Raw genomic sequence first — 144179 nt, forward strand, 5'->3', positions numbered from 1 at the left:
CACGTTGTCAAACCCCTGCATGATTGTTTGAGGGACAATGATTTGACATTGATTGTTAAGTCAAAAAGGCAATGCATCTTTGACTGAAGAAACAATCAAAAATATATTCTTTTAATGGAATATTTACATTGCAGTGTACTGATCTGAGAAACATACTGAAAAGAAACATGACTATGTTGAGAAATTTTCATTTTGTATTTTCTTATATTTGTAACCGCAGTACATGAAAAAAGTGACACTCGACATTTGAGTTAACTGAAAGATGAAAGATTAGGGTTTCATTCCCTGCCGATCCTTGTCCCCAAACGGGGACAGCCCGCAAACAGAATTCTACCAACCAGCTTGGACTGAAAACATAACACACAAGAATCGTGCCCGTGAGTGTAGATGACACTCGGAATATCACGCAACACGGATACCCGAGGATGGTGTCTGTCAGAGCAGATTGCAGATGAAGCACGAAGGCAGAGGGAACAAATTACAGACCTGCTCCATCTGACGGTCAGTCTCAAGTAGCACTTTGTAAAAGCAACAACTAATGTCACCAAAATATGCGAGGAAGACAATGATGTCCAACTGTGCAAAGGACAACTCAGGAATTTCAGCAAACTTCTGGAAAAACCTGAAGAATTAAATGGACAGAAACCTGTTCTGGATTGGTAACTTACAAAATAAAACATTTTCAATCTCTGGACTAGTCACACACAAGAAAGATAATAGGCCTTTAAAAAAGAGGATACCATACAGTGTAAAGCTGAAACATGTAAATTAGTCTGGCCAATATGCTCTACACCTGAGCAAAAGTGTCAATGAAGTGGTGCACCTTTTAGGAACTGTTAAAAAAGTGTCATTTTACATCAATGAACACAGCAATGACAACCTGATCCTAGGAGAAAAGAGCTGATACACACTATTTATTTAAGAATGAACACTTCACCTCAACTTTTCACAGCACGGGACCATCAAAAATTGAAACAATAGAGCAACACAGAGGACACTACCACACAGCTGGGGGAGGGCACAGAGAGAGAGAGAGAGAGTTTAATGACCTACTTACTCACTTTTTACTGGCAACAAGATAAGAGTGCAGGTGGTGTCATATCAAAATTGTAGAGAACATGCACGAGAAAAAGTTTTAACAATAGCAAATTAACGTACTTGCTAGTGCTTATTTTTTTTTTTTAAATATCTCTCTCAAACTGATCAGGTATTGGAAAAAGAAAGATAAATATTTTGAATTAAGACTTAAAACAGGATGGAAACGGGTACCATATTGGCCTGAATATAAGATACACCATTTCTACAAAAAATCTCCCGTAAAAACTGGGACTTTTATGAATCATAGAAACCTCAACTGTAGTGCTTTTTCTTAAGTTTGAAATGAAACAAAAATATCACTACAGTTTGTAAATCAATTGTTGTGTATGAGGTAGCAATGCAAACATTCTCTTTGTTGCTATCCCATTTAGGTAGTGACTACAGAGGGATCCAGAAAAATGTAGACATTCTCTGATAGTTATTACCTTTGGAACAAAGTGTTATATGGCTGCAATTTTGAGTGGTAGCATAAACCACTGTTTTCCCAACAGATCTTGTCGTGTGGGTTTCCAGCAGATGACAATGCAGCACTGGATGAAGTACAACTATTGTTTGAGCAATGCAAGGCTGTACTGAAACAACAATTTATTGTATTTGGTATAAATTTTAAGCCGACAATGCTGTTTAAAATGTGCACAAGGAAAGGTCCTCTGAACAACAACATCAACCTCCAGGTTCCAGCACTGCTGTATTGCAACATTTTTCTAGATCATCTCAAAAATCTATGAAGCATTGTGTATGGGGAAGTGGGATAAGCTGATCAAGTGCATGATAAATTCTGAAGACTGCAAAGTGGAAAGTGTACATTCCAAGATTGTTTCACACTATGAATGAGGACAACTCGAATCGAAGGATGGAGCACTACGAGTGGTCTGAAGGCATGCTTCACGAAGATGAATGGTTTGCAGGGAAGGTTATCTGGCCTAATGAGGCACAATTCAACCTGAATGGTAATGTAAACTGTCATAGCTGCGTGTATTGGGCTGCTGAAAATCCTCATGTTCACATGGACAAACATGTTACTTCACTTGGTGTTAATGTGTGGTGTGGTCCGTCATAGTATTGTTTCTCTGACCCATTCTTCTTTGAAGGTACATAACTGGTGAGGTGTATCATATACTGCAAACATTGATTTTATTAGCCATCCAAGTGGTGTTTGGAAACAAAAGATTTTTACCTACAAGACTGTACTCCGCCTCACCACCACAGAGATATCAGATTCTACTTAGATGAAAATATACCTGGACGACAGATAAGTCGAAGAGGAACTGTCAAGTGCCCACCAAGTTCATGGGACCTTACAATTCTCGACTTCTACCAATGGGGGACCTCGACAAACAAAGTTTACCAACAGAACCCAGCTACACTGAATGAGATATGAGAAACCATCAAGACATCCTGTGCAGCTACCACACTGGCAACATTGACAGCTGTACTTCAGTCAACAATTCAGCAACATTGATGTTGCTTGGCTGCTAACAGGTGTCACTTTGAACACACAAAATGATCTTCCTCCCATGCACGAATTTTGACACTATGCCATTTTGTTCCATCAATATTGACTATCAAAGAGAGTCTACATTTTTCTGGACCCCTCTGTATTCCCATTCTCACAGTTTCACTATTTTAGACAATGGAACAGGCACAGTTTTTCTCTAACTAAAGAATATAATTTATTCTTCACCAATGAAGCACAACATTGAGAGAAAATTTTGGAATTCGGTACAGTTACGTTGCAAATTTCAAACTCACAGTTATTCATCTAACAGATGTGCTTTTTAAAGGTACGGTTCAAGAAATGCTGCACATGCAATGCCCGGGATTGTAGTGACGGCACTGTACTTTGGGAGGAGAGTGACAAAAATACTGACAGTGACAAAACAATGAATGTTAGTGAAGTTAAGAGTGTCTTACATGAAAACTGCAACTGAAAGCTTTGTTTTTGTGTGTAATTTATCTATAGTGTATTACAAAAAAACTGGTTAAGGGTAAATCACATTTTGAAAAGCTTTTGTAAATGGGCAACTTGACAAATTATTTTTAATTAAGTTTCTCTCTTTTTCGAAATTAAAGGTGCAACTTATATTCAGGCCAATTCGATGTGTATATAATTTATGATAACTATGGACAGACTTTGAAATTTGCCTACATCACCCCAGGTATACTTAACTTATTTCACTTCCACACAGATGCTCATGTCTGGTGGAAGTCTCCTCTAGTTCCCCCACTTTTGGCCAGAAGCATTATTTCAGATATCACAATGTCATGACTCACAGCTTTGCACATATCGTACACTGTTAAGGCAGACACCGATACAGCAGCGAGAGCTTCCATCTCCATGCCCGTCTGCCCTCTACACTTTGCCGTGCCAGTTATAATCACACAGTTGAGAGCAGAGTCCGGTTCAATGTCCACAGCCACAGAGGATAAAGATATGTTATGACACAGAGGGATAAGGCTGGACGTCTGCTTGGACCCCACAATTCCCGCCACGCGAGCAACGCTAAGTACCTTCAGGCCATTTTCTCATATGAGTTTCATCAGTTCGGGTCCGACAAAAACCTTTGCTCGTGCTGTAGCAGTCCGTTCTGTCACCAGCTTCGAACCCACGTTGACCATTTTCGCCCTGCCAGACCGGTCAACATGAGTCCGACTTTCGGACTGTGCTCCCAAACTGCAGAAACGGCAAGAGAAGACAGAGGGCTGTGCTCTGTGTGTTTGTTTTGTTAGGAGTCCTGCATTGCACATAATGCTTGGGGCACAGGGAAGCAAAAGAAACTGTTTTCTAGATTCAGTCACTACACTCAAATTACGTGACAACAACTGAGACGTCTGTGTATCCGACACAAACAGGGGCGAAATATTGGTATCTGAGAAGAAGTACTTTTGAAAATCTTGTTTCTGAAGGTTTAACAACTTCCAACTTTGTGCCTTCACGACATCACTACAGCCATCAAGTTCAGGGCCGCCTGGAACAAAAATACAAGCTGTAACAAACAACTCTTCATAATCTGAAAATAGGTTAACTACAAAAGAATTTTTAAGCATTCGTGTTGAAACACCCCCGATTAATTCCTTTACTGGATTTTGGGTAATTTACCGAAGCCACCAAACAGTTAATTATTATGATATATGACCGTGTGCTTAATGGATGAAAGGCTATTGGTTGTTCTGCTGTGGTTTCAGGAGTATTTCAACCGAATGCGGCTGTTCTGGGACGGAATAGCTAATGATTGAAAGTTTGTCTATTGTTAAGAATCACAAAGGTTGCGATGTACAACTGATATATATTTCCTACTAACACACAAATTCTGAGGCAGTTGCTACCTTTGCCTTACACGTCTAATTGTGGTTATCTCTTTTTATTGATTGCTGATTTTCAGTACTTTGTCACACGCAATGCTGATGGTTAACATTCACAACAATCCTCACTGCAATCCATGGTTGTTGCTGGCCGACACGGTTGACGTGAAACACGTAATTCGGCACTTGTCACTTTCTGTTTCTTATCACTTGCGAATCGGCATTAGTGAGAGTCAACCCCACGACGATCAGGGGGACGTGCTCACTCGTCATACTCCAGTGAATTTTACCGTTTACAACTCACTCGACCACCATTCTTGCCCGTCTTTCCTGCTCTACTGGGGTGCACTTAAGAAGGCAGCAGTGTGGTGCATTCTGTGCAGAAAGAGATGGGGAATGCTTTATGGTGCTGTCTGTGTGTTCTCTCTCTCTCTCTTTCTCTTTGTCCCACGACTCACATTTCAGCCACTTCCAACCCTCGTATCTGGCACAGGCCACTGTGTCTGCTTCTGACTCTGCCTAGTAGAATTTATGCGGTCGGAAAGCTATCGCTGTTGCTTTCTAATGTAATACTTGTCATGTTTCCTTTATGCCAGCCATTGTGAACATTAATGGCTAAGTAACCTCATCATACCTAAATGCCTTGTATCGTACACGCACCCCAAAATGCACACTACAGACAGATGTGGCAGAATGACACGATGTCTTTATATTTCATACTTCACCAATTTCCAAATGCACACATAACTTTTGGAGAAGGAGGTAGCATGGAAACAGAAGTGTGTCAAAAATGCCAAGTTCTTCCAGCAATGACAAGCTACATTTAATAAAGGACACTTTTCAGTTGCTCGTGCTAGGGTCTGCCCACAAGGACATGCTTTTGGTCTGATTGACAACATTCCAGCCGGGTAATGCTGCACACCACTGGGTTGAACATACCAGCTGTCAACAGATCCGATACAACAACAACAGAAAGAATGACTTCCCGAACACAGTTGGAAATCACTGATAGAAACAGTATTCCCCTCATTCACATGTGTTTGCAGACCTCTGTTCAGTCATAATGTTTATTGAAATAATGATGGTGAGCACACACTCTGACAGAGTTCAACTTCGTTGTTACATGGTTGTTCAGCTTTTTCCTTCTTTCCTCCTCCCTTTTCTCTTCCCAAAATCTTTTCATTCTTTGACTGTGTTCCTGCTTCCTTTGATATGTACATATTTTCTCTGTTTTCTTCCTTCCCTTTACTTCAAGTTTTATGTTCATAATTTTGATTCTGAATCTGTCTCTTTCATTCATCATTTCCATTCTGATTCCTGCTCGTTTTGGCATTCTTCTATCTCTTTAAACCAACTGGTTTTTTTGATTAAGGCATTTACTACATCCTAAATCCCTTTGTGATTCTGTCGCTGTTCGTTGTGTGTATGTGTCCACAGAATGTTAGTCGGTGTTTTCTGATTGTGACTGAATCTGCCTCTGTGTTCTTATAATTCTCTGGTTGATCTCTTCATCCATATGCCATCTCTGTGCACTGCTCCAAAAAATTTTCTGAGGATTTTGCATTGTATTCTTTCTGCTTTGTGGTGCCTGGTCCACAGATTGTGGTCATTTCTGATGCGAAGAGTGCTTCTGATACTATAACTGTATTATAGCGCATGTGTTTGCCTTGTACTGAAATGTTTCTTTTATTACAGTGTGTCCATGTCAGTTTGTACACTTTATGAAGTTCTTTTGTTTGTTCTATGTTTTCTTCCTTCTTTGATCCACCTATTTGTATTGTTACTATTATATTGAATAATTTAATATATTTTTGTGTGTTTATTATTGTTATTAAAATTGTAGATGTCTGTCGTATGCTAACAGCGAGGTTGCTAGCGAGTTGCATTTTTGAGGGTAGCTGGGTGAAGGGGGGGCGGAAACAATAACAAACTGTCACTCCCCCCCCCAAATAACCCAACCCTGGATGCCAATACATTTGCTCTGTATAGGTGTTTGTGTCCTGAAGTATGAGTCAATTTAGCAAAAAAAAGCAAAGGAAAGCTTCATGTTCTGGCCCACATAAAAACCAGATGACCAACCACAGTGTAATCCTCTGCAATGGCATCACTGAAAGCAGTATGGTGGGAGGGGGAGGGGGGGAGTCAGCACACCCTGTTCTGGTCACTGCCAGCTTTCTTGACCTCAGAGTCACTACGTCTCACTCCAACAGTTCCTCAATGAGCATCACAAGGCTTGGTGCACCTCGTTCCAGTCCTCCCACCAAGGAAAACCTCGGGCAGTACTACGGGTGAGTCGCAGCTGAGCAGCTGCCTTCCCCCTGTACCTGCAGTAGCTGCGAGAGGATATTTGTGTTACACATACGCTAAAACTGGTGTAGATGCCACAGGACACTCTTTGGAGTGTCACCTACAAGCACACGCTGCTACACACTTGACAGTGCTAGGTGGCCATGAGTTCTGGCTCAAAGATCCTGCAACTGTGGTTGGAACTTCCCCAGTGTGACTCTCCCATTCTTTAATAGGGTATTTCAGTGTCCGGGGCACGTTCACATTGGACAACACTGTCCAGTACAGGCTGCTGTCTTCCACCCGTGCTCTCTTGCACTGAGCATTGCATCTTGCACAAGTGAGTCATAAGGACTCCCCTCTTCTGTATGTACACTAAAAAAGCAAAATTGTCTTTTCCGACGAAAAAGTAAAATTGTCTCATATCCACATTCTATCCTTAAAAGTATCCTTATGTCTGGGAGACGCAGATCCACCGAGCAGATCCCACCCGACGACCCGTAGCAAGACTGCAGCACAAGAGGCAGGAGTGCCACCTGTTCCCTTTGACGTTTCTGTCTTGCTTTGCCACCTATCAGTAAGTGATGAACCAGCTAAATCTGGACTTTGCTGCCACAAATCAAGAAGCAATGGCTCGGAGACAGCATGAGCTCATTGTCCAACTGACGGGTGGAAGCAACGCAACAGCAACAGCAACACCAACACCAGTCACACCACCAGTGAATATACTAGAGAGGCCCTCAATACCACCACAGTAGTCCTCGAGCTGGAAGTGACAGCTCCGTGGAACAAAGATGGACCTTCGAAGCTGGTGGGTCCAAAATGGAATCAGCAGCAACATACACGAACAACTGAGCCTACTGACTCACACGGCAAATGCAGCGTGCTTTTACCAACACCAGTTCTGAGCATCGGTAATATGAGGGACCATACAAACAATTCTGCAGCACCTCAACTACACAACACTACCCCAGCCGCTACGCAGAACACTACACCGACTGGCTTCCCACTGGTCATAATACACAATTACACTTGCCCCGGCAAGCTAAAAAAGACATTTGTAGAATGTCACTCCCCACAATATACCAAACACAAAACTCACAAGGGACCATGTATCACTGTATGTATGCAACAAAACAGATTGCACAAATCTCCTGAAAATCGTCAAAGCTGGGGGAATTGAGTATCATAAATATAACACCCAAGGGGGGAAAACTCGAATGTACATCGTGAAAGGAGTTGACACCACAACCCTCAATGACATTCTTCATGGTATAATCACAGCTCTCAGCTGGGACTGTGAGAGCATGAGATGAATTCTTGGATTCGTGACACACAGATTGCAGCCAAACTATTTAGTGGAGTTCGATGACACAGCTTACTCCTGCAACTTTCTGACGCAGATGCTCCTGCTTCACATGGTCGTAGTAGAAATATACACACTTCCGTGTGTCCCCCAACAGTGCCACCACTGCCAGCAGTTTGGCCATGCGGCACCCGATGTGATCTGGCACACGGTGCCGCAAATGCACTGGTAACTGTGTAGCACGACACTTTAAACTTGGTACAACTATCAAATGTACCAAATGTGGAGGGGTCCATGTGCAAACTACAGATGGTGTGCAGCATACAAAGAAGCTCTAAGGTGCAAAAGTGCCAAAGACAGACAAGTGGTAACCAGAACAGCTCCAAGACACTCCCCACCCCCCAACCAGTAAGGTGTGGAATCTCTTTTACTTGCATTGTCAGTGGAAGTGGATGAACTGAGGATGCACAGAGCTCCAAAAACTCACGGCACACTCCCACAACAACAGAACCACAACCCACACCTGCAATGCTAGAAACTGCCCCTGTACTGATGACAACACTGCCGGTCCCAGACAACACCAAGTCAACTCTGTCTAGGCCAGATTGTGACACTTGTGATATCACAGAAGACACACCCAAACTAGGGCAACCACAAACACACGAAATAAAACAGAGGTACCCAAAAAACAAAAGAGGGGACACTATCACACCACAACAAATACACCAACAACAGACCAGACAAACATAGGAACACATTAAAAGGAACAATGTAACTGTAACTCACACTCTTGCCCCCCTCACCACAGCAATAACACAGGTGACCCCAGATGAAATACGAACCATGAATAACACACAAGCCAGCCCATCCAGTACACCAACATAAGGACCACCAGCCACCAACACCACCGCCAGCACCTTGGCTGACATAACAAACATTCTCACCACAATCAGAGGCATAGTGGAGACACTATACCCCACTCACATGGCTTAAGATCCTCTTGAGGCTCATCATCGTAACACATGCACAAACTCATGATGGCTACACACAGCCAGTGCATGGCTGCTATACAAACTGCTATCACCACACTGCCCACACACTTCCATAGATAATACACCACAAAACACAAACAACAGTACTTTGACCTAGATGCTATTCTGGAATGCAGATGGGATTGGCAACAAAAGGGCAGAGCTAGCTGCATTTATGGAGGAGAAGGGAATCTGGAATGCTCTCATGAACGAAGCTGAGCTCCAGTCACACAAACAACTACTCTTCTCAAGATATTACATCTACTTTACTGACCACCTGAAGGCACAACTGTGGGTGGAACAGCAATCTTCATATATTGAGACAAAGAATACACAAATATTAAGATCCCTGAACCTGAAAGACTAGAAGCCACAGCTGTTAGGGTCAAGTCAATTGAGTGAACACTACATTGATATCGATATACAATTGATCTGGTAATATCACAACAAGCGATATCAGCACAATACTCAACATAGCATAGTGACTAATAGCCACTGATGATGTTAATGCTAAACACTCTGCTTGGAACTAACAAAGATCAAACACCAATAGCAAAAAAACTATGCGAACATGCACTGCGCCCAAACTACATTACACTAGTGCCAGCTGAGGTGACACTTAAAACAGGGAACAGAGACTAAATGTGATAGACATTAGATGTGATAGGCATTATAGTCACAATCAACATTGAAATTATACATGATTTGGCCTCATCAAACACCTATAATACTTTACTCGCAAGAAACACAGCAGTATGATGAATCTCACAGGATACTGAGCTACAAGCGTGTGAATTGGGCATTGTTCAAGGAAATGCTTGAACAGTCGTATCCCACAAATTCCCAAAATTACACAAAGCAGGAAACTTGTTGAAGCTGTCAAAGCCCTTACCACCGTAGTTCAGGATGCAATAGCAGGTACCATTACAGTACTTATACCACAAGAATGCTCAATGGCCCTGCTCCCAGAAATACAGGGGCCAATGTCAATGAGAGATCATCTCGGGAGATACTGGATGTACAAACAGCATATTAGCAGGCTCCAGGGGATCATACAGGCTAAATTAAAACTTTTAAAACCACAAACTGGGACAATAGACTCGCAGGGCTGCACACCACATGACCTGGAGTGTGGCAAATAGCTGTCCACTCCACCAAGAAGAAATACTACACACCAAGTTTACAAATACCTTACAGACCAGCATACTCCATGGAGGGGAAGCATGAGCTGATGACCAGAACACTAGCAACATCATTCACACTGAATCTGGCTCCTTCCAATCCAGCACTGCTACTTGAAATGGACCAGGAGGTTACATGGCCTGTAACCCAGCCCAAGTGCAATGTAACAATACATACTGCTACACATGAAATTACACAGGTTATTAAGCACAAAACAACTAGAAATGCTCCTGGTCCCAATCACTTTCAAAACCATGTCACCCAGGAGTTCACAAATAAAGCTATAGAGCATCTCGCACATATGATGAATACCATTCTACAACATCAACACTTCCCTGTCCTGATGTTCAGGAAGCCAGGGAAATACCACTCCCTACCACAAAATTATGGAGCCATCAGCCTGCTGAGCTCCCTGAATAAGATTGTTGAGAAGATGATTCTCAAACATCTTACTATGCACTGCAACACCAATGACTCGCTGAGACTGGAGCAATTTGGATTCAGCAATCACCACTCCACAACACAACAACTCCTCCGTGTAGTAGAACATATTACACACACCCCCAACACCATAAAGCTACAGGAGCACTGTTCCTGGTCTTCAGTCATTTACGGAACAATCGTCTCATTCGCAAACTCTGCACTGCTAGTCTCTCTGACGAGCTCGTACACCTTACACACTCATATCTCACACACAGAAGCTTCAACACCGACATTCAGGGCAAACAGTCAACACAACACAGTATACAAGTGAGAGTACTCCAAGGCAGCATCCAAGGGCCCCTCTTGTTTAATCTCTACGTCAATGACTTTCCAACTGAACAAAACACAATGGCAACCATCTACGCAGATGACACTACCATCCTAGTGCAAGACTGGAAACCATCAGGCATAATTCGCAACTGCAAACAAAACTGCCTAGCTGGAACGACAGTGTGTTAAAGCAAATGCTGACAAGTGTGAAGCAGTTCTGTTCACTGACAAACCATAACAACTGCACAATCATTAAGTGTTCTGGCATACCCACAAGCACTGGAATGAAAATTAAGATCGCAAGAGCAAAGAAGGCAGTGAACACACCGTCAGCGAATAGCCCACTGGCAAGGACCACACCACAATGGGAGCAGGCCCCTAGACAAAGAGAATATAAGTGCCACTCCTGCCAGCCTCGGCCACTCAGTATTTGGACAGGATTAGGACAGTATACGGACAGGCCTAGTGCAGAATGCTACAATAACAGTTACTAGTGATCCACAAGCTGTGTGTGAAACTTGCACGAACATTGTATATAGCAAAGGACTCGGATTTATACTGCATGTCGCCTATTGCTTGCGACACTATTGTAAATTCCAGGTCAAGCATTGTCAAGCTTCTTATTTGTAATAAAAACTATTAATGTTGTTTGCTTGAATTGTTGTATAGCATTTTGAGAATGCAGCATCCTTTAGGCACCCTATATGAGATGAGTGGGTAGGACCCCACATTAAGACTGCAGACAAATAACACTACACACACGCCCAATACGTTTCAGTGTGAAAGTCAAATACTTCAGTGACAGGCCAACTGAGCAAATGCAAGGCTCAAACAGTGTTACTCTAAGCTCAACAGGTAAAGCACACTGAATAGGAGGATATCGAGGTCCGTGTACATGATACTGATTAGACCCATGATGATACATGCAGCTGCAGTCTGGGGTTACGTGGCTCTGACCGCCTGTGCCGCCTACAGGTGATACACAACGAAGTGCACCACAGTCCACACACACTGTCGACCTTCACAGAGAATACTGCCTTGAGACTCACACACAGATATTCAAAAAACTCACCACACTACTGTACAGGAACTTGAGACACTCTGACAATCACTTCATTCTTAACCTGGGAAACTACGACCACAACCACGGGTGAAAACACAACTGCTGAAAAACACTTCTATCTAGGGACAATTAATCACCTGTGGACAGCACAAGCTCACAGACAAAATAAACACTGGTGAATTCCTGCATTACAGCAAAACTAAATGGCATTGCCAGCTGCAAATATCTAGCTGACCAACTGGCAATACGGGAAAGCAGTATTGCACACTAAACATAAACATATCCAACCAAACCTCTTTATGGCCAATTGACCACTCGTATAATGACCTTGGCATGTTACCAGTACAGATGCTGCAGGTGGCCCAGGAGAAACTCAGGTGCACAGCCCAGGAGTACCCCTCCTCAATAGGACTGACACCCGTAAAGAGCTTAGAGTTAAGAAAACTGTTTTATATTCAGGTGCAACACCCTTTTAACATCTCCCAGCCGAAATTAGGAGCAATCTGGAAATCCCCAAATATTCAAATTTAAAGTAAAAAATGTTTTATTAGCCAGTCCACCAATAATTTACCTGGATATGTGAATTTACCTACCTGTCCCAGCTCAGATACACAACGCACAAACACTTTCTAACAGAAAACCATATTTAGCCATGCAACATATTCTCTAGGAGCAGACAGGTATGGTAGATGGTTTACTCCACAGAGGGAAGCTGGCAGCAGCTTTGGAATGCCTTTTGAAGTGGTGATTCCATCATAATAATAGCCTATGTGCAGGTACGGTTGGTTCTCCACGGAACAGAAACTACTGTACTGGTCCCAACGTGGCATTGACAGCATAAAGGACATTGCACAGGAAGGAAGTATATGAATTTATCAGAATAAGTTTAGATGACAGTGTCCTGTGTAGAATTAAATGCCCATTTAGCATGAAGTATTAAATCAAAATAGTGGCAGAGCAGTTTAAGTAGCAGAGCATTGGCTTTTTTCAAGTAGTTGCTTCTCTGTATATTTATAAAAATAAAATGATGTAGAACTGATCCCCTTGAATAATGATTAATGTGAGCAGATTAGTAGTAGATGAAAATGGTTGTTAGTAGTTCAGTGGCACTTCTCACTTACTCGTTTTACACCCCTGAAGGCTCTCATCGGTGATGGAGCTGTTGGAATATTACATGTGAATGAATGGCTGAACTCAATAATTTTCAAGGTATTCAATATTCTTGTACAGTGCATTCAAAACAAAGTTATATAAAAATGAAGAGGGATGTGTACTTCATAAACTGGATTGCCAACAAGCACACAACGAAGCAGTGTGATGTAGCTTACTCAAGCACCTCAGTTTCGCAGGAGACCCTGAGGCAACAAGTACACGCATCATGTTTGCTCACTGTTTTTTATTGCCTGTGCTCGAGCACAGTATGAAATGTATTAATTTCCTTCTCCAATCTGTGGCTGCTTCCCATCTCTAATTAATTTGTCGTTAACAGGATGTTAATTGTAATATTCCCTTTAATGAACTCATTTTCAGCAAATTGCTAAGCTGGTAATCTTCCTTTTTGTATTGAATAATAATAGTAACTCTGACATTTACATGAAGAGGCATACCAGCAGCAGCAGTTAGCTGTCTTTTAAACTTCATTTGATGCATCCAGAACATTGGAGATATACTGCAACGTTAGTAGGACATATTTACTGAGAAAAATCATACACGACACACTTGCCTCCACTGAACGCATCCACACCCATTAATGTACAGGCAAAAATCCACAAAACCTAACATTCTAGAAGTGGAACAAAATGAATAATATTTTTCAAATACAGTGCTTAAAAAAGTTTCACACTGCCCCCACAGCTTGCATACTTTGTTTTTAACCCATTTGTAGGCACATTTTTTGTAGCAGCCCTGTAAAGTTAATTGTTTTGGTATCATTTTAGAAGTTTCAACTAAATTTAATTTTTGATTATTTTATTTTTGTGATTTAGGAGCAAAAAACTATAGTAGTAAGTATACTTCCCACTGTCTTTAGTAAGCTGTTATGAGTTACTACTACATGTGAAAAAAAGGAATTTTCTGTTTTTATTTGACTATCTATTTTACAATCCTAGAAACTTCATTTAACACTGCTTAAAGAAACGAGCTGAGACAAGTCACAATAGCATATATTGCAGAATGAAACAATGTGTTCTGTTGTAACAAGTGACAACAGCACTGATGTCATGACAAACAGGCACCAGTTGTTTAGCATATTATCACAAAAGGTCAACCACATCCAGAGGAGGTACAACATTTTCCCAAGAGCATAGTAAAACAACTAAATTAGTGGTAAGTATGGTCAGTTGGTGGTAAGTATCTTTTCTGCAGTCCAAAAAAGAAATTAATTTTGTGGTAAGTATATTCCCCTTGTATCACGGAAAAATTACTTTGGTAGTAAGCATACTTCCCAGTGGCCTTCAAAACAACATTATTTGGTGGCACGTATATTTGCAACTGCTTCTGAAAGGAACAAGTGACATTTAATGACAATTAAAAGCTACATTTCATAACAGACAGAAAGTTCAGCTGGTGCAGCTAACTAACATCAGGTGCCAGGTGCATACAGAGCTCGTATGATGTGTTCTCAGGAATACAGTAAAGAAATACAGTTAATGGGAAGTACACTTCCCACATCCTGTGAAATGGTTAAATCAGGAACTTCTCTCAAAATATATCGAGCGAGGTGGCACAGTGGTGAGCTCACTGGACTCACATTCAGGGCAACTAACAGTTAAAGTCCATGCATTACTCTCCTGTGGCAACCTGTTCATCTCAGAGTAGCCCTTTCAACCTGAGACAATGTAGGTCGAATGAATGACGATACAGCTACAGTAGTTTGGTGCGTGTGGTAAACTTAGCAGTTAAGCTTTACCACGTAGTCATTGCTATGCGTCAGGCTCTCCATCCATATTTATACTAGAGAGCCTTTTTCACGTGCATCGTCTGGTTTGAATCGATTGCTTATTTTTCTTTGATCTGATAAGTGCCGTTCTCTTTGTTATAGGTGTTTCCGTCACTCTAAGCTCAAAACGCAGTATCATACTGTGCCATGCATTGTTTGTCGCATTCTGATTATGCGTGTTTACGGCCTGTCGCCGCTCGCGGGATGGCTTGCTTATTCGCACGCTACTGCCGCTTACAATTAAAAAAAAAAAAAAAGAGAGAGGAATCATCTCATCAGTGAAACAATGGCAAGAGACTGCTATTTGTTGTTACTTACACTGCTGGTTTCTTTGATAATGATCAACAAGAACCATATAATAGACTGCATATGATAGATGTTCCAAACGAAAGTTAAGCGAAAAATTTTCTCCGTTTGAAAATTTTTGCAGACGCCTCTTTAGTGCATTACATTCTGCACAGAAATTAGAGCCATCTTAGGTTTAAAAATCTAGTCAGTTGCCGTGCTTCATTTCTGACTGTATCACTATTCAGCATAGGAATAATACGAATATAAACATGACATGATATATATATTCTTCCGCGTTTGCTGTTGTCTCACTCTAGTTTCATAGTTTATTAGGAAGACAGGATTTAAATGAGATAGCAGGAAACATGTAGGAATACATGGCAAAATGTTTACATTCGAATTATTCTTATGGTGAAGAGAATACTGGATGTGATTCACAATTCATAAAAGTTGCTATTAACAACCATCTCTTGTCACAGGTAGGACAAAAATTCAGAACGTAGACTTGGCCATATTGACAAACATCCCAAACAGTCTTCCAGTCGGATTTTCATAGTACATTGAAAGGCTGCAACATTCGGAGATGAAGAATACGGAATTTGTATTTACTTTGTTGGATAAAGTATGGAAATGCAGTGGTTGAACCTTGGGGCAGAGAAAAAAGCTCGTCTTCCACCCCCACCCCTGTTTTTTTTTTAGTTTGTTTACTGACGCATAGGTTTTGGCGCCAGTATTTATCTTTGTGCCTGCAAAGCATGCCTGTGTAGTGCTACATATATTCGACGGCAGAAGTTAGTTGTGGCAGCACCTACCAACATTTTTCAGAACTTCCGCTTACTTTGCACTTGATTCTAAGCCGCAGGCAGTGTTTTGGATTACAAAAACCAGAAAAAAGTGCAGCTTAGATTCGAGTAAACACAATTATGTCTTTTGTGAATCTCGGGAAGCATACTTGCCAACCACTTAGTGGTTTTACAAAGCTTTTGGGAATATATATTACCATCTGTAGATGTACCTGGTATCTTGTGATAGTACACTGTACCAGATGCATAAAAATTGCTACAACAAACAGTTTTTGTTTATTGTCAGATCACTACTATCGTCACTTGTGTAGTTGGAAAAAAAAATTGCCTCATTTTCACAGAGGAAAATAGCAGCTCACAAAAGGGCTCTAGGAGAATTACACTACCACTACAGTTTTTGTACTAAACCACAAAAATAAAATTACAAAAATAAATAAATAAACAAACTGATCACATGTCCAATATAACATCAAAAAATTTGACGTTGCAAAGGGATTAAAGCGTTAATGCTTAAAGACTGCCCAGGCATTGTTACTTTACAGTAAGAATGCTTATCAGCATGGAAAGTTACCACACAATTGGCAAACGCTACAGCGACATCAAATGAACATTCCACAGCCTTTGCAGTAACAAAATGTTAAAAATCAGCACTACAGAGATTGCTCAGAGCCAACAACAACTGATGACTGCTAACTTCAAATTATAGCTGCCAGGTAATACCTCGGGAACTTACTGTAACTGCACTGTGACTTTTTTTGCAGATAATGGGGAGAGCTGTGTTGACTCACACGGTACACAACCATCTCGACACATTCAGTGGGGTCTCTAGGTGTCCATTATGTACTACAGTACAAACCCCCGAGGAATGTAGTGCACAAAGAATCGTGGTGTACATGGAAACCGGTGGATGGCAAGCGACAATCTTTTTAAGGAGCACTAGTGAGAAAATTTAGAGAAATGGCTGTTGACACTGACTGCAGAACAATCTACTGCGACTAATAGGCATATAGACAAGTCATTTTGCCCTCACTCTGTTTGTGGTGCAACAGGAAAGGAAATTACTAGTGGTGATACAGGGTGTCCTCCAGCGGAACTTGGATCAGTGGTATTGTATTCCTTTCACAATAAGTGAAGCATTTCTTTGATACCTGATGATCCTTGTAGAAGGGTGCGGAAATGGCCAGGTACCAATGCATGTCTCAAGTGTGAAGACCCACAGATTCAGCACATAGTTGAGTCAGTCTGGTTTTGGTCTGGTGTCACCTATGGATATCAAATGCCTCTAACAACTAGTAAGTATAATTTGAGAGCTGTGCAGTATCAGAACTGAATCCTCCAACCTACTGTCTAGCCAACATAATGTCAAAATTTCAGCAATGGGTCTCTCGACTAATAGTGCACTATGGCATAGGTCCTGTTCTTAGCATGCATTTATTGTAATTTCCTGCTTAATGCAAAGTCCTAAGCAATTGGAAAAAAGCACGGTAATTCCTGTATATAAGAAGAGTAAAAAAATGGACCCACAACATTACAATCCAATATCCTTAACAATGGTTTGCTGCAGAATTCTTGAATGTATTTTCACTTTGATTTCCACGAGACAGAAAAGCTTCTGTTCACAAATCAGCACAGATTTAGAAATCATCGTTCATGTGAAACTCGACTTGCTCCTTTCTCACAAGATATCCTGCAAATCAGCGATGAAGGGAACAGGCAGATTCCACATTGCTGTTTCCAGAAAGTGTTTGCCACAGTGCGCCACTGCAGACTGTTGATGAAGGTCTGAAATTACAGATTAGGTTTCAAGATATGTGAATGGCTCGAGATGACTTCTTGTGTAGTAGAAGCCAGAATGTCGTCCTTGATGGTGAGTGTTCATCAGAGGCAGGGGTATTGGGGTTATTCTCAGGAGTGCCCCGGGGAAGTATGATAGGATCACTCTCATTCTCTATACAGGGTGTTACAAAAAGGTACGGCCAAACTTTCAGGAAACATTCCTCACACACAAATAAAGAAAATACGTTATGTGGACATGTGTCCGGAAATGCTTAATTTCCATGTTAGAGCTCATTTTAGTTTCGTCAGTATGTACTGTACTTCCTCGATTCACCGCCAGTTGGCCCAATTGAAGGAAGGTAATGTTGACTTCGGTGCTTGTGTTGACATGCGTCTCATTGCTCTACAGTAACAGCATCAAGCACATCAATACGTAGCATCAACAGGTTAGTGTTTGTCAGGAACGTGGTTTTGCAGTCAGTGCAATGTTTACAAATGCAGAGTTGGCAGATGCCCATTTGATGTATGGATTAGCACTGGGCAATAGCCATGGCGCGGTACGTTTGTATCGAGACAAATTTCCAGAACGAAGGTGTCCCGACAGGAAGACGTTTGAAGAAATTGATCGGCATCTTATGGAGCACGGAACATTCCAGCCTATGACTAAGCGACTGGGAAGACCTAGAACGACAAGGACACCTGAATGGACGAGGCAATTCTTCGTGCAGTTGACGATAACCCTAATGTCAGTGTCAGAGAAGTTACTGCTGTACAAGATAACATTGACCACGTCACTGTATGGAGAGTGCTACGGGAGAACCAGTTGTTTTCATACCATGTACAGCGTGTGCAGGCACTATCAGCAGCTGATTGGCCTCCACGGGTACACTTGTGCGAATGGTTCTCCAACATTGTGTCAATCCTCATTTCAGTGCAAATGTTCTCTTTATGGATGAGGTTTCATTCCAACGTGATCAAATTGTAAATTTTCACATTCAACTTGAGTGGGCTGACGAGAATCTGCACGCAATTGTGCAATCACGTCATCGACACATATTTTCTGTGAACGTTTGGGCAGGCATTGTTGGTGATGTCTTGATTGGGCCCCATGTTCTTCCACCTACACTCTATGGAGCATGTTATCATGATTTCATACCTGTGCTGCTAGAACATGTGCCTTTACAAGTACAACACAACATGTGGTTCATGCACGATGGAGCTCCTGCACATTTCAGTCGAAGTGTTCGTACGCTTCTCAACAACAGATTCAGTGACCGATGGATTGGTAGAGGCCGACCAATAGCATGGCCTCCACACACTCCCAACCTCAACCCTCTTGACTTTCATTTATGGGGGCATTTGAATACTCTTGTCTACACAACCCCGGTACCAAATGTAGAGACTCTTCATGCTCATATTGTGGACGGCTGTGATACAACACGCCATTCTCCAGGGCTGCATCAGCGCATCAGGGATTCCATGCGACGGAGGGTGGATGCATGTATCCTCACTAATGGAAGACATTTTGAACATTTCCTGTAACAAAGTGTTTGAAGTCATGCTGGTACATTCTGTTGCTGTGTGTTTCCATTCCATGATTAATGTGATTTGAAGAAAAGTAATAAAATAAGCTCTAACATGGAAAGTAAGCGTTTTCGGACACATGACCACATAACATATTTTCTTTCTTTGTGTGTGAGGAATGTTTCCTGAAAGTTTGGCTGTACCTTTTTGTAATATCCTGTTTAGACTGGTGGTCCAAAACATTATGACCTGCTTAATAGCTTGTTTGTCCATCTTTGGGACAAAATACATCACTGATTCTGCATATCAGGGATCAGACAGCTTGTTGTTAGGTTTGAGGAGGTATGAAACATTAGATGTCTACACACAGGTCTTGTAATTCACGTAAATAACATATCACTGATTTGCATACGTGGTAATGATGCTTGATAGCGATCCAGATGGGTTCTTTAGGTTTACATCAGGCAAATTTGGCCACCAAGACATCAACATGACGTCACTATAATGCTTTTCAAACCTCTGTAGCATGATTCTGGCTCTGAGACACAGACATTTACACTGCTGAAAGATTACATCGCTGTCGGGGAAGACATCAAGCATGAAGGGACATAGGTGATTCACAGCTGTCAGCATGTCTTCGATTACTACATGCAAGTGCAGGAGAATGTCTCCCAAGCATAATGCTGCTCCCACCAGCCAGCATCCGTGGTGTGCTGCACATTTGGAGCTGCCATTCACCTCAATGATGGTTTTTGTGGAGACACCTACCAACCTAGTGTAGCAAAAATGGGATTCACCCAAAGAGCCAACATTTCCATTGATTGATGGTTTAATCCGAATGGTCCTGTGCCCACTACAATCACAACTGATGATGTTGTTGGGTAGACATGTGAACATGTAGGAGTGGTCTGCTGCGGAGCTCCGTGTTCCAGAATTTACAATGAACAGTGTGCTATGGAACACTTGTGCGTGCACCAGCATTGTGCTACAAATCACCATCTATCCACATTGCAGCCAGACATGCCTCCAAACCCCAAGTACTGTGAAGAGTCATGGATGTCTAACCATTTAGCACCTAGTGATAGATAGCTCATGAACATTTGACCAGCACTGCCGCTTTTGAGATGTGTGTCACAGGCTCAGCATAATAATAATCTGCCATTTATCAAAATCACTTATCTCAACTGATTTCCCCATTTGCAGCCCATATCTTACCTAAAGTGAGCCCCCATCTGCGTCTGCTCTATTTACATATTTTTGTTACTGCATCACATGCCCCCAAATCCACCAGGCAGCATCCAACTCGCAGTGGGCAGTGGTCATAATGTTTTGGCTAATAAGTGTACATTAAGGATCTGACAGCCAACGTGGCCAGCACTATGAGGCTGTTTGCTGATGACGCTATTGTGTATGAGCAAATGTCGCCATTGAGTGACTATAGGAGGATATAAGATGACTTGGACAAAATTTGTGATTGGTGAGATGAATGGAAGCTTACTGTAAATATAAAAAAATGTAGGTTAATGCAGATGAGAAGGAAAAAAAAAATCCCATGATGTTTGAATACAGCATCAGTAGTATGCTGCTTGACAGTCATGTCAATTAAATACCTAGGCATAATGTTCCAAAGCAGTAAAACATGAAACAAGCAAAATTGGTTGTAGGGAAGGCAAATGGACAAATTGGTTTATTGCAAGAATTTTAGGAAAGTGTAGCTTATCTCTAAAGGACACAACACTAGTGTGACCCATTCTTTAGCATTGCTTGAGTGTTTGGAATCTGCACGACATTGGATTAAAGGAAGACATTGAACCAATTCAGAGATTGGTCACCAGTAAGTTTGACCAGCACATAAGTATTATAGAGATGCTTCATGAACTCAAATAGCAACCCCTGGAGGGAAGATGATATTCTTTTCACAAAACACTATTAAACTATTTAGGTACCTCGTACTTGAAGCTGACTTTAGGTCGATCCTACAGCGACCAATTTACAATTCATGTAAAGGCCACAAAGACAAGAGAAATTAGGGCTTGTACAGAGGTATATAGACTATCATTTTTCCTAGCACTATTTGTCAGTGGAACAGGGCAAGAAATTACTAAGGTGGCTTGTGGGGTATGTACGTAATTTTAATCAGCATGATAGATACATTTTTGTACATGTTTACTTTCAAGGAACTTTGTTGTGCTGTTCTTTTTTAATAAAAACAAATACAAAGCTCGTGTGGGGTATGTACGTAATTTTAATCAGCATGATGGATACATTTTTGTACATGTTTACTTTCAAGGAACTTTGTTGTGCTGTTCTTTTTTAATAAAAACAAATACGAAGCTCGTGCTTATTCACTCCATTCCTGGCTGATGAAAGTATCTATTGTAATTATCATCTTTCTCATGTTCCCAGTACCTCGGAAACTCTCTGTCAATTGCATTTCTTTTTATTTGGCATTTATGGTGTGGACATCTTGGAATTCACGAGCATCTATTCTGTTATCAGAAACATTACATTCTCTTCAGACCATTCTGCTGCTCAAAGATCTTGAGTTGAAGACAAAAGTTCACTGATGAAACACCAAAATTTAGCTCTTTCTCTCCTGCTCTCACCAATGCAGAGATGATGGAGACTTCGTTTGACAGTTCATCGAAGGACTGATAATGGGCAGAACATGAGTGAACACCTGTGAATGCTAACCAAATGCAACAGAATGGTGTCTGCTTGTGCTCAGCTACTGTTCAGAGCCACAGAGAATTCTTGTTCATTTGTGTCCGCTCCAGTGAAAAATGAGTTTCAGACCTGCAGTCCAGTCTTTTAAGTTTAGCAGGCAGATGGATCAGTCATGTTTTGGGCCAGTATGGTATACAGATGTCTGACACATATCATTTCTAATGAGGCTATTTGAGGGCTGTGCAATTTGATGACAGGATCCTCGAAACTACTGACCTGTCATATAGTCGACATTTGGATGATCATTGGTTGTGTTTCAAGATGACAATGCACAAGTACACCATGGGATATGAATGATGGAGGAAATCAAAGTCAAAATGAGGGCAGCTCAGTCTGTATTATTGTAAAATATTAGGAGAGAGAGAGTCACGGACATGATATGCGAGTTGAGATGGTAATCACAAAAAGAAATACTTTTTTGCTGTGGCAAGATCTTTTCACAAAATTCCAGTCTCCAACTTCATCCTCCAAATGCAAAAACATTTTAATTTTCATAGCACTCACCTTCATAGGGAAAAATGATCGTTATAATAAAACACAACAAATCAGAGATCACACAAAGCAATTTGAGTGTTACTTTTCCCCACACATTGTTCAAGAGTGGAACGGTAGAGAAACAGTATGAAAGTGGTTTGATAAATCCTCTGTCAGGCACTGATTTGTGAAATGCAGAGTAGTCATATAGATGCAGACATTTCATATCCCATAAGCACGGTGGTTGTGGAGGTCTAGTGGGTAGCGCACTAGACTCCAATCAGGAGGTCCTGGGCTCGATTCCCCATAAAACATAAAAGTGGGGATTTTTCCTTGTTCCAGTGACTGCAGGATCGCCCCAGGTGACACCAACCTGCTATCAGATGACTCCTGGGGATGTTTCCCAGGGGTAAAAGGAAGCTGGGGTGATAGGCCATAACCCTCTCCCTCCTAGTGCCACGGTGAACAAAGGCTGCACCCTACCTGCTGTCAGGACAACAGCCCAGTCACTGCCTGCCATCATAGACCTTACTTTAACTTTTATGTTGTATGCGTCTGAACAATTACTTTAACACAGAACAAATACAGAAATGAACAAGACCAGAATAATTAACATATTCTGTTGGATTTTCAGTTGCGGCTATATCATAAATTAAACAACAACAGAAAGACATCTTCAATCAATTTTCTAAAATTCATGACATAAAAGTATTGTATAAATCATTAAAACTCTACTGTACTCTATCGAAATTGTAATACTCCTGGGTAGATGCCAACGTTAGCATGCAGCTAGAGCCAGTGTTGACATGATTTTTAGGCTGTTGTCCACATCCAACTAGATGAATAGCAGACTGGTATGCACACCCCACATCAGTTACATGATCCTCAAACATTTTGAAAACATTCTCACACTTTCACACACGATAATATTAGATACATACAGATACAGGGTACATACCTTTCACCCTGGTGTGGGTTGGATGGTTGGGGGGGAGGTGGCATGGAAAGGGCATCTGGCCACAATTTACCATTAATACTGCCAAATCCACATTAACATGCTGAGACTGTGATAGCAGGGGATAAAGACTAAGAAAAAGAAAAAGTAAAATGTATCAAAGTTGTGAGGTAAAAGTTTGTGCCCACTGCCAGAAGAAAATTCACTCCAGATTTAATGTTGCAACAGTGCATATGGAGTACATGAAATGATCACATTTACAGATCAATACTGCAAATGCTTCTCAGCTAGCATGTATCGGCCCATGCCAAAACACACACATTAGTATGTGGTGTAGCCCTCACTGGTGACAATGCAGGCACTGACTATAGCATTCAGTCGATAGTACAGATGGCAAAAACTGTCCTGAGATAAATTATGTCACACATGCTCAATCTGTTCAGATAGTTATGTAAGAGTTGTTGGTTGACAAGTTGCACGAGTCACTTCTCATCCCATGTTCCCACATGTGCTCGGTTGGAGACAAACTCGTAGAACATGGTGGCCCGGGAAGTCACTGTTCATCTTTCTGAGAACACTGAGTTTCGTGGGCAGTGTGTGGGTCAACACTGTACTGTTGGAACAGTACATTACCTTCCAGTTGCAAGAATGCAAAAATAATGGGTGTAACATCATTCTGTATGTACCAAGTGCAGAAACACCACAGACGAATGAGAGTTGTAGTTTATCGCCTGGGGTGGGGCCACTGTATCTTGGACGAATGCACTCTACAAGAGAGTGCTCACCAGATTTATGTCATTTGCTGATACGACCATCACTTGTCTGCGAGCGGAATCTGCTTTCATCACTTACAACCATGGCGTGCCATGCCATCCTCAAAGAGATCCTCTGATGGCACCACTCGAACCATGCATGTCAGTGCTGAGGCACGATTGGAAGACGGGATAGATGTGTGCACGTCCGTAACGCAACTGGCAATAACTGCTTCGCAACAGTTTGTGTTGACACATCTGGGCCTCACAAGACCTTTTATCTGTGCTGTGGTAGCCGTACGATCTGCAACTGCTGCCCTTTCAGTACAACAATCCTAGTGAGCATCTGTGCTGTGTGGATGTCCAGAACCTCGACTACGTGTGTGAGAATGTTCACGTGACTACTGATACTAGCAATGTTGCATAACTGACGCAGCACATCCAACTTGTGTGGCAATTCCCCCGAAAGGACCATCCTGCCACTCGGAAGCCCACAATTTGACCCCTTTTTAAACTCACTCGTTGGCTATAAGAATCACGAGTGTGCCTTCCTGGCATGGTTGCCTGCTTGCTTCACATGTCTGCATCACACTGGCTGTGAGCATTTCCTAATAAAGGGTAGACACATATAGCACTCTGATAGCTATGCCATTACACTATCTGTTGGCGGATGACACTGAAACCATTGCCAGTACATCTACTATTCCCAGGTGACATGTGTTGTCATCAGAACAAAATTGACATTGTGTTTCCAGGTGTACAATATAAGCTGTATCAGCAGAAACATGTGACTAAAAAGATGCTAGCCTTACATTATTCTTGCACATTATCATTATCTTTGATGTTAATATGACAAGAAACATGAAAAATGCAATATTGAAAGTGAAGTTCATGGGAGAGATCTATGAACCGTTCAAAGTAAAGACAGGAGTGAGGCATGAGGATGGCCATCACCCACTCTATTTAACTCAGTTTTGGAGAAAATAATCAGGACATGGGACAAAAGAGACAGATGGGTGAAGACTGAACTGTCGCCCTCCAAGTGCCGTGCCAAACAAAGACTGCACTCTACGTGTAGTCAGATCATGTCACACACCACACCATGACTTTCGAAATATATATGCACATGTAGATAAAATGTCTGGCCTTTGCTGATGATATAGCCATCATAACAAATAACAGAAAAGAAGACAAAAAAGCTCTACAAACTCTTTATCAAATCTCAATCAAAACGGGACTACAAATCTCAAATGAAAAAAACTTGTACATTGACACAATGTAAAGAGACAGACACCCACTGGTAACAAAGTATGGGAAGATATCACATGAAGAAAGTTTCCAGTGCCTGGAAGAGATTACACAGAAAATAAGACTGAACTCAACATCCAATGAAAAAAGAATCACAAAACTACATAAGGTATTCAGACTTATATGGAACAATTATAACAAAAGAAGTTTTTCCATCAATGCCAAATTAAGACACTGTAGTACAGTAGTTACCACAGGCCTTGTACACCTCAGAACAACAGCCATGAAGGGAAGAACAAAAATCAAAGAGATGGAAAAACAGAAGGAAAGATCTACAGGCCAGTTCAGAGAGAGGGGATCTGGATAAACATATTGACAAAAGAACTGTACAAATACAAACAGAGGATTAAAAACAGCACCAGGTAAACAAGGACAAGGTTCTAGAGACACATACAAATTATGCACAAAAACAGACTTACCAAGAATATTTTTTATATACACTCCTGGAAATTGAAATAAGAACACCGTGAATTCATTGTCCCAGGAAGGGGAAACTTTATTGACACATTCCTGGGGTCAGATACATCACATGATCACACTGACAGAACCACAGGCACATAGACACAGGCAACAGAGCATGCACAATGTCGGCACTAGTACAGTGTATATCCACCTTTCACAGCAATGCAGGCTGCTATTCTCCCATGGAGACGATCGTAGAGATGCTGGATGTAGTCCTGTGGAACGGCTTGCCATGCCATTTCCACCTGGCGCCTCAGTTGGACCAGCGTTCGTGCTGGACGTGCAGACCGCGTGAGACGACGCTTCATCCAGTCCCAAACATGCTCAATGGGGGACAGATCCGGAGATCTTGCTGGCCAGGGTAGTTGACTTACACCTTCTAGAGCACGTTGGGTGGCACGGGATACATGCGGACGTGCATTGTCCTGTTGGAACAGCAAGTTCCCTTGCCGGTCTAGGAATGGTAGAACGATGGGTTCGATGACGGTTTGGATGTACCGTGCACTATTCAGGGTCCCCTCGACGATCACCAGTGGTGTACGGCCAGTGTAGGAGATCGCTCCCCACACCATGATGCCGGGTGTTGGCCCTGTGTGCCTCGGTCGTATGCAGTCCTGATTGTGGCGCTCACCTGCACGGCGCCAAACACGCATACGACCATCATTGGCACCAAGGCAGAAGCGACTCTCATCGCTGAAGACGACATGTCTCCATTCGTCCCTCCATTCACGCCTGTCGCGACACCACTGGAGGCGGGCTGCACGATGTTGGGGCGTGAGCGGAAGACGGCCTAACGGTGTGCGGGACCGTAGCCCAGCTTCATGGAGACGGTTGCGAATGGTCCTCGCCGATACCCCAGGAGCAACAGTGTCCCTAATTTGCTGGGAAGTGGCGGTGCGGTCCCCTACGGCACTGCGTAGGATCCTACGGTCTTGGCGTGCATCCGTGCGTCGCTGCGGTCCGGTCCCAGGTCGACGGGCACGTGCACCTTCCGCCGACCACTGGCGACAACATCGATGTATTGTGGAGACCTCACGCCCCACGTGTTGAGCAATTCGGCGGTACGTCCACCCGGCCTCCCGCATGCCCACTATACGCCCTCGCTCAAAGTCCGTCAACTGCACATACGGTTCACGTCCACGCTGTCGCGGCATGCTACCAGTGTTAAAGACTGCGATGGAGCTCCGTATGCCACGGCAAACTGGCTGACACTGACGGTGGCGGTGCACAAATGCTGCGCAGCTAGCGCCATTCGACGGCCAACACCGCGGTTCCTGGTGTGTCCGCTGTGCCGTGCGTGTGATCATTGCTTGTACAGCCCTCTCGCAGTGTCCGGAGCAAGTATGGTGGGTCTGACACACCGGTGTCAATGTGTTCTTTTTTCCATTTCCAGGAGTGTAGTTATGACTAATAAAGTGAAAACCAACTGGGTATAGGAAACCATGGAGGACCTCAAGAAACAAAACATCTCCACAGAAGACATCACAGACAGGAAAAAATACAGAGTAAAAAACTGGAAAACAGAAATTTCAGCAGATATTGAAAGAGAAGAAAATGGGGAAGAACGGTACAGAAGAGAGGAAGAGGAATCACAATGAATATATGAGAAGTTTTTGAAAGACAAATGAAATAGACAGAAAAAAAGCCTTCAAAATTGATGGTGCTCTCCTTAAGGGGGTATTAATTAACAATAATTCAATATAATAATAATAATAATAATAATAATAATAATAACAATAACAATAATAAGAAGAACTAAAAGTAAAATATAGACAAAGACTAACAGAAATACTGAAAACAGAATTGACAGCAAGAAACAAGACAAAAGCTATAAATACTTATGCCATACCAATATTGACCTACTCATTTGGAGTAGTGAAATGGAGTAACACAGACCTAGAAGCACTCAATACACTTACACGATCACAATGCCACAAATATAGAATACATCACATACATTCAGCAACAGAAAGATTCACATTAAGCAGAAAGAAAGCAGGAAGGGGATTTATCGACAGAAAAAAACTACATTATGGACAGTTAGACAATTTAAGAAAATTCTTTCTAGAATGAGCAGAAACTAGCAAAATACACAAAGCAATCACTCATATAAATACATCGGCTACACCACTGCAACTTCATAAACACTTCTACAACCCTTTAGATCACATAACATCAACAGATACGAAGAAAGTAAATTGGAAAAAGAAAACACTTCATGGCAAGCACCCGTATCATCTAACACAGCCACACATCGATCAAGACGCATCCAACACATGGCTAAGAAAAGGCAATATATACAGTGAGACAGAAGGATTCATGATTGCAATACAGGATCAAACAATAAACACCAGGTATTACAGCAAGCATATTATTAAAGATCCCAATACCACAACGGATAAATGCAGACTTTGTAAACAACAAATAGAAACAGTAGATCACATCACAAGCAGATGTACAATACTAGCAAATACAGAATACCCCAGAAGACATGACAATGTCGCAAAAATAATACATCAACAGCTTGCCTTACAACATAAACTTTTAAAACAACATGTTCCTACATACAAGTATACACCACAAAATGTACTGGAGAATGATGAATACAAATTATACTGGAACAGAACCATTATAACAGATAAAACAACGGCACATAACAAACCTGACATCATACTCACCAATAAAAAGAAGAAATTAACACAACTAATCGAAATATCCATACCCAATACAACAAATATACAAAAGAAAATAGGAGAAAAAATTGAAAAATACACCCAACTGGCTGAGGAAGTCAAAGACATGTGGCATCAGGATAAAGTTGACATTATACCAATTATACTATCAACTACAGGAGTCATACCACACAATATCCACCAGTACATCAATGCAATACAGCTACATCCAAACATATATATACAACTACAGAAATCAGTAATTATTGATACATGTTCAATTACCCGAAAGTTCCTAAATGCAATATAACACATACCATACAGTTGAAAGGAAGTGACGCTTTATCAAGGTCCACGTCACTTTCCATTTTTAACCAGACTTAACGTCTGAGGAAGTAAAGAATAACAATAATAATAATGACACTGTCTCTGTCTCAAGAAATTGATCTTCGAAGATCAGCTGAAGTTATCTCCCATGTCTTACTCTGCCTCTGTCCATGTGAATAACAGTAAAATTTAGGCTTATTTGGGAAAACAGCATCAAAGAAATTGTTTATTACAAATGGAACAACAGTATTATAGATTGCACATGACAAAGATTTATTGTCACAAATTGATGTTATCACCACTCTTGATAAATCCTGTTAATACAGTACAATAAAAATAACAACACCCGATAAATCTCTGTACACATGCCACATTACCACAAGCGAAAACTACATGGAGTGGAAACAGGGAGATACTACGATGCAAAATTGTTTCCATCTTATGACCTTTTTGTTGTTGCTGTGGTAGTCTGAAGATTGGATTGCTGCAGCTCTCAATACTAATCTATCCTGTGCAAGCCTCATCACCTCCACCTCTACATATCTATTACAACACCCACCCGTTTAAACCTGCTAGTTGTCGTGAAGTCTTGATCTATTTCTACAGTTTTTATACCCCTTCCCTTCCACACACACACACACACACACACACACACACACACACACACACACACACACACACACACACACACACACTAGCCACCAAGGAAGAGCCTACAGCTTTGATTCAACCCCCTCCCCCCCCCCCCCCCCCCAGTCGTACCCTCATACCTCCCTAACTATGCTTTGTTCGATACTCCATCTTCCACAATCGCAACGAATTCCTCCATCCTCCATGAGATATATACATCCTAAGCACCAATCCTGTAAAACTGCTGTCAACCTTTCTGCCACAACTCTTAGCCCTGCAGACGTCTTGGTACTTTCTAAAGGCCTCACCTTTAGCCCAAAACCTAAATTCAAGTGTGCTGGACTTGTAAAGGACCTTCTTTCCTTACCTAATCTCTGCGGCTGAAATTTCTTCAATGTGCGTTATGGAGGTATGAGGGTATGACTGGAAGAGGCGGGGGGGGGGGGGGGGGGGGGGGGGTTGAATCAAAGCTGTAGGCTCTTCCTTGGTGGCTAGTGTGTGTGTGTTGGAAGGGAAGGGGTATAAAAACTGTTGAAATAGATCAAGACTATGCTCCAGACTGAATGCGGAAAGGCATAATCAGTCTTAAATGATGATGATGATGCATCCCACTAATAACAGCCAACAAAAACCTCACATAGAACCTTGCTTAAAACAGTTCCAGCCTCCCTCCCACCCTGAACCTCCCATTCCAGCCAGTCATCTCTTGGTTATCTTTCAGGAATTCATCACTTCTAACCCGGCCTTACTTTCCTTTCCTAAATCCTCCCTAGTGAGACCAACATCACTCCTATCTAACACACAGCTACCCATATCCTTAAAATCAATCCGTGCCTTATCATCTTTCCTACAGATAAAAGCTTCATCACAGTGTTCATGAATCATAGTGACTATGTGGCTGAGAGTCTTCACCAACTTTCTAACACCTCTGCATACAAACCTTACAACCATGATCACATCCGTGAAATCCAACAAGACTCCAGCAGCTCTCCAAGACCTTAAGTCCATCCCATAACCTGACTCCTGGATCTATCTCCCTCCTCACACCACTCCTTCCTTTTTACCTATTCGCCAACCCAACTACACAGGTCTCTCCACTTGCCCAACTGTGGCTGGGTACAATCCTCCCACTGAAGATCACATGCAAACCATTGTCTGTAACCTCCCATCCTACAGTGAAGACAATGCTTACTTCCTTCACCGCCTTTCTGCAGTTCCTGTTTTGCTACCACATGACTCCTTGCTGGTTACTATGGATGCAACATCATTTTACAACATCCCCCATGCCCATGGCCTCACTTTCCAAACATCCTCCTGATACCAAACCCACCACCTCTTTCCAAATCCCCTTCCCCAAACACATCCTGACTCACAATTATTTCACTTTCGAAGACCAAGTCACAGGGTGAAATGCCTAAAGCTCGCACCACAAGTATGAAGTGCTATTGATTTGCGGCTTTGACTGAATGGATTGGTAGACAGGGACTCATTACTGTTACCCAATCAACAGATTGTAAAAATCCTTTCTTGTGCAGATGTACACTTTTTAAATGAAACTGTGCTTACTGACATTAACAAACTAAAAATATGGTAAATCAGAATGTCAGTGGGGTTTTTTGCAGGATTCTAGTACAGGTTGTCAATGAGATACAGTATTTTTAAAAGTTTCCACACCAATACTAGTTTGTGCCACTCAATCTGGGTAGTTGCTAGGTATGATGTTGTTTGCTTACAGTGTGTTTGTGTGTGTGTGTTGGTAGTTGTTAGGTATGATGTTGTTTGCTTACAGTGTGTTTGTGTGTGTGGGTAGTTGCTAGGCAACCTCTTCAACCAGTTATGTGGAAGTCATAGCCTAACTCTTAGCAACATAATAGATGAAACAAGTAGTTGATCCACATGTTACCTCTTGCACAATCGCATGTGGAAATGGCATTAATCGGGCAAGTGTCCTATGCATTCTCCATTGATATAGGTGTATCCCTTTCTATAAAGAGCTGCATGGAATTGATCAAGAGAATTGTGTTAACTTCCATACATGGGCATTAAGACAGGATACTCCAGATGTATCATGTATCTTGTTTAGCGGTGAAGGAAATTTTAACAATCGTGGCCTGGTAAAGTGCTGAAATAAGCACAATTGGTCTGTTAACAATTGTCTTTGGCTGTGGCAGGTGGAATCTCAGCATCCTTGGAGTGTAAACGTGTGGTGTGAGGCAGTGAACCATCAGCTCATAGGCCCGTTTTTCTTAGAAAGAACACTGAATGCGCACAAGTATCACAGCCTCCTAACAAATCATCTTCCACGGATGCTAGAAGAGATTCCTCTGCAGACTAGGAGCAACTTGTGGTACCAATACGATGGCTGTACAACCCACAGTGCACGAAGTACAACATGGCTTCACAAACTGTTTACAAATCATTAGATTGGATGCAGAGGACCTGTATCTCGGTTGATCCACTCGCCAAATTTCATGCCTGGAGACTTTTTTTCTATGGGGAAAGCTGAAAGACTGTCTACAAGGGCATACCAACTACATCTGATGATATGCAATGATGTATTACTGCAGCCTGTCAGATTGTCCCTGCTGAAATACTGGTATGTGTGCAGCAGTCTTTCCATACCAGAATGGGAGCATATACTGGTGCTGCCAGTGGTCATTTTGAACACAGCCTGTGATGGTCAATTGTCTCATTACTGGTCACAATCCACATAACTAGTGTATGGACTTGGACTGTTCTTTGGTTTGTGCTACCGCAGCTAATGTACAAGTGTTGGTGTGGGAACTTTACAGCTAATGTACAAGTGTTGGCGTGGGACCTTTTCAAAATATGATATCTCATGAATGGCTCACACTAGACTCCTGCAACAAACACCGCTGATAGACTAATTTACCCTACTTTTAGTTAATACCGATAGGCATAGTTTCATTTAAAAAAGTTTATGTTTGCACAAAAAATGCACTTTCTAATATCACTACAACCTGTTGGTTGGTTACTAGCATAAGCCCCCAACTACCAATCCATTCTGTGAAAACCACACATCAATAGCACTTTCCATTTCTGCAATGTTTGTGGTGCAGGTTTTAAGTGATTATCCCTGTATAAACAAATCTGTAGTACTGCCATGGGTACTCGCATGGTGCCATCCTATACCAGCTTTTATATTGGCCATCAGGAGAAGTCCTTCCTATCCTGTCAACACCTAAAACCCATTGTCTGATTCAGAGTAATTGAGACATTTTCATGATCTGGACTCATGGTATAGACTGCTTCTTCCATAACCTAAAAACCTACTCCCAAATCATCTTAACCTGATTATTCTCAACTCAATGCGCCATATCACTAGACATCGATATCCATAAATACATGTCAAGTGGACCAACCACCAACAGTACCTCCCTCCACTTTGACAGCCGTCACCCATTCCATGTCAAAAAGGCTCTTACATGCAGCCTTGTCACACGTGGACTCACTATCCCCAGTGGAAAGCAGGAGTTGTCTAAATATGGCAATAGCACTACCAGAGCCACAGTATCCTATCCGTCTCATTCATAAATAGATCTCCCGTGCCATCTCCTCATTTCACACCTGTAACCCTGCTAACCAGACAATGGTCAGCACTCATCTAATCACCCAGGCCTTGAAAAGCTCAACCACATCCTTCACTGGGGCTTTGGCTATCTCAGATGGGGTATACTGTACTCAAGATACTACCCTATTCCTGCAAAGTAATGTTCCACTGCCCACACAATCTAGAGAACATCCTTGTCCGCCCCTAATCCTGTGAGTGACCCAGGTGCAAGACCTGTCCCACAGATCCACCCACCACCTCCTACAGCAGTCCAGTCGCAGGAATCTCCCACCATATAAAAGGCACGATCATGTGCAAAAGCAACCTGTTAAAAATCAGCTATGCTGCAATTACCATACAATTTTCCATGTAGGGATGACAAGTAACCAACTGTTCACTCGCAGTAATGTCCAGCACCAAACTGTGGCAAACCACAGACTTGACATTGCAGTTGCCAAGAGGCTGTACACCACTTCAACAACTGCTTCACTAGACATACCATTTGGATATTCCCTTCCAGTGCAAGTTTCTCTGACCTACGCAGGTGGAAATTGTCTCTCCAGCACATCTAGTGCCATCCACCTGACCTAAACCTCTGCTAATTTGTTTCCCACTGTATCACTTCACCTTTTCCCTTCTCTCTTCTGTACCCACCAATCTTTTCCCATTCAGACAATGTACTGTCTTCTCCAATCACTCTGCCCCCCCCCCTCCCCCCCACCCCCCCCACCCCACCCCGTGCAGCTACTGTGGGTGTGTACATTTGGGTGTTTGTGTGGTTTCCAAACTAAACCATGTGCATTTTAGATATGTTAGATCCATATACTTTACCTGAAACTAATTCTCTGAGGTACTGAGACTACTGCTTCCTGGCTCTATTTTCAGCTAACACAGAAGTATTGTCTACAAACAAAAGTGTATGGGACAGGATATTTACCAGTGAATCATTCACACGGGACACCAAAAAGACTGTTGTGTGGCATGTAGACAACCCCCGAGATGGTCCACCAAGGCAGTGTGACTGCAGGAGCATACAGCAAAAACTCTACACAAAAGATGGTCCAGCACTTCTCAGAGCTTACAGTCAAAAATTATCAGGCAAGGTGTCCATATTATGCAAATTAACGTAGGATTAACAAGTGACAAATGCAGTTACCAAAGCAAATTAGATGATGAGCATGCCGTCAGTATTATAGCTCTATAGGAAATGCATTTAGGTGATAATTCAGAAGCTACATGCAAGATTACGCAATATAAAGCAATATCAATACTCCTCTCAATTGTTAGGTGCTACCACAATAAATGAAAAAAGAAACAGCTCTTGGATTATGCTGGCTTAAGCTGTCAGAAAATTAGTGATGTAGAAGTAATTAGAATAAAACTCAAAGGCCTGGTTATTACATCAGTCCACAAATCACCTAACGGAAAGTGTCTGACACTAGTCTTACACACAGCAACTAGACAGCACGTATATGTTTAAGATTTTAATTCCAAAACACAACCCGGAGATACATAAATAGAGACAAAAATAGAGAACCATTGTTCGAATGGATCAACACACAAGAAATTATCTAAGTTTGATGCCAAGGAATTTAAAACGTTTTGGGCAGGCAGATGGAAACTGATACAAAACCTTACCCATCCATCTTTTCCACTGATGAGAACAAATTACCACTGAATCACTCAATAGTAGTACTGAAACATTTTTCAAGGAGTGTACATTGGCTCACAAAAGTTATCATTGGTGCTGAAATATCAGTTACAAAATACATTGATAAACCCACATGGAAATTTGAAAAAGCTAACTCGATACAATACACCCAGGAAGTGGCGTCGAGTATGCAAGCAGTAGTAAATCGTGCCGTAGAAAATCGTATTACATTTAGTTTAAAGTGCATAGTCTGCCAAAACAGTATTCATAGCGGTATTTGTTTGTGCTCTTTTTCACATATATGGATCCATCTATCGTGTATGAACAACAGAAAAGTGATAAATCCGAATTGTGTATGTGGCTTTGTTAAGTGCAGTGGTCGAAAAAGTGCAGTCAAGATATATAATGCTGGTACTGAAGAACTCATCTCTGATGTGCTGAAAGAAGAACTCGCAATAGCTAAAAAATATATGAATGACATCGAATCGTTAATTAATTCTTTGAATGTCGATTTTAATCCTTTTGTGAAAAATGTACAAAGTGAAAACTACAACACTCTCAAAGAAACCGTTACTGAAATTCAAAGTGCTCCAATATCTGCTATAGTTACGAAAAACTCGTTTGCGCCCATTGCACAAGAGAAACACCGACAAATGAAATTATTGAGAGAAGACGAGACAAAACCAAAAGTTTATATCTTTGCAGACAGCCATGGACGAGATTTAGCCACTATTCTTACGAATATGCAATCTAAATTTTCCGTTACTGCCACAGTAAAACCCGGGGCTCCTTTCCAGCAAATAATTAAAGATTTAAGCCCTCAACCAAACGATGTTTGTGTAATTATTGCTGGAGCTAACGATGTTTATAAAAATGAGTCGAAAAATGCAATCACAGCATTGCGAAATGCACTGGAAAGAATCTCGCCAAGAAAAACAATCATCGTTAGCATCCCATATAGACATGACCTAATAAACAGTTCATGTGTAAATAATGAAATCAAATTCACAAACAAAATGTTTCAAAAGGTATGCAAAGCATTCAAGGACGTGAAGTTTTTGGACAGTAATTCCAAAGAGAGAAACCATTTTACTCGGCATGGAATGCACAGGAACTGGCTAGGAAAACGTGTACTCGCTAAAGCATTATTAGCAGAAACATTCAAACTATTTGAAAACACCACTCCTCCAATCATTCTAAAAGCACCTGTGCCCATTGAAACTGTACCATTGGAAGAAATACATACAGTGTCGTCAAAATACTCCTTCAAACCTAATGGAACAGCTGAAGGGAAGACTTCATATGCAGCAGCACCTGCATGTGAATCAACACAAACAGGTCTTTTATACAAAAGCAAGACAGCACCAGCAGTTACAACTCAAGTGGGAAACGTTAGTCCACCGCCAACTTGTGAAGCAGCAGCATTTAAGGGGGAAGAACAGTCATCAATAGCAGAAACAGCAACACCAACCCCCACAGGATCAAGTGTACAAGCCGACAGTGTAGAAACCTCACCAACAGGAGATCCACCCTCTATGGCAAAAAGGAGCACAGTAGTGACTGCAGCTGCTCCACATAGGATGTGCCTGAGATCAAGAAAGTCCTCAGCTGCAAATGGGGATTTTTTATGGTACTGGGGCAGAAGGGGGAAGGTTCCAATCAGAATGTAAGTAATGTAGTTAATAACAACAAATGTGGGTGTTACCAGCACAACAGCTCCCTCTTCCCTGCAGAAAACTGTTCCTGTAATACTGGTATGTCAAAAGTAATAAAACTCAGTCCTAGCAATGGTAACACCACAACTAATCATGTAATTAAAAATGAGCTCAAAATTTTTCACCAAAATATTCAAAGCCTGCTCTGTAAGTTAGACCAATTTATTGTAAATATTGATGAACCAACAGGCGCAAATTGTGCTCATATTCTCTGTCTGACAGAACACCATATCACTTTTGGCATTGAAATGCTCAATATACCAAATTATGGTTTAGCTACCTCATTTTGTAGAAAGCATATGTGCAAAGGTGGGGCAGTTATTTATGTGAAAAACAGCCTGTCCTTTGATACAATAGATGTAGAGAAATATTGTGTAGAGAAAGACTTTGAGGCATGTGTCACAGAAATAGTAGAAGGTAACAAGAAACTGGTAATCGTAGCAGTATACAGGGCTCCATCTGGTAATTTTAAAGTATTCATGAAACAATTAGATTCTGTGCTATTGTATCTCACAAGAAAAAATAGGGACATTATAGTGACTGGAGATTTTAATATAGATTTCCTAGGAAGCTCATCTTCTAAGACAGAGTTTGCAAACTTAATGCATACCTACAACCTTGTCTCCACTGTCAGTTTTCCCACAAGAACTACTGCCACTTCCAGCACTCTAATAGACAATATCTTTGTAGATATGAGTAAAACTAATCACATCAAAGTTGAAAAAGTCATAAATGGACTCTCTGATCATGATGGGCAAATACTCACAATTGACAACTTTAATACAAATCAGAACAAAGCTAGTGCACAGTGGAAAACCATTAGAAACATGAATGAGGAAAATATCCAAAAATTCAAATTATGCATTTGGGAGACTGACTGGAGGTATGTTTATCTTGCAAATGATGTTAATACAAAATATAATTTATTTACTGATGAATTATCAGATATATTTGAAAATGTCTTTCCAAAAAAGGTCTGTAGACTACAGAACAGGCAATCAAGCAAAAAACCATGGCTCACCAAGGGCATAAAAATATCATGCCAGAGAAAAAGGGAACTGTATATAATATCTAGACAATCCAATAATCCCCTGCAGATGAAATATTATAGGACATACTGCAAAATCTTAACTAAAGTCATTAAAAAATCTAAAAGTATGTGCATGCAATCTAAAATTAACTGTTCAAACAATAAAATCAGAACAATTTGGAATGTAATAAAGAGGGAAACAGGTACTTCACCATCTGACAATGAAAAATCTGCTGTCCTAAAAATTAACGATTTGGAAATAACTGATAGTAAACAGATAGCAGACACATTTAACAACCACTTTCTAAGTGTCACCTCTCAAATAGGTTCAGTGGTGACCTAAGAGAAGCTTTAGATATTCTGAAACTTAACCTCCCACAATGTTTTAATGATATAAATGTAACACCCATAACTGTTAATGAAATAAAAAAAATAATTCACTCATTGAAAAGTAAAGGATCTTCAGGTATAGATAACATCTCTAATAAACTGTTGAAAGCCTGCAGTAATGATGTAAGTGTAGTACTTGCTCACATTTGCAACATGTCTCTTTATGAGGGAGTTGTTCCAGAGAGAATGAAATATGCCACTGTGAGACCTCTTTTCAAGTCTGGCGATGCTACAGATGTAAAAAATTATCGTCCTGTCTCTCTCTTAACAACATTCTCAAAGGTTCTTGAAAAGGCAGTGTATAACAGGATTGTGGCACATCTTGATAAACTTAATATTATTAACCACAGACAGTTTGGTTTTCAAAAAGGGGTTTCCACAGAGTGTGCCATATATTCACTCACAAATGATGTCTTGGAGTCTATTAATAGTACGAAGTCACCAGTTAGTGTCTTCTGTGATATTTCCAAGGCCTTTGATTGTGTAAACCACAAGATACTCTTGGAGAAGGTCTATCATTACGGAATCAAAGGGCCTATAGGTAACTGGCTAAAATCATATCTTCAAGACAGGAAACAAAAGGTGGTTCTACATGGCTGCAACAAAGGATCTCCTAATCTAGTGGATTCTGAATGGGGCAAAATTCAGCATGGAGTTCCCCAGGGATCTGTCCTTGGACCCTTGCTGTTTTTAATATATGTTAATGATTTACCCCTGTCCATTAGTAAAAATTGTGAATTCACAATGTTTGCTGATGATACAAGCATTGTCATTGATGGTCAGTCTACTGCTGATATGGAGACTGATGTTAATGATATACTCAGAGAAGTTACAGCTTGGTTTTCAATTAATTCTCTTTCAGTTAATATTAAAAAAAACTATTTTTATACAGTTCCACATAAAAATAAAACTCTAGAAAGTATAGTAATTGCTCATGACAACCAGGAACTAGAACAGGTGCAATCCACTAAATTCCTGGGGGTTCACATTGACAGTAGGCTCAACTGGGAACAGCATGTGTCCCTTACTCTAAAAAGGCTTTCATCAGCAACTTTTGCTCTAAGAATAATTACTCATTTTGGGGACATCAACATTTTAAAATCGTCTTACTTTGGGTACTTTCACTCATTAATGAGTTACGGAATAATATTCTGGGGTAATTCACCAGCCTCAAAAAAAATCTTAAATGCTCAGAAGAGAGCAGTCAGAATCATGTGTGGGGTTCCTCCACGAACCTCATGTAGAAAACTTTTTATACAGTTAGGTATTCTGACGACAACATGTCAGTACATATACTCTCTGATGAATGCAGTTAATAAAGACTATGCTCAGTATGAAACAAATTGTTCATACTATAACTACAGTACTAGAGGTAAAGATGATCTACATGTTGAACTAAAAAATTTAACACTTGTACAGAAGGGAGTAAAGTATGCGGCTATAAAGACTTTTAATGCATTGCCTAATTATATTAAATGTACAATAGAAAATGAAACGCTGTTCAAAGGTATGTTAAAAAAATACCTGCTCGACCATCCACTGTACTCGTTAGATGAATTCTTTTCCAGAAGTAATGCCCTCCCTTAATAATAGATGTATTTAGTCTCTTAGTTATTAGATGGATGATACAATATTATGTTAATGTTATAGTGTTAATGTTATAGTTATAATGTTATGTTGAGAATTGCTATACTAGTTTAATGACAGCTTGTAATATCTATATCATTGAATTATATTACTATTCTGTAGCATTAATTGTATTTGTACAATTGTATTGACATGTTCCACATCCAGGCGAATCACTCGCATGTACGGATCTATGGAATACGCATATCAAATAAAAAATAAAAACAACCCGCACTGGACACCTCAAAAGGCAGAACATTGGGAATTATTGTAGATGTAGCTAAATGGAATATCTGAAGGGAGGTAACAAAATAATGTGTACTAGGATGGGACAAACCTGCCCAAGTCCTCTACAAAGGATACCAAGGGTCTAAATAATGTTTTGATAACATTTTGTATTTAAAAATATTTGTGTGTATAAATTGTTCATGTTGATGTAAATTTGACAATTTAAGAAATGGTCATGCTTAGGAACAATGTAAGAAATAGGTGTTATGTAAAAGCCAGTGTGCTTTTGTTTGAAACGAAAATAGCTGTGGGGAGTGGAAAAGGTGCGAAAGGCGAATTGGCGTGCTACCTTGAGCAAGTGTGGGAAGTAAGTCACACAGTCTGTAGGCAGCAGTGATTGAGGTAACTCCTTTGTGGAGCAGAAGCTTTGCCTGCAAATTTTCATAAAAATGCCTTGGTTGAAGACTGCAAACAGCTTACAGCATAGCTGCGAGTTGTTGAGCTACTGTATGTAAAACTGAATGAAGCCAAGAAGAGAAATTGAGCCCATACAGCAAGAAACTTGCAGGCCATAGTGTGGGTAGTGTAGCCGTCATAACTGTTTGCCAAACCCAAGCCTATAGCCACCAGATAAGATTTTTTTCTATTTTTACCTTTGTACAGTATGAACCATTAATTTAAACTGTGATTTAATAATCATTCTTGAAATTTACGGAAACTGGCTCACCCTGTCATTTCATCCTAATCATACATCTGTATAGGGTTCCTTCCTGGTGTTTGATTGATCCGAGTGTCCTGTTTTACAGACTTATGAAGTGCCAAGTTAATATAAAGAGGAACCATTTAAATTGCTTTAGTGTAAATAATAAAAATGTTTTCTTAACTATTGCAAAGTGTTATAGTTTGCTTACATAAAATTCAATCAGAGTGAAGTGCCAAGTTAATATACAGAGGCACCATTTAAATTGCTTTAGTGTAAATAATAAAAATGTTTTCTTAACTATTGCAAAGTGTTATAGTTTGCTTACATAAAATTCAATCAGAGTGAAGCCAAGTTACTAGAACCTGTTAGATGGCTATACAGAATTAGTTCAAAGAATAATAGCTTTTGAAAGTAAATTCCACCAAGAAAGAGGTTTTCTTTAAGTGAAATGTTCAGTTAAAAAGTGTGTGCTTTAGTGTCTAAGTATTTAAGTTTCTTGATTATGGAAAGTGCTTTTCTAAAGGTTGTTCCCCCCATCCCCGGCTAATTTTTTTTACCTTCCTTGAAGTTATCTACTGGGCTTTTTCTTTTTTTAAATCATAATGTATAAAGATGTAGCCCAAAATTGTTTAAGTGGGGTAATTTATTCGAGGAGCCAAACTAAACAGTAGCAAGAAAGTAGGCAAAATTCACATTTCTGCTTCTCCAATACTTCACTATTTCATTGCCAGGATAGGTTGGTGACCATTAAGTACATGTTTTAAACCACTAAATGAACTTGGAAATGAGTTGTCCTAGCTTCAGTATATTATTATTCATACTGTGTTTCTATCTAGCCACTGGGTAAGATCTTAGGAAAAGAAGTGAATAGTCCAATTTACTTATCCATTAGACGCAACACACGGTAAATCCTGTAAGAAGGATAACTCTATTGATTATCTTTTCCTATAAACAGGACTATCCGTCCACAGTGTATTTTATTTGGAAACTAAACTAAATTTTAGTAAGAGGGTTATACGTGGCAACATAGAGACAGGGTTTCTGTTATTTACATAAAAGCATACTAATATCATAATGGTAGTGTTACAAGGTCCTATTAATGTGTGGTCATCACATTTGTTAAATGTCTCACCACATTCCTATTGAAACTATTTACTCTTCTTGTAAATAACACCTATGACAAATTTATACAAATGTCCACTAAGACTTTGCTCGTCAACTTTCATTTAGGTAACAGCGATCTTTTAGATGTATTTAAATCAGTACTGTTAAGAAATACTGACTAGCTTTATTTTCAAGAATCTCAAGTTTAAGTTATACATACTGTTATCCTCCAATAAGAATCATTGGCCGATTCTTCATCTTTGACAGGTTCAGTATGCCTGCAATGCAAAACATTACCTTTTGTATTAACACATGAAATCCAATTTTTAAATTTAATAAATGCTTATACAAACATAAAGTTTCTTCAAAAAATGTATTTCTGACAACTTCCTGTCACAGATAATTTTCACTGAATGTTTCAACCCAGTTATATTGCTGATGAGAAGCAAATGTTGATCTTTTCCCTCTCTTCCTTCACCATCTCCTGTTTTGTTCGCCTTGATATATTTCTACCAAAAAGACTACCCCAATGGATCCACTGCTTATATTTAACACACAGTAAATTCAGTGCAAATATTTCCTTAACACAGGATGTGCATTGACGAGCTTGAATTAATCAGAAAAATATAAACAGATACTAACCATTCCACAGCTCTTACAAAATACTTGCATTAAGTAATCATCAAAGCTACTTTTTCTACAGCAAGAGGACTAACAGTCAAAATGGTGCTACATGCTACAGGCAGTGCAATACAATTTATTTTACTCATTGCTACAGCAATAAATGTACTTATAAAAATATTCAGACTTAGACTATAATCAAATACAGAGAGAGAAAATATTCTAACTAAAGAGATATAGCAGCCATAGGCAGAAACAAATAAAAAAACTGATACTAATCTTAGCTTTGAGGACCAAAAGTTTCTTCATCTGGAAAATGTAAAAAGAGAAATGAGACTGTTCAAGAAATAAGGATGATAATTTAGGATCTTGAGTCATGGAAGATGGATGGTTAAATGAATGAAAAAACTAGACTGGACATGATGAAATTCAGATGCGAAAGAGCAGCAGATGATGTAATTTTAAATGCTGAGAAATAAGATCTCTTCAAGAGGAGCCACCAAAAGGTCAAATAAGTGAAGAACAAGCTGAAAATACCGGTAAATGGGTTAAAATGGCGGCAAATAGATAAACGAAACAGAAAGATAGTGCTGAAGAACAGGCAACCAAACAACAACAACAACAACAACAATAACAATAACAGCACATTGTAGCAATATATAATAGCAGTCCCACAACATCTGGAGGACGATTTTCCACTAACAGAACAATAAATTCATGAAGCCATCAAATCATTCCAAAACTTCAAAGCAACAAATGAAGACTCCACTACAGCAAAATTATTGAAATAGTCAGAACACACAAATGATCTACAACTGCTGTTTGAGAACATTTGGAAAGCTGAAGAGATTATTGAAAGCATTAATCCACAGCTATGAAAAAAAGGGGACACACAAAATGTCAACAATTGCAGAGATGCCTGACTTCTGCCAGTGGTATACAAAATATTATCAAAAATTCTCTGGACAGAGTTGTAGAAACTTTAGACAAATAACTGGGAGAATCTCAAGGAGCTCTAGAAAGGGAAGACCCTGCACAGAACAGATGTTTATTAGAAAATTGATAATTCTCCACAGACTGTTAATCACCAAACCAATAATAGTATCACGTATTGGTTTCAAGAAAGCATTTGATTTGGTAGGCAGAGAAATTATGGGTAAAATCATCAAAGAATTTTGTGTTAAAGCAAACATAATCCTCAAAACACTAGCAAATAGGGTGACTGAAGCTAAATTTATGGGAGAAGTATCTCAACCATTTGAAATAAAAACTGGTGTTAGACAAGGGGACAGTTTATCACCTTTACTGTAACACTACATTCTAGAAAAAATAGGAAGTTATTGGAATTTGGAGAAAAAAAAATCACAAAATTGAACCAATAGTTTTAGGACGAAAAACAAATGGAATTAAGGTAAACTGCCTGGCTTCTGCAGATGATTCTGATATACTTTCAAAAAATCTGACAGACAGTTATTAAAAGAAATCTTTTGGAAGAAATAGCATAGAGAGCTGGTCCCAAAATTTCAGCCGAAAAAACAACATTGATGACAATTTCAAACAATGCATCAACATTCTTAGAAAAACAAAAATGTAAAATAGCATTAGTAAGTAAATTTAAATATATTGGACAAACTGTACAACAAAATGGACTAGAAGAATTAACAGTAGATGTAAGAGTCAGCAAACTGGAGAGAGCAAATCGTTTGACAAAGGATATTTACAACAAGAAATGTACAACTAAAAAAAAACAAATTTAAACACTATCCCACAGTGGTATGACCAGGATGTTTACATGGATGAGGATGCCTAATGATGAACTATAAGCTGGACAGAACAGAGGTTCCACAAAGGAGCATTATTAGAAAATAATGGTTGCAATACAAGCTACAGATGGCTGGAAAATGAGAAGTAATGAGGAGATATACAAAAATTTTGAGAAAATATCAGAAGTAATGGCTAAAAGAAGATTAATCTTTTTTTAGAGACCTCTACTGAATGAGTAGTTCTGGAAGAAGGAATCAATGATAGCATGGATTACAGAAATAAGAAAGAAACAACATCAAACAATCAGAAATAATAGAAAGAAACCTTTTTACAGATAACATACTGAATGTAAAAGGATCATACCTCTCCAAGATCAAAATTAATTTCATCCCTCTCAATAAGACTGTGAAAACTGGAAATAAATTTCATAAATATGATGCTGCGAAGCTCAAAATCAATCAAAACGTAATGGAACAATGCCACCAGTAACTGACAGTTGAATCCCATATAAATGTGCAGACATTGCCTCCATGATCCAACAAGCAGCTAATACTACAATCCTGACAGCTAAAAAGAGGAATCATACATGGTGGAATGAGGTTTGTGGTGAGGTGGTGGCCCAAACAGCAAGTGCATGGAAATAGTGGAACTCTACCAGGAGACCTGATGATTTTGATGTATTCCATGAAGTTCAAAAATATGCAGCCAGAACTCTACTGCATGAGAAACAGCAGTTAGAACAGATCGATCAGCGTTTCCAGATAAACAATGTCAGAGACTTCTATCAGACGTTCAAATCGAATTTGAAAGGATACCAAGCCCCTAGTTTTTGTTTTAGAGACGAAAATGGAAAGCTCAGTGTTGTGTACATAGTTCCGCGTATTCAGCGCGTACACAAATTTCCCACTAGAGTGCGCCCCGCTAAGCACAACAGTGCAGGCGCAGCACTCGTCCATCTCCCCACTACGAGATGGCGCTGCCATAGAGACGGACCAAATTCTGCTTCCGCCGATCCGCGTATTAATATGTAACGCAGCCAATGAGATTGCTGCTAACATAGAACACTTTCTCCTCGCGCATCACACTCACGCAGTGATACATGAACGTGCGAGGTATTATAACGGGTGTAAAGACCTTCGATCAGTCAGTCTGCATTTGTCTGCACCAGTCTGCATTAGTCTGTACCAGTCTGCATTAGTCTGTACCAGTCTGTACGAGTTCTACAATTGTCTGTGCCAGTCCATAGTCAAGATCCAGTCTGCGCCTAATAAGATTACCATATTCCTGTACATAGCCATGAAGATAAATGTATAGACACTTTTGTCAAGTATCCGAGATATATGTAAGAATAAGATTAACGTACCAATACCAAAGGAACTTCAGATTGTCAATTGTAAATAGCATCCAGAACCAAGTTAAATAATTTTTATATTTGTTATTATTTTAATAAATGTGTGTGAAAATTAATCAAGTTCTATTTAAAGTTGGTCACCATCAATCTGCTACTCTAAGTGTGCAAGTGGCATTTCTATCGTCTGACCTAATGGCAGAAGATAAACATGCCATGATAAGACCACGAGACATATTGCTGACACTCGCTTACTTCGTTAGAGCAACAAGTCAAATAATCTGATGGTGTGTGTACTGAAGGTCTTACAGTACGCACACCACACTCGGCCTGACCAACAAAGAGAACTGCAAGATAATGTCTCGTTACTTTGAAAACCTACTTAATTGTGATGAACCGAAAGAAAGATTCCCTGTATGTGCCCCAATCCACAAACTACCCCTCATCTCCATCTAGTAAAGAGGAGACCAAAGAGATCATCAACAACTTTAAGAATAATAAGGCAGCTGGAGAGGATTCAATAGTGGTGGAACTACTGAAGCTGGCAAATAATGAAACTCTAGATATACTAGTCCAACTTTTTGAGGAGATCTGGAGAGCTGGGATGATACCAACTGAATGGCAGTCAGCTTTAATCCATCGTATACACAAAAAAGGTGATAAATAGAATGTCAATAACTATAAGGGTACCTCATTAGTATCTGTTCCATATAAGATTCTCTCCAAAGTGATACAGAATAGAATAGAAGATCATTGTAACCAACTGATTGGGGACTATCAAGCTGGTTTCCGAAAGGGCGATTCTTGCGCAGAACAGATCTTTAACTTGAAGAACATGATCAGGTACAAAAAAAATTGGAAAAATAACTATGTGGTCATATTTGTTGATTTTCAGAAAGTATATGACTCCATCGACTGACAGGCAGTAATGAATATTTTGGAAAAGTTTGGGGTGGATAATACATCAAGAAAGCTGATCAAACAAACTCTTACTAACACAGTGTCAAAAATTAAATTTATGGGTGAGGTATCTGAACCTTTTCAATTGTGTCTTGGAAAAGGTCATTCAAGAGTGGAGAAAGTTATTAGCCCAAGGAGAAACAAATGAAGAGTGGTTCAGACTTGGTCCTAAGAACAAAGGGGTGTGCATTGGCTGCTTAGATTTTGCGGCTGACCTAGCCATTTTTGCTAACAACATAGAGTCAGCAGTCAACAAGATAAATAGGCTGTCAGAAATTGCTGAAAAAAGTTAGACTCCAGATCTCTATTCAAAAGACAAAACATATGACGAACATCTGTGATGGACCTGAATGGATGATAACCAACCTGGGAAAAAATTGGATGAGTTAAGAATTTCAGGTATCTCGGTGAAGTCATCCACCTGGAGAATGGATTAAAAGAAGAAGCAATTGTCGGGATGAGGAAGTTAGACCAAGCATACCAACTGACAAAGAATACTTATAACAAAAAGTCTATGAGTATATGGGCCAAGTTCCAACATTATAAAACCTGAGGGCTTATAAGCATCCAAATCTTTGACCACGAATAGACAAGGTAAGCTGAGCGGCTGGAAAAGCGTGAGTGTAGGATATTAAGGAAAATCCTAAGGTAATAGATGGGTCGATGGACAATGGCGAATGAGAGCAAATGAGGACTCGTGCAGCAAGACAGAACCTATCACAGCATCCATTACGAAGAAATGATTGTTATTTTATGGTATCTCATGAAAATGGATGGTGATCGACTAACAAAAAGAATATGGAGTTTCATCCCATCTAAGAAAACGAGGCCGAGATGGTTCAAAGAATGTGAAAAAGATCTTAAGCAGATTGGTATCTCAGAGAGAAATTCCTGAAAGGAACAAATTTAGAAGATTGGTGACCAACTACCAAGGTTTTAACATGGCATCAACATCCGAAAGACAGTGAGGACCATTATCTGAAGAGCATAAAAAGGCACTTCTTGCAGGGGCTCAGAAGATACTGGCAGGAAGTCAAAGCTGGAGCAAGAACAAGACCTGGACACTAGAGTGAAGTCGGTTGTTACCACGCAGTCCGTAGAGACTCACCTCAATAAAAAAAATAAGTAAATAAAAATAAAAGGCTTTCAATGCAGAAGAAATAGGGGATTGAGAACAACACGAATAGAATAAAGGGGGAAAAACATGAGGAGGAGATGGACGAGTACTGGAAAAACAGGAGACGACAAGGGAAGAAGAAGAAGTGAAGTTATTACATGATGAGAGATGGTGATTGGATTTGATTTGATTCAGTTTTCATTACATACACCGAAAAAATGAGATGATTCTCGAGGGTGTGGAACATGTCAGAATGTATAACACAAAACATTTTAATATAATGAATACTACCCTGATCATTTGTCATGAGATTGTCAAAATAGGTGAATACAATACAATAAACTGGAAAAGCTAATATTTACAGAATTAATACACTGTCAGAATGAAACATTGTTATGCACTATTAATAAATTTATCATACACAAAATACCTAATTTTGACTGTTGCAACCAAGTGCTGTCAAAACTTATATCTAACATATTTTTACTTAAGCTGGCCTAACAGTCTCTGTTAGGATATTCATCTATAGAGTAGAAGGCATTGCCTATCAAAAAGTCATTCAAACTTTGTTTAAACTGTGCTTTATCTGAAACCAAGTTTTTAATGGTTGCTGGTAATTTATTGAAAATGTGTGTTCCTGAATATTGGACCCCCTTTTGGACCAACATAAGTGATTTTAGGTCTTTATGTAGATTTTTCTTATTCCTAGTATTGATAATATGTATTGAGCTACTTGTTGGAAATATAGATATATAACTTGCAACAAATTTCATTAAGGAGTAAGTATACTGAGAAGCAATGGTTGGAATTCAAAGTTCCTCGAATAGGTTCTACACGATGTTCTTCAAAGACTGGTCCCAGATACTCCATTGCACCATTCACCGAACCTGATAACCCCGAGCCGTCAGTAACAAAAATTAAGTCTTGCTTAAGAGATTTACAACACTACATGCACTTGTTACCAAAGTCTCATTTACTTTTAGAGCTATCTGTTCCACTTCCTTTTTGGCCCCACTTCTCTCTGTCTTCACTATATCTGAAACAGTTCTTATTTTGTTGCCCGATACAATTATCATTTTCTCTTAATAAAGCTACTTCGATTTCTGGATTACTTAATTCAATATTTTGCAGTATTCTTTGTAATGCATTACAATTCTAATATCAGAAACGTTCCTAGATAGTAGATACAGTCTCCTTTTTGCCCCACATGATATCTTTATTCCTTGTATAATCCATGGTTTATCTTTTGACTTCTGTGTGATCTGAGTTACCTTTAGGGGAAAACAATTTTCAAAAGAGGAGGTAACTTTATTAATAAATGCTTTGCATTTTCCATTTGAGTCAGGTAAACATCTCTCCAGTTCATGTCTTTGAGCAATTTCCTGAATTCCTCAATTTCTGGCTTATTTATTATCCTCCTGTACTCAGATTCAATATTTTTTTATCCTGACAAGTTTCAACATTTAACACAAGATGCTGCACGTCGTGATCAGATAGTCCATTTACTATTGGTTTTGTGATATGACGTCTTTCCCCTAGATTTGTTCATAAAGATATTATCAATAGCAGTCTCAGAGCATTTACATATCCTAGCTGCAAAGTTCACAATAGGAACTAAATTGAATGATAATGTTAAAAACACCAGCAACCACTATTTCCCCTTCTTTTGTTTTCTACACAAGCTATTCCTTTCGCTTTGTGAAATGAAGCACTGCCTAGTTCCAAAACACAGGACTACTATGACAAGGTGAAATGTTCTCAGAGTGCTACATGTATGATAGTAAATGTAATCAGCACTATAGTTGTTTTCTGAGTAGTTATGCTGTGTGTGTTTCATTCAATCAGATGAAATGGAATAAAATCATCAATTTATTTATTTGGGCTCTTTATCACCAAGATACATTCAATGTTGGTTGAGGTTTATCTTTTGAATTCACTCCAGTGTAGATTGTCAAAATTTTATCAGTTGTCAATGTACTTGTAACACAGTTTCCGAATTTACTGCCATCCAGGAAAGTATCGCACTCAAATTATTCTCAGAGACTGAGAGATGGCTGAAACCGAGAGCAGAAAGCTCTGACATATTTAGTGATTAATGGAATATATATCAGAAAGGCAGGTTAGACACTGTAGGAGAGGGAGTGTCCATTGTCTCTATTAAGGTCAAAGCTGATTGTGACAGTGAAGTTATCTGGTTGCGTATAACAAGTCTAGGTGAAATCACGTAAATTAATGGATAATCAGCCACCCAGTTCTGCTATGACAGTTTTGGAGCCATTCACAGAAAGTCTACAGACAGTAGCACGTAAATACCTAGATCATGCAATACTAGTTGGAGGTGAATTTAGCCTACTGAGTATAGATGGTAGCCTATGGCTTCATTGCAGGGGGTGCAGTCAATCTTGTGAAGCACTTTTGAATGTGGTTTTCGAAAATTGTCTTGAGCACCTAGTTTGCCATGCCACATGCAATGGAAATATCTTAGACCTTGTAGTTACAAACAGGCCAGATATCATCAATGACTTCAGCATAGAGATGGGGATTAATAATCATGATAACATCATAACAACTAAGGTTACAAAAATTAATAAATCAGTCAAGAAGGCTAGGAAAATGTTCATGCCAGAAAGAGCAGATAAGCAGATGTTAGCATCTCACTTAGACAGAACTGACATCACTTAGTTCCATTAAGATGGACGTAGAGAGATTATGGTCAAAGCTTAAACAGATCGTGAATTGCACTCTCAACAAGTCTGTACCTAGTAAACGAATTAAGGATGCAAAAGAGCCACTGCGGTTTAACAATGAAATTTGGAAAATACTGAGGAAGGAAAAGCTACTGCACTCTTGGTTCAAAAGAGAATGCCAAATGGCAACAAGGAAAGGTTACTACCACTGTCATACCTCAGCAAAAGATCTGGCTGAGAAGCAGGGGAATTTATTGTCCTATGTAAAATCACTAAGTGAGTCAAAGAATTCCATCAAGTCACTTGACCAATCTGGTGTGGCAGTAGGAGATAAATGTTTTAAATTTTGCATTTAAGAAATCATTCATGCAAGAGAATCATATAAACATACCGTCATTTGACAATAGCACAAAGACACCTAACAACAATCACCACAAGAGGCCAGCACTAGCACAAGTTGTTCACATGATATTCGTTGGACTGTTGCCTGTAAACCCGTCCCATGTCAGTGCTCTTGGAAGAGAGCTGTGGCAGTGACACGGCTCTGTTGTTGTTCCTGTGCAGTGATCTGCAAAGACGCGACGGTACGGGACGGGGGGTCGGGTCGAGATTCAAGCAGTGATTAAATACTTCATAAAGAAAGGTATGAAAGTGAAGGACATTAATGCTGATTTCCAGAAAACACCAGGGGACTCTGCTCCTTTGTCTTCAACTGTTGCCAAGTGAATAAATGAATTTCAATTTGGTCAGGAGAGCTTAGATGATGATCATCCATGAATAGGTCAGCCAAAACGTGTCACTACTCTAGAAATCATTGCAAAAGTCCGCATAATGATCAAGGAGGATCACCAATTTAGAGTGCATGAAATTGCTCACGCTTGCCAGATGTCATCTGAAAGATATTCACAAGATGGGTGCCGCGACTCTTGACGCTGTGTCAAAAGCGCATGAGAATGGACATATCACAACAAGTTTGGCCTGTTTTAGGAGAAACAAACAAGATCTTTTGTGCTGGTTTGTGACCACGAGGAAACTTTGGTTTACTACTATACCCCAGAGACAAAGCAACAATCAAGGCAGTGGAAACATGCTGAATCTCCGCCGCCAAACTCCTTCAGCGGGGAAGGACATGGCGTCAGTGTTCTGGGATGCGCCACCAAATTCCTTCAGCGGGGAAGGGCATGGCATCAGTGTTCTGGGATGAGAAGGGGATTCTGTTTGTACATTATCTCCCCACTGAGCAAACAATTACTGGAGAATACTATGCTAACCTTCTGGACAAATTGCAACAAATGATATGCGAAAAAGGCCAGGTTTAATAAGGAAGAAAGTCGTCTAGCATCAAGCAAATGCACGCTCGCATGCATGTACCATCGCCATGGTAAAATTACACAAACTAAGGTATGAATTGTTGCCACACGTGCCTCTTCCCTAAACTTAAAATTTTTCTTTGTGGATGAAGATTCACTTAAATGAAGAATTGATAGCCTGAGTTGACAACTATTTTATAGGCCTGGAGGAAAATCATTGTCGAGATGGGATCGAGGTATTGGAACACTGTTGGACCAAGTGAATTAATCTACAAGCAGGGTACATTGAAAAACAAAAAAGTTTCAGTGACATAAGTACATTTTTTCTATTCTGTTTCAAGAACTTTTCAAACCACCCTCGTAAGCATCCCCGACGCCTGAAATAATTAAAAACAAATAAGTCGCCAGTTGCAGATGGAATCTCAATTTGGTTTTACAAAGAGTGCTATATGGCACTGGACCCTTACTTAGCTTGTATTTATTGTGAATCTCTCACCCAGCAGAAAGACCTAGCAACTGGGGAAAAAAATACAGAGGCGTCTCCTGTATATACGAAGGGCGAAAGAACAGACCCGCGAAATTACAGACCAATACCCGTAACATCAGTTTGCTGCAGAATTCTTGAACATATTCTGGGTTTGAATCTAATCAGTTTCATAGAGACCAATAAGTTTATGTCCACAAATCAGTACAAAGCATCGCTCATGGGCAACTCAGCATGCCCTTTTGTCATACGACGTCTGTTCAAAAAATTCCAAAACTTTGTCCACAAAATTTTCTATGCTTATCTTTTAATTACTATGGATTGTCTCCTTCGAAATACTCTCCTCCACAATTGATACACTGCTCCCAATATCATTTCCACTTCCAGGAGCAGTCTTGACACACCTCTTGCTGGGTCGCATAAAGTGCCGTCTGCGAATTTTCTTTTATCTCATCTACCATTGCAGAACTTCATCCTTTTCAACTTTGGAAATAAAAAGAAGTCTGCAGGGGTCATACTATTCTCGCAAGGAACATCTCATTCTCATTTGTGAGATCCAAAAGTTTTTTTGGTCTTGACTCATGAGCCGTGGAATGAACTTGGCGGCAACACAATGCATTCCAAGATGCTGTGTCATTTCATAACATGATCCAATTGAAATGTTACATTCTTCTACAATCTCTCAGACAGTGTATCTTCGACTGCCGCACACAATTTCTTTGACGTTCCTGACACAAGCGTCATCAGGGGACATCTAAGAGCGTCCTGAACAAGGATTATTTTTGACTTTTGTAAAGCCATTTTAAAACGTGTGAATAATACATAACACCAAGTATGGCTTAAGCACTCATCGCTATAGGCTCCCTGCATCATTTGGTGTGTCTGTGTAAAGGTTTTCTTGAGTTTCACGCAAAATTTAATGCAGATGCATTGCTCCTCTAACTTTGCCATCACAAAATTCACAAACCCAGATTCCATATTTCTTGATTTCCGAGAAGCATTTGACATAGTGCCTCACTGCAGACTTTTAACAAAGGTACAAGCACATGGAATAGGTTCCCAGACATGTGAGTGGCTCAAAGACTTCTGAAGTAATAGAACCCACTACATTATCCCGACGGTGAGTGTCCATCAGTGACTAGGGTATCATTAGGATCATTCCAGGGATGTGTGATAGGAGCGCTATTACTCATATTTTCTATGTGCATAACTGATCTGATGGACAAAGTGGACAGTAATCTGTGGTTGTTTGCTGATGATGTTGTGGTGTATGGAAGGTGTCATTGTTGAGTGATTTAGGAGGATAAAAGATGACTTGGGCAAAGTTCCCAGTTGGTGTGATAAATGACAGCTAACCCTAAATGTAGAAAAATATAAGTTACTGCAGATGAGTTGGAAAAACTAATCCATAATGCCAGAATCCAGCATTAGTAGTGTCATGAATGAAGTCACATTGTTTCAGTATCTGGACATAACGTTGCAATGTGATATGAAATGGAACAAACTTGTGAGGGTCATGGTAGGGAGGGCGAATAATCATCTTTCGTTTGTTGGGTGGATTTTACTACAGTGTGGCTCAGCTGTGATGGACATCACATATAGGATGCTAGTGTCTGGGATCCACAAGGGGTCGAATTAAAGCAGACATTGGGGTAATTCAGAGGCAGGATACTAGATTTGTTAACAGTAGGTCGAAACAACAACATACAAGTATTATGGAGATGTTTCTGGAACTCAAATGGGAATCCCTGGAGGGATTTTGAGGAACACTGTGCTGACTGCAGAACAATTCTGATTGCACCAACATACATTATGCGTGAGGACCACGAAGATAAGAGACGACAAATTAGGACTCATAGAGAGGCATATAGACATTCACTTTTTCCTCAATCGATTGGCAGATGGAACGGAAAAGGAACTGACTACAGTCGAAATAAAATTACTTGATAGTTGGCACTTCAAACGCCAATAAGAGTAGTCAGCGTCACACTTGAACTGTCTGCTGTTGCCAAACTCCACCAAAATTGGCCAGTCACTTCCAATTCCTGGTTCAGCATTCTTTCTTGATGTATTTGTATCCCGAATTACGAGCCCGACACTTTTATTATGTATTTCATGACACGCGATAGCTACACCAAAAACAACACACATTAACAATGCTAATGAAAGACACACATTTCATTCATAGCACTAACCAAACACTACCGAATAACTCAGCACAAGGTGTAATTCAGTATCATACATATAGTTATCATATTCACAGAGATCATCTTACATTAGATAAGCTTTTCACTACATTGTGTGAAACTGAAATTTTTAAGGTTGCAGTTCATAGTTGCAACTGGGTCACTACATTCACATATATAAATACTTCATGCAGTGCTGTGGCATAGCACAATGGTTGGCAGATTAATCTAATGTGTAGCATGTCGTAGGTTTGAATCTCATCAATGTAGCAAAATTTTTATTTCTAAATCTAACCAAAAGAGTGTGATTATTATTTTCATTCAATTAATTGGTTTAAATGTATTTTTTTATTTTTAATACTTTGCTGCATCATTTTTCATCATTGTTTTGACTGTTCTATTTGGTCTTATTTTTCTTCCTGTCACTATTTCTTCATTTGGAATCTGCCTCAGTCATCTATAATCCACGAACAAGTGCCCACATGGACTGTTCACTTGTTTCTAACATGGCAGCATGTGCAGCTAGAGTAAGGATAGTTACAGGTAACAAATGAAACGGAGAAATTTTAATTTGCTTTCAGCCCTGAAATTGAGTTTTTGTTGTCTTGAGTTTACCCTTAAGCGTTAGCTTTAATCGCCATGAACAAAGCGATCATGATGTTAGTACTGCTGCAGACTGTTGACCACAATTTTCTCGGCTGGGTTAGGACACAAGTTTACAGTCAGGGATACAAAACGGGTCGTCTTCCCCAGTTCAGTCACTGGTCACTTTAAATCAATAGTCGACAGAGTATCCAACATTTCTGACATACCTTGCACCAGCCACTAGAAAAATTGCTCTGTGTTAAACGTTTAACATAATTTGTGAAGTGAGCCGCTTGTTTGCTGTCACCTGTAACCAAACGGTAGCTGGTAGCCAATGTGGCAACATTGTTGCGGCAAGTGATTGATGTCAACTATCAAGTAATTTTATTCAGACTATTGTAGTGAGACAGAGTACCTTCTGCCATGCACCATATGGTGGCTAGTGGAGTATGTATGTAGATGTGGAATCAGTCTTTCCTTCTCATCCCATCTGGAAAGTCTCCCCTGATCTGCAGTTCTGGGTAACTTTCTCAAAATCTACAATTTTTCCTAGACCTATCCTTCACCCCTCTTCCTTCCACTTCAACCCTTCTGCCTGAAGAATGAGCTACTGGCTCTGAAAGCTTGCCTAATTATAATCTTCTTTTATGTGTGTGTTCTGCCGCCACTTAGCAAGTAGATTGTTTATCTATCCAATTCAATTATCATGTAACCAAAAGCTGCATTTAACACACCAAGTCTCTTTTACCAATCACTTTTAATATGTCCTACAGAATGTACTGTCTATCCTGTCCTTTTTTTGTGATTACTGTTTTGTTGTACTTTTCTACAGGCATCATCTTACTTATTAGGAGTCAGTTCCTTCATGTTGTTGTTGTTGTGGTCTTCAGTCTTGAGACTGGTTTGATGCAGCTCTCCATGCTACTCTATCCTGTGCAAGCTTCTTCATCTCCCAGTACCTACTGCAACCTACATCCTTCTGAATCTGCTTAGTGTATTCATCTCTTGGTCTCCCTCTACGATTTTTACCCTCCACGCTGCCCTCCAATGCTAAATTTGTGATCCCTTGATGCCTCAAAACATGTCCTACCAACCGATCTCTTCTTCTAGTCAAGTTGTAGAGCTGCATGTACTCGGGAAAAATTACGGCTGTAGTTTCCCCTTGCTTTCAGCCGTTCGCAGTACCAGCACAGCAAGGCCGTTTTGGTTAATGTTACAAGGCCAGATCAGTCAATCATCCAGACTGTTGCCCCTGCAACTACTGAAAAGGCTGCTGCCCCTCTTCAGGAACCACATGTTTGTCTGGCCTCTCAACAGATACCCCTCCGTTGTGGTTGCACCTACGGTACGGCCATCTGTCTCGCTGAGGCACGCAAGCCTCCCCACCAATGGCAAGGTCCATGGTTCATGGGGGGAGTTCCTTCATAGTCAACAGTTAAGGAATGGGTGGCTGAATTCATATGTAGCATATGTCTCTGTAAGATGACTCATGAACAACTTCCTAGAATTACAATCAAATATGAAAATGCTGAGAAAGAACACAGTGTGATATTGCAAGATCAGTAATTAAAAAGATGAGCAAAACATTTGATGCCGTGGCCATACCAGAAAGTGAGTGGCATGTCTGTTGAAGCCTGACTACAACCTAATGTGAAAAACAATTTGGGACAATCTGACACACAACTGATTCTATGCACCAATCTGTTCCCGTGGATGAAATGAAACAGCAGTTGCACAAAAATAGCCAAGGTGACTTAATCGGAGAGAAAGAGTGGTCATTGTTTTCTAGGATGCAAAAGGGATTTGTATTTTAGATTAGCTTGCAAGACTGAAACAATACCTCACAAATACAATGCAAGTATTCTGACTCAACTGGATGAAAAAATATGGAGCCAAGACCCAGGGGGAAAAAAAAGTTTATTGTCAGTGAAATGCATATGGTCACAAAGGCACTTTCACAATAGGAAAACTGGGAGTTTCAAGTGTGAAGTTTTCAAATATCTATTCCATTCTCCAATTTTTTCACATTCTGACTTTAGCTTCTTCTTCTTTTCTTTTTGTATGAATGATTCACTTAAGACTACATGCGTCACAGCTCAAAACCGTTTTGTGAGTCAACAACTGGATATGTTTTCACTGGTCTGTCTCTTGTAACTCCGTTGGACATGGAGGTAGCAAATGAGGATGTAGGATGTCCATGACATACTGCTGTGCTGTCAGAGTGACCTGAAGTCATATCCGATGCTGCCCCACACGCCCTCTCCCTATGTCGTTGTCATACTCACTGACAACTGTCATCGCGGGTCTTGCAGAATGTCTCACTGCTGGTCACATGACAGGTGCAGGTGTGAAAGGGTTACTATGTGCTCGGCGTACATTACAGCAATTCTCCCATGGGCTCGTCAGACACGGTAAACCGGAAGCTTGCTGACAAGCACACCACCCTTACGTTCCCAAGCAGTCCAACATGGGGCCACTACCACATCTGAATGACTCACAAATCTGCATATTGCATAATTCAATCAGCCTGGCAAATGGAGACACCCAATTAGGCCCCTTCAAATTTTGTTGCGTGCTGATAATGCTGACTCACAGAAGTACAGGGCATCTGTGTCCTTCACAGGGATCACTCAACATCTTACACTCTTCACATCTCTTATAGCTCCTACCATTCTTGGTAACAATCCGAGACACAAACAAAGCTAATGCAATCTGGTGGCCTTTGTATCCATTTCAGAGAGTTGCGACTCTCATAATTTACCACTGGTATGCACACTCATGAAACTACGTTGCTTCAGGGAGCTTCCCTTTTTTTTCTTCAAGCTGTTTAGTTCTTTGAATCCATTTTTCTTGTAGCTCAGAATAATTATTTTATTGTGTAGCAAACTTACAGACTAGCATTCTGGTCTGAGCTGTCGGAGTTGGCGGTCATGTGTGTGTGAGGTGTGCTTGCTTGTGTGAATGAATGGTGTGTATTTCTATTTCTTTTTCTGATGAAGGTTGTGGCCAAAAGCTTATGTGTAAGTGTCTTAACTGTGCCTGTCTGCATTTTAACGTGCCATCTTTATGGTAATTAGCACTCTATCTTTTCCTACACTGCTGATATTCCAACCTGGAGTTTCCATTGTTTGAACTTACGGTCTACTGTTTTATGTTGCAGTGCACTTCTACAAGTGTAATACACAAATGTTGCCTTAGGAAAGAGTCACAATAACATCCATGTCTACCTTTTGCTATTTTTTACGAAATAGCACATCACACTCGAAATTTAACTTAGCCAATGAAATAAGTTTGAAGATTTATTGTGTGTAAGAGACACGAGGGCCCACTGTGTGGGAAATGTGGGAAGTTCTGTGCAGAGATGGAGTTATCCACAGACGCAGTAAGTCTTGGGAACTATACGGGTGTTTAAACATCGACACCTGCTGGGATGAGGGGCCACTTACTCTGAGGTGGCGCTGTGCCAGCAACGAGCTCGACCCATTGATTAGCACCACAGATGACAATGAGCAACCAGCTGCTTCTCTGTGCAGAGATATAAAATTTATCGATTTTGGACATCTTTTGACAATCTGTCACATGGAGAACAATGTTTACTCTGGCAATTTTAACACTAATCTAGTGTTCTGCAACATATTAATGTGAAATGTTGTCTATGATGTTGAAGCGTGTAAGTTAAACTGATATCTGAGAATTTGTTGTTTTTGTGGCATTATCTGGAAAATGGCCTCTCTTGCAGCTCCAAGCATAAATGTCAAGTGAAGAAGAATAATTAGCACAGCACACTGGAACCGAGTAGGGATCCGGTTTACTGCTCGGCCACTAAATTAGCATATCGTGAGTACACCAGAAGAGACGCTGTACACACTTGCATATACTACATACACAAGTACAAGCATCGATCAAGCTACTGCGAAACTGCACTCTGTGTGACTCATCACTACATCAGAATACTGTAAATGTGGTGATTCCAATTTCTTAAGGTCTCTTCCTGTTTGTTTTCATCAGTAGGATCTTATTTTTCAAGTATGTGGGAATCCAATGAGCTGCCTGTTTGGATACATTCTTTCTGTATGTCCCACAAGTTGGATTCCTTGGAGACACATTGTAACAAGAGCTTTTAGGAATTTGCCTGGAGATTTCACACTGGGTTCTGTGTGATGTATCCCATCCTTTATTCTTGGACCTAAGATTTTTACTACAATTTTACATTCTTCTAATTCAGTTTGCTGTTTTCATGTCTTGTGTTGGACAAAGAGTCTCTCTCATGCATAAAGAAATTCTAATTTGATCACTGTTGTACAATGTTAGATTTTAGAGTTCCAGGAAAAATACTTTTAGTTAACTGAGAGACAGTTTGTACTTTCTGAAGTCTGGATTCTATGGCCTTCTTTTCATTATGATGTTCAGTGGTCTTTTTCACCAAATTATTTAAACTATTTAACACCGAATACTATGTCATTGCCTATATAAGTTCACCCAGTGCCATTTTGGTATCAGCCAAGAATTTTTTCTCCAGGTGAAATTAGTAGTCCAATTTTCCTAGCTTGCTCCCTTAATATTTCAAATTGCTTTAGCATATCAGTGATGTCTTTGTCAATTAGTATTATGTCATCGGTATAGGTTACACAATATAATTCTATCTTTAAGTTTACGTTCTAGTCAGTGTAATAGTACACCTGCTCTTCTCCATTATCTTACAATTTTCTTAGGGGCATAGTTGAATAGCAATGTGATATGCCATCCCATTTTCATATTCTTATGTCTGTCTTAAATTACACTGCTTGAAAAAAAGTGAGACACTCAGAAGGTGGGGAGAAAACAAATTGAAACATAGCTAATTTAGAGGGTATGTGATGTTATTTCAGTGATAACAAAACAGAGTCAAATTTACACAGAACTTATCAGTTTGAGCCCACTTATCAATACAGCAATGCACCCTGTCTGGCCTGGACAGTGCGGGAGGATGTCGTAAAGCTGCTGCATACCCTCCTGAGAAAGGTGATCCACAACTGTTGTAACTGGACATTGCAATCATGGATACAGGCAGTGGGATGGAGTTGACGTCCATGTTGGTCCCATAATGTTATATCGGGGACAGATATGGGGATTTTGCTGGCCACAGGAGTGTATCAACATCACACAGACAATTTAAAGAGACACATACTACATGTGGACAAGCACCGGCCTGTTGAAAAATAGCACCACAATACTATTACACACTGCTGTACCATCAGAGTTCCCACGGCCATTACAAGCCGTGACCTGAAGTCATACCCAATGGCTCCCCACACCATGGGACTCCTTTGTGACCCCCCCCCCCCCCCCCCAAAATGTGGAAGAATGGGACCTCTCCCCATCTCCCCGGGTCACTGTCAAACTTCTCCACGATAGTCATTTGGAGCAGTGCAGGACTGGGACTCATCAGTGAACATAATGTGACGCCATTCATTAGCAGTCCGTACTTCTTGATCATGGCACCACTTCACATGCAGTCATTTGCTTGGGTGTTAATGGCAGCCTATGCGCAGGACGGCAATTCCATAGTCTGGCTGCTCCTAGCTGTATGACACAGCATGTTGCAAGGAGACTATTACAGTGAACTCCTGTTTATCCGAAATGATCAGGACGGTGGTCAGTTCCGATAACGAAAATTCCAGATAAATCAAAGTCCCCCTGTTTTCACATGTGAACACTCCAAATTGCGTCAATATTGCGAAATACGATCGTAAAACGTGCGTAGGGTATGTAAAACATTACTGATATGGTTGCAAATAACCCTACACTTTTTTACTGAAAAAATTGTGTTGACATGTTAAAAAGGCACCAAACTATGATTGAAAACTCAAAGTTTTTAAATGCTGTATAACAAAGCTCATTTATTTTGGATTCTTACAGAAAAAATCTCCCTTATTTGGCAGCAGGAAAAAACAGGAGTTTTAATTTTATTATCTACTCTTTCGAATAAAAAATAAACTACTGAACAAAATTATGAAACAAATCTAGAGATTACTCAAAGGAACGAAAAGTCTGTCCAGAGGAACTTTCAAGAAAAGTAAAAAAAAAAAAAAAAAAAAAAAAAAAACTTTTTAAGTTATGGACATAGAAGTTCTAGGATGCTTCATTAGAGTTTATTTTTTGGTAACGAAGTCACGAATGCCTTTTTTTCTTTTTTTTTTTTGCTTGAGAAACTATTGCTGCAACAATACATCTCCAACGTTGAAATCAAACTATTTCAGGATAAATCGTCTCCTCCTGTTGGCTGATGTACTCCAGGGCAGTTTGGATCACTTCGTAACAGAATGTGTGAGGAATATTTTTCTCTGATTCATCATCAGAAACATAGTCTTCTAACGCTTTATGATCGGTCACAATTTGGACGATTTCATCCTCAGTCACATGAAAAAATGCCATTTTCCATCCACTCTTCAATGTCTTCGAAGTGTGTGTCTTTACAACCAGCTTCTCCAGTAAATTCACCAAAATTATGTCAGCTTGAGTTTCGGTGTTGTCTCCTCCTTCCCACCACTTAGGTTGCCTTACGATCTAAGAGTTTTTTCCAAGACCTAACAAGAGGAACTGGAGGAATTAGATTCCAAGCTTCAGCAATCAATGAATGACACTTAAAACATCAATTTCTTTAAGAGCTTCCACAAAATCATCTGCAGCATCAATCACACCTATTAAGTATTCCAGCATCTTGTGTCTGTAATGTTTTTCCATCGCCTCAAGAATACCTTGGTCCATCGGTTGACATAGAGATGTGACATTTTGTGGAAGAAATACAACTTTGATATCCCCATCTTGCAGATCACCTGGGTGAGAAGGAGCATTGTCCACAAGAAGTAGCGCTTTTCAAGGAAGTCCTTTTCCTTCCATGTAATTTACTACAGCTGAAACAAACTCTGCCTGGAACCACTCTCTGAAGATGGCACGGCACTGTTCATACATGCCTTAAGACTGATTCGTGTACCTCAGTGGGAAAGCTGGTTGGTTGGTGTCTAAATGCTCTTGGTGTTTTGGATTTGCCAATTAAAGTAAGACACAGTTTATGATTGCCAGTGGCATTACTGCAAGTGAGGACAGTAAATCTTTCTTTGATTTTTTTGTATCTGGAAGCCATTTCTTCTTCTTTAGAGGCAAGGGTTTTCGTTGGCAGCATTTTGTAATTCAACCCAGTTTCATCACATTTGTAAAGTTGATTGTCAGTATAACCTCCTTTGTCAATGATTGTGTGCAGTTTCTTCTTAAAATCAGCATAGCAGCTTCATCCCCAGATAATGATTTGGCACTGATGGCAATTTCATGGATGCCATGCTGCTTCTTGAAATGATCCTGCCAGCCATTACTTCCGAGGAATTCTTGCATCTTTCCTTCTATCAGCTCATTAGCTCATTTTGACAAATTAGAGGACCTGAAACTGACACACCTTTGGCTCTTATTTATTCGTGCCACAAAAATAATGCCTCTTCTAACTGAGGATGTGAACCTTTTCTCATTGTTTTTCAAGATTTCACTGCGCTGCCCAATGCTTGGATGGAACAAAAATTTTTCAATTCCTGATCGATTTGTCTTCCGATCAGTAATTGTACTCCTACTCTGCAGCAACTTTTGTGGGTGGCTCACCAGCATCAATTCTCTGCAAAGTGTGATGCTCTTTTTCCAACAAGATCACATTCATTTTATGTTACGTGCCCGTAGTCACGTTCAGTGTTCTTTTTACAGACACTCAACTGAGTCCTTTATGGTTTTTGGCCCCTTTTATCTCTGGACACTTTAAGGCACATAGTGGGAGCACAAAACCTCAAATCAGAAACACACAAATGCACAACTTGACAACACTCGAGATGCACTAGACAAACTTTTGATTTTTGAAACCAGGCTGTGGCAGCCATCAAATGAAAGCATTCGATACATCTATGCCATTTCCTCTGTTCTACCCAAGCCCACGTGGCAACACAACAGGGTGTTGTACGTTCACTGTTAAACACTCAGCTTTGATGTACCGACAACAAGTGGAAAGAGTTAGGCGGCGCACTCTAATTGTCAGTTTCGACAGGCCTACGTTGCGCTCCATAGAACAATACTGTATGTACTGTGCTTCCAAGGAGTTCCAATAGATGGCAGTGGCATGAAACCATGCAATACGAATAAGAAACGCACTAGAGCTTCAACCAACACACGCACGAATTGACGATACTTGGACTTTTGACACGCACCAGTGCACTGATTAGCAGTAGATTGCCAAAAAACACCAGCAAATGCTTGGCTCCAGGTGCACGCAAATTGAAACTTGTCAAGTGTCAATCTAGCTAGCCAAAAGTGTAGCTGCACGAGAGTTTACTGTACTTGTTCTCAAATGGCAGTCACAGACGTGAACAGGTTACAATGTACTCAGTACACTACACAGTGATGCTCCCTTGTAGTGGTCTGATGTAGTCAACTGGAACACTGATGATGAGTAAGCCCTTACTTTCCAACATCAGGCCACTGTCAGATCCAAATACTCCAAAAATACAGATGTTGCAAGGTTTAACCAGGGGACCAAATGGACATCCACAATGAGGTTTCTTTCAAACTCTCATCAGATAATGCTGTCTCACACCAATATGCAGCACCTTCATATCCTCCAGAGTGATGATTCAACATCTGACGCTATTCACATCCCTTATATACCACACGATGCTTGCTAAACAGCAATAAAAAAAAAGAACACTAATGAATAATGAAGGAAAAGACAGACTGTTACTTACCATAAAGAAGATACCTTAGGCTGCAGATGGGAAGAATTAAAAGACACTTACATAAAGCTTTCAGCCACAGCCTTCATCAGTAAGTAGTAATCTGTCTTTTCCAACATTGTTGATATTCCTACTGGAGTTTCCATTGTTTCAAGGACACTGATGCTTTTCTGTGAGTGTTTGCTTTATGATGTTTTCTGCATTTTAGCTTTTTTTTTAAAAAAGAAAAAAGAAGAAAGAAAGAAAGAAAAAAAAAAGATTTGTTGCTGGAAAACTTCTGAAGTCCAATAAAGGAGTTACAACAGCCATATATGGTTATCTGGTGGACCTTGCAGAACCAAATTCTAGGGCTGAAATATACTGTTGACCAATGGGCATTAATCAGAATGAATACTAAATAAAAAATTAAATCCAAGTTTACACAAAAAACACAGGTTCTATCACTGTTGCTTTTCATTCTATTTTGCTCTTATGTTTGCTATGACTTGTTAAGCAGAAATTTTCTTTCTATCTACAGAGTTACATTTGCTGTAATGTATCTTACCTCCATGTTGTTTCTTCTTTCTTCTCACTGCTGCCCCAATCATGGCAAGCAAGTCATCCTCACTGCATTTGCTTCGTATTGCATCTCTGAAACAACAGTTAAAACACCTGTTAAACAGTACCAGGCAATTACCACACAGTGAAATGTTGGTACACTAAAAAGGAAGAAAAACTTTGCAGAAATCTTCAACAGTAATCTTGTAGTCTGCAGTAGGCAACAGCAGGATAACAAACCCACTGGACAAGAATGGGAAAGTCATGATAGAAGTTACTTTTATTTTTATAAATAAACAGGTATCTTACACAAATGCTCAAGAGTATACATAGGATCTCGGGCTGAAGAGGTGGAGCAGAAACTGACATTAGTTTTGTTGAAGAGGGAGTACTGGAACACAGCACAATTTCTTGCAAAATGAAGCCAAATTTATTGATAAACTCTTAATTAATTGCCAAGCTCACTAATGTGACCATTTTATAACAGGTACTTACTGCTTGGAGTATATGTGACTTTTCAGGCTTGCCTAATAGATCTGTTGCAAAAACACTTTGGGTTCCCCACCAGATAACATTATGCAAGTCCCTCCCTCAATATTTCTGTGACACAACGTTTTGGCATCTTCAGGTGGTGGTGATTTCCACCATCACTGCTGCAAGATGCAACTGGCAATTTCCACGTGACAGCTTTGAAATTTATCATGTGGATGACTATGACCATCATATTTAGAATTCAGAGGATTTCATAGAATACCTGAAGATGCTTAAACTAGAACTTTCAGATCTTTTAGTTAGCTCAAATGTTATATCATTACTTACAAAAGTGCCCCTGCAGCCCTCATTAGAGGTTATTAGCAGCAAGTTTGAGAAAGAAATTGTGATGCTGTTTAAACATGTGCATACCTCATCCTATTTCTTATGTAACACCAACTACTTTAATCAAGTGGACAGTGTTCCCATGGGAGATCCTCTATTTCCCTTAGTAAATATCCAACATTCCTCCTTCTGGCAGATTGCTGAAGAGACATTTGTGGTGTGGCCCACATAATACAGACACTACCTATGTCCCTGCAGCATTTGCACTCGCTCCACCTGAATATTCAGTTCACTGTGGAAGTACAAAAAGATAGCAGCTTACCATTCCTGGATGTCACGGTTAGAAGAAAAGCTGACATAGCACTGGGGCTTAGTCTCTACTGCAAACTGATACACGCAGAGTTATATTTGAGGTCCAAAAGTTGCCGTCACCCTGCACAATGTGGTAGTGTCTTACACTCCCTGGCACATAGAGCACACGTGATTTCAGATACCGACAGTCTGCCTGGTGAACTGTAACACCTAAGAACAGTGTTCCAGCAGAATGTTTATTCTTGTAAACAGATTTGCAATGTGTTCTGAGCAAAGCAAGTTCAGTGTAGGGATGTAAATGAAGATACTTAGACAAGCACTGCAAATGGCTTTCTTGCCATATTTCAGTGGCATGTTTTCAAAATTAAAAGAATCGCTAAGAGAAACAGAATCAAGTGTGTTTTTCGTCTACCAGCAAAACTAAGGAATTGTTTGTGTTCAGTTAAAGACAATCTTGACCTTAGAAAACACAGATCATATATAAGATCTGATGCCATTATGGGAAACCTTATATAGGGCAGACACCTCACATTGTGCAAGAACACTGTGTTCAACAGCGCTGACAAAAATGCCACCCAGTAAATTAATGGTAGCAGAGCACTGCCTGAATACAGGGCACCACACGTTTCCCAAGAGGACTGAAATTTTATCCTCAGCATCATCACTCTAGGACTGTGTTTTTAAGAATGAGGCATGTATCCATACGGTGGGCAATCTTACCAACAGGAATATGGAATTTTGACTAAGCACTGCCCAGAATCCAGCACTGACTGCCATGAAATTAAAACAGTAGAAACCAGATCCTCCGATGTATGACCTGATGCCGTACCTTGCAGAGAGTTAATTCAGCTCTTAACCACACGAGTGTCCAGAAGTGCAGTCATTGCCCACAACACATAAGCAGAAGGCTACTATGAATGGCATTTACATCCAACTGGGAGTGCCTGTCCACACATTCGTACTCCTGCTTCTAGCCTGACAAATTTCAATTCTGCTGTGCGAATATCACCAGCCACATCTTGCAGCAGTGATGACAGGACCCACCACTACCTGAAGATGATGAACAGTTGTGTTGGTGAAATATTGTGAGGCTTGGACAAAGTTATTCAGTGGCAAATCTGAGAAGATTTGTATACATTATTTTTCTGTGACGCAGGTAATGTGCACCAAAATGTGATAACTTTCTTTATTTTCCTTTTTGTACATTTCAAAATACCCCAAAAATTGGTGAGAAACACTGAACATATGACATAACCAGATGACACACCCCACAGCATGTGCAGCAGTCGGGGTTGAGTGTAAATGAATGATTGAGCAGTGCAATACTTTCATTTGAGCAAACAGAGCAAATTTCGAAAACATTTTGTAAATATGATCTGTTGTAAATGTAGATGTTAAAAATTATTGTCCCTGCTGTAATCAAGCAAAAGCAGTTCTGATTTTGTGTTTATTGCTTCTGTCCCTTCTCTTGTTAGTAAAGAAAACATAGGTCATTTAATGGCGATGATGCTATTCTGAAGTTTATACTCATCTACTTGTTATGCAATATGGTAGGTTTTCATTGTACTGTACTTTGCAAGAAATCAAGGAAACTGCAAGACCGGTAAATAAAATAATAAACTTCTATATATAAAAATAAAGATGAGGTGACTTACCGAACGAAAGCGCTGGCAGGTCGATAGACACACAAACAAACACAAACATACACACAAAATTCAAGCTTTCGCAACAAACTGTTGCCTCATCAGGAAAGAGGGAAGGAGAGGGGAAGACGAAAGGAAGTGGGTTTTAAGGGAGAGGGTAAGGAGTCATTCCAATCCCGGGAGTGGAAAGACTTACCTTAAGGGGAAAAAAGGACAGGTATACACTCGCACACACGCACATATCCATCCACACATAAAGACACAAGCAGACATATATATATCTGCTTGTGTCTGTATGTGTGGATGGATATGTGTGTGTGTGTGCGAGTGTATACCTGTCCTTTTTCCCCCTAAGGTAAGTCTTTCCGCTCCCGGGATTGGAATTTTACTATCATTACTTTTTTTTTTTTTTTTTTTTTTTTTTTTTTTTTTTTTTTTTTTTTACTTGTATCACACATATTCCACACGGTTCATGCTCACTCCTTCAATGATACTGCCCATCCTTCTCTAGTGTGTGAGTTGTCCCTGCTTTCCTGCGTGTTTGTTGGTTTAAACACCCTTGTTTCAAAAGAGAGTGACAGCTTAGATACAGTCTTGTCAACATTTTGTATTTTTATTTAGCAATTATTGTTTGAGCCTTATAGGTGAACGTCACAAGATATTGTCAACCACTGCATTCACTAGATGGGAATGGGGTTCATGGGGTTCATTTTTTAAGTTGCTGTTATCTTTTTCATCCTATCTTGGACTAGCTTTTCCATACTCCCACTCTATTTTACGTAGCCAAACAGTTATCCGCCCTTGCAAACTTGCTCCTTTACTACCAAGTCAACTAATACTGGGCAGCATAACAGAAGTTCCAATATCCACCCTACTTACTATGAACTTACTTTTCTTAGCTTCCAATTTTATTAGTCATTTGGTTTTTAAGATACTTAAATTAATTGTTTGACCCTGTATTTTTATATCTTATTTTACCTTCGGTTGATAAAGGATTTCTGGTATGCTCACAAAGAGAGAGCTGATTCTTCCCACCCCTCACCCCCCTTACCATGTCCTGAAACAAACTTATCGCCAAGTCTTAGTCTAGTCATCAATTTAAAAGTGTCAGTTGTTGGTCCCATTGTCTAATAATTTGTACATTTATACACATGAAGTTCCAATTTTTATTTGGAATATATAGACTCTGATAATCATGAATCACAGTTGGAATGGCTCTGGGCACTATGGGACTTAACATCTGAGCCAAGGCAGGATTCAAACCTGCGACCGTAGCAGTCGCGCAGTTCTGGACTGAAGGACCTAGAACCGCTCGGCAACGGTGGCTGGCGAATCATAGTTACCATCACATGGACAGAAATACTGTGTTAACTTTAATACAACACAGGGACATAGCCAAAAATGTCTTTACATAATTTCCAGTTCTGATTACTTTCCTTTAATTTAATCTCACTAATAGGTTAGTGTAACATGATGTTGACAGAGGCAAATTATATATACTCACAAATTATTTAGCTAGAGGTATCTGGTTTGTATGTCTGGGAGGGAGGAGGGTGCAAGCTGAAAACTTCAAGAAAAGATTACTCATTTCATACCTGCTGGATTTAACTGCAGTTTATCTCTTCCATATACCAACCACATACCTAATGTGCATGGCAAACAGTTTGAAAGTATTATTCTATACTCAGCATTTGGAACTATCAGTTCCTTCATGAGAGAGGAAAGAGGGATAAGTTTCTGAAGGTCTCAAAGGTCACTCGGAGTCCATGACTAATGTGAGGACAAGAGGAACGAATGTGTCTATAAGAAGTTTTGGAATTTCACCTCCTGAAGGTAAAATACTGATCACTCTGTCAGTCTTCTAGTAATTTTATGGTTTCCTCGCATGAATTTTCACTTGGACATGATTATTCTATGTTTCATCACTCACCTGAGAGATATCTCTGAATACCCAAAGAGACACACCTCCAAATTGCCATCAGCTGTTATCTGTAAACGGTTGCACGTGCCACAGAAGTGTTCACTCATTGAGGTAATAAATCCCACACGTCCCTTGAAGCCCGGGACATGGTATGCCTGCAAAAAGAAATTGTAAGAAAATAGCTACTGCTGTTGTGTAAATACTATAAATGTGTTGCTCACCAAGTGGAGGAAGGAGAAAATGTGCATTAAGGGGAGTTTGAACGCCCTATCCTGACAATGTTAAATTTGGTGACTTAACTTCCCCGTATTTCAGGAACAACTGTAGCCATTGACAAGAAACTTTTACAGGACATTAAACTATATGTTCTGAGTCTTACAATAATTGCATTTCAGCCACTGCTTTTGGAAATGCAATTTTTTAATTACACAGTTAAAATTTTGTGTACTTTTTTGTATGTTATTCTAAATAATTTTATTTATGCATAATATTATGTTCTTCTTTTAGTTCAGAAGACTCAGAATACGTATGTTATTACTCCCTGAAAATTTTAATTCGCTACTCGAAGTAGTTTCTGAGATTTAGGGAAAAATGCAAGAGAAAATCTAAATTTTCAAGAAGAGTTTTTAAAGTTTTAATAGACTGTAACTCAATATATGCTTAACATTTTATTTTTAGTCACTCAGAAGCACCCTGCACCATACTGTATATCATCCTCTTGACCATTTTTAAGTTTTTTCTTGTTTTCTTCTATCTGGACTCCGTAGTGGCCAACTGTGCTGCATACAGTGCTTTACCATTGCAAACCTTGTCCATCCATTCAAATTCTCTGATGCAGTTTGCTCCAGAATTAATTCTCATATGTTGTAGCACTTTTACGCTACCAATGTTGCCATCATTAAAAGCAATAACAGCATGACTGACCCCCACTTTAGTGTCTTCATTACAAGAAAAACATTTTTTGGTCTACATCTACATCTACATCCATACTCCTCAAGCCACCTGACGGTGTAGGCTACCTTGAGTACCTCTATTAGTTCTCCCTTCTATTCCAGTCTCGTATTGTTCGTGGAAAGAAGGCTTGTTGGTATGCCTATGTGCGGGCTCTAATCTCTCTCATTTTATTCTCATCGTCTCTTCGCGAGATATACGTAGGAGGGAGCATAATACTGCTTGACTCCTCGGTGAAGGTATGTTCTCAAAACTTCAACAAAAGCCCGTACAGAGCTACTGAGCATCTCTCCCGCAGAGTCTTCCACTGGAGTTTATCTAACATCTCCGTAATGCTTTCATGATTACTAAATGATCCTATAACGAAGCATGCTGCTCTCTGTTGGATCTTCTCTATCTCTTCTATCAACCCTATCTGGTACGGATCCCACACTGCTGAGCAGTATTCAAACAGTGGGCGAACAAGTGTACTGTAACCTAATTCCTTTGTTTTCGGATTGCATTTCCTTGGGATTCTTCCAATGAACCTCAGTCTGGCATCTGATTTACCGACGATCAACTTTATATGATCATTCCATTTTAAATCACTCCTAATGCATACTCCCAGATAATTTATGGAATTAACTGCTTCCAATTGCTGACCTGTTATATTGTAGCTAAATGATATGGGATCTTTCTTTCTATGTATTCGCAGCACATTACACTTGTCTACATTGAGATTCAATTGCCATTCCCTGCACCATGCATCAATACGCTGCAGATCATCCTGCATTTCAGTACAATTTACCATTGTTGCAACCTCTTGATATACCACAGCATCATCCGCAAAAAGCCTCAGTGAACTTCCAATTTCATTCACAATGTCATTTATGTATATTGTGAATAGCAACAGTCCTATGACACTCCCCTGCAGTACACCTGAAATTACTCTTACTTCGGAAGACTTCTCTCCATTGAGAGTGACATGCTGCATTCTGTTATCTAGCAACTCTTCAATCCAATCACATAATTGGTCTGACAGTCCATATGCTCTTAAATTGTTCATTAAACGATTGTGGGGAACTGTATCGAACGCCTTGTGGAAGTCAAGAAACACAGCATCTACCTGGGAACCCGTGTCTAAGGCCCTCTGAGTCTCGTGGACGAATAGCGCGAGCTGGGTTTCACACGATCGTCTTTTTCGAAACCCATGCTGATTCCTACAGAGTAGATTTCTAGTTTACAGAAAAGTCATAATACTCGAACATAATACATGTTCTAAAATTCTACAACTGATCGACATTAGAGATATAGGTCTATAGTTCTGCACATATGTTCGACGTCCCTTCTTGAAAACGGGGATGACCTGTGCCCTTTTCCAATTCTTTGGAACGCTACGATCTTGTAGAGACCTACGGTACACTGCTGCAATAATGGGGGCAAGTTCCTTCGCATACTCTGTGTAATATTGAACTGGTATCCCATCAGGTCCAGCGGCCTTTCCTCTTTTGAGTGATTTTAATTGTTTCTCTATCCCTCTGTCATCTATTTCAATATCTACCATTTTGTCATCTGTGCGACAATCTAGAGAAGGAACTACAGTGCAGTCTTCCTCTGTGAAACAGCTTTGGAAAAAGACATTTAGTATTTCGGCCTTTAGTCCATCATCCTCTGTTTCAGTACCTTTTTGGTCACAGAGTGTCTGGACATTTTGTTCTGATTCACCTACCGCTTTGACATAGGAGCAAAATTTCTTAGGATTTTCTGCCAAGTCAGTACATAGAACTTTACTTTCGAATTCTTTTAACGCCTCTCGCATGGCCCTCCTCACATTACATTTCGCTTTGCGTAATTTTTGTTTGTCTGCAAGGTGTTGGCTATGTTTATGTTTGCTGTGAAGTTCCCTTTGCTTCCGCAGCAGTTTTCTAACTCGGTTGTTGTACCACGCTGGCTCTTTTCCATCTCTTACGATCTTGCTTGATACATACTCATCTGACGCATATTGTACGATGGTTTTGAACATTGTCCACTGATCCTCAACACTATCTGTACTTAAAACAAAACTTTTGTGTTGAGCCATCAGGTACTCTGAAATCTGATTTTTGTCACTTTTGCTAACCAGAAAAATCTTCGTACCCTTTTTAATATTTCTATTTACGGCTGAAATCATCGAGGCAGTAACCGCTTTATGATCACTGATTCCCTGTTCTGCGTTAACTGTTTCAAATAGTTCAGGTCTGTTTGTCACTAGAAGGTCTAATATGTTATCGCCATGAGTCGGTTCTCTGTTTAACTGCTCAAGGTAGTTTTCAGATAAAGCTCTTAAAAAATTTCACTGGATTCTTTGTCCCTGCCACCCGTTATGAAAGTTTGAGTCTCCCAGTCTATATCCGGCAAATTAAAATCTCCACCCAGAACTATAACATGTTGGGCAAATCTACTCGAAATATTTTCCAAATTATCCTTCAGGTGCTCAGCCACAACAGCTGCTGAGCCAGGGGGCCTATAAAGACATCCCATTACCATGTCTGAGCCTGCTTTAACCGTGACCTTCACCCAAATTATTTCACATTTCGGATCTCCGTCAATTTCCTTCGATACTATTGCACTTCTTATTGCTTTAAACATGCCTCCCCCTTCACTGTCCAGCCTGTCTCTGCGGTATACACTCCAATCTGAGTTTAGAATTTCATTACTGTTTACATCTGGTTTCAGCCAACTTTCTGTCCCTAGTACTATGTGGGCATTGTGACCGCTTATTAATGAGAGCAGTTCTGGGACCTTTCTATAGACACTCCTGCAGTTTACTATTAGCACATTAATATTGTTATTCCCTGTTGCATTTTATCTACTCCTACCTTGCCGCATCTCAGGAGGTGTCTTGTCGGGCCTAGGGAGGGAATTCTCTAACCTAAAAAACCCACATGTGCACTCCACATATACTCCGCTACCCTTGTAGCCACTTCCTGCATGTAGTGCATGCGTGACCTATTCAGGGGGACCCTACATTTCTCCACCCGATAGCGGAGGTCGAGAAATTTGCACCCCAGATCTCCGTAGAATCGTCTGAGTCCCTGGTTTAAGCCTTCCACTCGGCTCCAAACCAGAGGATCACTATCGGTTCTGGGAACGATACTACAAATAGCTAGCTCAGATTCCACCCCGCGAGGCTTTCCGCCTTCACCAACTCCGCTAACCGCCTGAACGAACTGAGGATGACCTCTGAACCCAGACGGCAGGAGTCATTGGTGCCGACATGAGCAACAATTTGCAGTCGGGTGCACCCAGTGCTCTCTATCACTGCCGGCGCGGTCTCCTCCACATCTCGGATGAGACCCCCGGCAAGCAGACAGAGTGAACACTGACCTTCTTCCCCGACCTTTCCGCTATTTCCCTAAGCGGCTCCATCACCCGCCTAACGTTGGAGCTCCCAATAACTAATAAACCCCTCCCCCCATGTGCCTGCTCGGACCTTGCTGAAGGAGTGGCCACATGTCCACTCACAGGCAGAACGGGCGATGCCACACGGCCAGCCTCCACACTGACCCTCCACCTTGTGCGCCGCGAATGCCGCTGAACCCGCCACTCCCCTTGGGAAGAGGGTGGCACAACCGCGCCCGGTATCTGCAAAGATGTGTCGACAGCAGGGTCAGTGGGTGAAGCATGTAACACCTGGGGTGTACCATGCAACGCACCAGACTCACCACTGCCTGAAGACGGCTAACCGCGGCCATCAACACGTTCAGCTGTTTGCGAACAGTGGCCAGCTCCTCCTGTGTCCGTACACAGCAGTCTCACATCCTATCCATCTTAAGAAATCAATTTACTGTAGAGAGTTAATCAACTTATAACTAGACTGCTAATTCACTAAAGGCAGCTGATAGTTGACTAAACTGTGGTTACTAGACACTTCCTGTAGAAAACAATGAAAATAGCACTACCTGTCTCTGGACTGTATTGAAAACAAACACTAGCACTACTGGCACTATGGCTGACTAAACGGACTTTCTCTGACTGTATTCAAAACAAACACAAAATCTATGGAACACTATTACTAGCACTCAACAATTAAAGCTTCCTAAAAGCAAAAACACACAGAAGAAGAAGTTACAAGTAAGAAAAATAGAGTTAATACTTAAATCAGCATAGCTCGCTGCACAGCAGACGTGACGCAGACGGCAGTTACGACGACACTGACGCTATAAGATTATTGAACGACTCATTGGGATTTTGAGTCTGACAATGCAGACACTTCTTCAATAATTCAGGATTGCCTGGTCTCTGTAAACAGGTTTTATGATATCCACAACTGCTGCTGGGATATAATGTTTATGGCTGTATGACCTGTTTGAGTACTGGGCATTGCGGTAATTGCACCATGAACCAGATCCAGGAGGGCATGACCAACACATTCCAGTTCTGTGATAAGCTTCTCACCATAAGGCTGAGTGGCTACTACACTGTTATATGCATTTGAGTCTGCACAACCTAAGAACTTAGTGTAACACACTCCCCTTTAGTTTACAGATCGATTATAAATTTCAACAGCTGCACAGGCCTCCGCACGACTAGTTGTCCTACATAATTTCTGTCACAGATATGCCCTTCTTCATTCCCTGATTTATACTTATAAGAATGTTTGGTTAAAATCTGGAAATCTATTAGCTTTCCAGTATCCACCACTGGTCACTGTAGCAACAGAATTCTTAGAACTTCAGCTGCGCTTCTACCAAGTGCCCCAAAAGCTACTGATATGTCAATCATACCATTGTTTATTTCAGCAGCTTCATTTGCAGCACCCTTAATTGACTCACATGCAGTGGATTTCACAGCAGCTCCAATAAATCCTGCATACTTGTCCATTTTACAAAGTGGGCGTGGCATATACATGACGACACACATTGTTTCTGCTGCAGTGTGTCCTTTGCCAATAGCTCTCAATCCATAAAACCACCTAACATTTATTTCAAAATAATTATCTTTACACTTATCAGAACTCCAAAATGAATGAGTATATTTACAACTGGCAGAATTAATGATAAGTTTCCTGGCTAGTCCATTTGATACCTCAATGTCTTCATGTAAACTAACTGGCCCTCCACATACATACAGCACACACATTCACATAACACCCCTGTTACGATGTGTAGATGTATCAGAATATAACCTAACCTACCATTTACATGAGTTTTGTTTTGAGATAACTGTGTTATCACTATGTTTTATTTTAATCTTCGAAGCACTAATGGGTGTTTCTCTAGATACTCATGAGTTTGCGAGTATTTCATTGTCTGTAACTTCACACACCACATGCTGAACACAATGTTTCTCTTTATTCAAAAATTTATTACCATGAAACCCACATTTCTTAAAAACACTTCATTTTGGAGTCATACTTTTTGAGAGATTTACCAGTCTATTCGTCACTATTCCTCAGAAAAATGTTAGCACTTCGATATGCAAAGCATGTTTATACTATGAAAAGATACGATACTATTTTTGACAGTGCTACCAATACAAACACATAATTTAACCTTTATAACACAGCAATCCACAGCTTTCTACAGGGTGGTCCATTGATAGTGACCGGGCCAAATATCTCACATAATAAGCATCAAATGAAAAAACTACAAAGAACGAAATTCGTCTAGCTTGAAGGGAGAAACCAGATGGCGCTATGGTTGGCCTGGTAGATGGCACTGCCATGGGTCAAACTCATATCAACTGCATTTTTTTAAAATAGGAACCCCCATTTTTTATTACATATTCATGTAGTACATAAAGAAATATGAATGTTTTAGCTGGACCACTTTTTTCGCTTTGTGATAGATGGGGCTGTAATAGTCAAAAATGGTTCAAATGGCTCTGAGCACTATGGGACTTAACTTCTGAGGTCATCAGTCCCCTAGAACTTAGAACTACTTAAATCTAACTAACCTAAGGACATCACACACATCCATTCCCGAGGCAGGATCGAACCTGCGACCGTAGCGGTCGCGCGTTTCCAGACTGTAGCGCCTAGCACTGCTCGGCCACTCCAGCCAGCTGCTGTAATAGTCACAAACATATAATTATGTGGTATCACATAACATTCCGCCAGTGTGGACGGTATTTGCTTCGTGATACATTACCTGTGTTAAAATGGACCGTTTACCAATTGCGGAAAAGGTCGATATCGTGTTGATGTATGGCTATTGTGATCAAAATGCCCAAGGGGCGTGTGCTATGTATGCTGCTTGGTATCCTGGACGATATCATTGAAGTGTCCAGACCATTCGCCGGATAGTTACATTATTTAAGGAAACAGGAAGTGTCCAGCCACATGTGAAACATCAACCACGACCTGCAACAAATGATGATGCCCTAGTAGTTGTTTTAGCTGCTGGGGCAGCTAATCCACACATCAGTAGCAGACAAAAAGCGTGAGAATTGGGAATCTCAAAAACGTCGGTGTTTAGAATGCTACATCAACATCGATTGCACCCGTACCATATTTCTATGCACCAGGAATTGCATGGCGATGAATTTAAACGTCATGTACAGTTCTGCCACTGGGCACAAGAGAAATTACAGGACGATGAAAGATTTTTTGCATGCATTCTATTTAGCGATGAGGCATCATTCACCAACAGCGGTAACCTAAACCGCCATAATATGCACTATTGGGCAACGGAAAATCTATGATGGCAGCAACAAGTGGAACAGCAGCGACATAGGCAGGTTAATGTATGGTGTGGCATTAAGGGAGGAAGGATAATTGGCCCCCATTTTATCGATGGCAATCTAAATGGTGCAATGTATGCTGATTTCCTGCATAATGTTCTACCAATGTTACTACTAGATGTTTCACTGCATGACAGAATGGCGATGTACTTCCAACATGATGGATGTCCGGCAAATAGTTTGCGTGCGGTTGAAGCAGTATTGAATAGCATATTTCATGACAGGTGGATTGGTTGTCAAAGCACCATACCATGGCCCGCACGTTCACCGGATCCGACGTCCCCGGATTTCTTTCTGTGGGGAAAGTTGAAGGATATTTGCTATCGTGATCCACCGACAATGCCTGACAACATGCGTCAGTGCATTGTCAATGCATGTGCGAACATTACGGAAGGCGAACTACTCACTGTTGAGAGGAATGTCGTTACACGTATTGCCAAAGGCATTGAGGTTGACAGACATCATTTTGAGCATTTATTGCATTAATGTGGTATTCACAGGTAATCACGCCGTAACAGCATGCGTTCTCAGAAATGATAAGTTCACAAAGGTACATGTATCACATATGGAACAACCAAAATAAAATGTTCAAATGTACCTACATTCGGTATTTTAATTTAAAAAACCTTCCTGTTACCAACTGTTCGTCTAAAATTATGAGACATATGTTTGTGACTATTACAGCGCCATCTATCACAAAGTGAAAAAAGTGGTCCAACTAAAACATTCACATTTCTTTACGTATTACATGAATATGCAATAAAAAATGGGGTTCCTATTTAAAAAAACACAGTTGATATCAGTTTGAGCTATGGCAGCGCCTTATAGCAGGCCAACCATTGCGCCAGCTGGTTTCCCCCTTCGAGCTAGACAAATTTCGTTCTTTGTAGTTTTTTCGTTTGACACTTATTTCGTGAGATATATGGCCCGGTCACGATCAATGGACTACCCTGTATATAAAAAATTACCGATTTTATTAGGTCTTGAAGTAATGCGTGTAAAAATTTTAACATTTTCAACTAGTGTAGATTATATTTTAGAAAATAAAATAAAATACTTCCCACGCAAGTTTATAAGTAATATACATATCATTTTATTTGGAAAATTGCAAATTTTATAATCAGGTAAAAACCCGAAAAAGTGAAAAAGAATGTTTTCCGCTTCTAACTCCCCTTAAAGTTATGGAAATGTGCAAGCTTTCGGAGCCAGTGGCTTCTTCTTCTGGCAGAAACAATAAGGGGACGGAAAAGGGAAGAAAGAAAAGGATTGTCAAGGTTTAGGAAATGGGGAGAGTTGTAGAAAAGCTGCAGAGAAACCCAGACCAGGACAGACTTACTGAATGGGATGAGAAATATGTAACTAAACCAGTCCATCTCTCATACCACCAGCAGATGTGAAGTATTATTGCGATTGGTAGTAAGTCATAAACATTAAATTATTTTCAATGTATGTTCATATGTAATACTGCACGTACCTTTGAGGTATCATTGGGCCCATTGGGCAGAGGATCAAAATTAGGCCACTGCTTTCTAATTATTTGGACCATTTCACTAAATGAGACCATCTTCCCATCATTCCATTTGTTGCCGCTGAAAGGCATGTACTCGATAAATCTTACATCAACATTTTTCTCTTTTGTTAACTCCACAAAACTGCACACTTCATCTTCATTAAAACCTCGCATTACAACACAATTTATCTGTGGAAGAAAGACACCATTAAAAACTTGGTATCAGATAAAGCATGGTTTAAACAGAGTTTGAAAGACTTTTTGATAGGTAACTCATCCTACTCAATAGATGAATATCTTAACAGTGGCTGTTAGGCCAGCTTAAATAAGAATGTCTGTTAGATTTCAGTTCTGAGAGCACTTTGTCATAACAGTCAAGATTATGTACTTTTTGTTTGATAAATTTATTAATAGTGCATAACAATGTTTCAGTCTGACAGCGTATCAATTCTGAAAATATTAGCTGTTCCAGTTTGTATTGTATTCACCTAGTTTGACAATCTCCTGACAAATGATCAGGGTATTCAAATGTTTTATATTTTTTATGTTATACTTTCTGGCATGTTACTCACCCATGAGAATCGTCTCATGTTTTGGGTCTTGGAACAAAAGCTGAATCTAATCTAATCTAACCTACAAAATAATGGTTCTACAAGTCTGTTGTTATATTTGTATACCTCACTGATTCTGTTAAATTAATCTTTTTCTCTCTTTTTAGAGAATGTCTGAATTTATCTTAGCATGCCAAGCTGTTAACCTTCTTAACAATTTATGAAAATTAAACTACATACATCTCCAATCTTTTTCCCCACTCCAACGCACACATCTTTTGCTGAAAGTATTATTTTAACAATTACATGAAACTGTGCTGCCATTTGTGAAACAAAGTTGAAAGTGTTCTCAAGATAAAAGGTCTTCACAAAAGGAGCATTTAGTATCTGTGCAGGTGGTAATACTGACAGCCATCATATAAACAAGCCCAAATGGTAGAACATCCCGCTTTACACATACACGCAATGGCAGAAAAAAGGAAAAGAGCACACCTTTCATTCAAGCATTGAATATATAAACTGATGAGACAAAACACTATGACCTCCTGTTTGATAATGTGTTTGTCCAGTGTTGGAACACAATACAGCAGTGATTTTGTGTGGGACAAGTTCAACAAATTTCAGGTATGTTTCCAGCATTATGTGAGGTATGTTCCCAGCATTATGCAGCACCGCATGTCTAAGCACAGGTCATGTAATTCCCATAAATTGGAGATCAGTGGTTTCTGGGTGCAGAACTGGTATCTGATAGCATCACAGATGTATTCCATCAGATTCAGAAGGGGTGAATTTGATTCTGGCCTCGTGACACTGAAAGTCATATTGTTGAAACATGTCACCTTCATTAGGGACAGGGTGCGGACAGTGCACAATAACGTTCACACAGAACAAAGCTGTTATGGAGCCTTCAGTTACTACCACAGGACCCATAGAAGACCAGGTGAATGTCCTCCATAGCATAATATTGCTCCCACTGGCCTAAGTCTGTAGCAAAGTGCACCTTGCAAGCACCAATTCACTCTGTTGACAGTGTATGTGCACAAAACCGTCAAGTAGGTGTAATGCGAAACTCGAATGATTCAACCAGATGACACATTTCTATTGATTCACTGCCCAATCTCAATGCTCCTGAGCCACAGAAATTGTAATTCAACTGTGTTGTCAACATGGGAACATACAGGGGTTGTCTGCAGCAGAGCCCTATGTTTAACAATGTGCAATGAATGGTGTGCTCTGAAATACTCGTGCTTCCACCAGCACTGTGTCATCAGACATGCCACAGAAATTAGCTTCCTCAGCCGAATGTCATCTTTTTCAAAGGAACCATCCCAGCATTTGTCTTAAATCATTTAGGGAAATCAAGGAAAACCCAAATTTTGATGGCCCGATGGGATTCGGGTCCGTTGCCCTCTGGAAGTCAAGTCCACTGTCTGACCACTGTGGTGGCATGACCTAGTCTTAATTAAGCCAGAAAATCCTGGGAAATGCTGACATACTTATTGATTTAAGATATAACAATTTAAAACAATCCTCTCATGAATTTCACTACAATTTTCCGCTCTTTTGAAAAAAAATTTCTTTTGACTGTTTTGATGTTGTTTAGTATGTTTAAATAATGATGGCAGTCTCTATAAAAGGGCAGTTTGACTTTTAAGTTTAGTTATACTGTTTTAAACTACATTCTTCATCTATTTGTTCACCCAGAAGTGCTATAGGATATAACTTGAAGACTATGGTGAGGTGGTGGGGGACAGTCATGTGTTGAGAAGGAGGTGCTGCCAGAAATGAAGTGTGTGAGGTGACGTTATTGACACTGCATACAGGGAGAATAAAAATACTCTATTCCATATTCATTTACAATCTACGTCTGGCCCCCATATGGTTTCACTTTTCTCCAATAAGAAAAAAGAAATTGTCAGTAACTGTCTTTATAAGGTCTTAAAAGGAAACAAACAATAGAAATCTAGGCTGGAGTAATGACCATATTATAAAAAAGATACATTGCTATTCACTGTATACAGGAGATGTTAGGTCACAGACAAGCACAACAAAAAGACTACTAAACACGTAAGCTTTCCATCAGAAAGTCTTCTTCCAAAGTGGACAAAAAAAACACACACACACACACACACACACACACACACACACACACACACACACCCGACCGTTGTTTCTCCCATGATGCACAGTTGCTCCCAGTCTGGCCCTAGCAGCCGGAGACAGTGGTCATGTATGTGTGATCTGCATTTGCGCGCATGTGTGTGCGTGTGCGTGTGTGTGTGTGTGTGTGTGTGTGTGTGTGTGTGTGAGGGAAAGGGGGGGGGGGGTTTGCACCAAAAGCTTACGTGTTTAATAATAGGTGGTGTTCCTTTCCCCCCCCCCCCCCCCAACCCTGCCAGCAACACATCTACACTATACAGTGAGTGCCAATCTATCCTTTTCATAATACTGTCGTTACCACCTTGCCAAGAGGCATATTGTGGAGTAATCAGAAAGGGCTCTACTAATTTGTACAAGAGGAAGGAGAGCACAATCTCAATGTAAGTTTTTAGAAAACTGGTATGTGCATTACTTCTGCAAACCTTTCAGAAAGGATACGGTATGCACTTCATTCAGCAAGATGAGTAATAAACAATATTAGCAATACTGCATCAAACTTGTTCACTTTCATCTTTGGATTAAACATTCGATTTCAGAGAGTACAGAATTTGGCAGAATCAAATTTTGGGGATATGTGGAACTGGGACAATGGCATATTTTTTACCCATTCAACAAACTAAGCACTGCTGATTGCTACTTTTATTGTGTCTGCTGCTGCAATGCATATATGAAACTATAAGTGCAGCATCTATGATGGAATAAAATGTTATACAAATGAAACATACAGGTACAGTGAAATAGAGTAGTATGGCTCATCATTTCGGTCTCACAGATTAGCAGGTGTTGACTTGAAATATAATACTTAAGAAGTTGAATCCAAAGGAGAGGATGTACCATATTTACTCAAATCTAAGCCGCACTTTTTTTCTGGTTTTTGTAATCCAAAAAACCGCATGCGGCTTGGAATCGAGTGCAAAGCAAGTGGAAGTTCTGAAAAATGTCAGTAGGTGCTGAAACAACTAATTTCTGCCGTCGAATATATGTAGCGCTACACAGGCATGCTTCGTAGGCACAAAGATAAATACTGGCGCCAAAACCTCTGCGTCAGTAAATAAATTAAAAAAAAAAAGGTGGAAGACAATTTTCATACATTATCCAACGAAGTAAATACAAATTCCGTATTGTTCATCTTCGAATGTAGCAGAACTTCAATGTATTACGAAAATCCGACCGGCAAGACTGTTTGGGATGTTTGTCAATATGGCCAACTCAATGTTCTGAATTTTTTCCTACCTGTGAGAAGAGACGGTTGCTAATAGGAACCTGATGAAATGTGAATCACATGCAGTATTCTCTTCATCATAAGAGTAATACGAATATAAACATTTTGCCACGTATTCTTTCGTGTTTGCTGCTATCTTATTTAAATCCTGTCTGCCTAATAAACTACGAAACTAGAGTGAGACAACAGCAAACGCGGAAGAATATACGTATCTTGTCATGTTTATATTCATATTATTCTTATGCCTAATAGTGATACAGTCAGAAATGAAGCACGGCAACTGACTAGATTTTTATATCCAAGATGACTCTAATTTCTGTGCAGAATTTGATGTACTAAAGAAGCGGCCGCAAAGATTTTCAAATGGAGAAAAATTTTCACCTAACTCTCGTTCAGAACATGTTCTATCATACGCAGTCTATTATTTGGTTCTTGTTGATCATTATCAAAGAAAGCAGCAGTGTAAGGAACAACAAATAGTAGTCTCTTGCCATTGTTTCGCTAATGAGATGATTTCTCTCTCTTCTTTTTTTTTTTTTTTTTTTTTTTTTTTAATTGTAGGCAGCGGTAGCGTGCACAAAAGCAAGCCATGCCACGAGTGACGACAGGCCGCAAACACGCACTATCAGAATGCGACAAACAATGCATGACACAGTACAGTAATGCATTTTCAGCTTAGAGTGACATAAACGCCTATAACAAGGAAAACGGCACTTATCAGATCAAAGCAAAATAAGCAATTGATTCAAACCAGATGAAGCACATGAAGAAGGAAGGGTACCAGTATAAATACGGATGGAGCGCCTGACGCATAGCAAAGGCTACCTGGTAAAGCTTAACTGCTAAGCTTACGACTCGAACCAAACTACTGTAGCTGTATCGTCATTCATTCGACCTAAATTGTGTCTCATATTACAATGGACCGACTTTGTTTTGATTTGGAGGTGCGGCCTAAAACTTTTCTCTCCCCTTGAACTTCGAGTCTCAAATTTCAGGTGTGGCTTAGATTCGGGAATTTTTTTTTTTTCTTTCCTTTATTTCGAGTCTCATTTTTCAGGTTTGAGTGCGGCTTAGATTTGGGTAAATACGGTAGGTGGTATTTCAACTAATTCTGACTACGAAATAAAACAAAGTACAGCAGGGAGCTCTGACGAATCAAAGAGCAGCGATGAAGATTCTGATGAATAGTAAAGTATGAGTTAAAAAATAAGATGCTACTGAGATCGTAAATTTTTGTTGTGTTGATGAATCTGTTAACAAACATATTCAAAAATGCACTGAAACATTGGCACATGTAGTGTTGGGAGGTGATAAACTGTCATTACTGTTAGAGGAGCTACGTATTTCTTGCTGTTCTACTCCTAAATGACACTGTATCTGAAGGTATAGAATGAATCTTCACTGGCTAGAGAAATGGGTAACACAATTTTACAAGTCTCTGCTGTCATGTAATCTCTTCAGGGAAATCATGACTGTACTAAGATTCGGTTTGTGGTTGACAAGGTCAGAGTCATTAAGAAATGCAAGGCAGCTACCATGTCAGTCCTAGAAGAGAGAGACGTAGCAAACTGTCAAAGCATGTACAGTCCCAGTCCATATGTTTGTGGTGATGTACTAACCAAGTAATACTGTGTGTCAGGCAGCGCATTACTCAAGAACCATCATGGAAAAAGGTGGAGTGGTAATTTATGTAAAAAACAACATATTTTACAATGCATTAGATTTAAAGAGCCATTGTATAGAGCAACAAATTGAAGTATGTGGTGTTGAGATTACTGTAAATGACTTCACGGCTGTAGTGTTAGCACTGTATAGATCTCCCTCAGGGAATTTGAATGTATTTCTTAAGCACTTAGATTCTTTATTATCCATACTGTACTCAAAGTCCAAGAACTTGATAATTACTGGTGACTTTAATGTTGATTTCCTAAATGAGAGCAATAGTAAAGCTGATTTAGTACATTTAATGGAGTCTTATAATCTGATGACAATAGTAGATTTCCCAACTAGGGTTGCTGTTAACAGTAAAAGTCTGATAGATAATATATTTATAGATAAGTCTACATGGAATGAGATCACTGTACATCCAATCCTTGGCCTTTCTGATCATGGTGGTCACTTGCTTAGGCTCAATTACATCAGTGTGTGCAACAGTTCCGAGCATTCTTGGAAATCTTTTAGGATAATAAATGAACAGGGCCTTAAAAAATTCAGTGATAGCCTAAAAGAGATAGACTGGAGCCGAGTTGATAGGGAAACAGATGTAAACAAAAAGTACAATTCATTTTTAAATGAATTCATGTCTGTATTTGAGTCCATCTTTCCCAAAAAAAGTAGTTAGAAATAGTCATATAGGCAATGCCAAGAAGTCTTGGATCACTACAGGGATAACAACATCTTGTAGAACAAAAAGGATGTTATACAGTTCTCTCAGGACTTGTAATGATCCAAAGAAATGACAACACTACAAACTTTACTGTAGCATTCTCAAGAAGGTTATAAATAAATCTAAAAGTATGTGCATAAAATCAGAAATTGAAAGCTCAGAAAATAAAATTAAAACTATAAGGAATGTAATAAAGAGGGAAACTGGCAGGACAACAGGGAACATGTCTCAGGTAGAGATTAAAACAGGGGACAGTATCATAAAGAAACCTGAGTTGGTTGCAGAAATATTTAATAACCACTTTTTGAGAGCAGCAGAGAAGACAAGCTGTAATGGTTCTATGGAAGAATCATTGTCCCTCCTACAGAAAGCTATTAGCAACAGAATCCCACAGTTATCCTTATCTCCATTTACTGTAAGCGAAGTCATAAGAGTAATTAGATCATTAAAAAACAAAAATTCTGCTGGTGTGGACAATATTTCTAGTAAAATACTGAAACACTGTTATAAATTTGTTAGTCCCGCCTTATGCAACATATACAATGCATCCCTACAAGATGGGATTGTCCCTGACAGACTTAAGTTGGCTGTAGTGATTCCTCTCTTTAAAAAAGGGGATAAAAGCATTGTTACAAACTATCGCCCAATATCCCTATTAACTACATTCTCGAAAATTCTAGAAAAACTCATGCACAGGAGGATTGTAGACCATATCAAATTCCATAGTATCTTAAGCAAAAATCAGTTTGGTTTTCGTGCCGGTCTTTGTACTGAACAGGCAATATTCTCTTTCAGCAACCAAGTTTTGGAAGCCATTAACAAAAAAATGTCTCCAGTGGGTATTTTTTGCGATCTTACGAAAGCCTTTGACTGTGTAAACCACCAAATTCTTTGGAAAAAGGCAGAATACTATGGTTTAGGTGGTACTGTTGGCTTGTGGCTACAATCATATCTACAGGATCAGAAGCAGACTGTAATGCTAAATGGCTCTTCTGGAGAAATTGCCTCGTCTGAATGGGGCATGATAACGTGTGGTGTGCCTCAAGGCTCCGTTTTGGGCCCACTGATTTTCCTCATCTTTATTAATGATCTTCCTCTTTGTTCTGAGACAAACAGCAAATTTACCCTGTTTGCCGATGATACCACAATTCTAATTGACGATTTGACTGATCATGATCTTGAAAAAACTACAACTACTGTTTTTAATGACATCTTAAATTGTTTCTCCTCAAATGGTCTCTCACTCAATGCAGATAAAACTCATTATATGAGGTTCCATACATCACAAAGTAATCCCAATGAAATTGACATAAAATGTAGAGATCAACCAATACAGAAAGTTGAAGAAACAAAATTCCTGGGTGCTTACATAGACAGTAAATGTAATTGGTCAGTTCACATTCTTCATCTATGTAAAAAACTTAGCTCGGCAACATTTTCACTACGGGTAATTTCTTCAGTGGCTGAAGTTGACACTATTAAGGTTGCCTACTTTGGCTACTTCCACTCATTGATGTCATATGCTATCATATTCTGGGGGAACCAACCACTTGCAAAACAAGTTTTCACCATCCAAAAAAAAAGCAATCAGAATAACGTGTGGGGTTAATCAAAGACACTCTTGCAGGCACTTGTTTCGGAAGATAGGTATCCTAACAACTGCCTCACAGTATATTTTTTCCTTGCTGACCTTTGTGTGCAAAAATTATTCCATCTACCAAGACAACAGTAAATTCCATGGTTATAACACCAGAAACAAAAACAATCTACATTTAGAAATGAAACGTCTCACTCTGGTACAAAAAGGAGTTTACTACTCCAGCATTAAGCTGTTCAATGCTCTACCACTACATATCAAATGTGTTCATACAGAACTGCCAAAATTTAAACGAGTTCTCAAAGATTACCTGACAGAGAAATCTTATTATACTGTGGATGAATACCTGAAAGAAAATGTATACCATCACTAAACTTATTGTGTCTAGAAGTAGTTCAATTGATTTTATTGTGCATTTGGGAATTAGCTCACTTTTTGTAACAACAGATTGGCTGTACATGTATTTACTCTTGTAGGCCTAATATCTGATTTAACTTTGTGCTCTTGCCTTTAACCTTTATTTGAAACTCCTTTTTCTGTCAAATGGTTGTTATGTTATCTAGCTGATATTGTATCTGTTACTGTATTTATAGTATGTCTTACTTAAACTATGTACAATTTGCCATTGAATTGCCCTTGTATAGTTTAAATTGAAACCTGTACAATTTGACACGTTCCATATCCTTGTGATTGACTCACTAACTGGATCTATGGAACAAGAAATAAATAAATAAATAAATACTGAAGTGTGATCCAAGTCGCACAAATATGGCTTTAATAATAACCTCCGAACAATATGCCTCTAAGGACTCAACAAGACACAGAACACTGATGTGCACATTACAAACTAGAATCACACAGAGAGTCAGTCAGCACTGTTCCACACTAATATATGTGCGAGTCACCAGCAGATGGCACGGCAGGGACCGCACGGCACGCTTGGCTCCCAGAGACGGCCTCCAGCAGCCAGCCTGCAATGATCAGTCCGTGACCAATTTAAAGACGCATGTACGGCAACACCACTCTCGGTGCACTCACACTGACATGTACTAGTAGCACGATACAGCAGTGATGAGTAGTAGTACCCCTCCTGTCTTGTGCACCTTTTATCTGGCTCTACAATTTACTTTCCTAGACCCACACAAATGCCTGATCCTCCTAATTCAATTTGCTCTGCAGACTATTTAAAACTTTTGAAGAAAAAGGAGCCACAATTGCACTTTGTGTGCCAGTTACTTTCCAATACATTGGCACCAGCTGATCTTATTTAAGAATAGTCAACTTTTGTAGCCATACTTACGGCACATCCTTTGCTTCCTGGCCTAAATCCAAGTTAACTCCCAGCCCCCCCCCCCCCTCCCCCCCCACACACACCCCTCTCTCCCCCCCTCGCAAATCAGCTAGTTGTGTGCTGTTATCTCACGTCACACCCTAGTCTATGAGTGCCCAGCTGTCTGGCACCTGACCCCTCTACCTGCACCCCTAGCTAGCCCACAGATGGCTCCCCACTCTCCCACGAGCCACTAAATGCTTCCCTCCAAACCCCTCCCATCTCTCTCCATCTCTCACATTGCCTCAACCCACCCCATCCTACCCCACTCTAAAGCCCCACCTCACTCCAGAACACTCACCATGGGCCAGTAAAGAGCTGGCAGTTGAGCGACCACAGCATAAGGAGACATGCATGCGCATGTGAGAGAGAGAGTGTGTGTGTGTGTGTGTGTGTGTGTGTGTGTGTGTGTGTGGGCGCGCGCACATGTTTTCCCTACAGCTAGAAAAAGAAAGTGCATTCTGGAAGCTCGCCAAGTAACATACCTTTTAGTTTGGAAGGTAGAAGACGAGGTACTGGTGGAAGTAAAGCTGTGAGGACGGGTCGTGAGTCGTGCAAGGATAGCTCAGCACTTGCCCACGAAAGGCAAAGGTCCCAAGTTTGACTCTTGGTCCGGCACACAGTTTTAATCTGCCAGGAAGTTTCATATCAGTGCACACTCCACTGCACGGTGAAAATCTCATTCTACATACCTTTTGTTCGTGTGCCTATCGATGAGACAGTGCTTCTGCCTTTTGGTGAGCCATCTCCTTTATTCCTAAATAATTCGTAATTTTCAACAGAAACTTTCTGTACCTTATTGTTGCATCCTACATTACAATATGCAGTTTCCACAATATGTGGTCATCTGTGAATATAATGGGGGTAACAACTGTAGGAGACCAAAAACTGACTGCAGTAAGCAAGTTCAAGTTAGTGTACGCTGCAGTAGTTACCCAGAGGTGAAGAGGGTCACAAAGGATAAGCTAGCATGGGCAACTCCATGAAACCAATCTTCAGATGGAAGATCACAACAATAAAAACATTTGATTCAGCATACAACAGGCTCCAAACAGCATACACAACCTGTATGCTCAGAAACACAGAAAATCATATTGGTTCCATCAGCAGGAAACTTCAGCCCGTAATTGTTATGGAACACTGCGGCGATTTTGTTCATTAATAAAACCCAAAACTGGGGAGTAATAAGAGAGTATTGTTGTAACTTCTTATCAACCTGGTTACCAAAATACATATTAAGAAGACTGGTAAAGTGTTATTTTGAAGGGGTCACTCCAAAGCGCCACGAAAGTATTTGAGCAATGTATAAAATTAGAGAATCAGTGCACAATATTGAAAGCCTATCTACATTATCTATATCTGCATGACTAGTCTGTAATTCACAATTAATTGCTGGCAGAGGGTTCAGAGAACCACCCTCAACCTATTTATCTACCATTCCACTCCCCTACAGCATTTGAGGAAAACCAAACACTTCAATATTTCCGTACAAGCTCTGATTTCTCTTATTTTATTACAATGATCATTTCTCCGTATGTAAGAGGGCTCTAACAAAATATTTTCACATTCGGAGGAGAAAATTGATGATTGAAATTTTAAGAACCTGCTCCAGCAAAATGCTTTTGCTTTAATGACTGCCACCCCAATTCACATGCGATATCTGTGGCATGCACTTTCCTGTTTCCCAATAATACAAAATGAGCTGCCCTTCTTTGAACTTTTAAATGATGTCCTTTGTCAGTCCTATCTGGTAAGGATCTCACACCATGCAGAATACTCCAAAAGAGGACAGACAAGTATAGTTGTAGATAGTCTCTTTAGTAATCCTAACCTTCTAAATGTTTTACTATTAAATCACAGTCCTTTGTTTGCTTTCCCACCACGTTATCTATGTGAGCATTCCAATTTAAGTTATTTGTAAATGTAATTCCTAAGTATTCAATAGACTTCACAGCCTTTAGATCTGCGTGAATTATCATGTAACCAAAATTTAGTAGATGCCTTCTACTACTCATGCGGATGACATAACAATTTTTATTATTTAAGGTCAGTTACCACTTTTTGCATCATATGGATAGGTAGCCTAAATCATTTTGCAGTTCGTTTTGATCATCTGATCACTTTACAAGACAGTAAATGATATGCAAGACTGTAAATGATAGCATCATCTAAGAGGACTGCTCAGATTCTCTCTTAAATTGTTAATGTAGATCGGCAACAGCAGGTGGTCTATAACACTTCCTTGAGGAATGTCAGATATCACTTTTGTTTTACTTGACGATTTTCCATCAATTACTATAAACTGTGACCTTTCTGACAGGAAACCACACATCCAGTTGCACAACTGAGACAATACACCATAGGCACACAATATGATTAGAAAATACTTGTGAGGAACTGTTTCAAAAAGTCTTCTGGAAATCTACAAATATGGAATCAATTTGAGAGCCCCAGTCGGCAGCACTTATTACTTTGCGTGACTAAAGAGCTAGCTGTGTTTTAAAAGGTCAATATTTCTGAATCTATCTTGGCTATTTATCAATGAATCATTATCTTTGAGATAATTCATAATATTCAAACACAATATATGTTCCAAAATCCTAATGCAAATCAACATTAGTGATATGAGTCTGTTATTTAGTAGATTACTCCTCTTTTCTTTCTTGAGCATTGGTGTGACCTGAGCAACTTTTCTGTCTCTAGGTATGGATCTTTATCAAATGAGTGGCTATATGTTGTTGTTGTGGTCTTCAGTCCTGAGACTGGTTTGATGCAGCTCTCCATGCTACTCTATCCAGTGCAAGCTTCTTCATCTCCCAGTACCTACTGCAACCTACATCCTTCTGAATCTGCTTAGTGTATTCATCTCTTGGTCTCCCCCTACTATTTTTACCCTCCACGCTGCCCTCCAATACTAAATTGGTGATCCCTTGATGCCTCAGAACATGTCCTACCAACCGATCCCTTCTTCTGGTCAAGTTGTGCCACAAACTTCTTTTCCCCCCAATCCTATTCAATACTTCCTCATTAGTTATGTGATCTACCCATCTAATCTTTAGCATTCTTCTGTAGCACCACATTTCGAAAGCTTCTATTCTCTTCTTGTCCAAACTATTTACCATCCATGTTTCACTTCCATACATGGCTACACTCCATACAAATACTTTCAGAAATGACTTCCTGACACTTACATCTATGCTCGATGTTAACAAATTTCTCTTCTTCAGAAACGCTTTCCTTGCCATTGCCAGTCTACATTTTATATCCTCTCTACTTCGACCAACATCAGTTATTTTGCTCCCCAAATAGCAAAACTCCTTTACTACTTTAAGTGTCTCATTTCCTAACCTAATTCCCTCAGCATCACCTTACTTCATTCGACTACATTCCATTACACTCGTTTTGCTTTTGTTGATGTTCATCTTATATCCTCCCTTCAAGACACCATCCATTCCGTTCATCTGCTCTTCCAAGTCCTTTGCTGTCTCTGACAGAATTACAATGTCATCGGCGAACCTCAACGTTTTTATTTCTTCTCCATGGATTTTAATACCTACTCCGAATTTTTCTTTTATTTCTTTTACTGCTTGCTCAATATACAGATTGAATATCATCGGGGAGAGGCTATAACCCTGTCTTACTCCCTTCCCAACCACTGCTTCCCTTTCATGTCCCTCGACTCTTATAACTGCCATCTGGTTTCTGTACAAATTGTAAATAGCCTTTCGCTCCCTGTATTTTACCCCTGCCACCCTTAGAATTTGAAAGAGAGTATTCCAGTCAACATTGTTAAAAGATTTCCCTAAGTCTACAAATGCTAGAAACGTAGGTTTGCCTTTCCTTAATCTTTCTTCCAAGATAAGTCGTAAGGTCAGTAATGCCTCACATGTTCCAGTATTTCTACGGAATCCAAACTGATCTTCCCTGAGGTCGGCTTCTACTAGTTTTTCCATTCGTCTGTAAAGAATTCGTGTTAGTATTTTGCAGCTGTGGCTTATTAAACTGATTGTTCGGTAATTTTCACATCTGTCAACACCTGCTTTCTTTGGGATTGGAATTATTATATTCTTCTTGAAGTCTGATGGTATTTCGCCTGTTTCATACATCTTGCTCACCAGATGGTAGAGTTTTGTCTGGACTGGCTCTCCCAAGGCCGTCAGTAGTTCCAATGGAATGTTGTCTACTCCAGGGGCCTTGTTTCGACTCAGGTCTTTCAGTGCTCTGTCAAACTCTTCACGCAGTATTGTATCTCCCATTTCATCTTCATCTACATCCTCTTCCATTTCCATAATATTGTCCTCAAGTGTATCGCCCTTGTATAGACCCTCTATATACTCCTTCCACCTTTCTGCTTTCCCTTCTTTGCTTAGAACTGGGTTTCCATCTGAGCTCTTGATGTTCATGCAAGTGGTTCTCTTATCTCCAAAGGTCTCTCTAATTTTCCTGTAGGCAGTACATATCTTACCCCTAGTGAGATAAGCCTCTACATCCCTACATTTGTCCTCTAGCCCTCCCTGCTTAGCCATTTTGCACTTCCTGTCGATCTCATTTTTGAGACATTTGTATTCCTTTTTGCCTGCTTCATTTACTGCATTTTTATATTATCTCCTTTCATCAATTAAATTCAATATTTCTTCTGTTACCCAAGGATTTCTACTAGCCCTCGTCTTTTTACGTACTTGATCCTCTGCTGCCTTCACTACTTCATCCATCAAAGCTACCCATTATTCTTCTACTGCATTTCTTTCCCCCATTCCTGTCAATTGTTCCCTTATGCTCTCCCTGAAGCTCTGTACAACCTCTGATTCTTTCAGTTTATCCAGGTCCCATCTCCTTAAATTCCCACCTTTTTGCAGTTTCTTCAGTTTTAATCTTACAGGTCATAACCAATAGATTGTGGTCAGAGTCCACATCTGCCCCTGGAAATGTCTTACAATTTAAAACCTGGTTCCTAAATCTCTGTCTTACCATTATATAATCTATCTGATACCTTTTAGAATCTCCAGGGCTATATATGATTTCTAATGGAGCTATTGTATCAGCATTCTCTGAAAGAAACATAACTGCTTTATGACACTGAGGAGAGCTACTACTAAGTTACTCACAGTTGCAGTTGTTCTTGATTTGAATACTGCAATAATAACTTTGTTGTCTTTGGTGAAGAAATTTCAGAAATCCGTGTTTAGTAACCCTGCTTTAGTAGCACTGTCATCAGTAATATTACCACAGCTATTGCGCAGTGAAGGTATTGGTTGTGTCTTGCCATTGGTGTACTACACATGCAACCAGAACCTCTTTGGATTTTCTTCCAGATTTCAAAACGAAGTTTCACTATGGGAACTATTAAACACATCTTGCACTGAAACCCACCCTAAGTTTCGAGCTTCAGTAAAACATCGCTAATCTTGGATATTTTGCATTCTTTTAAATTTTGACATGCTTTTTTTCATTGCTTCTGCAGCTGAGTTTTGACATATTTTGTGCACCACCCTTTTAATTTATTTGGTATCCTTTCAATTTATTTGGTATATATCTCTTAATTGATGTCGATACTATTTCTCTGAATTTAAGCCATGTCTGGTCTACACTTACAAAGTCAGGCTTGAAGGAGTAGAGACTAAGTAGAGACCGTCTCCTTGGAAGGCATCAAGTTAATTTTTATATGCTTTCTCATTAAATGCCCTATTGTGTAGGGCTGAAAATTAATAGGGATAAGGTAAACAGAATGTGCAAAGTAAGTGGAAATTACTCGTCTCTTCCCCGATTACAGTGCAATAGAAGATAATACAAGATGTTGACAGATTGCCATATCTCGGTAGCTTTATATGTAATAATGAGGTCACAGATGCAGAAATCACCAGCAGAACTGGAAAATCAGTCCATATGGCAATTAGGTCTGTAATATGCCAACAAAGCTTTGACTGCACTCCTTTATCGTTTATATGTGTGAGACTTGGAAAATGTCAGTAAAATCAGCACACAGTCTCCATGTTTTTCACCAACAATGCTAGAGATGAATTCTGAAGATGTTAACCCAACCAAGTTACAAACGATGAAGTGCTGAGAATAAGAGGTCTACACAGCCTGCACAAAATTATTGTTGAAAGAAGACTGAGGATTGCAGGTTATGTTCTACGCATGTAAGGTGGAAGAATCCCAAAATCAACACTGTTGTTGAAATCAATGGACAGATACAGATGTACAGGAAGACCTTTTAACACCTGGAACTTTTGCAATGAATCTTCAATCCATGGACACAAACTTGGAGGAAGGTGAGAACTTGGCAGCTGATCAAGTGAACTAGTGGAAACCAGTTCCTTGTATGGTACACAGCAAATCTGAGTAAGTTAGTAAGTAAGTAAGTAAGTAAAGTACAACTGGGGATTTTGCAAAACTGTTGGATGATCGATATTATTGTCTAGATTTGACACTGTTGGACTTCTACCTTTTCCTTGATGTGTATTCTTCAAATTGTGAGTTTTACGAGAAAGCTGATAGATACTTACCAATCAACCTTCCCTGACACGAACTGACATTGTCTCTTTATAAATTCTACTGTGCTAACAATTATCTACTGAGAATCCTCAACTAGGTCTCCGCAGCTCAAATGAGCCAGTTTCTTTTAAATTTCTGTCTTTGGCTATAATTGTCTTCCAAGTATGGTGACACAACATCCTGTCATGAAACTTTTGCCTTTACACTTGTTTACTTTTCTGGACACTGCCTTTTTCTGCACTGTGCACTAAATACACTATGTGAGTAATGTCCAATCTCCAACAACCAATCGTGAACTGTAAACAGCTGTAAACTCTACCAGGGCACATAGCAAACAATTAACATTTGTGTTTTAGTGTTCTAAGCTGTGAGGTCATCAGCGGACAAATAATTTAGTACCTATTCCTGGACAGCCAGAGTGGCCGTGTGGTTCTAGGCGCTACAGTCTGGAACCGAATGACCGCTACGTTCGCAGGTTCGAATCCTGCCTCGGGCATGGATGTGTGTGATGTCCTTAGGTTAGTTAGGTTTAATTAGTTCTAAGTTCTAGGCGACTGATGACCTCAGAAGTTAAGTCGCATAGTGCTCAGAGCCATTTGAACCTATTCCTGACATGCAGTTGTTTGGAACAACAACTGACATGATCCAAAATATTACTTTCTTTTATTATAGCTTCACTTTTATTTTGTCTAATGATTACTAATTTCAGTATCAAATTCCATCATCAAGCCACTATATGATCAGAAAGCATAGTGTATCGTTAAAATATTGTTTAATAAACAGATTACCATTATATCATCAATCCTTAAAGTAATGTCCAAAGTGGAAGGACAGATGATTAATTTTGAGTATATACTAAAGTCAGAGTACTGAACCGGATATGAAAGAAGGAAAACCAGAAGGGCAGTGAGAGACGGGTGCCTTCTATCACCTTACTTCCTTAATATGTTCATCAAGGAAGTAATAGCAACAACAAAGAAAAGATGACCAGAATCAAAAGGTAATTTCTGGAATACGCCATGGAAATGTGATAGGACCATTACATTTACAATGTATATAAATGATCCAGTAGAAAGTGTCAGAGGCTCCTTAATATTGTTCACAGGTACTACACTTGTCCATCAGAAAGTAGCAATAACAGAAGACAGTATCAATTTGCACAATGACCTGCAGAGGATTGGTGAATGATGTAGGCTCTGGCAGTTGACCCTGCACATAAATAAATGTAACATATCACACACACACACACACACACACACACAGGAAAAGAAATCCAATACTGTACAACTACACTATTAATGACAAATTGCTGGAAACAGAATCTACCATAAAATATCTAGAAGTAACTATCCAGAGCAACCTTAAAGTGGAATGACCACATAAAACAGCAATAGAAAAGCAGATGCCAGACTAAGATTCACAGGAAGAATCTTAAGTGAATGTAAATTACCCCTGTGTCCTTACCCAGTAAGACTGACAGAAGAGAGAAAGAAGATCCAATGAAGTGCGGAGTGTTTTGTCACAGGATCATTTAGTCGCTGTGAGATCATTACAGAGATGCTCAGCAACTCCAGTGGTAGATGCCATAAGAGAGCAGTTGTGCATCACGGAAAGATTTACTACCCAAATTTCGAGAGAGTAGTTTCCGAGAAGAGTCTGACAACATAATAGTTTCTCTCATATACAATTCACGAAATGATCACGAGAAGAAAATTTGAGAAGTTAGAGATAATACAGAAGTGTACTGACAGTCATTCTTCCCAAGCACTGTTCACAAGTGGAACAAGGCAGAGGGGATCAGTTGGTGGCATGAGACGTACCCCCTGCCACACACAGTTAGGTGGTTTTTGGAGCATGATGTCGATATGGAAACTTAATTGCATGCATATACACTGCAGATTGACGACATCACAATAGTAAATCAGAGTAGGAACTAAATAAAATGTTTCAGGCCTTAAATCAAGAAGTTGTAAAACTAAAGCTAAAAATGAATACAAAGAAGACAAAAGTTATGGCTACAGACAAGAAAGGAGGAGGAGGTAGGACTGACACAAGAACAGGCAATGAGCAACTCAAGAAAGGAACTGAAATTCAATATCTCAGTAGCATTTTGCAAGAAAACAATCAATATTTCAAGGCATTCAAGAAAAGAATAGCACAGGTGAAGAGTTCCTTCCAAAATAAGAAGAAGCTGCAACTGAATAAACATATCAGCTTCCACATTAAGAAAATATTTGTAAAGACCTTTGTGTGGAGTGTTCTGTCACACAGATGCAAAATCTGTACATTAGAAAAGCCAAAGGAAGCTCGCCTCAGACCTGCTGAAATGTGGTTCTGGAGGAGAAGTACAAGAACTATCTGCATTGACAGAAAAATTAAAGGAAATAGGAGAGAAGAAAGAACCACTGAAAGTTATAGGCCAGGGCAAAGCAAAATACACTGGACACTTAACTGGAGATGATAATCTTTTAAAAAACATTTCTGAAGGCAAGATCGTAGGTAAGAAAACAAGGGGATGACTGAGAACATCCTACTTAAACAATATGATCAATGAATGGGATTTTCTTCACACATGGAGATGAAGACAACTGCTGAAGAGAGGAAGCTGTGGCTGCAGAGACAAGGTTTAACCTTTTGGAAGAGTAAGGACAAACTAATACAAAATATGAGTCTGCATGGTAGCTACATATGGAATAAATGACAACTTCTTGTGTGCAGTCATCAAGTCACTTACCTCAGTAGGTGTCTTATCTACTAAAAGTAAAGGTCACTGTTGTGCTTTCAATAGATGTGAACTGCACCCTGAAAATGGTATGTCTAGTTTGCAGTTGTACAGAAGCTTTTTATTTTGCAAAATGGTTCAAATGGCTCTAAGCACTATGGGACTTAACATCTGAGGTCATCAGTCCCCCAGACTTAGAACTACTTAAACCTAACTAACCTAAGGACATCCCTGCCTGAGGCAGGATTCGAACCCGCGATCATAGCAGCAGCACGGTTCTGGACTGAAGTGCCTAGAACCGCTCGGCCACAGTGGTCAGCTTTTATTTTGCACAGAAATGTTTGATAATAAGATGAACTGATGCTGGCACTTGCTACTGAAACCAGTAGCACTTAGACACAACAAAAATGTGACTACAGAATTAAGAATAATTTTTCCAAACAATCGAGTATTTTTACCAAAACAACACCACAATAGTGGAAACTTATTTTAAACTAAAGACACAAAAGAAAAAAAGAGAAACTGTAAAGATCTTGAGTCTCATAAGACTCTCTTGGGAGGAAAATATAAGATTTTTAATTGGTAAACTTGCAAGGCATCCTTTTTATGTTGTATAAACTACGAAACTGTTAGCATCGTCAGCTAAAATTTACTTCTTCTGTCTTAATATACCTTCCTTCACTTACAGCTGCAGTGTGGAGACAGCGGTGAGGGTGGGAGTGGGGATGGGGGCGAGGGTGTGGGCATACTGCTTTAAAATGGTGATTCTTGTATTGATATTCTTAACAACAGATTTATATCTTTTGTTTATGAAAGTCTGCATGCGATGACAGCTGCACTAGTAATACCTTCACAGGGTTGTATTCAAGTTGCAAGGCTAGATCTATGCCAACCATGACACGCTCCCAGCCTTTCCTCCTCGTGATCTGGTTGTAGCGTTGGGACTGCAGGGTGTCTAAGCTGATGTTCAGACCGTCAAGCCCTGCCCTCTGCAAGGCAACCAGCTGTCTTGTCAACATGAGGCCATCGGTTGTCATTAAGACACTTTCGAGATCTTTTATTTCCTTCAAAGCACCCGTGAAACAGCAAATTATTCTAAAGAAACTGAAACAAATAATTTGTAACATTGCTGCTGCATATGAAACAAAACTCCAGTTGATAAATTGAAAATACAAATTCCTCAAAAGTTAACTGTACATTTGCCCTAATACAAAGAGATAAGAAGGGTTAATAAACTGAATTGAAGAATGCAAGTTAAGATAGCAATGGAAAAATAATTAGAGGCATAAGATCACCTACTGCAACAGGGAAATGGGAATCAATATGAACCATTACCCAGCTACTGTCAACTCATTCCATGTCTCCATGCACACTGTATAAACCACTGTGGGTTTGTCCGACAAAGTACATTGTTGTACCACACATTATGGTTTATCTCCATTCAATGCTCATGTGGAGTGTGGGAAGAATGATTCTTTAAATGGTTCTGTGCATGCTGTAATTAATCTTGCCTTCATGGTCCCTATAGGAGTGATACATATGCGGTTATTGTATAATCCCTAAATACCTCACTTAATACAGGTTCCTGAAATTTCATAAGTTAGGTTTTGTCATATATTTGGCGTCTATCTTCACTTGTCTGGCATTTCCAATTTTTAGTAGCTTCTTGATGCTCTCCCATGCATCAAATAAATCTATGATCAATCATGCTACACTATTTTGTATACATTCAATGTCTGCCATTAGCCTTATTTGTTATGGGTCATACTTAAGCAATATTCTAGAATGGGCCACACAAGTATTTTGTAAGCAATGTCCTCTATAGACTGATTGCATTTTCCAGTGTCTTACCAATGAATTGAAGTCTGCATTCTGCTTTGCCTACAAGTGAGTCTATGTCACCATTTCATTTCATCCAGATATTTGTATGAGTTGACCAATTAAAACTGTGATTATTTGATAATGTAGTCATACAATACTGTCTTTTTTTGTTTTGTGATGTGCTCCAATTTACATTTCTGAAAACTTAAACTCAGTTGCCTATCTTTGGACCAAATTGAAATGTTATGATCTGACTCAAATTTGTGCAGATTTTTTTCAGGCAATAATTCATTATAGACAACTCTATCATCCAGGAAAAGTATGAGGTTCCTTATAATATCGTCTTCCAGAACATTAAGGTACAACATTAATGTAATGGTATAAATTACTATAACTGTATAAATAAGTTTATAAGTGTGTAAAATACATTGAACTATTTGTTACAACAAAATATTGTACCGGTATACTCAGCAAGATGTTAAATCAGCAGATAGCTACATTTTATGTTCAACATTTTGTGTACAGCATATATGCTGGAAAGGATTTATACCCAAATTGAATAAATCTGAAGAAATGGTAGTGTGTGTCTGGAAAAAAAATCCGTAAAAACTCATACAGTCCAATTTGCTATTATGTCACTGTTACTGAAATATAATACAAAGTAACTGAATTCGATGAACATTCTCAGAGTGCAATATGCCTCAGAGTGAAATGCACAGTAATGTCAACATTATTTTTTAGGCTATGTTTGTGAAAATGGATGAAAGCAAACCACACATTTTGTTCTCAATCTGCAGAAGCATTATGCACTGTGAAACACTGTACTGGTGTTATACATAAAAGCTGTCTCATTGCCAACATCTTTCCCCTGCTGGCTGTTCTACACTTCTCATAACTAATTCAACACGTTGTAAGATATTTTATGCTGTATGACACCACAGTCCAATCTGGTTAGGATAGCATAAAAATAATATATGAATTTCAGTATTGAAACTGGAAAAGCAGAACAGCTCTCATCACACTGGATATCAAATCGAGGTTGGATTACAGCCATGGGTACATCATTTCATGCTACTCAACTGAATGTCATATGTCAGAGTTCTTCAACTGTAGTGGCTGGCGACTGGTGGCTGGCGGCTGGTGGCATACCCATCTCTTGGCATCCTGTGAACAGACGTTCTCCACAGGTGACAGATTTGAAGAAAATGCTGGATACGGCAACAGTGGAACACTCTCTGTATCGAGGTAGCTCAGTACAGCTCAGGTGATGTGTAGTCTTGCATTATCTTGTTAAAAGATAACATCAAAGAAAGACTTGTAAGGGATAGAACAATTTATCAGCTTCCTGAACATCCTTCCAACAGCGAGGAAAACAAAATAAACAAGAAAGAAGAACAAAAATACAACGCTGCTGACATTCCTAATTTAAACTAGAGGTATGTGATGCTGTAAATATGATTCCCAATTACCAAACTGTGAATACGCCCGATTTAAAAATTTATCACCATAATGTGCAATCCCTGCGTAATAAGATCGATGAAATTAACGTTCTATTAACACATGAACTTAATTATATCTCAGTGTTATGCATTTCTGAGCACTGGCTTAGCCCAGAATTAATCCAGAATACTAAAATAAACAAATTTGTCTTGGCTGCTTACTACTGCAGGAAAAACAGCAAACAGTGTGGGGTAGCAATTTACACAAAGGATAATGTAGATTTTATTACACTACCTGACTTAACTAGGGCAAATGTCGAAAAGGATTATGAAATTGCAGCTATAAAAATTACTCAGTTCAACCTGGTTATTGCTACAGTTTACCGATCACCGTCTGGGAATTTTGAACTTTTCTTAAACAAAATGGAGTCATTGCTAAATAAAGTAAATAAAATGGATTGTGAATTTATAATCTGTGGTGACTTCAATATTGACTTCCTCATGAATAGTGGAAATAGGGAGACCATTTTGAACCTTGCAACGTCCTTCAATTTAAAGGCTGAAGTAAAAGCAGCTACCCGAGTATCAGAAACTTGTCAAACAGCTCTTCATCAGTTTCTAGTAAATAAGAGTTTACACAACACCTCACTAAAAATTTTCAATGCAGGTTTTAGTGATCATCTTGCTCAAATATGAAGCATAAAAGTACAAGGCAGTATTATTAACAACATGTCTTTTAGAACAGCGTATCGAAGCTATAATCAGCATAATGTGAACTACTTCAACAACTTATTACACAAAGAAAAATGGCTAGGAGTGTACAAAATGAATGATATTAATGAAAAATTCGACACTTTCATTGATACATTAACCCATTTCTTTGAACTTGCATTCCCACTGAAAACATTAACCATACGGGGAAACTCTAGAACAAACAGCTGGATCACAAAGGGAATAAGGGTTTCATGCCAGAAGAGAAGACTACTTCATGAAATATGTAACTCGAAAAATTCCTCACCTGTAGTACGCGCATACTATAAAAAATACTCCAAAATATTAAGAAAAGTAATAAAAGCAGCAAAAATAATGCATAATGATGAAATCATTTATAATTCAGCTAATAAATCAAAGGCTATGTGGAGTGTTATAAAAAAAGAATGTGGAGAATACAGACAACCTTGGAAAAATATAACACTATCACATAAAAATAAAAAAGTAACAAACCCCTTAGAAGTAGCTAACACATTTAACAACTTTTTCACAGGTGTTGCTGAAAATATGTTACAATCAAATTTTAAGAGCATCCAGGCAAATGAATATAAAATAAGTACATGTAGAGGATCAATGTACATCGGTTCTGTTTCACAAGATGAAGTAGCTAAAGCAATAAAAGGACTAAAAAATTCCAAATTGGCAGGTATTGATGGTATACCTGCAACAGTGTTAAAGAAGAGCGCATCAAACCTAACTGAAGTACTCACACATTTATGCGACTGCTCACTTCAGGCAGGCACTTTCCCTGATGTGTTAAAAACATCAAAAGTTATTCCTGTATATAAAAAAGGGGATAAAGACAATGTAAATAACTACAGACCCATCACAATTTTCTCCTGCATCTCTAAAGTACTGGAAAAAGTTATGTATGAGAAACTTATGAAATTTATAAATAAAAACAGCATCCTATGTAATGAACAACATGGATTCAGTAATAAGAGGTCAACGACAACTGCTGTCTATGAGTGCATCAATTTCATCCTAAACCTGATGGACAAAAAACAGGAAACAATAGGAGTCTTTATTGACTTGTCAAAAGCTTTTGACATGGTGGACCATAAAATTCCGCTATCAAAGCTAGAAAGATATGGTATTCGAGGTCTGTCCAACAAGTGGATCAGTTCCTTCCTGACAAATCGTATGCAGGCAGTGTGCGTCAAGCACACAAATATTGAACTAAAAACTGTATCTAATCACTTATCTGACTATAAACAAATAAAATGTGGTGTACCCCAAGGATCCGTATTGGGACCCCTTCTGTTTCTTCTGTACATAAATGATCTAAGCTTAAATATTGATGCACACAAATCAATCATATTTGCAGATGACACCACGATTCTACTAAAAGGAGATGACAATGAACAGTTACAGCAGACAGTAAACACAGTCACGAAACAACTTAGCAGCTGGGCACAGAGTAATCGGCTTGCAATAAACAGTAAGAAAACCGTTGCTCTAAAATTCCACAATGTTCCTAACAAGGACATGTTTATCCCATCAGTCTCTATCAATGACGAAGCAGTTGGTAACAGTACTGAAACCAAATTCTTACGACTTTGGCTGCAGAGTGACATCAGATGGAACAAGCATATTGAATGTCTCAATGCAGAACTGACCAAAACACGTCATCTTCTTTGTTCATTAAAATCATGCTGTAGTGAGAAAACAGTATTGAATGCATATCATGCGTACTTTCATTCTCGTCTTAGATATGGGGTCACCTTCTGGGGAAACTCTAAAATAGCTAATAGCACTTTTAAACTACAAAAAAAGGGCCATTAGAATCTTGTTTGGGTGCAAGCCTAGAGACTCTTGTAAACCCCTGTTTAAGAAATCTGGTATTCTCCCATTACCGTGTGTATACATTATGGAAACCCTTTTGTTCTTTAAATTAAATGTAATAGGCAAGGACCAGAGGCTAAAAAAAACTGTGATATACATGAGCACTTTACCAGACAAAACAGGAACTTACATATGACTCAAATCAGCATAGCACTGTGCCAAAAAGGTACTTTTCACATGGGAGTTAAGCTTTATAACAAACTTCCTGAAAACATAAAAGCTATCACTGAGGTCAATACATTTGGAAAATCTCTAAAGTCATATTTACAGCATCACTGCTTTTATTCCATTGAAGAATATTTAAATTTATGAAATGTGTTATATAAATACTTGTGTGTAAAGTGTATTATTGTAAGCTTAAATATGTATGCTTTGAAATTACTTTCAGCCTGTATATTTATAACTTGACTTGTCCAATGTCTTACGCATAAGCTGCTATGTAGACAACAGGACCAATAAAATACAATCTACAATCACGGAGCCCTTGAAACTAGGGCACAGCGATAGGCCTTAACAAAACACAAATGCAATGACTGCTGTCCAAATTACTGGATATGTGAACCAGAAGTTGTGACATGTATCCAGTTGCACCCCATACCATCACATCACATGCTGGACCCGCATGAGAATGACAGGTACAATCTGGCCAGGTCTGTTGGCATCAGAGCCTCCAAACACAAGTACATCAATTGTGACGATGTTGCAGAACCGAGACTCGTCTGACACGATGACACAGTGCCATTCCTGTGTCTGGCATTGTTGTCAGTTGCACCGCTGTCAGTTCACCTCTCTCTAGAGCTGCATTAAGGGCTTGACAGTCTGTGCTGCTCCAGATGCCATCACATTGTCTGTGTGGATATCTGTCTCACTGTATACAAGCCCACTTCCTGACTAAATGTACACAACTTCACTGCAGGATCACGTACGCATGAGCGAACACTTGTCTGCCCTCTCAGGTGCTAGTTGGGTGGCACTACTGAGGCCCTGCAAGGCATTTAGCATGGCCCTCCTGAACCTACCAATTCTATGTTGGCACAAAATGAGATTCTGAGCAATGCAAGCAGCAATATAGTGAAACAATAAACCAGAGTCTCAGCAGACCATGAGCCTGCCACTGCCAAATCTGGAATGCTGATAAACATTTCTCCTTCTTCCATTATGCTTAACACGGTCTTCGTGTAAACAACCAACACTGAAATAGAATTTCTGAATGAGAAACCCGCTCCATAAGCTTTTCTTGCATGCAGAATATGCATGGGAGTGCTGAAAAGTAATGCCTCTGAATTTTTTATTCTGTTCTCAATATCGGTCGAGGTATGACACGTCACGCATATTACTTGGTCAACTTTCCCACTTCACTGACTCATGGCACACCCACCTCCCGCAAACAGATGGAGTCGGCATAGGCAGCCCACTCTGACCAGAGATTGTGAATATGTTTACGGTTCACTTCGAGGAAGAGGCCCTGATGTCAACCAAATGGAAATCCATCTTCTTCTTTTCTTCTTCTTCTTCTTCTTCTTCTTCTTCTTCTGTTATGTGGATAACACACTTGTCATCTGGCCTCATGGAAGAGACAAACTTCTTGACTTCTTTGTACATCTGAACTCCACACGCCACAAAATCAAATTCACTATGGAGACCAAAGAAGAAGGAAGACTACCATAGCTGGACATCATAGTCAGGAGAATAATGGACAGCACCCTGTGCCACTGCGTGTATCTGACTCTATAAAACACATAAACTCAGTTCTCCCTATGGCACTGTGAATAATTTCAATAACAAAAAGTGAGATGAATGTTGCAGCTTACAATTAATTTCCACTTTGGCTTTGTATTCAAGATCAGTCTTACCTGAGAGTGCAACATAACATCTTTAGTTAATTTAATTATATGTTCATTAGATTTTGGTTATAAGGCACATTTTGCTGCCTAATGTTTCATCTCCAAACACTGGAAACAATCCATGGAGGAAGAGGAGTATGTAAGACATTGTTGGACCAGGTTGGAGGAATCTGTGAATTTCAATACTCTGTAGAAGAGCTCAATCATTTGAAAATAACTTTCAGACCTTGTGGCTATTCTAACAGATATACATAGGGCACTACATTCTAAAATATTTGCATCTTTCAGTGAAAAACAAGCAACTAGAGGAAAAGTTCTCTTGCCACTTGTAAAAACAGTCGCAGATCGCGACCTCTGAGTGCTATAAAGAGAAGGTATTGACGCAGTGCTTAAACCAAACAGAAGACCACAACTGCAGCCATACTCAAGCAAATTGCTATGCAGTAGTTTCAGTGAATTTGACAATGATGTGGCTGCTTTCATAGTGGCCCAGTCATATTGTGGGGTACGGAATGCCAGTGACAGGGCTGGAATTGTAGGTGACAGATGGGTTTTTGGCAAAGCCTTGTATCAATACCTCCTTAATTATTGAGCTGAAAAACTGTAAAAAACATTCATGCAGTAAAATCACACAAAAAAATTTCCTATTTCTGCAGGTATTGTGCCTTCTGTTTCTTTTTCATTACAAAAACATATTGATTCAAGTTTATAAAGTCACAACTATGTCACTGTGATTTGTGTAACACACATTCTGGAACATGTTCCAGGAATGTCATGAAACAGACAGCTTTAAATAATTACTCTAGCTCATCTTTCAAGACTTGCATGCCAACAACAACACCATCTATCCAATCTCTTTTTATTTCACTTTCATGAAAAGATTTCTCCACAAAGGATATCATCTGCCATGTAGGTAGTGCAAGAGGAAACTCCACACTAACATTTGGGTAATCAAGTGGATTCTGTGTCTTGTCAGAACCAAGTACAATCAACCCAATTTCATCTTTACCACTGGTAAATATCTGGAAACATATTAAATGGTAAAAATAAGTTTTGTTTATAACAAGTTGTATACCAATAAAAACATCACACACAGATACTCTTTATAAAATTATTTAATTGGATAGATAAAAAATCTACTCACCAAGCAGTGGCAGAACACACACATAAAAGACTGTTGTGATAGGCATGCGTTTGGAGCCAGTGACTCCTTCTTCAGGCTGAAGGGTTGCAGGGGAAGCAAGAAGGATGAAGGAAAAGGACTGGAGAGGTCTAAGAAAAGGGGTAGATTTTGGGAAAGTCACCCAGAACCATGGGTCATGGGTGACTTACGGTACAGGATGAGAAGGAAAGACTAATTGTTGGGGACTGCATCGGCAAGATTCGGAAACCTGAGAGCTTAAAGGTGGAAGACAGGGTAATATGCAAGACAGAGATTACTACTAAAACTGTATATGGTTAATAAGAGTGAGAAGGTAAGTGTATTGTATGCAACAGTTGTGGGAGGGGGCAGTGAAAATATACGGGAAAGACAATGAAAGATGTAGAAAGCTAAAACGGAGTGAAGCAAAGAGTAATTACAGTGAAGAAAAGCTGAGACAGGAGAAATTAACGTAAATTAAGGCGAGGTGGGTGGTGAGAACCAAGGACACGTTGTAGTGCTAGTTCCCACCTGCGGAGTTCTGAGAAACTGGTGTCTGGCGGAAGAATACAGGTGACATGTGTGGTGAAACAAGTGCCGAGGTCACGTATGCCATGTTGTAGAGCATGCTCTGCAACAGGATATTGTGAGTTTCCAGTATATACACTATGCCTATGCCCACTTATCCTAACTGATAATTTGGTGGTAGTCATGCAGATGTAGAAAGCTGAACAGTGTTTACATAATAGCTGGTATATGACATGTGTCGTTTCTATTTTTCGCCTAATCCGAAGTTCTGGGTGACTTTTCCAAAATCTACACCTTTTCCTGGAACTCTCCAGGCCTTTTCCTTTACCCTTCTTCTTTCCCCTTCAACGCTTCTGTCTGGAGGAGCCATTGGCTCCGAAAGCTTGCCAATCACAAATAATTTATTGTTTTTGTTGTTATAGTTACTCTTTATAACCTACTTAAAATACATCACGTACCCTCCTCTCCACAATTCTTCGAACACATAGTTTTGCCTTTTGCAAAAAATCACTGCGTTTCTGTATAACATACTTGGAGTCAAAGTGTCCAACATCTATTACAATTATAAACAGATGAAAGAAAGTCATTGTATTTATTGGCAGTATTACGCAATCAAATATTTTGAAAGAGTTCCAGTGGTATAAATTTACAAAATCTTACAAATAAATATATACGTTTATTCTTTAAATCAATTCTTAGCAATAACATAATAGTATAAATTGCAGAATCAATATAGCCAATTTTAATGTAATGACTGCAATACAAATACAATATAACAGCGGTAAGTTATAACAAATGAGAGAGAGAGAGAGAGAGAGAGAGAGAGAGAGAGAGAGAGAGAGAGAGAAGAGAGGCATTTAGACAATGTTTCATTACAGTGTGAAACTTATTAGAATTAAAATGAAGCCATAGTGAATTATTACATTCCAAAACTAACAATTATTGTGTTCTTTCACCCCAAAATAATACATTCATTAGGCAATGTATACTTTTAATTTCAGAAATTTTTACAGCTCTGAACTTCACTGCTTCGATGAATTTATTACATGTGTCAATGAATGAGGGTTGATAACACTGCTTTAGTCATTCAATTGTTCGTCATGTGATATTCGCAATGTTCTTAATAACTTCTTATGTAAAGTTCTATCATCAAAAAGATAATCTACTTAAGTTTTAAAAGTCGCGAATCTTTAAACAACAACTTGAAAATGGGTATATCAGTATTTTGTATACATTCTAGCATTGCTAGATTTACTTTTAAATTTTAAAGTATATGAGCAGATTGAGTGACTTTCCATCCAGAAAATTTGCTGTTGGCAAGACCTCACTACAAAGAAAAATGGTCTTTCTGGAGTCAAATGCTAAAAAATTCATAAATACCAGCATTGTAAGTGATACAAACAGGTATTAAGCACCGGGCATAAATATCATTCTGCTTGACGAGAAAAAAAGTAGGTAGATGAAAGAGTAAATTGGGTGCAAGGATTGAACATAAACTAACCCAAATTGCACAAAAAAAAAAACATGAGGGTCACTGCTCAAGAATTGAGAACTGCCCCCCCCCTCCCCCACCCCTTCCTTTTACAGGCTTACTTTCACTTTTCAGATGAGACCATGTCCCCCATATGTGAAGAAAATAGCCAATATGTAAAGAGAATTACAGATAAAGAGTTTTCTAGAATGAGATTTTCACTCTGCAGCATAGTGTGCACTGATATGAAACTTCCTGGCAGATTAAAACTGTGTGCTTGACCAAGACTCAAACGTGGTGATCGTAGCCCCAGACCTGTGTTGCCATTTTGGGAGGTAGATCTTGTATCTGGAAAGAGGAGATGACAGTTAGGGTACTATGGGTGAGCAGCTGCCATCAATTTTTGATGGTGCAGAACCCACAATAGTGGAACTGCTGCCTAGTCCAAAGGCACCTGTTACCAGTCTTACCCCACAATAGTGTATCGAATCCAGACGTAATGTCGAAGCTGATAAAAAGTCATATGAGAGATTCCTGTAATCTAGGTGTGACTGCACCAATGCTGCATACAGCCATATCAAAGTAGAGTGGACCACACCGCTGAGGCATAAAAGAGCATTCAGGTGCGACCTACATGTCTGCTTTAGTTGGCAAAGACGGGGAAGCCATGTCAACTAGGCATCAAAGACCGGACCTAAAAAACACGATGACAGAAATGCATAACGTAGGTCATGGCAGCCAAAAAATGGATGCTATGAGTGAAAGCCCAGGATTGTGCTTGGTGTATTGCTCCCTGCATTCTGCCTCCAGCAATAGCCGTCGCAGACGAACAAAAATGATGGGGACAAAATATGTCATGCAGCTGCCGCCAGATCATTGATAGCCACAAAAAGGAGAGTGACACTCAAAACAGAACCTTGTGCAAGCCCCTTCTCCTGCAGGGGGGGGATGCTACAGGAGGCACCAACCTGTACCCAAAATGTGTGACATGGAAGAAAGTTCTGGATAAAAATCAGGAGTGGGCCATGGAGGCCCCACTCCTTTAAGGTGGCAAGGACGTTATGGCACCATGTGGTATCATAAGATATACAGGCAGATCAATGAAAACTGCAACAAGGAACTGATGCTGAGCAAAAGCTGTTCAGATAGCACACTTCAAGTGGACTAAATTATCTTCAGTAGAGCGCCCTTGGCGAAAAGCACCCTGGATCGAAGCCAAAAGATCCGGGGATTCAAGGACACAATACAGCCTTCAACTAACCATATGTTCAAGTAACTTGCAGGACACTGAGTAAACAATCTGGACGACAGCTGTCCGTTTGAAGAGGCAATTTATGTGATTTCAAAATTGGAATAACGGCATTTTCTCGCTACTGGGAAGAGAATTCTGCATTGCCCCAGGGATGGTTAAAGAAAGGCCAGGTACACTGACGGAAAAATTTGCAACACCAAAAAATAATTAATGTAGAGTAATGAAATACCAGGAATATATTTGTTGAGACAACGTATGTAAAGTGATTAACGTTGCAGGATCAATGGGAGTGTGAGACAAGCCACTGCAAATGTAAATGCAAATGCTGGTACGCTATTGTACACGTGTCATGTGTCAGTTTGTGGGATGGAGTTCCATGCCTGTTGCACTTGGTTGGCCAATATAAGGACAGTTAATGATGTTTGTGGATGGGTTGAAGCTGTCATCAGATGATGTCCAATACGTGCTCGATGGGAGGTAGAGCTGGTTATCGAGCAAGCCAAGGCAATATGTTGACACACTATAGCATGTTGGCTTACAACAGCAGTATGTGAGCAAGTGTTATCCTGTAGGAAAACACCTCCTGGAATGCTGTTTGTGAATGGCAGCACAACAGGTCAAATAACCAGACGGACATACAAATTTGCAGTCAGCGTTCGTGGGATTCATACAGACAGTTTTGTCAGTGGAAAAGCGAAAGCCATTGTTGATGCTCCACGAGTAAAGACAATCAAGACATTGCTGAAGATGCCACTAAGTGAGACAGGTTCATAGAGAATTGCAATAGAAGGCAAAATCGTCAAAAAAAAAGAGAGCCGGAGATGCCCAGTGGGAGACAGGCCATTATAGGGTTTATGGTGATAGCAAAGAGAATGACACTCAGAATGGAACCCTGAGACACACCATTTTCCTGGATAAAGGTGTCCGACAAGGCAGACCCTTCATGCACCTCGAAAACTCGGTCTTTTAAAAATGTCTGAAGGAAACAGGGTAGGTGGCCACGGAAGCCCCACATGTGAAGAGTATGGACGTTACTAGCTCTCTAGCAGGTGTCATAGGCCTTTTCCAAATCAAAAAACACAGCGACAATCTGGGATTTCTGCAGAAAACCATTCATGACATGGGTGGGCAAAATAATGAGATGGTCCACTGCAGAATGCCGTGTTGAAAGCCACACTGTGCATTCATAAAAAGTTGTGAGACTCGAGCCACCATATCATCCGGGCATGAATCATATGTCCCATCACCTTGAGAACACACTGGTAAGAGAGATGGAGTGGTAGCTAGAAGGAAGAGTGTGTGTGTGTGTGTGTGTGTGTGTGTGTGTGTCAGAGAGAGAGAGAGAGAGAGAGAGAGAGAGAGCTAATTTCGGCAAGAGCTAGATTTCCATCAATAAACTGAGTTGAAGCTGCTGTTGTGGTCTTCATCCAACTACTGCTTTGGTGCAACTCACCAGCCTATTCCTGCCTTTGTAAGCCTCTTCATCTCTGCATAGTATTTCAACCTAAATCCACTTAGAATGGTGAACCACCATTCAGAGAATAACTTTTTAACAACACAGTTTGACTTCTGTAAAGGCTTCTATACTGAGAATCCAACATAATATCTCACAAATTCAATTCCAGTAGAATTAAATAGTGGAAATTATCCCCTCTGTCATCTTGCCAAAGCCTTTGACTGTTTAGATTAAAAAATTCTGAGAGGGGAAGCTAAAATAGTATGGCATTAAAAGTCTTCCCCTTGCATGGATTGAGTTGTACTTTAACTACAGAAAATGGAAGGTCACATTAACAAATGATAAGACAGGAATAAGATTAAACTCAAAAAGGGAGAACATAAAATATGGTGTGGCACACAGTGTTTGCTGCCAAGTCCACAAAAATGATTTACTTGGGGCACTGGAGGGCTTTGGAAAAACTCTAATGTTTGCAGTGTCACAAACTTATTGATGCAAGATCTAAACTCATTCATACCAGAAACATCCAGGATAATAACAGAACAGGCTTGTATAGATCCACAGGTACCAGCTTAATGCCTAAAAACTTGTATTGTGCAGTTCTAAAGAAATAAAAGCAACTTACAGATACGAATATCAAAAGTAGGGATAAATGGGCAATTAGGCTCCCATGTTCTAAGTTCCTGGGAATGCAGATACCAATCACGTGTGAGACCAGCATGTGGGTCAGTTAACCGAGAAGCTCAGTTCCGCCCATTTTGTGCTTAGAAATCTCTTACTGTATCAAACTGGACAAAGGATTGCTAACACACTTTCACTCAGTTTACTCATATGGCTTAATCTTCTGAGGTACTTCAGCTAAGCGGAAAAAATTATTTATTCTACATCTTGAAAAAGCTTCTTCAGGGACCCATGGATTCTCACACTTACATGCCTATAGAAGTTATATTCCCTAATGGTATATATGATTAATAACAAGATTTAGTTTAAGATGAACTCAGCAATTCAGAACTGCAATACCAGAAGCAAAAATAATTTCCATATATAAAAACCTAAAATCAGGTTTGCCACAAGTTTCTCCAAGTGAAATTCCCTGATATTTCTCTGATTCCACAGACACGTTTTAGAATTTTTCCCCGACAAATTTTGAGGTCTCAAGGGGAGGTAAAGACATAAGTCGACAAAAGAATGTAAGGGCTTTGTATTTCTCCCCCATTTTGTTTTAGGGTGCAAAAACAACTAGGGTCATATGTGTCCATGCCAAAACTGTGAAACACAAAGATGAAGAGAGGAGTTAAAAATGATTACATGTCAACGTTTAATGACGGAAGATAGGACAGCTAGAAACAGGGACGTGGAGAAAGGTCTATGAAGTACGCAATAGTGAAATGGAGGCCCAGAACTAAAAATTAAATGGCCTTCACTATATTGCTGCAACTGATAAAAAGTAAAACAGAGTCGACAGCCCACGCATTGTTCACTAAAATGGCCAATAACTCAGATGGCAAACCCAAAAGGGAATGTAAACTCTAAAAAAAAAAAGGGCATCCCCTCAGGAAACGGCAGACAGTTAAAAGTTGGGTGCAATGTGCACAAAGTAGTAGGGGAGCACCACTTAACAAATGGTGATGGCTAAAAAGGCAGTGCCCAATATGCAACCTAGTTAAAATGACCTCCTCGCCACAGGAGGACTGAGAGGAGGTTGTCCAAGCCACTGGGAGAGGCTTAATAACCCAGAGCTTATTCCTATGAATGGAGGACCAGTGGCGATGCCAAAGTGACACCACCTCCTGACAGAAAGTAACAAGAGATCATCAGAGGGAATGCAAGAATTATTGGGCTGAAGTACGAGGAATGCAGCTTTGGCAGCAGTGTCAGCAACCTCTTGGACCGATATGACCTGGAACACACATAAACATCACAGTGGCTCCATAAAAAGTGAGCAAGTGGAAGCTTTCCTGGAACCGGTGCACTAAGGGATGGACAGTCTACACTGCACAGAGGCTTTGAAGGGTGCCAAGAGAGTCTGAGCAGTGACACAGTGAAAAGAGTATGTCAGCAGATGTACTCGATGATCTGATACAGGGTGAAGAGCTCTGCTGTAAATACTGAGCAATGTGCCGGACGTCAGTACCAAAAAATGTTGGTTGACGTTGAAGGCACACCCGACACCATGGTCAGTCCAAGAGCCATCAGTGTATACAAAGATACTACTGCAAAATTCCATGCATAGGTCGTGAAACTGAAGGCAATAGACCGAGCCTGGTGCAGTGTCTTTGGAAAGTGAATGAAGGTCAAGGTGAAGATGGGCTGCCGCACGAAGCCAAGATGGTGAAGGGTTCACACCCATCGAAAAAGCTGCAGGGAGCATGAAGTGGGAGGACCAAGATAGTTTTGTATAATGCAGGAGCCTCAGGAATTTTGTAGTTTCAATGAATGGAAGAGCAACAGGCCCAAGATGTAAAAATGGTGGGAGAAACCAGCTGTGCTGCCAGAAATTCATACAAATGTTTTTGTCAGTAGAAAAACTTAAGCCACTGTCCATGCTCCATAAGTAAAGACGATAAAGACATTGCTGAAGACACCACTCAATGAGACAGGTTCATGAAGAGCAGCAGTAGATGGCAAAATTATCAACAAAGAGAGAGCCGGAGATGCCCGGCAGGAGACAGGCCATTGTAGGGTTAATGGTGACAGCAAAGACGACGACACTTAGGACAGAACCCTGAGGTACACCATTTTCCTGGATAAAGGTGTCCGAGGAGGCAGACCCCATACGTACATCGAAGACTCGTCTTTTAAAAATTACTCAAGGAGATGGCGCAGTTGGCCACATGTGTAGAGAGTACAAACGATACCAGTCCTCCAACAAATGTCGTAGGCTTTCTCCAAATTGAAAAACAAAGCCAGTCTGGGATTTCCACAGAAAACCATTCATGACATGGGTAAACAAAGTGGGTAATAGCCAGAAGGAAGTTGTTTGTCCTTACCGGGCTTAGGTGTGGGTATGACAGTGCCTTCACAACAGTGGCTGGAAAACATGCCCTCTGCCCAGGTCCGGTTGTATGTATTAAGCAAAAAGTGCTTGCCCACAAGAGAAAGGTGCTGCAACACTTGAAAGTTAACAGTGTCTGGTCCAGGGCGGAGGATTGAGATGAAGTGAGAGCGTGGTCTAGCATCCTCATAGTAAAGGCAGCACAGTAACACTCAGGATTCTGAGAAGAGATGTTATTGCCCGAGTCTTCTCTGCTCATCTCCTGTAGAGGTAGGCAGGATGATAGTGGGAGGAGCTCAAAATTTCTGCAAAATGGCGACCCAAGGTGTTGGAGATAGCAATAGGGTACACGATGATATTGTCTGCTACTGTCAGTGTGAAAATTGGGGAATGGATCTTGCTCCCAGAGAACCGTCGGAGGTGTGTGCACACGATGGAAGAGGGGGATGAAACTGTTAAAAGAACTAGTGAATGAAGTTCAGCTGCCTGTTTGGTTATCCCAAAGAATGCGAATTACATCACAGCAGGCTTCAGTCCACCAAAGGACTGGGACACAGCATGGTAAAGAGGAAGTGTGAGGAATGGAATGTTCTGACGGTAAGGATAATGTTTGTAAGAAATTCCACCTGGTCATGACAACTGCGGAAATCGTGTTCGTTGAAGGTCGCCAGGGAGGAGTAAAGTCTCCAGTCAGCCTTAGTCAGCTGCCATTTCGATGTGCACGGAGGTGGGGTAGGAGTTAGCAAATGGATAGCACACAGGAAATGGTCGCTCGAGTAGGTGTCAGAAAGAACGGACCGTTCAAGATGATGTGCAGGACAGGCAGTGAAGAAGGAAAGGTCCAAATGGGAATAGGTGTGTGACGAGTCTGAAAGCAACATGGGTGCTTCTGTGCTAAAGAAGAAAAGGTTAAGTTGATTAAGAATGGGAGCGAAGAGGGCACCTCTCAGATAGGTTCTGGAAGAGCCCCAGATGGGATGGTGTGCATTAAAGTCCCCAAGCAGCAGAAATCAGCAAGGAAGCTGTCCAATAAGCTGGAGGAAGTCGAACCTGGTGACATCGAATGACGGAGGGGTGTAAATGGTAGAAAGGGAAAAGCTCAAGTGAGGAAGGAATAGACAAACTGCAACAGCTTGATGACAGGTAGTCAGGGAGATGGATGGGTTGACTATGAATGTCATCCCATAAGAGCAGCATGACTCCCCCATGAGACAGAATGCCAACCTCGAGCGGAAGGTCAAAACAGACCAGGAAGAAATGTGAAAGCTCAAAGCAGTCGTGAGGATGAATTTTGTTTCCTGAAGGCAGAGTACAAGTAGAAGCTGCAATTCTAAAAGCAGTCATAAATCCTCTTTGTTGGATCAAAGGCTGCAAAAGTTCCATTGGAGGACAGTCACGATGAGGACAATAGGAAGGGGTGTCACCTCGGCAGCTGCCGAGTGCCAGTCTGCGAAAACTCACTGCTACAGGGCACAGAGGCAAGAGGATCCTGCTCCATGTGGTCCTACAGAAGTGTCGGCTTTCTTCTGCTGTCGACATGAGGAATCCAGGGCACAAGAAAGGTTGGTGGGGCACACTGGCGAAATGGTGGCCGGCCAGGAGAAGGTATCACATGGCGACACCGTCAAAGAGGATCTTTGGGTCAGCGAAACAGAAGACCATTTGCCTTTGGTGGACTTTTTCGAGCCTTTCCAGTTGGCAGAGGGAGACTCATGTGTTGATTGGCTGGAGGGATGTAGCAAGTCTTCAAGGGAGTCTTCCTTCTGTCCTTTCCGGCCTGCCGGTTGTGTAGCTGGTGAGTTGCACAAATACTCTGAGAATCAACGCTAATGAGGATAGTAGCAACTCACGGTAAAGATGATTGCTGAGCCACATCCAGGCATGTAAAAAAGACAATAACATTCTCACAACTAAACTTCCGCCATACCCTTTGTCAGAAAACAAGAGCACACAGATATTCAGACAGTCACCCAGACACAACTCATGTATACGTGATCACCACCTCTGGCTGCTGCGTCAACAATCTCTGAGAATCAGATTCAAATAACCACTCCTCCTGCCTCCCTGTCTCTTGTCGATAGCTGCTAGGCTAGTGGCAAGAAGTGGTGGTGGTACTGATTGCAATTCGAGGGGAGTGGTATAAAGGGGAGAAGCAGTAAGAATAAGGGAGTACGGAAGTTACGCACGTACTCAGCTGCACCCAGCCAGTGATGACACATGACATCTCAGTAAACAAACCATTTCATCTACTGAGACAAAAACAAGATTTTTCCAGTGCTCTTTTCAAAATTCCCTGATACATTTGAAATTCCCTGATTTCCAGAACATGTGGCAACCCTGGAAATACACATGATTGATGTTCCATAATAATATTTATTTCATATTAATAACCATCTAAGCTGTATTATTACACATTTATTGTGTTATGACCAGATTTGTTCACTAAACATATTCAGGTGGCCTACATGTGTAAAGTCATGACACAAATGGGCAATTTGAAGATGTTCAATCAGTGAAACCAACTGCAACATGATAAATATGTAATAACACATATAATCATTAATATTGGTCTCAGCTGTGGTGCTCAGCATGATCAAAGTCATTTATTTTATAGTTCGTTATGAATCAGATTTTGGCTTTTTTGGACATCATCAGAAATTGTCTGAGGATGACACAGAATGCCAAAAGCTGGTTTATAACTGACTATAAAACAAATACTATTGTGGAAAATCAATGATGTGAATTTAAGCATTAATATATCTATGTTCCCTCAAGTACCAATGGCATATTTCCATGTAGACTGTGCACCTCTCCGTACGGTTCAGATTACAGCTTTATATTCTGCTAGAAAAGTGTAACAGTATGACAAGAGATGGACAGGCAAACAAAAATCCCCAAATCCTTAAAAATGAAGTAAAAAAATACCCCATGAGACAAGGTGTCCATAATTTATAAGAATATCTGGGCTCCAGAACGTAAATTCTGCATACTAATACTATTATATAGATCCTGACTTTACCCATATATAGAGAGCTGACAGTAGTCTGCGTCCCATTACATGAATGTTTTGTTTGAAGTATTATATAAAAATAGCAGCTAAATAGTATAGGACGAGCAGTGGATATTTTCAAAATCGCTGTTTTACCCCTGACATAACAAATCTACAAGTAATTTCATAATTATCAATTCGAGCAGAGTAGCACTAGCCATAATTTGTTGTTAGCATATTTTACAGACATAGGCAGCAGGGGATTACCAAAAGTTCTTGTTCTCTTATTTGCTTTAACCCGTGGCATCTTCAAGATGGTGACACTCCTATTTCAAGCGTTTTCAATATGGAGACCACAACATCTATCACTACACCCATGAACAAACATAAACAGGCCCTAACAAGTGGAATATTTAACACCAGAAATAAAGTGAAACTAATGGGGGAACCGCTCGAAGTAGGGGTCTTGGGCAGTGTCAATCACCACACACAACAATAAGGATGATGACACCATTCCAAAATAAATATCAAACCAAAAATTATGCACACAAAATCCTCAACAAACCCTCAACAATCATCCCACCCCAAAACTGCGAATAACAGCTATTGGTATCATACATTTTGCCTGAACTAAACAGCTCCAATGAAGACAGTGATACTAGAAACCCACACATACACTGAAACTTTCACTTGGTCTATACGGCTCAAACATAGCCAGAGATACCATGAAACCAGACACAAAAACCTGGTACTGCAAATTTCACTTGACCTATATAGCTCAACCAAGGTGCACAATACTACCAACTGCCACAAATCAACAACACCAGACCACACTCCATAAAACCCACCGATATAAGCAAATAAATACCCCCAAAAAATAATACGAAATTAATCAAACATAAATTACCTCAATGAACCGTAAACAAATCCACTACATTACAAAAAGGAAAAAGGTCTTACCAACCACAGTTTCCCCCCCTCCACTCTCTCTCTCTCTCTCTCTCTCTCTCTCACACACACACACACACACACACACACACACACACACACACACCTAAGCACCACTTACCAAACAACTGATGCCCATCCCATACATACATACATACATACATACACACATCAAAAAACGTTTTGCATCCCCTCGGTTCCTGAACCTGTGCAGAAATTTGCAATAGAGATCAACATCGTTTCCGCCCTTTCTATTGATCATGAAAACCACACAGTGCATGTTGTACCACCATACAGCGAGACTCTCAGTGGTGTTGGTCCAGACTGCTGTACACACGGGTACCTCTGATACCCAGTAGCAAGTCCTCTTGGATTGATGCATGCCTGTGTTCGTCGTGCCATACTATCCACAAGTTCATCAAGGCACTGTCAGTCCTGATTGTCCCACTCCTCAACGGCGATTCGGCGTACATCCCTCAGAGTGGTTGGCAAGTCACATGCCCATAAACAGCCCTTTTCAATCTATCCCAGGCATGGTCGATAGGGTTCATGTCTGGAGAACATGCTGGCCACTCTAGTCGAGTGATGTAATTATCTTGAAGGAAGTCATTCACAAGATGTGCACAATGGGGATGCGAAATGTCATCCACAAAGACGAATGCCTCGCCAATATGTTGCCAATATGACTGCACTATTGGTCGGAGGATGGCATTCATAAAACTTTGAACATAGCTGCTAAGGTTCAGTGCCCGTGTCAGAATTATATTAGAACAAATAAGCCCTCGGTCACAAATATTAAGTCAAAATTGACCAGGTTTCGATGCTACTATGAGCGTCGTCTTCAGAATTAGCCTGACTGTTCTAAAACATATTAGGTATATAATACATTCATAAAATTAAAGTTTGTACTTCATCTTTTCCAGTCAGTACAAACTTTAATTTTATTAATGTATTATATACATAATATGTTCTAGAACAGTTAGTGTAATTCTGAAGACGACGCTCATAGTAGCATCGAAACCTGGTCAATTTTGACTTAATATTTGTGACCGAGGGCTTATTTGTTCTAATATAAGGATGGTATTCACTTATAGCACAGCTGTCATGGTGCCTACCATGACCACCAACAGTGTGCATCAGCCCCCCATAATCCCACCCAAAACAGCAGGGAACCTCCACCCTGCTTCACTCATTTGACAGTGTGTCTAAGAGTTCAACGTGACCGGGTTGCCTCCAAACACATCTCTGACAATCGTCGGAAGGCATATGTGACACTCATTGGTGCAGAGAACGTGATGCCAATCCTGAGCAGTCCAATTCAGCTTGTTATTGGGTTCATCTGTACCGTGCTGCACGGTGTTGCAGTTGCAAAGATGGACCTCGCCATGGATGTGTGGAGTGAAACTGCACATAATGCAGCCCATTGCACACAGTTTGAGTTGTAATGTGATGTAAGGTGGCTGCACGAAAAGCATTATTCGACACAGCGGCATTGCCGTCAGGATTCCTCAGAGCCATAATCCGTTGGTAGCGTCACCCACTGCAGTAGTAGCCCTCGGGTGGCCTGAGCAAGGTATGTCACTGACAGTTCCTGTCTCTCTGTTTCTCCTCCATGTCTGAACAACATTGCCATGGTTCACTCCACGATGCCTGGACACTACCCTTGTTGAGAGCCCTTCTTGGCACAGTGTAATAATGCAGATGCAATCGAACTGCAGTAAGGATCATCTAGGCATTGTTGAACTACAGACAACATGCCCTGGATTCCTCATGTCGACAGCAGAAGAAAGCCGACACTTCTGTAGGACCACATGGAGCAGGATCCTCTTGCCTCTGTGCCCTGTAGCAGCGAGTTTTCGCAGACCGGCACTCGGCAGCTCCCGAGGTGACACCCCTTCCTATTGTCCTCATCGTGACTGTCCTCCAATGGAACTTTTGCAGCCTTTGATCCAACAAAGAGGATTTATGACTGCTTTTAGAATCGCAGCTTCTATTTGTACTCTGTCTTCAGGAAACAAAATTCATCCTCACGACTGCTTTGAGCTTTCACATTTCTTCCTGGTCTGTTTTGACCTTCCGCTCGAGGTTGGCATTCTGTCTCATGGGGGAGTCATGCTGCTCTTATGGGATGACATTCATAGTCAACCCATCCATCTCCCTGACTACCTGTCATCAAGCTGTTGCAGTTTGTCTTTTCCTTCCTCACTTGAGCTTTTCCCCTTCTACCATTTACATCCCTCCGTCATTCGATGTCACCAGGTTCGACTTCCTCCAGCTTATTGGACAGCTTCCTCGCCGATTTCTGCTGCTTGGGGACTTTAATGCACACCATCACATTTGGGGCTCTTCCAGAACCTATCCGAGAGGTGCCCTCGTCGCTGCCATTCTTAATCAACTTAACTTTTTCTTCTTTAGCACAGAAGCACCCATGTTGCTTTCAGACTCGTCACACACCTATTCCCATTTGGACCTTTCCTTCTTCACTGCCCGTCCTGCACATCATCTTGAACGGTCCGTTCTTTCTGACACCTACTCGAGCGACCATTTGCTGTGTGCTATCCATTTGCTAACTCCTACCCCACCTCCGTGCACATCGAAATGGCAGCTCACTAAGGCTGACTGGAGACTTTACTCCTCCCTGGTGACCTTCAACGAACACGATTTCCGCAGTTGTCATGACCAGGTGGAATTTCTTACAAACATTATCCTTACCATCACAGAACATTCCATTCCTCACACTTCCTCTTTACCATGCTGTGTCCCAGTCCTTTGGTGGACTGAAGCCAGCTGCAATGCAATTCGCATTCTTCGGGATAACCAAAAAGGCAGCTGAACTTCATTCACTAGTTCTTTTAACAGTTTCACCCCCCTCTTCCATCGTGTGCACCAACCTCCGATGGTTCTCTGGGTGCAAGATACATTCCCCAATTTTCGACCTGACAGTAGCAGACACTATCATCGTGTACCCTATTGCTATCTCCAACACCTTGGGTCGCCATTTTGCAGAAATTTTGAGCTCCTCCCACTATCGTCCTGCCTACCTCTATTGGAAATGAGCAGAGAAGACTCGAACAATGCCTTTCTCTTTTCAGAATCGTGAGTGTTACTGTGCTGCCTTTACTATGAGGAAGCTAGATCATGCTCTCACTTCATCTCAATCCTCCGCCCTGGACCAGACACTGTTAACTTTCAAAAGTTGCAGCACCTTTCTCTTGTGGGCAAACACTTTTTGCTTAATACGTACAACCGGATCTGGGCAGAGGGCATGTTTCCCAGCCACTGTCGTGAAGCCATTGTCATACCCACACCTAAGCCCGGTAAGGACAAACAACTTCCTTCTGGCTATCACCCACTTTGTTTACCCATGTCATGAATGGTTTTCTGTGGAAATCCCAGACTGGCTGTGTTTTTCAATTTGGAGAAAGCCTATGACATGTCCATCCCTTAGTGCACCCGTCCCAGGAAAGCTTCCACTTGCTCACTTTTTATGGAGCCACTGTGATGTTTATGTGGGTTCCAGGTCATATCGGTCCAAGAGGTTGCTGACACTGCTGCCAAAGCTGCATTCCTCGTACTTCAGCCCAATAATTCTTGCATTCCCTCTGATGATCTCTTGTTGCTTTCTGTCAGGAGGTGGTGTCACTTTGGCATCGCCACTGGTCCTCCATTCATAGGAATAAACTCTGGGTTATTATGCCTCTCCCAGTGGCTTGGACAACCTCCTCTCAGTCCTCCTGCGGCAAGGAGGTCATTTTAACTAGGTTGCATATTGGGCACTGCTTTTTTAGCCATCACCATTTGTTAAGTGGTGCTCCCCTACTACTTTGTGCACATTGCACCCAACTTTTAACTGTCTGCCGTTTCCTGAAGGGATGCCCTTTTTTTTTACCGTTTACATTCCCGTTTGGGTTTGCCATCTGAGTTATTGGCCATTTTAGTGAACAATCCGTGGGCTGTCGACCGTGTTTTACTTTTTATCAGTTGTAGCAATATAGTGAAGGCCATTTAATTTTTAGTTCTGGGCCTCCATTTCCCTATTGCGTACTTCATATTGCTTTCTCCACGTCCCTGTTTGTAGCTGTCCTATCTTCTGTCATTAAACGTTGACATGTAATCATTTTTAACTCCTCATTTCATCTTTGTGTTTCACAGTTTTGGCATGGACACATATGACCCTAGTTGTTTTTGCGCCCTAAAACAAAATGGGGGAGAAATACAAAGCCCTTACATTCTTTTGTCGACTTATGTCTTTACCTCCCTTTGAGACCTCAAAATTTGTCGGGGAAAAATTCTAAAACGTGTCTGTGGAATCAGAGAAATATCAGGGAATTTCACTTGGAGAAACTTGTGGCAACCCTGATTTTAGGTTTTTATATATGGAAATTATTTTTGCTTCTAGTATTGCAGTTCTGAATTGCTGAGTTCATCTAAAAATAACTCTTGTTATTAATCACAAATACATTCTTTTGTCGACTTATGTCTTTACCTCCCCTTGAGACCTCAAAATTTGTCGGGGAAAAATTCTAAAACGTGTCTGTGGAATCAGAGAAATATCAGGGAATTTCACTTGGAGAAACTTGTGGCAAACCTGATTTTAGGTTTTTATATATGGAAATTATTTTTGCTTCTAGTATTGCAGTTCTGAATTGCTGAGTTCATCTTAAACTAAATCTTGTTATTAATCACATATACCATTAGGGAATATAACTTCTATAGGCATGTAAGTGTGAGAATCCATGGGTCCCTGAAGAAGCTTTTTCAAGATGTAGAATAAATATTTTTTTCCGCTTAGCTGAAGTACCTCAGAAGATTATGCCATATGAGTAAACTGAGTGAAAGTGTGTTAGCAATCCTTTGTCCAGTTTGATACAGTAAGAGATTTCTAAGCACAAAATGGGCAGAACTGAGCTTCTCGGTTAACTGACTCACATGCTGGTCTCACATGTGAGTGGTAACTGCATTTCCAGGAACTTAGAACACGGGAGCCTAGTTACCCATTTATCCCTACTTTTGATATTCGTATCTGTAAGTCACTTTTATTTCTTTAGAACTGCACAATACAAGTTTTTAGGCATTAAGCTGGTATCTGTTGATCAGTACAAGCCTGTTCTGTTATTCTCCTGGATGTTTCTGGTATGGATGAGTTTAGATCTTGCATCAATAAGTTTGTGACACTGCAAAACATTAGAGTTTTTCCAAAGCCCTCCAGTGCCCCAAGTAAATCATTTTTGTGGACTTGGCAGCAAACACTGTGTGCCACACCATATTTTATGTTCTCCCTTTTTGAGTTTAATCTTATTCCTGTCTTATCATTTGTTAATGTGACCTTCCATTTTCTGTAGTTAAAGTACAACTCAATCCATGCAAGGGGAAGACTTTTAATGCCATACTTTTTTTGCTCCCCCTCACAGAATTTTTTAATCTAAACAGTCAAAGGCTTTGGCAAGATGACAGAGGGGATAATTTCCACTATTTAATTCTACTGGAATTGAATTTGTGAGACATTATGTTGGATTCTCAGTATAGAAGCCTTTACAGAAGTCAAACTATGTTGTTAAAAAGTTATTCTCTGAATGGTGGTTCACCATTCTAAGTGGATTTAGGTTGAAATACTATGCAGAGATGAAGAGGCTTACAAAGGCTGGAATAGGCTGGTGATATGCACCAAAGCAGTAGTTGGATGAAGACCACAACAGCAGACTTCAACTCAGTTTATTGATGGAAATCCAGCTCTTGCTGAAATTAGCTCTCTCTCTCTCTCTGACACACACACACACACACACACACACACACACTCACACACACAAAAACACACACACACACACACACACTCTTCCTACTAGCTACCACTCCATCTCTCTTACCAGTGTGTTCGCAAGGTGATGGGACATATGATTCATGCCCGGATGATATGGTGGCTCGAGTCTCACAATTTTTGATGAATGCACAGTGTGGCTTTCAACAGGGCATTCTGCAGTGGACCGTCTCATTATTTTGCCCACCCATGTCATGAATGGTTTTCTGCAGAAATCCCAGATTGTCGCTGTGTTTTTCGATTTGGAAAAGGCCTATGACACCTGCTAGAGAGCTAGTACCCTCCATACTCTTCACATGTGGAGCTTCCGTGGCCACCTACCCTGTTTCCTTCAGACATTTTTAAAAGACCGAGTTTTCGAGGTGCATGAAGGGTCTGCCTTGTCGGACACCTTTATCCAGGAAAATGGTGTGTCTCAGGGTTCCATTCTGAGTGTCATTCTCTTTGCTATCACCATAAACCCTATAATGGCCTGTCTCCCACTGGGCATCTCCGGCTCCCTTTTTTTTGATGATTTTGCCTTCTATTGCAATTCTCTATGAACTTGTCTCACTTAGTGGCATCTTCAGCAATGTCTTGCAGTGGCTTATCTCACACCTTTAAATATGTCTGCTTGTGTCTGTATGTGTGGATGGATATGTGCGTGTGTGCGAGTGTATACCTGTCCTTTTTTCCCCCTAAGGTAAGTCTTTCCGCTCCCGGGATTGGAATGACTCCTTACCCTCTCCCTTAAAATCCACTTCCTTTCGTCTTCCCCTCTCCTTCCCTCTTTCCTGACGAGGCAACAGTTTGTTGCGAAAGCTTTAATTTTGTGTGTATGTTTGTGTTTGTTTGTGTGTCTATCGACCTGCCAGCGCTTTTGTTCGGTAAGTCACCTCATCTTTGTTTTTTACAAAAACAATAAATTATTGATAAAATTATTTAATTGAATAGATAAAAAATCTACTCACCAAGCGGCAGCAGAACATACACATAAAAGACTGTTGTGATTGGCAAGCTTTCGGAGCCAATGGCTCCTCCAGACAGAAGCGTTGAAGGGGAAGGAAGAAGGGTAAAGGAAAAGGCCTGGAGAGTTCCAGGAAAAGGTGTAGATTTTGGAAAAGTCACCCAGAACTGCGGATCAGGCGAAAAATAGAAATGACACATGTCATATACCATCTATTATGTAAACACTGTTCAGCTTTCTACATCTGCATGACTACCACCAAATTATCTGTTAGGATAAATGGGCATAGGCATAGTGTATATACTGGAAACTCGCAATATCCTGTTGCAGAGCATGCTCTACAACATGGCATACGTGACCTCGGCACTTGTTTCACCACACATGCCACCTGTATTCTTCCGCCAGACACCAGTTTCTCAGAACTCCGCATCTGGGAACTAGCACTACAACGTGTCCTTGGTTCTCACCACCCACCTCGCCTTAATTTACGTTAATTTCTCCTGTCTCAGCTTTTCTTCACTGTAATTACTCTTTGCTTCACTCCGTTTTAGCTTTTTACATATGTCATTGTCTTTATCGTCTATTTTCACTGCCCCCTCCCACAGCTATTGCATACAATACACTTAGCTTCTCACTCTTATGAACTCATGTACAGTTTTAGTAGTAATCTCTGTCTTGGATATTACCCTGTCTTCCACCTTTAAGCTCTCAGGTTTCCGAATCTTGCCCGATGCAGTCCCTAACAATTAGTCTTTCCTTCTCATCCTGTACGGTAAGTCACCCATGACCCACGGTTCTGGGTAACTTTCTCAAAATCTACCCCTTTTCTTAGACCTCTCCAGTCCTTTTCCTTCACCCTTCTTGCTTCCCCTGCAACCCTTCAGCCAGAAGAAGGAGTCACTGGCTCCAAATGCATGCCTATCACAACAGTCTTTTATGTGTGTGTTCTGCCACTGCTTGGTGAGTAGATTTTTTATCTATCCAATTAAATAATTTTATAAAGAGTATCTGTGTGTGATGTTTTTATTGGTATACAACTTGTTATAAACAAAACTTATTTTTACCATTTAATATGTTTCCAGATATTTACCAGTGGTAAAGATGAAATTGGGTTGATTGTACTTGGTTCTGACAAGACACAGAATCCACTTGATTACCCAAATGTTAGTGTGGAATTTCCTCTTGCACTGCCTACATGGCAGATGATATCCTTTGTGGAGAAATCTTTACATGAAAGTACAATAAAAACAGATTGGATAGATGGTGTTGTTGTTGGCATGCAAGTCTTGAAAGATAAGCTAGAGTAAATATTTAAAGCTGTCTGTTTCATGACATTCCTGGAACATGTTCTAGAATGTGTGTTACACAAATAACAGTGACATAGTTGTGACTTTATAAACATGAATCAATATGTTTTTGTAATGAAAAAGAACCAGAAGGCACAATACCTGCAGAAATAGGAAATTTTTTTGTGTGATTTTACTGTATGAATGTTTTTTACAGTTTTTCAGCTCAATAATTAAGGAGGTATTGATACAAGGCTTTGCCAAAAATCCATCTGTCACCTACAATTCCAGCCCTGTCACTGGCATTCCCTACCCCACAATATGACTGGGCCACCATGAAAGCAGCCACATCATTGTCAAATTCACTGAAACTACTGCATAGCAATTTACTTGAGTATGGCTGCTGTTGTGGTCTTCAGTTTGGTTTAAGCACTGCGTCAATACCTTCTCTTCATAGCACTCGGAGGTCATGATCTGCGACAGTTTTTACAAATGGCAAGAGAACTTTTCCTCTAGTTGCTTGTTTTTCAGTGATAGATGCAAATATTTTAGAATGTAGTGCCTTATGTATATCTGTTAGAATAGCCACAAGGTCTGAAAGTTATTTTCAAATGATTGAGCTCTTCTACAGAGTATTGAAATTCACAGATTTTTCCAACCTGGTCCACCAATGTCTTACATACTCCTCTTCCTCCATGGATTGTTTCCAGCATTTGGAGATGAAACATTAGGCACCAAAACGTGCCTTATAACCAAAATCTAATGAACATATAATTAAATTAACCAAAGATGTAATGTTGCACTCTCAGGTAAGACTGATCTTGAATGCAAAGCCACAGAGGAAATTAAATATCCGCTGCAACATTCATCTCACTTTTTGTTATTGAAATTATTCACAGTGCCGTAGGGAGAACTGAGTTTATGTGTTTTACAGAGTCAGATACACGCTGTGGCACAGGGTGCTGTCCGTTATTCTCCTGACTATGATGTCCAGGAATGGTAGTCTTCCTTCTTCTTTGGTCTCCATAGTGAATTTGATTTTGTGGCGTGTGGAGTTCAGATGTACAAAGAAGTCAAGAAGTTTGTCTCTTCCATGAGGCCAGATGACAAGTGTGTTATCCACATAACAGAAGAAGAAGAAGAAGAAGAAGAAGAAGAAGAAGAAGAAGATGGATTTCCATTTGGATGACATCAGGGCCTCTTCCTCGAAGTGCACCGTAAACATATTCACAATCTCTGGTCAGAGTGGGCTGCCTATTGCGACTCCATCTGTTTGCGGGAGGGGGGTGTGCCACGAGTCAGTGAAGTGGAAAAGCTGACCAAGTAATATGTGTGACGTGTCATACCTCGACCGATATTGAGAACAGAATAAAAAATTCAGAGGCATTACTTTTCAGCACTCCCATGCATATTCTGTATGCAAGAAAAGCATATGGAGCAGGTTTCTCATTCAGAAATTCTATTTCAGTGTTGGTTGTTTACACGAAGACCGTGTTAAGCATAATGGAAGAAGGAGAAATGTTTATCAGCATTCCAGATTTGGCAGTGGCAGGCTCATGGTCTGCTGAGAATCTGGTTTATTGTTTCACTATATTGCTGCTTGCATTGCTCAGAATCTCATTTTGTGCGAACATAGAATTGGTAGGTTCAGGAGGGCCATGCTAAATGCCTTGCAGGGCCTCAGTAGTGCCACCCAACTAGCACCTGAGAGGGCAGACAAGTGTTCGCTCATGCGTACGTGATCCTGCAGTGAAGTTGTGTACATTTAGTCAGGAAGTGGGCTTGTATACAGTGAGACAAGTATCCACACAGACAATGTGATGGCATCTGGAGCAGCACAGACTGTCAAGCCCTTAATGCAGCTCTAGAGAGAGGTGAACTGACAGCGGTGCAACTGACAACAATGCCAGGCACAGGAATGGCACTGTGTCATCGTATCGGATGAGTCTCGGTTCTGCAACATCGTCACAATTGATGTACATGTGTGTGGAGGCTCTGATGCCAACAGACCTGGCCTGATTGTATCTGTCATTCTCATGTGAGTCCAGCACGTGATGTGATGGTATGGGGTGCAACTGGATTCATGTCACAACCTCTGGTTCACATAGCCAGTAATTTGGACAGCAGCCATTGCATTTGTGTTTTGTTAAGGCCTATCGCTGTGCCCTATTTTCAAGGGCTCCGTGATGTTATCTTTTAACAAGATAATGCAAGACTACACATCACCTGAGCTACCTCGATACAGAGAGTGTTCCACTGTTGCCGTATCCAGCATTTCCTTCAAATCTGTCACTTGTGGAGAACGTCTGTTCACAGGATGCCAAGAGATGGGTATGCCACCAGTCGCCAGCCACTACAGTTGATGAACTCTGACATATGACATACAGTTGAGTAGCATGAAATGATGTACCCATGGCTGTAATCCAACCTCGATTTGATATCCAGTGTGATGAGAGCTGTTCTGCTGTTTCAGTTTCAATACTGAAATTCATATATTATTTTTATGCTATCCTAACCAGATTGGATTGTGGTGTCATACAGCATAAAATATCTTACAATGTGTTGAATCAGTGATGAGAAGTGTAGAACAGCCAGCAGGGGAAAGATGTTGGCAATGAGACAGCTTTTATGTATAACAGCAGTACAGTGTTTCACAGTGCATAATGCTTCCGCAGATTGAGAACAAAATGTGTGGTTTGCTTTCATCCATTTTCACAAACATAGCCTTGAAAAATAATGTTGACATTACTGTGCATTTCACTCTGAGGCATATTGCACTCTGAGAATGTTCATCGAATTCAGTTACTTTGTATTATATTTCAGTAACAGTGACATAATAGCAAATTGGACTGTATGAGTTTTTACGGATTTTTTTTCCAGATACACACTACCATTTCTTCAGATTTATTTAATTTGGGTATAAATCCTTTCCAGCATATATGCTGTACACAAAATGTTGAACATAAAATGTAGCTATCTGCTGATTTAACATCTTGCTGAGTATACCGGTACTATATTTTGTTGTAACAAATAGTTCAATGTATTTTACACACTTATAAACTTATTTATACAGTTATAGTAATTTATACCATTACATTAATGTTGTACCTTAATGTTCTGGAAGACGATATTATAAGGAACCTCATACTTTTCCTGGATGATAGAGTTGTCTATAATGAATTATTACCCGAAAAATATCTGCACAAATTTGAGTCAGATCATAACATCCAAAGATATGTAAATTGGAGCACATCACAAAACAAATAAAAGACAGTTTTGTATGACTACATTATCAAATAATCACAGTTTTAATTGGTCAACTCATTCAAATATCAGGATGAAATGAAATGGTGACATAGACTCACTTGTAGGCAAAGCAGAATACAGACTTCAGTTCATTGGTAAGATACTGGAAAATGCAATCAGTCTATAGAGGACATTGCTTACAAAATACTTGTGTGGCCCATTCTAGAATATTGCTTAAGTATGACCCATAACAAATAAGGCTAATGGCAGACATTGAATGTATACAAAATAGTGTAGCATGATTGATCATAGATTTATTTGATGCATGGGAGAGCATCAAGAAGCTACTAAAAATTGGAAATGCCAGACAAGTGAAGATAGACGCCAAATATATGACAAAACCTAACTTATGAAATTTCAGGAACCTGTATTAAGTGAGGTATTTAGGGATTATACAATAACCGCATATGTATCACTCCTATAGGGACCATGAAGGCAAGATTAATTACAGCATGCACAGAACCATTTAAAGAATCATTCTTCCCACACTCCACATGAGCATTGAATGGGGAAAAACCGTAATGTGTGGTACAACAATGTACTGCGGTAGCACACACCAAAGAACAGTCCAAGTCCATACACTAGTTATGTGGATTGTGACCAGTAATGAGACAATTGACCATCACAGGCTGTGTTCAAAACGACCACTGGCAGCACCAGTATATGCTCCCATTCTGGTATGGAAAGACTGCTGCACACAAACCAGTATTTCAGCAGGGACAATCCGACAGGCTGCAGTAATACATCATTGCATATCATCAGATGTAGTTGGTATGCCCTTGTAGACAGTCTTTCAGCTTTCCCCATAGAAAAAAAGTCTGCAGGCATGAAATTTGGCGAATGGATCAATCGAGATACAGGTCCTCTACATCCAATCTAATGATTTGTAAACAGTTTGTGAAGCCATGTTGTACTTCGTGCACTGTGGGTTGTACAGCCATCGTATTGGTACCACAAGTTGCTCCTAGTCTGCAGAGGAATCTCTTCTAGCATCCGTGGAAGATGATTTGTTAGGAGGCTGTGATACTTGTGCGCATCCAGTGTTCTTTCTAAGAAAAACGGGCCTATGAGCTGATGGTTCACTGCCCCACACCACACGTTTACACTCCAAGGATGCTGACATTCCACCTGCCACAGCCAAAGAGAATTTTTAACAGACCAATTGTGCTTATTTCAGCACTTTACCAGGCCACGATTGTTAAAATTTCCTTCACCACTAAACAAGATACATGATACATCTGGAGTATCCTGTCTTAATGGCCATGTATGGAAGTTAACACAATTCTTTTGATCAATTCCATGCAGCTCTTTATAGAAAGGGATAAACCTATATCAATGGAGAATGCATAGGACACTTGCCCGATTAATGCCATTTCCACATGCGATTGTGCAAGAGGTAACATGTGGATCAACTACTTGTTTCATCTGTTATGTTGCTAAGAGTTAGGCTATGACTTCCACATAACTGGTTGAAGAGGTTGATAACATCATACCTAGCAACTACCCAGATTGAGTGGCACAAACTAGTATTGGTGTGGAAACTTTTAAAAATATTGTATCTCATTGACAACTTGTACTAGAATCCTGCAACAAACCCCACTGACACTCTGATTTACCATATTTTTACTTTGTTAATGTCAGTAAGCACAGTTTCATTTAAAAAGTGTACATCTGCACAAGAAAGGATTTTTACAATCTGTTGATTGGGTAACAATAATGAGTCCCTGACAACCAATCCATTCTGTCAAAGCCGCAAATCAATAGCACTTCATACTTGTGGTGCGAGCTTTAGGCATTTCACCCTGTGACTTGGTCTTCAAAAGTGAAATAATTGTGGGTCAGGATGAGATTGGGTAGGGGGATTAGGAAAGAGGTGGTGGGTTTGGTATCAGGAGGATGTTTGGAAAGTGAGGCCACGGGCATGGGGGATGTTGTAAAATGATGTTGCATCCATAGTAACCAGCAAGGAGTCATGTGGTAGCAAAACAGGAAATGCAGAAAGGCGGTGAAGGAAGTGAGCATTGTCTTCACTGTAGGATGGGAGGTTACAGACAATGGTTTGCATGTGATGTTCAGTGGGAGGGTTGTACCCAGCCACAGTTGGACAAGTGGAGAGACCTGTGTAGTTGGGTTTGTGTAGTTTGGCGAATAGGTAAAAAGGAAGGAGTGGTGTGAGGAGGGAGATAGATCCAGGAGTCAGGTTATGGGATGGACTTAAGGTCTTGGAGAGCTGCTGGAGTCTTGTTGGAATTCAAGGATGTGATCATGGTTGTAAGGTTTGTATGCAGAGGTGTTAGAAAGTTGGTGAAGACTCTCAGCCACATAGTCACTATGATTCATGAACACTGTGATGAAGCTTTTATCTGTAGGGAAGATGATAAGGCACGGATTGATTTTCAGGATATGGGTAGGTGTGTGTTACATAGGAGTGATGTTGGTCTCACTAGGGAGAATTTAGGAAAGGAAAGTAAGGCCGGGTAAGAAGTGACAAATTCCTGAAAGATAACCAAGAGATGACTGGCTGGAATGGGAGGTTCAGGGTGGGAGGGAGGCTGGAACTGTTTTAAGCAAGGTTCTATGTGAGGTTTTTGTTGGCTGTTATTAGTGGGATGCATCATCATCATCATTTAAGACTGATTATGCCTTTCCGCATTCAGTCTGGAGCATAGTCTTGATCTATTTCAACAGTTTTTATACCCCTTCCCTTCCAACACACACACACTAGCCACCAAGGAAGAGCCTACAGCTTTGATTCACCCCCCCCCCCCTCTTCCAGTCATACCCTCATACCTCTCTAATGCACATTGAAGAAATTTCAGCTGCAGAGATTAGGTAAGGAAAGAAGGTCCTTTACAAGTCCAGCACACTTGAATTTAGGTTTTGGGCTAAAGGTGAGGCCTTTAGAAAGTACCAAGACTTCTGCAGGGCTAAGAGTTGTGGCAGAAAGGTTGACAACAGTTTTACAGGATTGGTGCTTAGGATGTATATATCTCGTGGAGGATGGAGGAATTCGTAGTGATTGTGGAAGATGGAGTAATGAACAAAGCATAGTTAGGGAGGTATGAGGGTATGACTGGGGGGAGGTTGAATCAAAGCTGTAGGCTCTTCCTTGGTGGCTTGTGTGTGTGTGTGTGTGTGTGTGTGTGTTGGAAGGGAAGGGGTATAAAAACTGTAGAAATAGATCAAGACTTCACGACAACTAGCAGGTTTAAATGGGTGGGTGTTGTAATAGATATGTAGAGGTGGAGGTGATGAGGCTTGCACAGGATAGATTAGTATTGAGAGCTGCAGCAAACCAATCTTCAGACTACCACAGCAACAACAAGAAGGTCATAAGATGGAAACAATTTTGCGTCGTAGTATCTCCCTCTGTTTTCACTCCATGTAGTTTTCACTTGTGGTAATGTGGCGTGTGTACAGAGATTTATCGGGTGTTGTTATTTTTTATTGGACTGTATTAACAGGATTTATCAAGAGTGGTGATAACATCAATTTGTGACAATAAATCTTTGTCATGTGCAATCTATAATACTGTTGTTCCATTTGTAATAAACAATTTCTTTGATGCTGTTTTCCCAAATAAGCCTAAATTTTACTGTTATTCACATGGACAGAGGCAGAGTAAGACATGGGAGATAACTTCAGCTGATCTTCGAAGATCAATTTCTTGAGACAGAGACAGTGTCGTTATTATTATTGTTATTCTTTACTTCCTCAGACGTTAAGTCTGGTTAAAAATGGAAAGTGACGTGGACCTTGATAAAGCGTCACTTCCTTTCAACTGTATGGTATGTGTTATATTGCATTTAGGAACTTTCGGGTAATTGAACATGTATCAATAATTACTGATTTCTGTAGTTGTATATATATGTTTGGATGTAGCTGTATTGCATTGATGTACTGGTGGATATTGTGTGGTATGACTCCTGTAGTTGATAGTATAATTGGTATAATGTCAACTTTATCCTGATGCCACATATCCTTGACTTCCTCAGCCAGTTGGATGTATTTTTCAATTTTTCTCCTGTTTTCTTCTGTATATTTGTTGTATTGGATATGGATATTTCGATTAGTTGTGTTAATTTCTTCTTTTTATTGGTGAGTATGATGTCAGGTTTGTTATGTGGTGTTGGTTGGTTGGTTGGTTGGTTTGGGGAAGGAGACCAGACAGCGTGGTCATCGGTCTCATCGGATTAGGGAAGGATGGGGAAGGAAGTCGGCCGTGCCCTTTCAGAGGAACCATCCCGGCATTTGCCTGGAGTGATTTAGGGAAATCACGGAAAACCTAAATTAGGATGGCCGGACGCGGGATTGAACCGTCGTCCTTCCGAATGCGAGTCCAGTGTCTAACCACTGCGCCACCTCGCTCGGTTTTATGTGGTGTTGTTTTATCTGTTATAATGGTTCTGTTCCAGTATAATTTGTATTCATCATTCTCCAGTACATTTTGTGGTGCATACTTGTATGTGGGACTGTGTTGTTTTATAACTTTATGTTGTAAGGCAAGCTGTTGATGTATTATTTTTGCTACAATGTCATGTCTTCTGGGGTATTCTGTATTTGCTAGTATTGTACATCCGCTTGAGATGTGATCTACTGTTTCTATTTGTTGTTTGCAAAGTCTGCATTTATCTGTTGTGGTATTGGGATCTTTAATAATATGCTTGCTGTAATATCTGGTGTTTTTTGTTTGATCCTGTATTGCAATCTCGAATCCTTCCATCTCACTGTATATATTGCCTTTTCTTAGCCATGTGTTGGATGCGTCTTGATCGATGTGTGGCTGTGTTAAATGATACGGGTGCTTGCCATGTAGTGTTTTCTTTTTCCAATTTATTTTCTTCGTGTCTGTTGATGTTATGTGATCTAAGGGGTTGTAGAAGTGGTTATGAAATTGCAATGGTGTAGCCGATGTATTTATATGAGTGATTGCTTTGTGTATTTTGCTAGTTTCTGCTCGTTCTATAAAGAATTTTCTTAAATTGTCTACCTGTCCATAATGCAGGTTTTTTATGTCGATAAATCCCCTTCCTCCTTCCTTTCTGCTTAATGTGAATCTTTCTGTTGCTGAATGTATGTGATGTATTCTATATTTGTGGTATTGTGATCGTGTAAGTGTATTGAGCGCTTCTAGGTCCGTGTTACTCCATTTCACTACTCCAAATGAGTAGGTCAATATTGGTATAGCATAAGTATTTATATCTTTTGTCTTGTTTCTTGCTGTCAATTCTGTTTTCAGTATTTATGTTAGTCTTTGTCTATATTTTTCTTTTAGTTCTTCTTTAATATTTGTATTATCTATTCCTATTTTTTGTCTGTATCCTAGATATTTACAGGCATCTGTTTTTTCCATCGCTTCTATGCAGTCGCTGTGGTTATGCAGTATGTAATCTTCTTGTTTAGTGTGTTTTCCCTTGACTATGCTATTTTTCTTACATTTGTCTGTTCCAAAAGCCATATTTATATCATTGCTGAATACTTCTGTAATCTTTAGTAATTGGTTGAGTTCTTGATTTGTTGCTGCCAGTAGTTTTAGATCATCCATGTATAGCAAATGTGTTATTTTGTGTGGGTATGTTCCAGTAATATTGTATCCACAATTTGTATTATTTAGGATGTTGGATAGTGGGTTCAGGGCAAGGCAGAACCAGATAGGACTTGATGAGTCTCCTTGGTATATTCCACGCTTAATCTGTATTGGCTGTGATGTGATATTATTTGAATTTGTTTGGATATTAAGTGTGGTTTTCCAATTTTCCATTACTATGTTCAGGAACTGTATCAATTTAGGATCTACTTTGTATATTTCCAATATTTGTAGTAACCATGAGTGGGGTACACTATCAAAAGCTTTTTGGTAATCAATGTATGCATAGTGTAGCGACCTTTGTTTAGTTTTAGCTTGATATGTCACCTCTGCATCTATTATCAGTTGCTCTTTACATCCTCGTGCTCCTTTGCAACAGCCTTTTTGTTCTTCATTTATAATTTTGTTCTGTGTTGTATGTGTCATTAATTTCTGTGTAATGACTGAAGTTAATATTTTGTATATTGTTGGTAGGCATGTTATGGGGCGATATTTTGCTGTGTTTGCTTGATCTTTAGGTTTCAGACAAGTTATTCCATGTGTAAGTGTATCAGGGAATGTGTATGGGTCTGCAATGTCACTGTTAAATAATTTAGTTAGATGTGAATGTGTTGAGGTGAACTTCTTTAGCCAGAAATTTGCTATTTTATCTTTTCCAGGGGCTTTCCAATTGTGAGTAGAATTAATTGCTTGGGTGACTTCATGTTGCAAAATTACCACTTCAGGCATTTGTGGTATCATCTTGTATGTGTCTGTTTCTGCTTGTATCCACCGTGCATGCCTGTTATGTTGTACCGGGTTTGACCATATGTTGCTCCAGAAGTGTTCCATGTCTGTTATGTTTGGTGGATTGTCTATTTTAATGTGTTTGTTATCTATTGTCTGGTAAAATTTCTTTTGGTTTGTGTTGAATGTTTGGTTTTGTTTCCTTCTATTTTCACTTTTTTTGTATCTTCAGAGTCATTTGGCTAATGCTTGTAATTTCTGCTTCTTTTCGTCTAATTGCTCTGTCGCTTCTTGTTGTGAGATTTTACCCAACCTTTTTCGTTTTCTTTCCGAGATTTCATTTCTTATAAATTGTGTTAGCTGTCCGATGTCTTTTCTCAGTTTTTCTATTTTGATCTGTAGCCTGTGTTGCCATGCTGGTTTTGTGGGTTTCTTGTGTGTGTTGGTTGGTTCTGATCTCTGCCTAGTGTGTATATTTAGTGTAGTGAGTGCTCCTGTATAAACCAGTAGTTGTAACTCTTCCATAGTTGTGTTTTCATTTATTTTGTTGTGTATGATTGTGTTGATAGTTTTTAACGTTGTTTCGACTTGTGGGTTATTTGGCGGTCTTTGCAAGAATGGTCTAATGTCTGTATTTGTGTCTTTGTATTCTATATATGTCAGCTGAAATTTTTCTTCTATATCTAACATGTGTGTCACTTCATGTTCTATTTGTGCTTGTTCTGGTGGCTGTCTTAAGATTTCGTTTTCCTCTGATTGTTTAATCGATGCGTGTTGTTCTTTGTTTGTTTGCTCTGGGATGTTTGAGTCCATTACTGTATTTTCTTCTTCTTCTGATTGCACATTATTTTGTTCCAGTATTTTTTGTACTTGTTGTTTGATGTTTTCTAAAGTACAACAAATATTATTATTATTATATTGAATTATTGTTAATTAATACCCCCTTTAGGAGAGCAGTAAAGCACCATCAATTTTCAAGGTTTTTTTCTGTCTCTTTCATTTGTCTTTCAAAAACTTCTCATATATTCATTGTGATTCTTCTTCCTCTCTTCTGTACCGTTCTTCCCCGTTTCCTTCTTTCAATATCTGCTGAAATTTCTGTTTTCCAGTTATTTACTCTGTATTTTTTCCTGTCTGTGATGTCTTCTGCGGAGATGTTTAGTTTCTTGAGGTCCTCCACGGTTTCCTATACCCAGTTGGTTTTCACTTTATTAGTCATAACTATATTAAAAATATTCTTGGTAAGTCTGTTTTTGTGCATAATTTGTATGTGTCTCTAGAACCTTGTCCTTCTTTACCTGGTGTTGTTTTTAATCCTCTGTTTGTATTTGTACAGTTCTTTTGTCAATATGTTTATCCAGATCCCCTCTCTCTGAACTGGCCTGTAGATCTTCCCTTCTGTTTTTCCATCTCTTTGATTTTTGTTCTTCCCTTCATGGCTGTTGTTCTGAGGTGTACAAGGCCTGTGGTAACTACTGTACTACAGTGTCTTAATTTGGCATTGATGGAAAAACTTCTTTTGTTATAATTGTTCCATATAAGTCTGAATACCTTATGTAGTTTTGTGATTCTTTTTTCATTGGATGTTGAGTTCAGTCCCATTTTCTGTGTAATCTCTTCCAGGCACTGGAAACTTTCTTCATGTGATATCGTTCCATACTTTGTTACTAGTGGGTGTCTGTCTCTTCACATTGTGTCAATGTACAAGTTTTTTTCATGTAAGATTTGTAGTCCCGTTTTGACTGAGATTTGATAAATAGTTTGTAGAGCTTTTTTGTCTTCTTTTCTGTTATTTGTTATGATGGCTATATCATCAGCAAAGGCCAGACATTTTATCTACATGTGCATATATATTCCGCAAGCCATGGTGTGGTGTGTGACATGATCTGACTACACGTAGAGTGCAGTCTTTGTTTGGCACGGCACTTGGAGGGCGACGGTTCAGTCTTCACCCATCTGTCTCTTTTGTCCCATGTCCTGATTATTTTCTCCTCATGCCTCACTCCTGTCTTTACTTTGAACGGTTCATAGATCTCTCCCATGAACTTCACTTTCGATATTGCATTTTTCATGTTTCTTGTCATATTAACATCAAAGATAATGATAATGTGCAAGAATAATGTAAGGCTAGCATCTTTTTAGTCACATGTTTCTGCTGATACAGCTTATATTGTACACCTGGCAATACAATGTCAATTTTGTTCTGATGACAACACATGTCACCTGGGAATAGTAGATGTACTGGCAATGGTTTCAGTGTCATCCGCCAACAGATAGTGTAATGGCATAGCTATCAGAGTGCTATATGTGTCTACCCTTTAATAGGAAATGCTCACAGCCAGTGTGATGCAGACATGTGAAGCAAGCAGGCAACCATGCCAGGAAGGCACACTTGTGATTCTTATAGCCAACGAGTGAGTTTAAAAAGGGGTCAAATTGTGGGCTTCCGAGTGGCAGGATGGTCCTTTCGGGGGAATTGCCACACAAGTTGGATGTGCTGCGTCAGTTATGCAACATTGCTAGTATCAGTAGTCACGTGAACATTCTCACACACGTAGTCGTTCTGGACATCCACACAGCACAGATGCTCACTAGGATTGTTGTACTGAAAGGGCAGCAGTTGCAGATCGTACGGCTACCACAGCACAGATAAAAGGTCTTGTGAGCCCCAGATGTGTCAACACAAACTGTTGCGAAGCAGTTATTGCCAGTTGCGTTACGGACGTGCACACATCTATCCCGTCTTCCAATCGTGCCTCAGCACTGACATGCATGGCTCGAGTGGTGCCATCAGAGGATCTCTTTGAGGATGGCATGGCACGCCATGGTCGTAAGTGATGAAAGCAGATTCTGCTCCCACACAAGTGATGGTCGTATCAGCAAATGACATAAATCTGGTGAGCACTCTCTTGTAGAGTGCATTCGTCCAAGATACAGTGGCCCCACCCAAGGCCTTATGGTCTGGGGTGCGATAAACTACAACTCTCATTCGTCTGTTGTGTTTCTGCACTTGGTACATGCAGAATGATGTTACACCCGTTATTTTTGCATTCTTGCAACTGGAAGGTAATGTACTATTCCAACAGTACAGTGCTGACCCACACGCTGATCACGAATCTCAGTGTTCTCCGAAAGATGAGCAGTGACTTCCTGGGCCAGCATGTTCTACGAGTTTGTCTCCAACCGAGCACATGTGGGAACATGGGATGAAAAGTGACTCGTGCAACTTGTCAACCAACAACTCTTACATAACTATGTGAACAGATTGAGCATGTGTGACATAATTTATCTCAGGACAGTATTTGCCATCTGTACTATCGACTGCATGCCACAGTCAGTGCCTGCATTGTCACCAGTGAGGGCTACACCACATACTAATGTGTGTGTTTTAGCACGGGTCGATACATGCTAGCTGAGAAGCATTTGCAGTATTGATCTGTAAATGTGATCATTTCATGTACTCCATATGCACTGTTACAACATTAAATCTGGAGTGAATTTTCTTCTGGCAGTGGGCACAGACTTTTACCTCACAACTTTGATACATTTTACTTTTTCTTTTTCTTAGTCTTTATCCCCTGCTATCACAGTCTCAGCATGTTAATGTGGATTTGGTAGTATTAGTGGTAAATTGTGGCCAGATGCCCTTTCCGTGCCACCTCCCCCCCCCCCCCCTTCCAACCCACACCAGGATGAAAGTTATGTACCCTGTATCTGTATGTATCTAATATTATCGTGTGTGAAAGTGTGAGAATGTTTTCAAAATGTTTGAGGATCATGTAACTGATGTGGGGTGTGCATACCAGTCTGCTATTCATCTAGTCGGATGTGGACAACAGCCTAAAAACTATGTCCACACTGGCTCTAGCTGCATGCTAACGTTGGCATCTACCCAGGAGTATTACAATTTCGATAGAGTACAGTACAATTTTAATGATTTATACAATACTTTTATGTCATGAATTTTAGAAAATTGATTGAAGATGTCTTTCTGTTGTTGTTTAATTTATGATATAGCCGCAACAGAAAATCCAACAGAATATGTTAATTATTCTGGTCTTGTTCATTCCGTATTTGTTCTGTGTTAAAGTAATTGTTCAGATGCATACAACATAGAAGTTAAAGTAAGGTCTATGATGGCAGGCAGTGACTGGGCTGTTGTCCTGACAGCAGGTAGGGTGCAGCCTTTGTTCACCGTGGCACTAGGAGGGAGAGGGTTATGGCCTATCACCCCAGCTTCCTTTTACCCCTGGGAAATATCCCCAGGAGTCATCTGATAACAGGTTGGCGTCACCTGGGGCCACCCTGCAGTCACTGGAACAAGGAAAAATCCCCACCTTTTATGTTTGATTGGGAATTGAGCCCAGGACCCCCTGATTGGAGTCTAGTGCGCTACCCACTAGACCACCACAACCACCGTGCTTATGGGATATGAAATGTCTGCATCTATATGACTACTCTGCATTTCACAGCTCAGTGCCTGATAGAGGATTTATCAAACCACTTTCATACTTTTTCTCCACCGTTCCACTCTTGAACAATGTGTGGGGAAAAGGAACACTTTAATTGCTCTGTGTGATCTCTGATTTGTTGTGTTTTATTATAACAATCATATTTCCCTATGAAGGTGAGTGCTATGAAAATGAAAATGTTTTTTCATTTGGAGGATGAAGTTGGAGACTGGAATTTTGTGAAAAGATCTTGCCACAGCAAAAAAGTATTTCTTATTGTGATTACCATCTCAACTTGCATATCATGTCCGTGACTCTCTCTCTCCTAATATTTTACAATAATACAGACTGAGCTGCCCTCATTTTGACTTTGATTTCCTCCATCATTCGTATCCCATGGTGTACTTGTGCATTGTCATCTTGTAACACAACCAATGATCATCCAAACGTCGACTATATGACAGGACAGTAGGTTCGAGCATCCTATCATCACATTGCACAGCCCTCAAATAGCCTCATTCGAAATGAGATGTGTCAGACATCTGTATACCATACTGGCCCAAAATATGACCGATCCATCTGCCTGCTAAACTTAAAAGACTGGACTGCAGGTCTGAAACTCATTTTTCACTGGAGTGGACACAAATGAACAAGAATTCTCTGTGGCTCTGAACAGTAGCTGAGCACAAGCAGACACCATTCTGTTGCATTTGGTTAGCATTCACAGGTGTTCACTCGTGTTCTGCCCATTATCAGTCTTTCGATGAACTGTCAAATGAAGTCTCCATTATCTCTGCATTGGTGAGAGCAGGAGAGAAAGAGCTAAATTCTGGTGTTTCATCAGTGAACTTTTGTCTTCAACTCAAGATCTTTGAGCAGCATAATGGTCTGAAGAGAATGTAATGTTTCTGATAACAGAATAGATGCTCGTGAATTCCAAGATGTCTACACCATAAATGCCAAATAAAAAGAAATACAATTGACAGAGAGCTTCCGAGGTACTGGGAACATGAGAAAGATGATAATTACAATAGACACTTTCATCAGCCAGGAATGGAGTGAATAAGCATGAGCTTCGTATTTGTTTTTATTAAAAAAGAACAGCACAACAAAGTTCCTTGAAAGTAAACATGTACAAAAATGTATCTATCATGCTGATTAAAATTACGTACATACCCCACAAGCCACCTTAGTAATTTCTTGTCCTGTTCCACTGACAAATAGTGCTAGGAAAAACGACAGTCTATATGCCTCTGTACAAGCCCTAATTTCTCTTGTCTTTGTGGCCTTTAAATGAATTGTAAATTGGTGGCTGTAGGATCGTCCTGCAGTCAGCTTCAAGTACGAGGTACCTAAATAGTTTAATAGTGTTTTGTGAAAAGAATATCATCTTCCCTCCAGGGGTTACTATTTGAGTTCATGAAGCATCTCTATAATACTTATGTGCTGGTCAAACTTACTGGTGATAAATCTCTGAATTGTTTCAATGTCTTCCTTTAATCCAATGTCATGCAGATCCCAAACACTCAAGCAATGCTAAAGAATGGGTCACACTAGTGTTGTGTCCTTTACAGATAAGCTACACTTTCCTAAAATTCTTGCAATAAACCAGTTTGGCCATTTGCCTTCCCTACAACCAAATTTGCTTGTTTCATGTATTACTGCTTTGCAACATTATGCCTAGGTATTTAATTGACATGACTGTCAAGCAGCATACTACTGATGCTGTATTCAAACATCATGGGATTTTTTTTCCTTCTCATCTGCATTAAGCTACATTTTTTTTTATAATTACAATAAGCTTCCATTCATCTCACCAATCACAAATTTTGTCTAAGTCATCTTATATCCTCCTATAGTCACTGAATGGCGACATTTGCTCATACACAATACCATCATCAGCAAACAGCCTCATAGTGCTGGCCACGTTGGCTTCAGATCCTTAATGTACACTTATTAGCCAAAACATTATGACCACTGCCCACTGCGAGTTGGATGCTGCCTGGTGGCATTGCGGGCATGTGATGCGGTAACAAAAATATGTAAATAGAGCAGACACAGATGAGGGCTCACTTTAGGGAAGATATGGGCTGCAAATGGGGAAATCAGTTGAGATAAGTGATTATGATAAATGGCAGATTATTATTATGCTGAGCCTGTGACACACATCTCAAAAGCAGCAATGCTGGTCAAATGTTCATGTGCTATCTATCACTAGGTGCTAAATGGTTAGACATCCATGACGCTTCACAGTACTTGGGGTTTGAGGGCATGTCTGTCTGCAATGTAGGATAGACGGTGATTTGTAGCAACTCTGCTGAAAGGGCACAATGCTGGTGCACGCACAAGTGTTCCATAGCACACTGTTCATTGTAAATTCTGGAACACGGAGCTCCACAGCAGACCACTCCTACATGTTCACATGTCTACCCAACAACATCATCAGTTGTGATTGCAGTGGGCACAGGACCATTCGGATTAAACCATCAATCAATGGAATTGTTGGCTCTTTGCTACACCAGGTTGATAGGTGTCTCCACAAAAACCATCATTGAGGAGAATGGCGGCTCCAAATGTGCAGCACACCAGGGATGCCGGCTGGTGGGAGCAGCATTATGCTTGGGAGACATTCTCCTGCACTTGCATGTAGTAATCGAAGACATGCCGACAGCTGTGAATCACCTATGTCCCTTCATGCTTGATGTCTTCCCCGACAGCGATGTCATCTTTCAGCAGTGTAAATGTCTGTGTCTCAGAGCCAGAATCATGCTACAGAGGTTTGAAAAGCATTATAGTGACGTCACATTGATGTCTTGGTGGCCAAATTTGCCTGATGTAAACCTAAAGAACCCATCTGGATCGCTATTGAGCATCATTACCACGTATGCAAATCAGTGAAATGTTATTTACGTGAATTACAAGACCTATGTGCAGACATCTAATGCTTCATACCTCCTCAAACCTAACAACAAGCCGTCTGATCCCTCATACGCAAAATCAGTGATGTATTTTGTCCCAAAGATGGACAAACAAGCTATTAAGCAGGTCATAATGTCTTGGACCACCAGTCTATACAGGATGTTACAAAAAGGTACGGCCAAACTTTCAGGAAACATTCCTCACACGCAAAGAAAGAAAATATGTTATGTGGATGTGTCCGAAAACGCTTACTTTCCATGTTAGAGCGTATTTTATTACTTATCTTCAAATCACATTAATCATGGAATGGAAACACACAGCAACAGAATGTACCAGCATGACTTCAAACACTTTGTTACAGGAAATGTTCAAAATGTCCTCCGTTAGCGAGGATACATGCATCCACCCTCCATCGCATAGAATCCCTGATGCGCTGATGCAGCCCTGGAGAATGGCGTATTGTATCACAGCCGTCCACAATATGAGCACGAAGAGTCTCTACATTTGGTACCGGGGTTGCGTAGACAAGAGCATTCAAATGCCCCCATAAATGAAAGTCAAGAGGGTTGAGGTCGGGAGAGTGTGGAGGCCATGGAATTGGTATGCCTCTACCAATCCATCGGTCACCAAATCTGTTGTTGAGAAGCATACGAACACTTCGACTGAAATGTGCAGGAGCTCCATCGTGCATGAACCACATGTTGTGTTGTACTTGTAAAGGCACATGTTCTAGCTGCACAGGTATGAAATCATGATAACAAGCTCCATAGAGCGTAGGTGGAAGAACATGGGGACCAATCAACACATCACCAACAATGCCTGCCCAAACGTTCACAGAAAATATGTGTCGATAACGTGATTGCACAATTGCGTGCGGATTCTCGTCAGCCCATTCATGTTGACTGTGAAAATTTACAATTTGATCACGTTGGAATGAAGCCTCATCTGTAAAGAGAACATTTGCACTGTAATGAGGATTGACACAATGTTGGAGAACCATTCGCAGAAGTGTACCCGTGGAGGCCAATCAGCTGCTGATAGTGCCTGCACACGCTGTACATGGTACGGAAACAACTGGTTCTCCCGTAGCACTCTCCATACAGTGACGTGGTCTACGTTACCTTGTACAGCAGCAACTTCTCTGATGCTGACATCAGGGTTATCGTCAACTGCACGAAGAATTGCCTCGTCCATTGCAGGTGTCCTCGTCGTTCTAGGTCTTCCCCAGTCGCTTAGTCGTAGGCTGGAATGTTCCGTGCTCCCTAAGATGCCGATCAATTTCTTCGAATGTCTTGCTGTCGGGACACCTTCGTTCTGGAAATTTGTCTCGATACAAACGTACCACGCCATGGCTATTGCCCCGTGCTAATCCATACATCAAATGGGCATCTGCCAACTCTGCATTTGTAAACATTGCACCGACTGCAAAACCATGTTCCTGACAAACACTAACCTGTTGATGCTGCGTATTGATGTGCTTGATGCTATTACTGTAGAGCAATGAGTCGCATGTCAACACAAGCACCGAAGTCAACATTACCTTCCTTCAATTGGGCCAACTGGCGGTGAATCGAGGAAGTATAGTACATACTGACGAAACTAAAATGAGCTCTAACATGGAAATTAAGCATTTCTGGACACATGTCCACATAACATATTTTCTTTATTTGTGTGTGAGGAATGTTTCCTGAAAGTTTGGCCGTACCTTTTTGTAACACCCTGTACAGGGAATGAGAGTGGTCCTATCATACTTCCCCGGGGCACTCCTGAGAATAACCCCAATACCCCTGCCTCTGATGAACACTCACCATCAAGGACGACATTCTGGCTTCTACTACACAAGAAGCCATCTCGAGCCATTCACATATCTTGAAACCTAATCCGTAATTTCAGACCTTCATCAACAGTCTGCAGTGGCGCACTGTGGCAAACACTTTCTGGAAATAACAATGTGGAATCTGCCTGTTCCCTTCATCCGTGATTTGCAGGATATCTTGTGAGAAAGGGGCAAGTCAAGTTTCACACGAACGATGATTTCTAAATCTGTGCTGATTTGTGAACAGAAGCTTTTCTGTCTCGTGGAAATCAAAGTGAAAATACATTCAAGAATTCTGCAGCAAACCAATGTTAAGGATATTGGTTTGTAATGTTGTGGGTCCATTTTTTTACTCTTCTTATATACAGGAATTACCGTGCTTTTTCCAATTGCTTAGGACTTTGTATTAAGCAGGAAATTACAATAAATGCATGCTAAGAACAGGACCTATGCCATAGTGCACTATTTGTCGAGAGACCCATTGCTGAAATTT

The 144179-nt window shown here is 40.2% G+C and overlaps 1 protein-coding gene across 1 annotated transcript; it reads right to left on the minus strand.

The window, feature by feature from the left end:
• Positions 1–41898: 41898 nt before the first annotated feature.
• LOC124622207 (molybdenum cofactor biosynthesis protein 1-like) lies at positions 41899–106310 on the minus strand. The gene is made up of 7 exons (XM_047147855.1): positions 106182–106310; positions 104856–105076; positions 97183–97438; positions 77836–78060; positions 68718–68863; positions 64024–64109; positions 41899–41954 (listed from the first exon to the last, which is right to left on the minus strand). Exons 1-7 carry the CDS (start codon positions 106308–106310, stop codon positions 41899–41901), a joined length of 1119 nt encoding a protein of 372 aa, XP_047003811.1.
• Positions 106311–144179: the final 37869 nt, after the last annotated feature.

Source organism: Schistocerca americana, chromosome 7 (assembly GCF_021461395.2).
Source record: "Schistocerca americana isolate TAMUIC-IGC-003095 chromosome 7, iqSchAmer2.1, whole genome shotgun sequence".
Lineage (NCBI taxonomy): Eukaryota > Metazoa > Arthropoda > Insecta > Orthoptera > Acrididae > Schistocerca > Schistocerca americana.

Excerpts from the sequence above, each read along its gene's own strand:
- LOC124622207 (XM_047147855.1), bottom strand. The coding sequence starts at position 106,310 with ATGACTTTCTTTCATCTGTTTATAATTGTAATAGATGTTGGACACTTT. Across the intron at positions 68,864-77,835 it reads GGCCCAATGATACCTCAAAG|GCATACCATGTCCCGGGCTT; the intron begins GTACGTGCAGTA and ends TTCTTTTTGCAG. Across the intron at positions 64,110-68,717 it reads TATTCAGAGATATCTCTCAG|AGATGCAATACGAAGCAAAT; the intron begins GTGAGTGATGAA and ends CTGTTGTTTCAG.